This window comes from Peromyscus leucopus, chromosome X (assembly GCF_004664715.2).
Source record: "Peromyscus leucopus breed LL Stock chromosome X, UCI_PerLeu_2.1, whole genome shotgun sequence".
In the NCBI taxonomy this organism is placed as follows: Eukaryota; Metazoa; Chordata; class Mammalia; order Rodentia; family Cricetidae; genus Peromyscus; species Peromyscus leucopus.
The window spans coordinates 21,306,456-21,428,351 of NC_051083.1; the positions used below are offsets into that span (position 1 = coordinate 21,306,456).

General features: G+C 41.5%; 1 pseudogene; it reads left to right on the top strand.

Moving 5' to 3' along the window:
* The first annotated feature begins 11,002 nt into the window (after positions 1-11,002).
* On the top strand, positions 11,003-121,692 carry LOC114702839 (annotated as a pseudogene).
* Positions 121,693-121,896: the final 204 nt, after the last annotated feature.

A 121,896-nucleotide genomic window follows, 5' to 3' on the forward strand; every position in this document is an offset into this window, starting at 1 on the left:
TAAATGATGGCATGGTTATTGCTCACTGCTTTTACCCAGGCTTATGGTGAGAAAAAGGAGGAAATGTGCAGTTTGGTAAAGAAAGGAATGGAACCACATTTAAAGTAGTGGATGGGCAGGTGTGGACAAAGAGGCTACAATTCTTTTTTTTTTTTTAACAATACTATTCAGTTCTACATAACAACCACAGATTCCCTTGTTCTCCCCCTTCCTGCCCCCTCCCCTTCCCCCCAGCCCACCCCCATTCCCACCACCTCCAGATCAAAGCCTCCCCCAAGGACTGAGATCGACCTGATAGACTCAGTCCAGGCAGGTCCGGTCCCCTCCTCCCAGATTGAGCCAAGCCCAGACTGAGCCAAGCGTCCCTGCATAAGCCCCAGGTTTCAAACACCTATCTCATGCAGCGAGCCCAGGACCTGGTACCACTGCCTAGATGCCTCCCAAACAGATCAAGCCAATCGACAGTCTCACCTATTCAGAGGGCCTGATCCAGTTGGGGGGCCCTCAGAGGCTACAATTCTTAAAGAGACTGATAATTAAAGAGAAATCTTACGCTTCATGCTGGGCCAGTGGGAAGGGTGCTTTGAGGGCAATGCACCCATTGAATGCTCTGGAATGGCAAATGCATTTGAAAGGGCTGTGCCTAAATAGATATTGCTGTTTTGGAGCTCCTTGGTTTAAAAAAAATCCTAGGGTGTGGTGGTATTGTGGCCCCCAAAATATTGTGCACTCTAATAAACTTACCTGGGGTCAGAGAACAGAACAGCCACTAGATACAGAGGCCAGAAAATGGTGGCACTCATGCCTTTAATCCTAGCATTCCAGAGGCAGAGATCTACCTGGATCCTTGTGTGTTCAAGGATACAGCCAAGCATGGTGACTCATGCCTTTAATCCCAGGGAGTGATGGCAGAAAGCAGAAAGGTATATAAGACCAGAAACTAGAAGCTTTTGGCTGGTTAAGCAGTCAGGCTTTTGAGCAGCAGTTCAGCTGAGATTCATTTGGATAAGGACTCAGAGGCTTCCAGTCTGAGGAAACAGGATCACCTGAGGAATTGGCGAGGCGAGGTAGCTGTGGCTTGTTCTGCTTCTCTGATCTTCCAGCATTCACCCCAATACCTGGCTCCAGGTTTGTTTTTATTAACAAGACTCTTTAAGATTCGTGCTACTGCCAGGCGTTGGTGGCGCACGCCTTTAATCCCAGCACTCGGGAGGCAGAGCCAGGCGGATCTCTGTGAGTTCGAGGCCAGCCTGGTCTCCAAAGCGAGTTCCAGGAAAGGCGCAAAGCTACACAGAGAAACCCTGTCTCGAAAAACCAAAAAAAAAAAAAAAAAAAAAAAAAAAAAAAAAAAAAAAAAAAAAAAAGAAAAAAGAAAAAAAGGAAAAAAAAGATTCGTGCTACACTAGGGAAATGTTTTTTCCCTCCAGTGTAGCACCATGACAGTAAGAGGAAATGGGGGCCAGGCTAAATGCCTCTGGAGCTGGAAGCAGACTCGACAGTAGCATCTGTATGGTTCTGGTTTCACACATATACAAAATGCCGAAGTTCTGGAGTCATGGAGGCACGCACCAAAAGTCCTACTAAACCACTGAAGCCAGAAAATGTGTGACAGGGTCAGATCTTCATAAGGAGGCCCTCACAGGCCATTGTGTGAGCTAAGAAAGTGAGGCCTGCATTTCAGTGCAGACCCCAGAATGGTGGGAATGCTATAAATGTTTGCCAAGAAAAACTTAAGGCACAGCGTAAACACAGTCTAAGAGATGCCACATATGCTACAGGCAACAGGGCTACAGGAGCAAGGCTAGCCAAGCCCCTTTCTCATCCCCCGTGGTTCTGCCATGACGTTCAGATACAAGACATGCAACCATGGACAGTGACATTTGCTCACGTGGCTTTCAGTCTTACTTTGGTTCAGTCTCCCCCATCATGCTTCTGTTACTTCCTTTGGGATGAGAATGTATATTATCTGCCATTATATACCTCTCTATTTGCCTTATCAGCATGAGGCTTTAGACTTTGTATTTTGAAGAGTTAGACCTCCAGGACTATAGGGACTTGAGGTGTTGTACTGGATAGATTTGCCCTGAGGTGACCATGAGCCGATGGTGGCCGCAGACAGAATGAAGGCTGGGGTGGGATGGTACTCCTGCCACCTGTCTATCTACCTCACCATGATGAGCTTCACTATCAAGCCATAAGCCAAAAAACATCATTCCTCCTAAGTGAGTTTTTTGCCAAGTGTAGTAGGTATATTTGGTTATAGTGACAAGAAAACTAACGCACAGTTACCCTATACAATTATTGAACACTAACTCATTTCTCCTGTACAACTGAATTCAGACCCATTGTCCAATCTCTCTTTACCCTTTACCCTTCCATCTAGTGACACCACAAATTTCTCATCTGCAAAAGGGAAACTATCTATTAAAAACAAAATCCTAAGTGTTGTCTCTTCATATTGATTTAAGATGTTTCTTTTCAAATTCTCATGCAGTTTTGTAGTGGTATAACTGATTTTAAACTACACATGTTTAAAAACACCGTTCACAATTTTGGTAAGATGGTAGATTAGAAGCTTCACCAAGGAAACCCAGTGAGAGAAAATAGTCAAAATGACACAACAATCTCTTTTATCACAAGAAACAATTTCTGAAAACAAACTCTTTAAGCCTGGTTAGCTCTTCGCAGAAAAGCAAGTGCAACTGAACCACGCCGTGCTGGAGAACACAGTAGAAATAGATAGAAAATGCTTCTCCCTCTACCTGCTCCCCCATAGGAACAGAAGAAGGCAACTCAGAGGGCAGGGAGAGGGTGCATGCTAAGGTCCATGGGAACCACCAGGCAATGATTTACAACCTCCCTCCCACATACCAGCAACATGGATCATTGAGACTACTGTTGAAGCCATGGGTTCCTACTACCCTACTCCAAAATAGCACCAAGTGAGCTGAGCCAAGCCAAGCTGAGAGAATGCCAAGGAGGGAAACGATGGCTCAATTCAGCATAAATGTGCCAGAATCTCTCTCCAAAAGTAAGGCCCTCTGGTGATACTAGATTAGATGAAAAGATGAAATCCCAGACAGAGATTTCAAAGGCATTAAAGAGGGAAATAAATCCTTCAATGAAACACACACACACACACACACACACACACACACACACACACACACACACGTGAATGAAATAAAAACACCAATACAAGGAACCTCACGTATTTCTGAGACCCAGAACCCTAGGTAGGAGCCCCCAGAACCAGTATGGCCACCTGTCTATCCATTAGCTACCCCACTTGCCACTTCATGTGGAAGCAAAAGGCATCCGGGTACCAAGACCTCAGGTAAGGATTCCCAGACCCAGTCCAAGCCACCACTCAGGCTACTCACAGCTCAGCCTGGGAATCACATGACATCCTACATCCAAGACCTCAGGTAGGGAAACCCAGAGCTAGTCTGCCACTATCAAGATCTACTGAGACCACATGTTGTTCTGTGCCCCTGACCAAAAATAGAGACCCTTTGGCCTGGCCTCTGCCTCACCTGCCACAACCTGAGGTCAATGTGGCATCCTGCACTTTGTCACCCTGGAGCACTACCCATTCTTACTGTGACCCCAGCCCCTGTGACCCAAGGAACATCTGAAGAGCCAAGTGAGGCCTCTACAGACTTCTGAAAATCAACAGTGAGAAACTTCTAAGTCTGCACAATGTTTGTTTCTGGGCTCAGAAATTGCACCTATCCCTAGCTGAGCTGTGACCACTTCTGACACCCCATTTTGCACATTAAGACAAAATGGTCACAATACAAAATACCACACCATTCAGCTATTCCACAACCTTACAAGTTGGGGTGACAGCAAGCAAAGACCCAAATATCCATTCAACTGAGAAACACTACCAATAACCTAACTCCAGATACTTAGGTCCCATCCCCCAAACATGAACAACATGAAAAACCAAGACAATATGTCTCCTCCAGAAATTAGTAACCCATCATAATAGTCCCTGACAAAAGCAAGTTATCTGATGTACAAGACAATGATTTTAGAATAGCAATTATAAATGCATTAAAGGACTTCAAAGATAATATGAATAAATGTCTGAATGAAGACCTTGATAACATAAGTGAATACTTGGATGAAATAATAAAACATTTCAAGATATGAAAATATAATTTAATAAAGAAATAGAATATCCAAAGAAAAGCAAAACTGAATTAGAACTTGAAATAAAAAACTCAGGAAGAAAAAAAATAAAAGCTCATAGGAAAGATTCACTGTTTTAGTTAGGGTTTTATTGTGGCGATAAAGACCATGACCAAAAAAAACTTAGTAAGGAAAGGGGTTACTTCATCTTACAAGTCTCAGGACACAGAGGGAAGACACAGCAAGAATTCAAGCAGGAATTTGGAGGCAGGAACTAGAGCAGAGACCATGGATGAATGCTGCTTACTGGCTTGTTCTTCCTGGCTTGCTCATCCTGCTTGTTTATACAATTCAGGATCACTGCCACGGTGAGTTGGACCCTCCCACATCAATCATGAATCAAGGAAATGCCTCATGAACATGCCTATAGGCCAAACTAAGGGAAGCATTTTCTCAACTGAAGTTCTCTCTTCCAATGTAACACTAGCTTGTGTCAAGTTGACAAAAGTCCAGCCAGGACACTTTCCAATAGACTGTATCAAGCAGAGGAGAGCATGTCAGTTCTCAAAGACAAGGTAAAGAAAACGGATTACTCAGTCAAAGAAAATATTAAGTCTAAAAGAATCCAGGAATTTGAGAACACTGTAAAAAGATCAAACCTGTGAATTGTAAGTATAGAAGAAGAAGGAAAAGGAGGAGGAGGAGAAGGAGAAGGAGGAGGAGAAATCCTGATGAAAGGCATAGAAAATATTTTCAACAAAATCATAGAAGAAAATTTCCCAAATCTAAGGAAAAAGATGCCCATCAAGGTGCAGGAGGCATATGGAACACCAATAGACAAGACCAGGAAAGAAACACCCCATGTCACATAAGAATCAAAACAGGAAATGTACAAAGCAAAGAAAGGGTATACAAAGCTGAAAGACAGAAAGACCGAGTCACATATAAGGGCAGGCCCACCAGAGTAATACTTGGCTGTTCAATAGAGACTTTGAAAGAAAGAAGGGTATTGACTGAAGTTCTACATCTGAAAGGCCACAGATGCCAGTCCAGACTACTCTACCCAGAAAAACTATCAGTCTTGATCGAAGGAGAAAGACAACTTTCTGTAATGAAAATAGATTTAAGGAATTTGTGTCCAGTAAGCCAGCTGATGAAAGAAGATGCTACAACTAAGAAAACTTTGGCCTGGAGAGAAAAATCAACACAGATCTCATCATTAACAATAGACAAGATTTTAGGGTAAATGGATGGAAAAGGGTGTTCCAGAGAAAGTGAAACTAGGAAGCATGCAGGCATAGCTGTTCCAATATCTGACAAAATGAGTTCAAACCAAAACTAATTACAAGAGATGAGGAGCGACAAACACTTCATACTCATTAAATGAATAATCCAGCAACAGTTTATTACATTCCTAAACATGTATACACCAAACACAGGATTACATAATTTCATAAAAGAAACATAATTAATAGATCTAAAATCATGACTGACCTCAAAAACCGGATGACTTCAGGACTCCAGTCTCACCAACAGACAGGTCATGCAAACAAAACTGAACAGAGATATTCTGGAATGAAATGATATCATAAATCAAATGAACTTAACGTAGCTACAGAACATTCCACCCAAACACTTAAGCACATACTTTCTTCTCACCGGCATATGGAACATTTTCCAAAATTTACAACATATTAAAATATTGGGCCAGGCGGTTCCACAGAGAAAGCCTGTCTGGAAACAAAACAAAACCAAAAGCCAAAAATAAAATAAAATAAACAAATGGAAAATGAAAATAAAAACCTCTCTTATAAGAAGAAATATTTTTTAAAAAACCACATTTTCTAAATGTGCCCATGTAACAAATATATTCAGTGTCTAATAACGGCTTATTTCTGTTGCACTAATGGTCAACAGAATTAAAAAGAAAGGCCATCTTTTACAATCATTGTCTCAGAGGAATAACCTATGTTGAATTCTTTGGGGATGCAAAATGGTTTCTGCTACATCAATGCACAGAAAATTTAATTCACATATCCACCATGGGGAAAAAACTATAGAGTTGAAACTAGAAAAGAATTAGCTTCAAATCCTCTTTGATGACTCGTGTGTCCTTTGGTCCACAGCTCATCTTTCCTCATTATGCAGTACTGATCTCCTTTCTAAAGTTTCCAACTTTACCCACACCTAACACCTGTTTGCATTTATACATGGATCCACATGAGGGGGAACGTGGGGGTTTTTCTTTCTGAATTTGGGTCACATCTTAGTGTTACACTTTCCATGTTACATTAGTTGTTTTTTTTTTTTTTCCTGCTGCTGTAATAGAAAACACTGACAAAAGCCACTGAAGGAAGGGAGGGTTCAATCTGGCTGGCTGGTCCACAGGGGATACAGTCAGTCATGGTGGCAGAAGCAGAGCAGTAGGAGCAGACGCCAAGATGTCATATTTCTTTTTTCTTTTCTTTCTTTTTTTTGTTTTTGTTTTTTCAAGACAGGGTTTCTCTGTATAGTTCTGTGCCTTTCCTGGAACTCACTCTGTAGCCCAGGCTGGCCTTGAACTCACAGAGACCCTCCTGCCTCTGTCTCCTGAGACTAAAGGCATGCGCCACCACCGCCTGTTGTCAGATTTCTTGATAACAGACTGAAGTGAGGTGGTATCTCAAAAAAATATATAATATTTAAAATTGTATTATTTGAGAATTTGATCATATCCGCCTCCAACTCCCCGGACACATACCCCTTCTAACTTTGGATCTTCTTTATGTTACCCAATGTGTTAAATTAGTGCTTTCCATATGTACATGGGTGTGGGACCATCCACTGAGTGATGGGAACCCTATCAGTGGCCACCCCCCAAATTAAAATGGCTCTCCCTTCCCCAGCAACCATAAGCTGTCAATGACTCCTTAGCTAGAGGTGGGGACTTGTGAGCTCCTCTCCCAATCCATGCTGGGCTGTTGAATGGCTTCATCTTGTGCATGTAGCCATGGGATAACATCACATTTTTACAAACCCTTACAGAAAATAGAGATGGACACATCCTAACTCTTTCTACAAAGTCAACACTACTGTGGTGGTATTGTGTTCCCCAAAATATTGTGCATGCTAATAAACTTATCTGGGGTCAGAGACAGAACAGCCACAATATTAAACATAAAGGATAGGCAGTGGTAGCACATGCCTTTAATCCTAGCATTCCAGAGGCGGAAATCCATGTGTTCAAGGATACAGCCAAGCATGGTGACTCACGCCTTTAATCCCAGAAAGGAAGCCTTTAATCCCAGGGAGTGGTGGTGGAAAGCAGAAAGGTATATAAGGTGTGAGGACCAGAAACTAGAAGCATTTGGCTGGTTAAGCTTCTAGGCTTTGAGCAGCACAGTTCAGCTGAGACCCATTCTGGATGAGGACTCAGAGTATTCCAGTCTGAGGAAACAGGATCAGCTGAGGAATTGTCGAGGTGAGGAAGCTAGCTGTAGCTTGTTCTGCTTCTCTGATCTTCCAGCATTCACCCCAATAACTGGCCTCAGGTTTGATTTTATTAATAAGACCTTCTAAGATTCATGCAACACACTACGTAGAAACTTTGATAAAACATCACAAGAGAATAAAATGTTAGGGGTATATCTCCCATTAGTATAGAAGATAATTTCTCAATAGAATATTAGAAAACCTAATCCAGAGGGTGTGGGAGCCTGTTCTCGGGTTCCTCGTGGCTTTACCCAGCAGGTCCAATATCTCCGCGATATTCTCCGCAATAAATCCTTCTATCTAATATTTCCTGCTGCTCACACTCAAGAAAACTCTGGGGAGCTGTGGTGGGTAAACGCCCCACAAGAGGGGGAAAAGATTATATGTCAGGACTATTAAGAATTTATCCCATGGATGCAAAGTTGGTTTAATATATGAAAAACAACTAATTTAATATATCATTTAAACAGAATAAAAGACAAAAAACTCCAGTTAATCTCAGTTGATGAGTAAGAGGCATTTGACATAATCCAAAATCCATCCATATTAAAAAATCCCATCCAACTGAACACAGAAGGAACTACCAAATTCTTTCTTGTTTTTTTAATTTTCTGGAGCTGAGGACCGAACCCAGGGCCTTGTGCTTGCTAGGCAAGCACTCTACTGAAAGACCCTAGCCCTTCAGGCTTACACCCCCAAGCCTCAGGAAAAGAGAAACTTCAAGCACCAGGAAACGAGAAAACTAAAAATCTAGTTCCAAGGGCAACCTGACTTAGCCATTGTTCAATCTCCCCTGCAACCATATAACAATGTAAAGAGATTTCTGTTAAGAGATGTGCTCAACTGTGACTGGGATAGTTGCAGGTGTTCCAAGAAGGACCACTGTGACCTTTGTGTAAACTCCACTCCCGCCCTGATATCCCCCCTTGAGGTTTCAGCAAGAATGTACCTGTTGACATAACTGCACCCCCTGTGATCACTCTGTAACCAGACCATGATCTTGTGAAACGAAACTGTATGGGAATTGTAATCTTATGGCTTTTGTGGGGTTTTCCTTTAAAAGCTCCCATGGGGCTGCAGTAAGATGCGGCCCTTGCTCTCAGGACAAGAGTTTGCCCTTCTGTACAGAAGCTTAATAAATCCTCGTGCTTTTGCATCAACTGGACTGGAGTCTGGGTTCTTGGGGCGCCCACTTGAGACCTTAAACTTTGGGGTCCAACACTACCACTGAGCTAAATCCCCAACCCCCTACCAAATTCTTATAGTGAGCATCTTAAACATACCAGCCAACAATGTATTAATGATACATTGTTGATTGAATAATTTTCTCTTTTAATGGATCACAATTCAAGGTTGCCAGATTTCACCAGTCCTAGTCAATACTATACTGGAAGTTCTAATCTTTACAACTAGGCACAAAAGGCATCCAAATTGAAAAGAGAAGTGTCTTAATTTGCAAACAATGTTATCATGTGTGTCTAAGAAGCCATAGAAACAAAAAAAAAAAACCTAAGTATAACAAGCCACAGTACAAATACCAAGTTCAACTCATTTCTATGCACTAATGAATAATTCTAAATGTAACTTAGAAAATTCAATCATGATGGCATAAAAAGAATGCTTATAAACACAATGTATTGAGGCTTCTGAGTAAGATGGCAGATTAGAAAACTCATTTGTTACTCAATCAAAGAAAAAAGTCACGATAATACACAATAATTCCTATTCTAACAACAGACAATATCTGTAAATAAATGTGCAGCTGAAATCTCTACGGAGAAGCAAAAGGGAGTCGCCACAAACTGATGCCTAGCTGTAGTATATGGGTTGGGCCAAAGTCGTGGGAATAGCCAGGAAATTTGGCCACAGACACACACAACCCACTGTCCCTGCAATTGCTGCAGTGACGGAGGGCGGAACACAGGGAAGCAGAGATTCAGCTCCGGCATGCGGCGCTCGCTCTGGCTGAGGTCAGCAGCAACCCCCAGCAATGCCTCACAGCCTCCTTCTCTGCTTTGTCACTGGGACAGCCATGGAAATAGAAGACGCAGAACTGAGGCTTACATGCACCGCCAGCAGACGTCAGTGGAGGCCATGCTCCTGGAAACTGAAGGGCACCCTGGAGGGTTCTGTCATTGCCTTGGTGTGTGACAACACACCAAGAACACAGAACTCAGAGAAGTTGCACTCAACATTCAACCAGAAAAAGTAATTTGTTTAAACTCCATCACAGCAACTGTATATCCCAAATCTGGCTCTGTAGGTTTAAACTGGAATATTAAAAATGCACCTCTGGCCCGGCAGTGGTGGTGGTGCACGCCTTTAATCCCAGCACTCCGGAGGCAAAGCCAAGCGGATCTCTGTGAGTTCGAGGCCAGCCTGGTCTAAAGAGCGAGTTCCAGGACAACCAGGGCTACACAGAGAAACCCCATTTTTGGAAAAAGAAAGAAAGAAAAAAAGAAAAGAAAAGCACCTTTCCTATCAGTGGTTTGCTCCATGAAACATCACAGGAGGGGAAAGGAATTAAAAACCCATCCCACCAAGAAATGCTGGCTGATGAGATAATATTTTCATGCATTATACTTTCCTTTTACATTGTCATCTTTTGCTATTATTTTGTTTACTGTTGAATTCTTAACTTATGTTTATCATTATTCCGTTAGGTTTGATGACTATTCTGCACTCACTCCACTGTGTACTCCCGATTATTCTTCTCTACAGCCCATTTACCTTTTCTCTTCCGCCTACTTCATTTCTTCTCCTCCCCCCCCCCTTGTACTTCCATATACTTAACAACCTTTCAACTCTGTGAAAGTTATCCCAGCTTCTCTTTTCCAGCTCCTTTTCCTTCCTCAATTCTTCCCTCAGTTCACCTAACGCTGCTAGTCCCTAGCCTTCCGGCCTGTACTCAGTCTACCTCTTTTCTCCTCTAACCTTTCTAACTAATACTTGACTGCACGCTATAACATCCTTATTGCTTCCCGGCCGGTGGTGGCGCAGGCCTTTAATCCCAGCACTCGGGAGGCAGAGGCAGGCGGATCTCTGTGAGTTTCAGGACATCCTGGGCTACAGAGCAAGATCCAGGAAAGGCACAGAGCTACACAGAGAAACCCTGTCTCAAAAAAAAAAAAAAAAAAAAAAAAAAAAAAAAAACAAAAACAAAAAACAAAAAAACATCCTTATTGCTTGCTGGAGTGACCGTCCTCAGAGCAGAGGACATTCTATCTTGGGGCATTCAGCTGCGGCCCCTTGTCCATGGGTTTGTTGACTGTTTACACCCCCGGGGTGTAAACCTGATCACCCGAGCACCCCACTGCTCTCTCCCTACCACCTGTTGTAAGCACCTCTGCCTTAATTGAATCGCATGTGGCCTGGGGGAGGGTGAGTCTCCATGCAGGCTTGGGAAGACTGCAGCGGCGGCTCCGATGTGAGAAGAAGCCTTCACACCCGCTGGGGAAAGATTTTCCAGGTGCAGCCCGTTTGCCGGAAGGAGCACCCGCACCTCTGTAAGTCTCCCGCTCACGCTCACCTCTGCTCTGGGAGGAAGCCAGATAAACTCACTGGTTCCCTAGTGAACTTCGGTGGAATCGGGCCTCAGTTTCTTGTTGGGACCTTAGGAGAAGGGGTAGATGTTGTTTATGTCTCCCCCAATGAAAGAATTTTATCAACATACTTTATCCCCAAATAGTTATTGAAGTTAAAGAGATAACTTTTTACCAGCTATTTCAATATTTACACAGTATTGTGATTGCCTCTTCAACTAATAGTCTTCTCAACTCTCCGAGTAAAGTAGAAAGATTGCACGCAGTGCCCTGGGTATTTAAACTATGCATATCAAACTCACTGCAGTCCAGTCCTACTGGAACATTGCAAATTCTTTTTTTTTTCTTTCTGTTTATTTGTTTGGTTTTGGTTTTTCTTTTCTTTCTTTCTTTTTTCTTTTCCTTTCTTTCTTTTTTTTGTTTGTTTGTTTTTTGTTTTTCGAGACAGGGTTTCTCTGTGTAGCTTTGTGCCTTTCCTCGAACTCACGGAGATCCACCTGCCTCTGCCTCCCGAGTGCTGGGATTAAAGGCGTGCGCCACCACTGCCCGGCTCGGTTTTGGTTTTTCGAGACAGGGTTTCTCTGTGTAACAGTCCTGGCTGTCCTGTAACTCACAGAGATTCTCCTGCCTCTGCATTCCAGGTGTTGGGATTAAAGGTGTGTACCACCACTGCCCGAAACATTGCAAAATCTTTAACTGGGCTAATACAATGACACAAATTCCAAACAATGACACACTCCCAGACACACAGTCCCAATACAGAAAACCATAAAAAATCAAGGCAGTGTAACCGCTCTGAAAAAGATCAGTTCCACAGTCATGAATTCAATGAAAGTGAGCTAGATGAAATCTCCAAAAATTCTAAAGAATAATTAAAAGAAATCTTATCAAAGTCAAAGAGGACACAAATAATCTCCTAAATGAATCAAATAGAAAATAAAGAAAGAGTTGGGTGAAATAAGAAACTCAATAATGGGTACAAAAAAGGAATTCAACAGAAAGAATTCAATAGAAACACGGAGAAAAGAAACCCAACAAACTGAAATTTGAGAAATGAAAAGCTCGTTAGTCCAAATAAAAAGACTCAGTAGAAAGTCTCACCAATATTAACTGGATTATAGACTTTTAGGGATGGAAAACAAGATAGATTCAGACACAGACAAAGGTAAAACAAGAACAATTTGAATACAACATATAATATCTACAGGATCCCATTAAAACATAAAATTTGTTGATCATGAGGATAGAAGACAGACAAGAATTTCAGGCTAATGGCATAAGTAATATGCTCAATAAAACCATAGCATAAGATGTCGTAAATCTATGAAAAGATGACTATCTAAATTCAGGAAGTGGGCCATCGAGACGGTTCACCAAGTAAAGACAGGTGCCCTCAAGCCTGACAACCTGAGTGAGATCTCCAGGAAGGAGAGAACCGAATTCTGCAGTAACAAAAACCCAGTTCATCTCTAAACTAAGAAAATTCCAGATCCAGGCCTTTAAGGAACTCACCCTAATGCTTCCTAAACTATTTCAGAAAATAGAGAAGAAACGCTACCAAACTCTCAATGAAGTCAACAAGGGATGAAAATTATAGGACAATCTCCTGATGACCACAGATGGAAAAAATTCTCAGTAAGATACTTGCAAACAGAATCCAAGAATACATCAACAAAGTCATTCATAATGATCAAGTTTACTTCGTTCCAGAGACACAAGAATGGTTTAACATATACCAATCAATAAATTTTTAAATTTTTTTACAAAGTCCAACATCCATTTATGATTTTTTAAAAAGCACAGAAGAAACTAGAAGTAGAAGATGCATTTGAGAGTAATAACAGGTATATAATAAAATCGCAAAGCATTTTCACTAAAACCAGGAACAAGACAATGATGGCTACCTTCTCCACTCTTATTCAATGGGCTTGAAGCTTGAGCTGGAGCAATAAGATAGTAGAAGAAATAAAAGGAATACAAAATAGGAAGGGAAGAAATCAATGTATCCTTGTTTGCAAATGATACAATTCTGTATGTAAGAGACACTAAAAAGAAAACTTTTAGAATTGATAAACACTCTCGGCAAAGTGGCAGGATACAAAATCAACATATACAAAAATCAGTAGGCTACCTATATATTAGTAACAAGCAGGCTGAGAACAAACTATCAAGAAAACAGTCTCATCCACCATTGCCTCAAAAGGGAATAAACCTGAGCGAAGAAAAAAAAAACTTCCACAAAGAAAACTTTAACACTGGAGAAAGAAATTGAAGAAGACTCCAGAGGATGAAAAGGCTTCCCACACTCATGAACTGGCAAAATTAATACTGTGAAAACAGCTAGGCTACCAAAAGCAATCTACAGATTCAATGCAATCCCAATCAAAATTCTCACGTTGTTGTTCTTTGCAGAAATAGAATAAAAAAACAACCTTACAATTCACATGGTATCACAAAAGACTCCAGATAGCCAAAGTAGTCCTGATCAAAAAGCACAATGGTGGAGAATTACCAGATGTGATTCCAGTTTGTACCACAGAAGCGCAATAACAAAACAGAATGGAACTGCCACAAAATAGGCACGGAGATCAGTGGAATAGAATAGAGGACCCAAATATAAGCCTGCATGGCCACAGCCATCTGATTTTTCATAAAGATAGGAAGAATACACATTGGAAAAAAGACAGCTTCCAACAAATGGTGCTGGGATAATTGGATAGCCACAAATAGAAACATAAAACTAGGTCCCTAGCTTTCATCCTGAACAAAAATCAACACAAAATGGGTCAGATATATTAATGTAAGACCTGAAACTCTTAGACTATTAAAGGAAGAAGTATGGAATACAGTAGATATATGCAAAGGTAAGAAATCCCTCAGAAGTATCCTGGTTGCTCATATGGAAATAATACTATGAAACTGAAAAAGGAGATTGATGACATTACAATGTTTCTGTATAGCAAAGGAAGTAATTAATTGAGTGAAGAGGGCCTACAGAATGGAAGAGAAATATCTGACAGGGGATTAGTACATAGATTATACAAAGAACTAAGAAACAACGTAAATAACAAGAAATCAAACAACCCAGTCAATAAATGGACTGGTGAAAAGAACAGGTCAATCTCAAAAGACATAGTCCTGGGGCTGGAGAGAGGACTCAGCAGTAAAGAGCATTTGTTGTTCTTCCAGAAGACTCACAACCAGCTGTAAGTTCTAGGGGATTGTACACCGTTTTCTGGCCTCTGCAGGCACCAGGCATGCTTGTGATGCACATGCATGCAGCTAAAATACCCATACACATAAAAATATTTTTAAAAGATGTAGTACAAATGAACAGTAACATTGATGATAAAGCAATTGTCTTCAAACTGATTTACTGATTTGCTATAAAAATCCTGAAAGGGCTCCAAGGCTCAGGCAACAGGACAGAAGAGAGAGCAGAAAGAATATAAGAGCAAGATCAAGGAGATGTGCATTGAAAAGCTATCCTCTGGACATGGCATAGCCATTAAACTCACCAACTCCCTGCAGCCATGCTTGGTTATCTGCACAAGATTGATTATGGATGTGTGGCTTTATTGCTAGGATCTGTTTACTTGTTCTATGTGTATGCCAATACCATGATGTTTTAGTCATTGTGACTTTGTAGTATTTCTTCACACCAAGTATGATGTACTATTTAGAGTTCTACCTTTTGTTCAAGATGGCTTGGGCTATTCAGGATTTGTTTTGTATTTCCATATGGATTTCAAGATTCCTTTTTCTATTTTGGTGAAGATGGTTATTGATATTTTTATGGGATTTTATTGAACTCCTAAAAATTCATGATCATGACCAACCTTTCCATTTTCTATGTCTTCTTTAGTTTCACCTGTGTTTGCCATGTTCACTGCTTATGTCTCTCACTTCTTAACTACATTTATTCTTTTTTCATTAATTCATTTATATATTTATTTTATGTTCTGGCCTCAATTTCCCCTCCCTCCTCTTCTCCCAGTCCCTGCCCCACCCCCACCCCCACTCCCCCATTCCACTCCTCCTCATTTTCTCTTCAAAAAGGGCAAGTCTCACATGGAGATCAACCAAACATGGCATATCAAATTGCAGTGAGACTAAGTACCTCCCCTTGTGTTAAGACAGGGCAAGGCAACCCAATATAAGGAAAAGGGTCCCAAATCCTACCAAAAGAGTCAGAGACAGCCCTGCTCCCACTGTTAGGAGTAACCCAAGAAAACGAAGCTACATAACTGTCACATATATGTAAAAGGCCTATGTCAGTCCCATGCAGGCTCCCTGGTTGTCAGTTCAGTCTCTGTGAACTCCTATGAGCCCAGGTTAGTTGATTCTGTGGGTTTTCTTGTGGTGTCCTTGACTCCAACGCATTGGCACAGGAGACAATTTTCCTGAACAGAACACCTATAGCACAGGCACGAAGATCGACAATTAATAAATGGGACCTCATGAAATTGAAAAGTTTCTGTAAGGCAAAGGATGCTGATCTACCACAGTCCAGCCACAGCCTGGGTTCAGGTCCTGATGGGGAAGGGGCGTGGGTATGAAGAAATGAAGTGTCCAACCACCAGGTGAGTTTCACACAAGTGGTGGGCCTGGAATAGCTCCAGTCGTCTTTATTTATACATCAAAAACAAGCATGTTTTCCCACAATAACAAACGAGTTTTCCCCATCCTCCAACATTAACCTCTGCAAAAACAAATATGTCAAATATGTTTTTCCTAACTTTTAGATCAAAACAACTTTAAACCAAAAACTACACTTATCATCTTGCTAGCTTGGCCAAATACCGAGCCAGGTACATCCTGTCTTTACAAAACTAAAAGATGATTGACATAGGCACACATTTTCAAGAACAACAATCCCATTCAAAACATATTTACAGAAATAGGGGAATCTGCCTCCGATCCTGTCAGCACTGAATCAGGATTGCTACTGGAGTCTGAAGTGACAGCTGGCCTCCCCAGACAAGAAACCTGAGAAGCATCAGCTCCCAAGGAATTTTAGGGGGAGATATTTGAGAAAAAAACAGGGTTTCCAGGAATGATCACATCTGTCCCATGCATGATTGACAGCATGACACTAAAACCACCAAGAGAATCATCAGTATTACAAGAGAGCAGAGAGTGTGCAGGCCGAGCAGTCCCAGCAGTATTCTGGGCTGTCCCGAAGTTCACTGGTCCTTGCTGAGTGAGACAGCTTTTGCCTCATCTGGAGACCCGCTGGACAAGCACTCATATACTGGTCCAAAACTAGGCCGTATGGGTCCCAAAAACTGTCAATAAGACAAAACAGCAGCCTACAGAATGGGAAAAGATCTTCACCAACCCCACATCCGACAGAGGGCTGCTCTCCAAAATATATAAAGAACTCAAGAAGCTAGACATCAACAAACCAAATAATCCAATTAATAATGGGGTATAGCTCTAAATAGAGAAGTCTCAAATGGCCAAGAAACAGAAGAATCTCAAATGGCCAAGAAACACTTTAGATGTTCAACATCCTTAGCCATCAGGGAAATGCAAATCAAAACGACTCTGAGAGTCCATCTTACACCTGTCAGAATGGCCAAGATCAAAAATACATTTATTCTTGAGAGCTTTTTTTTTGAGCTGTTGTGAATGGAATTGAAGTTATTTAGTCATTTCTTTATTTTCTTTTTTTTAGTCATTTCTTTCATAGTGAATTTGTTAATAAATGTATAGAAAAGTAACTTCTTATTGGTTTTGTATCTTGTCACTTTGTTGAATTTATCAGTTATAGTCTTTTGGTGGAGTTATGGTGGTTGGGGTCTGGGCTGGGTATTTCCAGATTCTTGCCTTTTTTAAAAAAATTTTTGAGACAGGGTCTCTCTATTATGTAGCCCTGGCTGTCCTGGAACTCACTATGTAGACCAGGCTGGCCTCAAACTCACAGAGATCCTTCTGCCTCCTGAGCATTGGGAGTAAAAGCTTCTTACCTAGAGAATTTCAATTGAGATAATTGTCTTCAGAACAAAGCCATAGTATATATTAGAGAGGGATGCATTGTCAAGATTAACAGTAGGCCACATGGGTGAGAGCACTCAAGGACTCAAGCTACAGTCTTGGGTCTCTTTTTATGGGGCCTAAAGGAAGGAGTGACTACTTACTAAGGGACATAGTTTGGGTGGTTCTCTACATAGATGATCGATAGATGGATAGATAGATAGATAGATAGATAGATAGATAGATAGATAGATAGATAGATAGATACACACATACATACATACATACATACATACATACATAATACATAGATAGATACATAGATACATAGATAGACACATAGATAAGGTTATATAATCATTTCTCTACTGTGAATGTCCCTTCCCATTATGCATCTGATTTTAATCATCTACATGCCCAGTTATGCAATAGAACACAATTTTGCCTTACTGCTTAATACTCATTACCAGTTCAGGCCAGATTGGCCCTTGTATTCTTCATACTTGGATACATTGAGAATACACTTAAATAGAAACTGTCCTTATCTGATTGTTACCAGGTGCAGGGAAATGTATGCCATTGTTTAAAGACTGGAGTACACATAGCTTGATGCAGGTAGGAGATCCAGAGGATTCTGAGGTTTTTAGGTGCATTGTCTAGAAAGGAGTGTGTGTGTGTGTGTGTGTGTGTGTGTGTGTGTGTGTGTGTGTGTGTGTGTGTGTAGCACATGCAGAGTGAAGAAATTAGGCTGCTAAGTGCATTATTACAAGATGGGGAAGTATGCATAATCCCAAATCAAATGGGGATCCCAAGCTAAACTTCCTCCTATGCTTTCCTACCTCAGAGTCGATAGGCTTTTCTATATAGAAAATCATATCATCAGCTAATGCGAATAAATGGACTTCCTCTCTTCCTAATTGTTTACTTTTTTCTCTTGTCTATTTGAATCAGCTAAACTTTTAGTACTTCTATTGAAAAAGACGACTGAGAGCAGACACCCTTATCTTGTTATTGATTCAATAGGAAATGCTTTGATGTTGGCTAAAACCTTTTTTGTTGTTGCTGAGGTAAAATCCTTCTGTAGCTTGTTTATTCAAGGACTTTATCATTAAAGTATGTTGACATTTATCAAATACCTTTTCCATGCGACTGATCATATGAGTTTTATTCTGTTGATACAATGCATTGTGGTTTTTCATTTGCACACACATCTTGCATAGGTGTGATCATATGATGTTTTGTTGCTCTGATTCAGTTTGCTATATGAATCTGCATGTGTCAGATGGTGTTCTTCCAACTGTCTATCAGTTACACTGGCTTAAAAGATGGTTTAAAGACAGCAAGCAATCAAAGTTCTTCCTGTTTACAAATTTTCTTTTTTTTTTTGTGTTTTTGCTTCGTTGTTAGATTTTCAGGGTTATCTACTTCCTGCTTTTTTTTTTTTTTTTTTTTTTTTTTTTTTTTTTTTTTTTTTTTTGTTTTTTCGAGACAGGGTTTCTCTGTGTAGCTTTGCGCCTTTCCTGGAGCTCACTTGGTAGCCCAGGCTGGCCTCGAACTCACAAAGATCCGCCTGGCTCTGCCTCCCGAGTGCTGGGATTAAAGGCGTGCGCCACCATGCCCGGCTTCCTTTTCTCTTAATTGAGCAGTGAAGCAGGTTCTGGGCTTTCTTGTTTGACATTTTATTTATATTTTCATGTGTGGGAAGGTGGTGTGTGTGTGTGTGTGTGTGTGTGTGTGTGTGTGTGTGTGTGTGTGATGAATGCTCATGTGTGCATTCACAGAAGTAGAGAAGGACATCAGGTGCCCTGCTCTATCATTCTCAGTCCATTCCTTTGAGATTTTTGCCACCTAAGAACATTTGGAAATATCTTGATATACTTTGTCTCAATTAGAACAGAGGTTAGTATTAGCATCTAGCATGTGGGTAGCAATAATGCTACTAAAATACCTTACAGTTCACTGGACAGCCACTCATAAAAATAAATAACACTGCCTAAACTGCCAGTAATGTTGAGATTCAAAAATCTTTATTTAGAGAGGTGTCTTTCTCTTGTTGCTCTGACAAAATACCTATCAAGAAACAACTTAAGGGAGAAAAGATTTCTTTTGGCTTATGGGTTCTGTTTTTTAATATTTAATTTCATTATATATAATAAACATATTTATTAAGCATTTATAGTAAATATAAATATTTATTTTTATTAAGTATATTATATATTTTATTATATATGTTCTATATGGGCACATATATTTATATAGTTTTTAATAAAAATCTATTTTATATATTTATGAACTCTGATCCTCTGGAAGAGCACCCAGTGCTCTTAACCACTGAGCCATCTCCCCATCCCCATTGTTTTACAGTTCACTAAGAGATGCAATCTGCCATGGTGGGGAAGGTGTGGTGACAGGAGACTGGGGCAGCTGGTCCTCTGTATGTGCCCCAAGGAAGCAGAGAGTAGACAGCAAGTGCTATGAAACCAGGTTAGAAAACCTCAAGGCCCATCCCTACTGACTCACTTCCTCTAGCAAGCAAGTCTCCACCCTGTGGTGGACTAGCCACCACTTTTATAACCCAGGGAGAAGTGAGAAATATTAGCTAGAAGGAGATCCTTAGATGATGAGAGGAAGACAGAAACACAAGATAGCCTCGGGAGGGCCAAGGTCGGAACCCACCAGCCCAGAACTTTATTCCAAAGGACTTTTTATCACGATGCCAAGGGGAGGAGCAAAAGACCTCCTCCTTGCTCGATACAGCCAAGTGTAGAGCCTTCCAAACACCTGCACTCAGGCCCATGGCCCAATCATCCTCTTTATGTAGACCTGCTGGGCAAAGCCACCAGGAAACCTAGATGGGCTGTCACATTGCAAAACAGTACTACCACTTGGGGACCTCCAACAGTACAAACATATGAACTTACGTGTGACATTTCACATTCAAGCCACAAGTAAGATATAGTCTGAAATATTAGTGAATGAGATGACATGTCCAGAGTTTCCTTTAAAGTAAGTATGGGAAAGGCTATGTGGGGTAGAGGTGGCAGAATCTAGGCTTTAAACTAATAATTATTGAAGTTAATGAGTACATAGAGACGCTTTTTATTACTGCTTGTATTCTTGTTTATGCTTGAAAATATGTGTACTGTAAACTTGAAAACAACTATGATCCCTTGGCTCCTCTGTTGTTACCCCAACCCCTTTACAACACTTCCCTTTTGAGATGGTTTCGGCAGCTCTTGATAATCACTCCTTTAGATACATTAAAGGTTGAAAAATTTGTACTTTCCAGTTCTTTAATGCTGCCTTCATTTATTAGCTAGAATTCTGTTATGGTGAAGGAAGAATAAATATTTATCCACCAGCTTTCAAAACAGAAACTTGCCATTATAACCAACGAAATGGGGCCTTCTTGGAATCATACATTTCCATAATTAGATTGATTTGATAGGTTTCAGTTTATTGAAACAATTTTTCTTCCTGCTATTCAAATTGTCCCTCAAACTGATACACAGAGCTACTTGAACTCCATTATTGTGGTTGTTATTTTTAGATTTTTTTTAAAAAAATCTGGTTCACACATGACATCTTTTTTCCCTTTTATTGGAAATAGATTTTTTTCTCATATAATATATCCTGATTACAGTTTCCCCCCTGTACTCATCCCAGTTCCTCCCCACCTCCCCTGCCATCTGGATCCACTCCCTTTCTGTCTCTCATTAGAAAACAAACAGGCTTCTAAGGGATAATAATAAAATAAAATATAGTAAGAGAAAACAAAAACTAACACATCAGAGTTGGACAAGACAAACCAACAGAAGGAAAAGAGCCTAAGAGAAGGTACAAGAATTAGAGGCCCACTCATTTACACACTCAGGAATCCCTTAAAACCACTCAGCTGGAAACCACAGTCTATAAGCAGATGACCTGGTGCAGACCCGTGCAGGCCCCGTGCATGCTGCCTCAGTCTCTGTGAGTTCTTAGGAGCTTTGCTCATGTTAATGCAGAGGGCCTTGTTTTCTTGGTGTCCTCCATCCTCTCTGGCTCTTACACTCTTTCTGCCTCTTCTTCCATGGGGTTCCCTGAGCTCTGAGAGGAAGAATTTCATGAAGACAGACAGCAGAGTGTTCCAAGATCTCTCTCTGTGTGTAATGTCTGGCTGTGGGTCTCCGTATTTGTTCCCATCTGCTGCAGGAAGAAGCTTCTCTGATGATGGCTGAATACTCACTAATCTATGAGTATAGCAGAATATCATTGTCATTTTATCACTGCAGGTTTGTTTTTATTAGACCAGCAGTATTTTGTTCTACCCTAGGTCCCTGGGCGATCTGGTCTCAGGTTCTTGGTCACTCAAGCAGTGTCAGGTATGGATTCCACCTCGTGGAGCGGGCCTTGAGTCAAATCAGACATTGGTTGGTTAATCCCACAAGCTCTGTGCCCTCGTTGCCTTAGCATCATACCTTGTAGGCAGGACACCATTGCAGATCAGCGGTTTTGCGGCTGGTTTGGTGTTAATGTTTCTCTTTTGGTAGCATGCAGGGTACCTTCCTGAACCAAAGACCCTAGAACACAGGGATGAAGGCTCGAACTTATGGCATCTTTTATCTGTATTTTTTTATATTAGAAAATTAGATCTTTAATTACATAAGCTGTTTTCAAAAATCATGTACAGAGTGATTTCCCAGAGATGCTGGGGTTGGCAGATGGCCACCACAGATCAATCCCCACCAAATGCTCTCCTGGCTTGGGGGGAACTTTTATCTGTATTTTCACATGATGGAAGGAACATCTGAATTCTTCTACCCCAATCCAGCTGGTGTTGCACTATGTAGCTTATGTTGACCCTTGTGATCCTCCTGCCTCAGTCTTCTGACTGTTGAGATTACAAGTATGCACAGCTATCCCCATGAATTTTCCTTTCTTTCTTTTTTTTTCTTTTCTTTTTTTTTCAGGTAGTGCTAGATATCAGAATCAGGACTTTTCACACCCTAAGCAGGCACTCTACTACATGTGTATATTTCCTTTGGAGGGGCCTGAGATATATACATACCTCAGTTTTTCTAATCCTGTTTTTTTGTTTTGTTTTGTTTTTTGTTTTCTGTTTTTTTTGTTTGTTTTTTTTTGTTTTTGTTTTTTTTGGTTTGGTTTGGTTTGGTTTGGTTGGGTACAGGGCTTCTCTGCGTAGCCCTGGCTGTCCTGGAACTTACTATGTAGACCAGGCTGGCCTCAAACTGCCTGTCTCTACCTCCCAAACACTGGGATTAAAGGTGTGCACCACCACCACCACCACCACCACCACCACCACCGCCACCACCACCGCCGCCACCACCACCGCCACCTGGCTTAATCCCGTTTTATAAGAGCATTAATCCCATTCATGAGGTCTCTGCTTAGTCACTCTCAAGACCCCCTCCTATACTAAATATACCACCTTAGAATTTGACAATCCAGATATGAAATATGCTGATGCCTTGATTTCAGATTCCAGCAATATGAGAAATAAATTTCTCTTGCTCATAAACTAGTTTATGCTTTGTTGTATAGCCCAAACATACTAAGACATAAAATTGGAATTGGAAAGTTGAGAGTGCTACTATAAAAGTATATTAAAATGTGAACATGGTTTTGGAACTGTTTAATAAATAGAAGCTGGAAGAGTTTTGTGGTATAAGCTAGAAAATGCCTGTATTGCTGTGAATGGACTATTTGGAAAGATTCTACAGAAGACTCAAGAAAAAAATGGAGAGAACTCTAGAAGATGCTATGATCTTCTTACAGAACACTAAGCGGGAGCTAGGGAAATGACTCTTGATAAAGACTGCTGCACAAGGATGCAGACGGAGTTTGGATCCCAGGCACTCACAGGAAAGCCAGACATGGTATCCTAGAACTGAGTAAGATAATGGTGGCATTGGGCGGGAGCAGAGTTGGGGGTGAGGATCCCAGGATCTTTCTGTGAGACCCTGTCTCAAAATAAGGAGGAGAGGGATCAACTTGGGGCGGGGGAGAAACTGAGAGAAATGAGTGATATTTGGGGGGCATTCCAAGAGTGAGGTAGAAACCTAGCGCAATGGAAACTCCATAGAATCTACAAGAGTAGCCCTAGCAAAGACTCCTTGTAACGGGAGACGGGGAGCCTGAACTGGCCATCTTCTGTGACCAGGCAAGTGGAGGCACTGGGACACCAACCCAGCCACAAAACCTTCGACCTACAGTTTGCCCTGCCTGTAAAGTGTTCTGGGACCAGCGCCTAGGAGAATCGTCATCAGAGAGACAAGGGAGACTTCATCCAGCAACTGATGGGAGCAGATGCAGAGTCCCTGCAGAGGAAGGGGAGGAGTATCAGTGGAACCAGAGGGGACAGGGATACCACAAGAACATGGTCCACAGAATCAACCGACCACAATTCACTGGGGCTTGCAGAGATCAGGGAGACTGTAGGGGTCTGACCTAGGTCCTGCGCATACATGTTATGGCTGAGTAGCTTGATCTTCTTGTGGAACTCCTAACAGTAGGAACAGAGGCAGTCACTGACTCTTTTGCCTGCTTGTAGGACCCTTTTCTTCCTACTGGGTTGCGTTGTCAAGCCTTGATGTGACAGTATATGATATTATAGCACATTATGCTGTGTTTGGTTTATGTCCCTGGGAGGCCTGCTCTTTTCTAAGGGGAGATGGAGGGAGAGGGGAGGTGGGGGTAGACTTGGAGGAGGGGAGGGAGGGGAAACTGCAATCAGAGTGTAATATATGAGAGGAGCGTGGAGCACGCCTTTAATCCCAGCACTCGGGAGGCAGAGGCAGGTGGATCTCTGTGAGTTCGAGGCCAGCCTTGTCTCCAAAGCGAGTTCCAGGAAAGGCGCAAAGCTACACTGAGAAACCCTGTCTCGAAAAACCAAAAAAAAAAAAAAACCTAAAAATAAGGAGGGGAACAATTTATGAAGACCCCCCCTTATCAACCTCTGGCCCCAACATGCATATGCACACATATACAATACATTATATGTGTATAATACATATACATTATATGTATACCACACACATATACAATACAATATACACATAACACATACACACATACACACGGATACCTAAATAGTTGTGAACAGAATGTTGGCATTCATAAGTATGGCAGAGGGCATTCTGATGAGGTCTCACACGGGAATTTAAAATATGCCACCAGAAATTGTAGGAAATGTAATCTTTGTTATGATGTGGGAGAAAATTGGTTGAATTAGAAGCGATCAGGCCAAAAACAAAAAAAAAAAAAACCATATGAGTAGAGGCATCACAGTAATTCCAAACTACTGTACAAAGCCAGAGTAATCCTAACAACACAACATGGGCATACAAATACATCCACCAATGGGGAAGAATGGAGAACCCAGAAATAAACTCATGCATTTATGGTCAGTTGATTTTGAATAAAGCTGCCAAGAACTCACAATAGGAAAGGCCAGTCTTTTTAGTAAGTGGTGCTGGGAAAACTGGATAGCAACACGCTGAAGAATAAAAATGTACCTTCACCTCACATCTTATTTAACGAATCAAGTCAGTGCACTAAATATTTCAATGTAAAAGATGAAAGTATGAAGTTATTTCAAGAGGGCCAGCAATGGGGCTTAGCCAGCAGCACGCTTGCTGCCAAGCCTGCCGGCCTGAGTGATTGACAGCCCCATGGAATGTGGATCGTGGCGTTGGCTACGTTTTTGCCATGGGATGGGTAAAGAAATGACAGTCTGGGAAAGACGACAAACCAAAAGAAAAGACATACAGAAAGAATAAAAGCAGGCTGAGACTGCTTGTTGAGGTGGGAGGGGAAACCCAGAGTGAGGAGTCTGCTGGGACAGGGAGGTGCTTTGTGTGTAGGGGGTGCTCTGGGTGTAAGGGCTGCTCTGTGTATGGGGTGCTCTGTGTTTAGGGGTGCTCTGTGTGTAGGGGATGCTCTAGATTAGGTGTTTTATAAAACCATCCCATTTTTCTTATCATCTTACCCAGATGTTTGTGCCTGAGCAGGCCTTTTCTTCCCTACTGCTGTTTCCATGAGAAAGGAAATGGCCCTATTGGACATTTTAAACAGTATTGAGACTATGAAAGGCTATGGAAACTTTTGGAATTGGACTACATGCATTTTGCATTATGATGTGCCATCAGCCTATGGGGGCCAGGGAGTGGAATGTGGTGGTTTGAATGAGAATGTCCTCCATAGGCTTGGATGCTTGAAAACTTGGTCCTCAGTTGGTGGTGCTGCTTGGGGAAGGTTAGGTGTGGCATGGCTGGAGGAAGTATGTCACTAGGGGTGGGCTTTGAGTGTTCAAAAGCCACATGCCATCTCAACTTTGTTCTCTCTACTTTCTGCTTGTGGATTGAGATGTGGATCTTCCAGCTCCAGCTGTCATGTCTGCCACCTGCTGCCATGCCCCCCCACCACCACCATGATGGGCTCTTATCCCTCTGGAACCATAATCCCAAAGAAACCCTTCCTTCTATTAGTTGCCTTGGCCATGATGTTTTATCACAGCAATAGAAAGGGAATTAATACATGTGGCAAGGTCAGAAGATAGTTTTTTTTTTTTTTTTTTGGTTTTTCGAGACAGGGTTTCTCTGTGTATCTTTGCACCTTTTCCTGGAACTCACTCTGTAGCCCAGGCTGGCCTCGAACTCACAGAGATCCGCCTGGCTCTGCCTCCCGAGTGCTGGGATTAAAGGCGTGCGCCACCACCGCCCGGCTCAGAAGATAGTTTTATTTCCAGTACAGCCTAGTTGGATGGAATTTATGATGCTCTCAAGCTTTTGAGCAAAGGTTATATGAGCCTTAGGCCAGATCCCTATGAATGGCTACTTTTTGTTTAGTGAGTTAGAGAGTGATCTTGAATACCCGGTGAACACTTGCTAACCATTGGAGAGTCCCTGTCAGGGCTCACTAGGACTCATCTTTGGTCCTTTTCTGGAAGTCCAGTTAAAAGTTGAGGCATTCCCTGTAAAGGACAGACATCCAACTGGGTTTGTTGGGAAGAGATTTTGACAGTAATTCCAGCAATCTGTCAGATTTTCTCCTCATGCCTTGGTGTTGGATATGGTGATGAGAAGATTGTTTCTCCAATCCAGATTTAGGGCCAGAAACGCTGTACTCAAGGCCATTCGTTACAGCAAGAAGAATATAATCCAGAGGAGGACAACTGTTTCCAGAAAGACTCCAAATACTGTTACTTGGCTGGGCAATCTCCAACGAGGGAGGCATAATGATGCATAGTCCTACAGACAAGGTTATAATGAGGGAACCACCAAGAGCAAATCACCGAGAGACACAGAGATGTTACCCTTCTGTGACTTCGATGGTTATTTCTTGAAGAGCAGTCTGGTGCTTCACAGGAGCAGGAGTTGGCTTTTGAAGAGGTATTGTTGATGACTTCCCTAGGTGGGGACTGCATGGAGTACCACTTCCTGTCCACACCAGACACCTTGACAGCTGTAGGGATAGATAAAATGACTCTCTAAAGAGGGAGAGAGAAGACATGTCTTTTGGTTTTCAGTAGGTCTCTCTCTCTTGGGTGCAGGTAGGTACTGTAGTGCTGACTTGAGCCAAGGTCATGATGCCCTGTATCTGGGCTGCATTTTTTTTTAATCAAGTAGAAAATCATTACTGAGAAATAGTTGTCTAAATAATATCTCATATGGATTTAAGCCTAATGTCTAGGGATTGTGAACCCTTAAATGGTTAAAAGTCATACCAATCATTTTAATCATGGGCTATACTTTACTGTTCGAGGTTTAAGACCATGCAGGTTGCCAACGTTGATTGCTTTTTTTTTTTTTTTTTGTACTGTTAAGGTGAGTTGAGGATCTTGTCCTCAAGGGCCATCCAGGCTTGACAAGCACCTCTGGCTCTTTTAGGCTTCTTTGTGCAAGTTGTTCCATCTATGTGAGTAGAGGTCAAGGAAGGGCCTTGCTTGACTGTGGCCTCCCTTGGAAGCATGGAGGGAAATGTCTGGCCCACCTCTTTGAAGCCCAGACACTAGTTCAAGTTCACAGGGGGCCTTTATGGCCTCCCATGAACGAGAGAACATGTGACTCCCCACAAAGAACATTTTGACAGATGTCTTGTAGTTTCCTGGGACCCAGTTGAACTTGGCGGGCAAGGGGGAAGCTATTCTTCATTTTAATCCCTCTAACCACATTAGAATAGCCTCCACGCATGGTCCTTGAACACCCAGAATGTTAGTTACACCAGTCTGGTACTTTTAACTACTGTGTAACATTTAGATAAACTTTGAGCAATACCGAACATTTAAGCAAAATTGGATCAGACATACTTTTTTTTAAAACAGTCCTTGTAATTGTTATGAAGAGCAGACCTTTGATTTAAGCAGAGGTCTGACCTTTTGGACTTGCAAAGTTCCCAGTTAAACCTTATAGAAAAAAAAAATCAATTTGCTATATATAGTACAGAAAAGGATCTGCCATAAAACTATACTTTTGGTTTTGAATAACTTAAGTAGCAGATAGACAGAAGCAGCAGATACACAGCAAAACATCCTCAAGTCCATGTTGATAACCTCTCCCAGGAATCAACAAAATCAGCCTACCTATTAAAAATATGGTATTGGAGTTACTACAGAGAATGTTTTTAAGACAAGAGGGTCTTCTCTATCCTCTCCATGGATGAACATCCTACTGGCTACTCTTATGATAGTTATTTTATAGAATGACATAAATAATAGTAACCTATGCTAGAAATAGTTTACCTGTTAGCTTTTCTTTATTGTTTTATGTGCATTGGTGTTTTGCCACGGGTGTCAGGTCCCCTGGAACTAGAATTACAGACAGTTGTAAGCTGCCATGTGGGTGTTGGGAATTGAACCCGGGTCCTCTGAAGAGCAATTAATGCTCTTAACCACTGAGCCATCTCTTCAGCCCCCATTAGCTGTTCTTAAGGACAAAAAGCCTTTATACTTTGGCTGTCTTGTTCTCTTTTCTCTCTCACAGAGTCAGGGGGCCAGTCCAACTCAAGAAAGGGGGCTTTGGAGGACATTTTGAGACAAACACGCCTGGGTCTGAAGTTGGAAGGCCAAATCCCACCTCCAGAGCCAGCTTCTGATTAAGCTTAAGCAACACATGACACTTTATTAAATAAAGTGTGTATATATAGTGTATATGTATAAATAATGTATACACTACATATATAAATAATTTTTTATATATGACATTATTTCTCCGGTGTATGTTAAATAGGAGACTTGCTGTTGAGTCCAGTGTTGACAGGATAGATTGCTGTTGTTTGTTTTTTACTCTTTTGAGGGGTCCACCACCCAGCTCCCAAATAAATCACACATGGAGCCTTATTCTTATTTATGAATGCCCAGCCTTAGCTTGGCTTGTTGCTAGCCAGATTTTTTTTTAACTTTAAATTATCCTGTCTACTTTTTGCCTCTGGGATTTTCCTTTTCTATTCCTGTATACCTTTCTTTGTTTCTTACTCCATGGCTTGCTGTGTAGCTGGGTGGCTGACCCCTGGAGTCCTCCTCCTTCTCTGGCTACTTCTTCCTCCCAGATTCCTCCTCCTATATATTCTCTCTGCCTGTCCATTCTTTCTCCTGCCTCACTATTGGCCATTCAGTTCTTTATTAGACCATCAGGTGTTTTAGATAGGCACAGTAACACAGCTTCACAGAGTTAAACAAATACAGCATAAACAAAAGTAACGCACCTAAAAATAATATTCTACAATAGACCCAAAGTACCTGACTTCTTTTCTTTTTCTTTCTTTCTTTCTTTTTTTTTTGTTTTGTTTTGTTTTTTCGAGACAGGGTTTCTTTGTGTAGCTTTGCACCTTTCCTGGATCTTGCTCTGTAGACCAGGCTGGCCTTGAACTCACAAAGATCCACCTGGCTCTGCCTCTCCTGTGCCGGGACTAAAGGCGTGCGCCACCACCGCACAGCTTTTTTTTTTTTTAAGATTTATTTATTATGTATACAGAAAAGGGTGCCAGATCTCATTACAGATGGTTGTAAGCTACCATATGGTTGCTGGGAATTGAACTCAGGACCTCTGGAGGAGCAGTCAGTGCTCTTAACCTCTGAGCCATCTCTCCAGCCCCTGCCTTCTTTTTACCCTGTAGATTTGATTAGCTAGATGAGTTTCATCTGATAGGCCTGGTGGGCCTAACAAGAGACAAAACACTTGATTTCCTTTTAGAATACTATAAAAGACAGAACACTTGATTTTAAAGAATTACCCTCTGATTTCTTTATAAGATCAAGGGTGTGTAGTGGTCTATACTCATGATCAAAGAACATCAAACTGAGACCTTTACCAATGTCTAACTTGAGCCCCTCGCTGGTTAGACTTGGGGTGACCAACTGCTTGGAAGCCGGTATGCATAATCAGTTTGAGTGTGCCTGAATATGGGGGCAGACCACCTCAAAAAATCTAATAAATACCTACTCTCCCATAACAAGATGAAGTTGTAGAGGAAGTTCACTTTCTCCCTGGCAAATGGCCACCTGCTGAGAGTAAGTGAGCTATGACCTTTGTTTTCCTTAAGTCTGTTTCTCTTTAGGCTCCGCTAAAGAGGAGACTTTGTGAACATCGATTGGTCTGAATTCTCCCGCTGTCTCCTATAAGGGCAATATCCCAGATGATATTGGGACCATGCCTCCTGGCAGAAAAGGATTGTGCTCTTTTGTCTTCGTGTCTGGGGATCTAACTTTGCTGAGTTCTTGAGAAGACAGCCCAGTGGCAACTTTAGCCAGTTTGTTGAATCTCCAAGATGGACGAAAAAAGACAGAAGTCTTGAGTCAGGCTTTCTCTTTCCCCATTGGAGGACAGGAGGGAGCGGCAGTACTTTTCAGTCTGACTTGGGGAGAGGCCAGGGGAGTGGTAGGATTTCAGCACTTCCTCATGGCTGGAGTCCAGCCATCTCCCCTTCTCCTCCTTTCAGTTCTGTTTTCAGGGCTTTCCTGCCTGCAGGGGCTCAGGTCCTGGTCCCTTGTAGTCTTTTGCTCATGTTCCAAATACTTCTGGGGTTGCCATTACTTGAAACAAAAGATCTGCCATCTGTTCTTTTGGAGAAAGGATGTAAGCAGACAGAAGCTAATTAGCTTGAAATTTTCAGTATCCAGTTGTGGAAAAAAAAATGGCCAAGGTTAGCTAGCAGTGGTGGCACCCGCCTTTAATCCCAGCACTTGGAAGGCTGAGGCACAAGGATCTCTGTGAATTCAAGGCCAGCCTGGTCCACAGAACAAGTTCCAGGATAGCCAGAACTACACAGAGAATCCCTGTCTTGAAAAAACCGAACCAAAATCCAAACCAAACAAAAACAAAAACCAACAAAAAAAAATGGCCAAGATCCCAGGACTGCTATTTGCTGTTATTGTTCATAATGCCTTCCAAGCAGCAAAGTTCCCTGGGACACATGTTCTATGAATGAAGCTGGCGAAGAGGGCAAAGGTCAAAGAGAAGCTTGGGAAACAAAGAGGACTCAGAAAACCCCAATCCCTACAGGACCTAGCAATGAGGAAAAGGCAGAAGGGGAAGTTTTGAGGGTCTGCTCAGACAGATGACCCATGGTGCATGGTTTCTTTTATATAGATGAAGTATACCGTCTGCTTTGGGCTGCCCTCACAACCAACAGGCCTACAGGAAAACCAGGCCTTGACACACCCTTGGTCCCAGGAGTTGGTAAGCATGGGTACCTGAGGACTGTAATATTCAGGGGGAGGTGTGGCCCAGAGATTGTGGGGACAGATCCCCCTCTCTAGGTCCCTTCCCAGCCATCTTGGAGCTGGTGATAGAAGGGCATTTGGTAGCAGTGCCATGCCTCTTAGCTTAGGTGTGGTGGTATAAACCCTGGCCCGGCTGCACAAAAGTTGAGGCCTCACAGCACATTTCCATTTAGCTGTTAGAAGGTCAAAGCCTGTTGGTCCCCAGAGATTATCCCCACCCCCAATCTTCCTAGTTCCCAAAGAAAGGAAAGAGGGCTGACGGGGGGGATTTGGCAGTATTAATCATGGCTGGAGGTTCTACCTGCTGCCATTAACCCACAGGTCTGAAAGAGTCTCCAGTTCATTAGTTCGGCACAACTGTTCCCAAGTCCTTCTTAACAGTTTCAGTCCGTGTGGTGTCTTAGATCTCCTCGAGACTTCCAAGAAATGTTAGCTGGGCTTGCTCTGTGGGACAGGAAGAGAACTGACTGTCCAGGAAAGACAACAGGCTGAAATGCAGAGAGAAAGAAAAAGTTTTCAACAGCTTTAGGGAGGCGGCCTGACCTCTCCCACTGGGATAAGAAGGGAAACCTAAGAGAGAGTTGGGAATCCGCAGGGAGTGGGGTCCTCTAGGTTTGGCATTTTGTCAGATCCTTGGGTCCTCCCATTTTTCTTATCTCCCTCAGATGGCTGCCCCTGAGTGGGCCTTTTCCTCTTGGCTACCTCTCACAAGAAAGGAAGCCGTTCTCTTAGGAAACCTCTTCCTGCTTTCTCTAGCTGTCTATATCCATTTAATTTTCCCTCACCCACAGTTGCATGGTGACTCCCACAAGTTTTCCTTTGGCCTTCACACTGTGGCATTTTTATGTACACACACACACACACACTGAACAGATGTAAAAAAATTCCATCACTGCAAGAAAACTTAGAAGAGAAATCTCTATATCATTGCTAAAAAATGATATTTGAAATACAGGTAACAAAGACAAAGACAAAAATAGAGAAGTGGGATTCCCTCAAACTGAAAAGAATCTTCACAGCCAAAGACTAAAATAAAGTGCATAAGATAAAAAGACTGACTGTGAAATGGTAGGAAACATGGCCAGCAAGCAAACATTTCTGGATAAGATGGCTGCTTAAAAGCTCTATCTGTGTGACTAGCTGATGGAAGTTGGGGAAACAGAGGCCGTAGGAAGAAGGTTTTCCCACTCCACAAGCTACCTCTCCCTTTCCCAAGATCCACTTGCTTACTGTCCAGCTAACTTCCCCCATGACTGGACTGGTAGCTACCTACCCCTGCAGCCAGCTTCAAGGACCTCCTCCGGTAAACTACGGAAGCTGTGTCAACAGGAATCACATAGAAAGGGACCCCAGGGACCACCGTTCCTGGGACTGTCCTCGGTACCCCAGATGGTGCTTCTGGCACCACACACCGGCCTGCCTGGCCTGGTTCCTGCAAAGGTGGCCATGCTGAAGATCCTCTCAGATCTTTGAGGAAAAAAGCAAGTTATCTCCACGAGTGAACCTCCCACAGATGTGGCTCTAGGAATCACCAAGTGATGAGAAAAATCAACATGGAGTATATTCTGGAGCAGGACACAGAAAGCAACAGCAACTCAGGCTCTCCCAGAGGTGAGGCAAGGCCAGCCGTTTCCGTTATCTTCCGTCTGCATCAAGCCTTCGTTCCCTCCCACAGCTGTTCCTTATTTATGTAATACCCAAGGTCACTGTAGCAGATCAGCTCTGTTTCACCATCTGTGCCTTATTTTGTTTTCTTTCCTTTACCTTTCCCCATAGCTTTTCCTTTTTCCTCTCTCCAAGAACACAGGCTACCCTGATTTACAGTCTCTGTGACTCGGCCTCCTTAGAGATGATACTGTTCTGTGTTACTTGAGTGGGTATCTTTACTCCTCTCTGAACAACATATCTCTGCTTGTATATGAAATAGATACATGCATGTTCTTCTCTTGGAGGTTTCCAGAGTTGAACCCGTGTGACATTCACTCATGGAGATAACGTGCTTTTTTGCTGGGATCTGGGAATAGTGGAGAGGACAGATATTAGGTTCAGTCCTCAGCATCCACCTTATTTGAGATGGGGTCCCTTTGTTACAGTTGGTCACAGCTGTGTACCCCAGGATAGCTGACTCCCAAGCTTCTGGGGTTTCTTGTCTCTGCCACCCATCTTCTATCTTGCGGATGGTGTGTGCATCCTATAGATCTGAACTCAGGTCCTCAGACCTGCACAGGCAGCACTTTACCCAATGAGCTGTCGTCTAGCCCTTCAGTCTGCCTTGAACCAAAACTTCTGCATCACCCCTCCCATACCTCCTTTCCCTCGCTCGCCTTCCTATCTAGCGGCCCAACACCTACCAATCTCTAGTTCCACTGTGGATTCTTTTGTCTTTTTCTGTTCTGTTCCTTTCCTCTCATAACAACGATATGTTAGTATACACAGTATTGTTAGTGTCCTTTAACTCGCTAAATCAATTGGTAACTCAGGAGTAAGGAATGAGGTTTTGTTATCAACCGCTACACTAATAGCGTGGAGTTTACTGCTGGATGGGGACTGTTGTTGAAGACAGTACTTATCTCTCAGGGGCAGGACAGGTATAGAGTGTGCTGATCTGAACACTAATATTCCAGAAGAAAGTGGAACCTCAGTCCTAATAGGGCTTTGTCTCTCCCGAAAACTGGAGACACTTCCCTAACAGAAGAAATACACCTGGATTAAAATAACGATATATTAATCAATGATATAACCTCAGATGGGCAAGTCCAATGCAAAGAAATTAACGTGAAAACCAAGGCAGCATGCCTCCTCTGAAAATTGTTAAATCCCAATGAACAATGATAAATACGCTCAAATGAGTCGAAGAAGGAATGGAGGAACTCCAAGAGAACACAAACATCGGAATGAAATAAGGAAATCAGTTCGGACAGGTGAACTCAAGGAAGGGAAAGAAATACCGAAGAAAGCCAAACTAGAAGAAAACTTTAATAAATCACGTACTAAGTTAAGTGGAAAGCCTTAGAAATAGAATGGACCTATTCCTCCTCCCCAGTGCTGCTTGTTTGTTTTTGGTGCTATTATGAAGAGACCTGAAAAGACATGTAAGAATCCCACTGCATGTGGCTGGAGAGATGGCTCAGCGGTTAAGAGGGCCTGGGTTCAATTCCCAGCACCCATGTGGCAGCTCACAACTGTCTGTAACTCCAACTCCAAAACACCAGTGCACATGGAATAAAATAAGCAAATTCTTTAAGAAAAAAAAAAAAAAAAAAAGAATCCCACCGCAGGCGGCAGGCAGCCTTACTAAGAGTCGGCTACAAAGCTGAAGGAAAACCACAAAGGATACTGTTGCCTACTGAAGGAAAGAAAACCTGAAGCATCCAGGTTTTGTTAAGGCTGGGGAGGGCAAGAACAAGAAGACAAAGGAGAGGAGGATAACATGGAAGATTAAAAAATAGAAACTGAATCAATTGGTTCTAGTGCAATTTTTTCTTGTTTTTATACCATCTAACATCTCATAGTCACTCGTTTTAAAGAAGACAGCTTGAAATATAAGACTTTTAAGACTTGGCCGGGTGGTGGTGGCTCATGCCTTTAATCACAGCCTTGAACTCACAGAGCCAGGCAGATCTCTGTGAGTTCAAGGCCAGCCTGGGCTACAGAGTGAGTTCCAGGAAAGGCGCAAAGCTACACAGAGAAACCCTGTCTCAAAAAAACAAAACAAAAAAAAAAGACTTGTAAGACTTGATTTTCCTTCAACAGTGTCCCTATTTCTTTAGTTTCTTAACACACTACTGAAAATTTCTGTGGCTATCCTGTTCTTGGCTTGGTACAATATGGAGGAGGGATTCAAATGGACGAGGAAGGTTAAAGTAGGTTGTTGATACACAGCATTGACTAGTCCTATCCAGGTTGGTAGTTTCTTCAACCTCAGTAGTCACTGATAAAACCCATGCAAGTTGATTACTCTGCTAACTGAATAGTACTCTGCAGTTGCAAAAAATCAACTGTTTTGTCGGCATTTTGAATACTTCTAAGAAAATAAGACTTTTATTAATGCTGTTTTATTTTAAGTAGCCAACATGCCTGGGAAGTTATCACCATCACCAATCATCAGGGAAATGTAAATTAAAGTCACAATCAGTTATCACTTCTATGCTTGTTAAAATGGTTATTATCAAAAACATTAGGCACGTCTTAGTGACTATATGATGAAAAGGGAACCCTTGTACACTGTTGATGAAAATGTAAGTTAGTTTAGTCACTATAGAAAAGAACATGAGAGTTTCTCAAAGACTAAAGATAGAATTACCATATGATCCAGTGATCCTACAACTAGATATCGCAGCATTACTCCCAACAACTAACAAATAGAATTAACCCAAATGTACATCAACAGATGAATGGATGAAGAAGAAAGTGGTACATATACATAATACTATATGTTAAAGGTTAAATAAGGAGGAAATGCTACTATCCATGACATCACAGATGAATCTGGGAGACATTATGCTAAGTGAGATAAGGCAGGCACAGAGAAGCAAGAATATACAGTTTCACACAGATACAATGCCTAAGAATATTGAGCTCATAGAAGATGAGAATTGAATAGAGGTTACTAGAGATTAGAGAGAGCAGAGAGAAAGGCACATGGGAAAAAATTCTCAAATAATACATAGATAAAGCAATAAATGAAAAAGATGCAGTGTAAAGCAGGGTGCCTATAGTTAATGAGGAACAATGCAGCCTTACACGTGGTCAGGGGAGGCACAGTTTCTCTGTATCCCAAAGTGAGCTCCCAATCCTCCTACCTTTAGTTCTCACAGTGTTGAGATTAGAAGCATGTGCTACTACCTATTACTAATACATTGTATTCCTGGAAAAGCAGGGAGAATGGGTATTGTAATGTTGTATGAGTTAGTGCACTTGTTAATCAACTAAAGTTAGTCATTCCACAATGTGTATGTACCTGGGAAAATCGAGTTGTAGATGATAAATACATGCAATGTTTTCTTTCCAATTAAAAAGAGTCCATCATGATTTTTAACAACGCAATACTATTCAGTCTTTAGGAAGACGATCCCACCATGGGTAGACTTAGTGGGCATTATACTTAATGAGATAAGCAAGGACCAGAAAGACAAATAATGCACGATCTCATTTATAAGTGGAATCTACAAAAGTAGAGGGTAGGGTGGTGGCTTCCAAGAAATGGAAAAATAAGGAAGAGGATGGGGAAGATGTTGGTCAAAGGGTTGTTTTAAGTTCTATTAGGAAGAAACCGGGTTTGAGATGCATTGTACAGCATGGTGATCACAGTTAAGAGCATGTTGTAGATTTCAAACTGCTAGAAGGAGAGGTTTGAAATGCCCGTGTAACCACATGCAGCTTGCTTTGCTGTCACTTGATGAAGGAAAGCAGAAAGAGATTTCCTAGTGACAGGCCAGGATGCTGGGAGATGACAGGCTCTTGCCTTTTGCCTACCATCTTATCCCTTGCCCCAAGGGCAAGTCTTTTACAGGGTTTTTGTGGAGGGGGTCTCTCTGTATAACCCAGGATGGCCTCAGACTCCCTGTCCTTCTGTCTCAGCTCCAGACTGTTGAGATTTCAGGAGTGAGCCACAACACTCAGCTTTTTATATGGTTTTCAAGGGAGGTGTGCCAGTCCCAGACAGGTGTGCACCTCAGTTGTCCAGTGTTTCAAAATGTAGTCTCTTTTCAACATGGCTTCAGAAGAGCTCCAGTCCAGTGGACCCAAAACAGACGTGTGATCAAAGTTTCCATGTTGACTGCAGTTGTTGTGATCAATACTTCTGGCGAGAACTCTTGTAGGCGAGCGAGACCTTCTCCAGTATAACTTGGGAACGATGAAAGTGTATGTTTAGCTCAAGCTATACCTTTCATTTTTCTACATTTATTTTTGTGCATGTGGGGAGGGTGCTAGTGACCTCCACACGCATGCTGTACATGTGTGCCTTTGCACACATGTGACTATCAGAGGACAACTTGCAGGAGTCAGTTCTCTTCTTCTACTATGTAAGCCCCAGGGACTGATTCGGCTGTCAGCGCTTGACAGGAAGTGGTTCTACCCATTGAGCTGTGTCCCACAGTCATGAACCTCTCATTACTTTTAAAAAGAGACAATAAAATCTCCATAGTGTCAGAATGCAGTGTTTTAAGATACGTGTGCTTTGTGGAATAACTAAATTGAGGACTTAACATACGCATTCCCTGGGCTGGAGGTGGAGCTCAGCAGTGGTGAAGTATTTTCCTTACATAGTCAGGGCTCTGCATCTGATCACCAGCACTGTAAGAAAGAAAACAACAACAAGAACAACAAGAGCCTCCAAAGCTCCCCAAAGAAAACCTATGTGTATTACTTAACATGTGTATCTTTTATACTGAAAATGCTTTAAAAATATATTCCTTTAGTAATCTCTAAGTATGCCAGGCGGCGGCAGCGGCGGCGGCGGCGGCGGCGGCGGCGGCGGCGGCGGCGGCGGGCGGCGGCGGCGGGCGGCGGCGCGGCAGCAGCAGCAGCAGCAGCAGCAGCGGCGCACACCTTTAATCCCAGCACTCAGGAGGGAGAGGCAGGTGGATCTCTGTGAGTTGAAGGCCAGCCTGGTCTACAGAGTGAGTTCTAGGACAGACAGAGCTACACAGAGAGAGACCCTGTCTCAAAAAAGAAAAAAAAAGGGTAATCTCCAAGTATACATTGTTATTAACAAAAGTCATCATGTTATACAATAGAGTTCTTGAACTCTAGTAGAGACTGATGTCATTGAGGGAGGGTATCACAAGACCCCCCTGCTTCAGGCTTCCAAGGGCTTGAATTATAGGTGAGCCCCACTAATCTCTTAAACTACCTCCATTAGAACTAGAGCTCTCCCCGACTAAATGAAATTTCCTCCTCTCTCCCAGGTGTCTCCCAAACCCTGAGCCTCCAGCTTTGACTGTCATTCTGCTACGCTCTGTTTCTATGACTACCTGAAGTTATTGCTAAGCAAAGTGTTTAAGGAATGACCTGGTTCCTTTTGATTGTTTAGGGTAAAGAACAGGAAGAGATAAATGTTTTAATAAAAGTGTTTGTCAAGCCAAGTAGATGGCTCACACCTGTAGTCCCAGCACTTGAGAGGACGAAGCTGTAGAGTTGCCACAAATTGGGGTTAGCTTTGACTATATAGTATGTAGTACACTCCAGGCCAGCCTGGGCTACATAGTGAGTTCTTATCTCAAGAAATAGAAACAAAAGGGATAAAAAGAAAAAGAAAAATTTAATTAAAAGTAGGACTTAAAGTCAGACGGTGGTGGTGCACACCTTTAATCCCAGCACTTGGGAGGCAGAGCCAGGTGGATCTCTGTGAGTTCGAGGCCAGCCTGGTCTACAGAGTGAGTTCCAGGAAAGGTGCAAAGCTACACAGAGAAACCCTGTCTCGAAAAAAAGTAGGACTTAAAATTTAGAAACCAGCTAAGCCTATCCTATCCATATGGGGGAAATGAGAATGCTTGGTTGCAGCTGGGCGGTGGTGGCGCACGCCTTTAATCCCAGCACTCGGGAGGCAGAGGCAGGCGGATCTCTGTAAGTTCGAGGCCAGCCTGGGCTACCAAGTGAGTCCCAGGAAAGGCGCAAAGCTACACGGAGAAACCCTGTCTCGAAAAATCAAAAAAAAAAAAAAAAAAAAAAAAAAAAAAAGAGAATGCTTGGTTGCATACAACAAGCATCACCTTATGAAAGCCTTCTTTCCTAAGTAGATAATGTGGATAAGCCTCGTTACAAGAGTATACAGGTGGTGTTCATGAAGACAATTTTTTAGAGTAACCGGAAGACACTTCAGAATGCCTTTCGGCTGCCATTCTGATCACACTTCTGGAGAGCAATGTTCTGGAGGGCAGATTTTATTATCTATAGTTTTGCCTTTTCAAGAATACTGTATAGTCAGAGTCCCTTGAGAATGTCTGTGCTGCTTAGTTGTTGTTAACCTGGTATAACCCTAGACATGTCCAGGAAGAGGGAGTCTCAATTTAGAAAATGCCTCCACCAGATTGGCCTGTAGGTACACCTGCAGGGTGTTTTCTTCGCCTTGATGTGGGAAGGTCTAGCTCGCTGTGGGCAGTTGCTACCCTTGGGCAGGGGGTCGTGAGAGGAAAAAGCAAGCTGAAAAGAGCTTGAGAGCAAAGCAGTGAGCAGGATTCCTCCATGCTCTCCCTACTTCAGTTCCTGCCTTGGGCTCCTGCCTTGACTTCCCCAGATGAGGACTTTAAACTGTGAGATGAAATAAGCCCTTTCCAGCTGAGCGGTGTTGGCACATACCTTTAATCCCAGCACTCAGGAGGCAGAGCCAGGTGGGTCTCTGTGAGTTCGAGGCCAGCCTGGGCTACAGAGGGAGATCCAGGACAGGCACCAAAACTACACAGAGAAACCCTGTCTCAAAAAAAAAGAAAAGAAAGAAAGAAGCCCCTCCTCTCCAAGTTGCTTTTGGTCATGGTGTTTATCATAGCAACGAAAACCAAACTAGGATAATGTCCTTTCCTCTGTTCACTCATCTTGGGCTTTTTTGTTTGTTTGTTTGGTTGGTTGGTTTGGTTTGGTTTTGGTTTTTCAAGACAGGGTTTCTCTGTGTAGTTTTTGGTGCCTGTCCTGGATCTTGCCCTTAGCCCAGGCTGGCCTCGAACTCACAGAGATTCACCTGGCTCTGCCTCCCGAGTGCTGGGATTAAAGGCGCCGCCACTGCCGCCGTCACCGCCACCACCACCACCCAGCTGTCTTGGGCTGTTTTATGTTGCACTTTTCTCCCAAGGGGCTGGTGATTCACAACTATTGTCTGGTATTTAACTCCAGTTCATTGCTGAGAATGGAACCAAATTCTCATGCATGATGGGCAAACACTATGCCTACTGAGCTACATCCCAAATCCCTTAACGGAGATTTTAAATGCAGCAATCAACTGCAAGGGACGTGCTGCTTCACACCTACATTGTACCTACAGCACCGGATGAGACCATGGGAAGAAGCAGGTGTCTGAGAGAACTACCAGTAAAGGATCGACAACCTCCCCTTCCCCACAGACCAGAATCCCAAGAACATCGAGGCTGCACAGACCAATGACGCCTACTCACCTCGCCTGCAAACAGCACCACATGGACCCTGGAGATCCAGTGGGACCTGAAAACGCCAACTTTCAGCTCAGTGCAGCTGTGGCAGCAATTCACTCCATAAGCATTCTTACTTTCTATACTTTCCATTCATCCACTTGTATCACGATGGTTTTGCCCAGTTAGGTATTAGGACTCTCCACCCAGTTTACAATAAGGTATCCTTTAGTATATTCTTCAGCATATACAACTCTCATTCCTACATCTTTTCCTCTTTCTCTCATCCTTACTCCATCTTTTTACCTTTTCATTATAGCCTTCTATGGTGGTTTGAATAAGAATGGCCCCATAGGCCCATATATTTGAATGCTTAGTTATATGGGAATGGCACTGCTTGAGTGGGTGTGGCCTTGTTGGAGTGGGTGTGGCTTTATTGGAGGAAGTGTGGCACTGGGGTGGGCTTTGAGGTTCCAAATGCTCAAGCCAGGCCCAGTGTTTCACTCTCTTCCTGTTGCCTGCCAATCCAGATGTAGAGCTCTCAGCTGCTTTTCCAGCATCGTGTCTGCCTGTGTGCCACCATGCTTCCCACCATGAAGACAAAGGACTAAACCTCTGAAACTTTAAGCCAACCCCAATTAAATGTTTTCCTTTATAAGAGTGGTCATGGTCATGGTGTCTCTTCACAGCAATAGAACACTGACCAAGGCACAGTCTATAGCTTTAATAATCTCTAAAATCTGTAGACTCTAACAGTATCCCAACTTTCCACTCCATTGTTTTTCTTTGCAAAGTTGATGTAATACTTAATCCTTATTCTTACCCACTCTACTTCCCCATCCCCTCCTAATATTATTAGCAAAAAACTATCCTTGGTTGTTTATCCTTCAAGTTACTGAAATCAAAGAGGTCATTGCTATTTAGTTGGTTAGTATGACAGCAGCATTGGGGTAATAGCAGGAGCTGCTGTTCTCAGAGTTAATATCTTACTCAAGGAATAATATAATGTTACAGCAGGCATCTTGAGCTCCTATATTGAGGAACTATCTTTTTAAGGATTCCATATATGCATATGCCCTCAGAAGTCTTAAATATGCATATGTGTGTGTGTGTGTGTGTGTGTGTGTGTGTGTATGTGCGCGCTGCGCGCGCGCAAGTACCCTCAGAAGTCAAAATACGGTGTAATAGTAATCCTAACTAAGAGAAATTGGTACCCAGAATTGGGGGTTGCTGTGAAAGACCTGACCATATTATTTTGGGGAAGACTGTGGAAGGACATTGGAACCTTGGGCTAGAAAAGCCATTGAGTGTTGAGAGCTCAGTGAGCTGTTCTGTAGTAGCCTAAGAGGTAAGAATGTTGAAAGCAGGGTAGATGATGAAGGCCTGGTTTGTGAAGTTTCAGAGGGAAGCAGAGACTCTACCAGGCCTACAGTGTGAAAAATCTGTAGCATCTGGTCAGCTGGAGCTGAAGAATCAGCTGTGATTAACAAGAAATCAGAACCAGTAAATTAAAAGCTTTATACTGGTCGGCTGGGGCTGAGGAACCAGCTGTGATTAAGAAGAGACCAGCATCATTGAGGTGAAGTCTTATGGGAAGTGTTTCCTCAGGGTCAGCACACAGAAGCTGTGTTCCAGAAGTGGCCAAGATTGTACCTCCTGTCGGTAACCGAACCTGGTCATCTAGGAGTCAGCCAGGTGGGACTGGTTTGAAAGAGGTCACGGAGAGCAGCTGAGGCTTACACTGTGCGGCAGAGCTGGAGTTCTGAAGAGAGACCAGGAGAGGCTGTTGGTGAAAGTGCAGCCTACTTGCAGCGAAAGCCCCCAGCATTTTGGAGATGTCAGTATTGTAGGATGAGCAGTCAGGACAGCAGTGGGGGGGAGGCAGACAAACTGAGCCTGGAAGACAAGCTGTGTGTGATGCTGAGGGCAAAGCCAGAAAAGACCCCTTGGAGGAGCCCAGAAGATCATGAATGGATCCCAGACATTGGGCAGAGTTATTTACCCAGTTGGAGTTTGCTTTTTGCTTTGATTTCATTGTGACTGTGCCCTAGTTCTTCCCTCTTGAAGTAAAAAAGCATTTAATTTATTTTTGATTTTACAGGACACAATTGAGAGACGTTGGATTTTAAAAGAGAGTATTTTAAAGAGACTGAATTTTTAAGTGTTTGAATTTTTAAAAACTGGGGGCTTTTTAAATTTGGGGTGTTAATATTGTACTGTTGATAATAATGTGTGATCTTGGGGAAGAAAGGGAAGGTTATGGCTTAATAATGATGTGCTTGTGTGTCAAGTTGCCAAGGGGTCACTTGTGCTGGCTAGTTTTATGTCAACTTGACACAAGCTAGAGTTATCTGAAAAGACAGATTCTCAACTGAGAAAATGCCCCCATAAGATTGGGCTGTAGGCAAGCCTGTCTGGCATTTTCTTTTCTTTCTTTTTTTTTTCTTTTTTTTTTTTCTTTTCCAGATTGGAAAGCAAGGGAGAACATTTTCTTAATTAGTGATTGATGGGGGAGGGCCCAGCCCACTGCGGGTGGTGCCATCTTCAACCTGGTGGTCCTGGGTTCTATAAGAAAGCAGGCTGAGCAAGCCTGGGAAGCAAACCAGTAAGCAGCTCCCTCCATGGCCTCTGCATCAGCTCCTGCCTCCGGTTCCTGCCCTTTGAGTTGCTGTCCTGACTTCCATCAGTGATGAACAATGATATGGAAGTGTAAGCCAAATAAACTCTTTTCTCCCCAAGTTGCTTTGGCCATGGTGTTTCATAAGAGCAATAGTGACCCTAACTAAGATGGGGAGAAAACCCACTTAGTTCACTCAGTGCTGCCCACATGTGCATGGTGTGGGGCCATGCACTGGAACATGGCAAACGCACCAGTGGCCACACCCTCAAAGAATGACTCTCCCTCCCCCAGCAGCTCTCAGCTGCTAATGGCTGAGGAAATGTTTTCTGAACTACAAACTATTCTACCACGTCCAAGTCCTATTTGAACATTGCAAATACTTCGACTGAAAGAATATAGCTGATAAAAAATCAACTCAGCAAAGGAATGACACCAGATGCATAAATCTCAGTACAGTAGCATAAGGCGCACAAAATCCAAGACGGCCGAACTCCTCCAAAAGTTGCCAGTTCTTCCGTAATGGCATCTCGTGAGAGTGAGTTAGAGGTCAGTCCTGGCAGAGAATTCCAAAGGCTAAGTATCAGTATGTTTACAGAAAGCAAAGAGGAAAATAAGCTCACAGTTGAGAACATAAACAGCTGAATGAAACAAGGGGGCAATGCAAGATGTCAAAAAAGAACTCAGCAAAGACAAACACTGAAGAAAAAGGCATTCTGAAATTCTGGGAATGAAAACCATGGTAAGTCAAATAAAAAGCTCTGTCGGAGGTATCACGAACAGAATGGATCAGGGAGAGGTCAGAATATCTGAGCTTGCAGACAAGGTGGATGAACTGGAAAAATATAACAAGCTAAAGATGAAATAATAAGGTGGGAATAAATTGGAAGTCCAAGATAAATGTAATATTCTGCAAAGACCAAGTCTACACACAATAGGCATGGAAGAAGAAGAGCCTAGCTCTCAAGGCATAGAGAAATGTTTTCAAAAGTATCACAACCGAGTATATTTTGTGCAGTGAATAGTGGTTAACGCAGAAAGTCACAACTGGTCAAACTGCAGAGAATATGTATCAGTGGAGTGCTCAGCCATAAAGGAACATCTGTAACGATCCACACCAAGGTTCAGGGACCATCTCAGGAGACGAGCAGAAAGATTGTAACAGCCAGCAGTCGAGGGACACAGGAGCAAAGTGGTGTTCTGTGGACATGACCGGACCACTGTATTCATGAACTCACAGCAGCTGTTGTTACCTGCACAAGACTTCTGCAATATCAAACCTGCTAATGTTCTATTGAGAGACTCACCAGCCCCTGTTCGTAACAGGAGAGACAGGTGATGGCTTCTGGTGGATGGAAAGTTAGTTTTCTTAAGACTGTGGTTCTTGGTAGGTCAACTACACTCCAGTGGATGGCCTCATACTCAGGACTATATTAGCAGAAGATATTGGACTTGATAAGTTGTTGTTGTTGTTATTATGGTTTTTCAAGAAAGGGTTTCTCTGTGTAATAGAGAACTCACTCTGTAGACCAGGCTGGCCTCAAACTCACATAGATTTGCCTGTCTCTGTCTCCCGAGTGCTGGGATTAAAGGCGTATGCCACCACTACCCAGCTGACTTATGATTTTTTTTTTTTTTTTTTTGTTTTTCGAGACAGGGTTTCTCTATGTAGCTTTGCGCCTTTCCTGGAACTCACTCGGTAGCCCAGGCTGGCCTCGAACTCACAGAGATCCGCCTGCCTCTGCCTCCCAAGTGCTGGGATTAAAGGCGTGCACCACCACCGCCCGGCTTGACTTATGATTTTTTAAAAGAAAGATATGAAGCCAGAGGGTATAAAGAGATAGGGGTTGGATCTGGGTGGAATTGGGGGGAGTGGGGAGTGAATATGATCAAAATACATTCCATATACACTGTGGGATACTATTGAATTATAAATAAAAGTGAAATCATGAACATTGTAGGTAAATGAATGGAACTAGTAAAGATCATATGAGTAAGGTAACCCAGGACCAGAAAGGCAAACGTCATATTTGTTCTCCATCTGAGGCTCCCAGTTCTAAATCATCAGATGTGAGTACACAGCCTGGAGTAACTGTAAAAGCCAAGAAAGTAAAATGAAATTAAAAGGAGATTGTAGGGGTTTAGGGAGCAACAGGAAGGGAGATAGCAGCGTCCTAGTGATCTAGTCAGAGAAGTAAGAAAAATGGGTAGCTCTAGTTAGGGGGAGGGGAGTAAATAGAGAAAAAGAGAGGAGTAAAATAGCAGTAAGGATGTCTGAAAAAGTCATCAGGAATTGCACTATTAACTATCAATTCCCCTCCCCAAAAAAAACCCTTATAATATGTGAAAGTCTGTGTAGGAATATACATGTGTAGTTTAAATGAAATTTTCTCATATGGGCTGGCAATGCTCCCTCCCAGAGCCAAAGACTGTCTAAAACTCCAACAGCAGGCATGAGAAGCCTTCTTTTGAGCTGTGGGTCAGGGCTGTCCAAGAGACTCTCAAAACATTACAGGCTATTGCCATTGTTCTTGGTTGCCCCCCAGAGGTGGAAGATAAGTCCCTATTGCACCTCAGGCCCAGGGCCCTATTGTATAACAAGACTTTTCCTGGGGAGATGTAACACACACCTCTTCTCACCCCAGTTAGAGGAGTCCACCACAGGCCAAAGTAGAGATGCCACCAAAGTTCTAAGTTTAAGTTGGGTTACTTACAGGAATATGGTGAGCATCACTGCTCCAGAGACAGTGGGGCAGGGGAGAATGGAGCTGACAAATGAGGTGGACTAAAGTCTCACGCACTAGCCAACTTCATTCAAAGCGTCGGACAATTTATACTCTGAAGGTTAAGAATCACAGGAGTAGCCGGGCGGTGGTGGCGCACGCCTTTAATCCCAGCACTCGGGAGGCAGAGCCAGGCGGATCTCTGTGAGTTCGAGGCCAGCCTGGACTACCAAGTGAGTCCCAGGAAAGGCGCAAAGCTACATAGGGAAACTCTGTCTCAAAAAAAAAAAAAAATCACAGGAGTAAAGTCCTCATGAGTTCAAGATTTATACAATCGCAAGGACAAGCTGCATGTGGCAAAAACATGTTTTTCCATAGAGGCATATAGAAGATAGTTTACACATTTAATTGAACAACAGCAAGCAATGAGTAATCAGAAGTAAACACACTCCGATCTGCTACACCTGGGAGGAGAACAAACCCACAGTCTAAGAACAATTCCATGTTTTGAAGAAACTGAGGTCACAAGACTCTTGGAGTGTTCTCACAAGCATTCACAATTCTCCTCACGTGACTCCATCCTGGACCTTTTCTGACAGGTGAGAGTTTACTTACATACAGGATTGGAAATTATTCAAAGACAGCTTTATCACCAAAGCCCATCCCAACACAGGTGACAACTCACAGAAGCAGGGAACCTAGAGCCCACTGCACAGCCTGAAGGCGGTTCAGCAGGTTGAAGAGTGTCCTTTCCATGTGAATCAGCTGGTGGAAACCTCTGCCAGGCAGGTTGACAGGCTTCTGCTTCTTGCCGGCAGCTGGTCTAGCCTCACAGTTTCCTTTGCAGCTTGGCTGGTCTGGGAGTGACTCGCAACAGTCTTTATCATTTACTCTGCGAGGGAGGGGCCTAGTGAATCTGGTCAGTTTCAGGAACTTCTGGAGCTATTTTGAGTTGTTCACCTTCCGGCGTAAGTAACTTCTCTGCAGGGTGAAATGTTTCAATCTCTAGGTAAGTAACTTCTCTGCAGGGTGAAATGTTTCAATCTCTAGGAAAATGCTACACAACAGGCCCTGAACTGAAACTGACCTGACCTGAAAGTGTCTCCCCACCACCCCAGGACTAACTTTTATGGTATCAAAATGTGCCATGCAATCTTCCAAGTGAGGGAAGCACCCAATCGCCCTACCCGGCCATGCTGCCTAGGAATCACAAGGAGCAGCACTGCATGATAACCCTAGGGGTGCAGTAGTGGAATCAAAACCTTGGCAGGAACCAACAGCTCTCTAGTTGAACTTAAGACCTACTCAAGCACCAGGATGTCATGTCTGGTACTAGAAACCTAGCCAGATAGCCAGGGCTAGTGAAGTTATGTCTCTCGGAAGAGAACCTCCAGCTACCCCTTTACTAAACCAGTATAACCCTAACTTCATGCTATTTGTTCTTATACCCACAGGTAAGTTTAGTCCTCACCCCTCATCAAGGAAACGTCTCTTTGCAGTAGAGACTATCGCAGAAAACCCCAGACAATTAAAATACAGACTTGCGGAGCTCAGTCCCAATGGACAAAGCTACAAAACAAACCCTGCGCTTAAGGCTCAGGGAACATAAAGAAAGAGGGTGTGGAAAGACTGTAAGAGTCAGAGATCATGGAGTTTGCTGTGAGAGTGTATCTCCTAGGAATGTCAAAATCTACACTCAAAGTCTGTCCAGCATGACAGCCTAAACATGAGCCAAACAAGGACAACAGCAACAGACGTGCTAAAGTAGATAGGGGAAGGCCCAGGAGGCCCCGACCCTACCCAGAGAATGACAGGCAACTAAGGAATGCTCAGAGTGGGAGAAATAAGTCTTCTCCAGGGAAGAGTACACAAGCTGGTCATCCAATAACAAATGGTCAGTCCTAAAAACATAACACACAAGTAGCTTTATTCATACTGAACAATCTGTACTTAGAAATATATATACATGAGCTGGGTGGTGGTGGTGGTGGTGGTGGTGGTGGTGGTGGTGGTGGTGGTGGTGGTGGTGGTGGTGCACGCCTTTAATCCCAGTACTGGGGGGGGGGCAGAGGCAGGCGGATCTCTGTGAGTTCGAGGCCAGCCTGGGCTACCAAGTGAGATCCAGGAAAGGCGCAAAGCTACGCAGAGAAACCCTGTCTCAAAAAACCAAAAAAAAGAAAAAGGAAATATATATACATATGTGTATGTGCATGTAATAACAATGAAAAAAGAGGGCATGAATTTGAGAGGGCAAGGAGTGGGTATGGGAGTTTGGAAAGAGGAAGGGGAAGAAATAAATGATGTAATTATAATCTCAAAAACAGTAAAAAGAAATAATGTATAAAACATATTGAACAAATTTCCAAAAGAATTAATATAATTGTTACATTAACAAAAGAATCATAACAGAAAATTTCCAGAGTTAGGAAAAGAGATGCTAATCTATATATGAGGCACTTAGCATGCCAAACAGACAAGACTAGAAACGAACCACCCCTTGTCATAGTTGAATCAAGATGCTAAATACACAGAACAAAGAAAGTATAAAGAAAACAGCAAAAGAGAACCACTAAATCACATACAAAGAAGGCCCATCAGAACAACAGCAGATTACTCACCTGAGAACTTCAAAAGCCAGAAGGCCTTGGGATTATGTATTTCAAGTTCTGAAAAACAACAACTGGCAGCCCAAACTACTCTACCCAACAAAGCTATCTGTCATAGTTTAAATGTGACCCCTAAAGCATCTCTACAGGAAATACTCGAAGGAATCTTTTCCACTGGAGAGAAAGACATCTACCCACAAGGCCACAGGAAAGGGTCTTTTGTGCTTCAATATGAATTCTTAAATTGTTATATTTCTCTGAAGAATCGTACTAGAATTTTGATTAGGATAACATTGAATCATGGATTGCTTTTGGAAGGATGACAATTTCACATTAATCAATTCTGATCATGGGCATAGGAGCACTTTCTATTTTCTAGCATCTTTCTCAACTTCTTCAGTGTTTTCATTGTAGACAGGGTGTGTGTGTGTGTGTATGTGTGTGTGTGTGTGTGTGTGTCTGTCTGTCTGTCTGTCTGTCTGTCTGTCTTCTGTAAATGCCATCGTTCCTCAGTTTCTTTTTGAGTATATTTGCCATTGGCATACAGGAAAGCCATGTATTTTTTTTATATTACTTTTGTGTTGTACCACTTTAATGAAAGAGTTTATCAGCTCTAGAAATTTTCTGGTGGAATCTTTAAGGTCTCTTATACATAGAGAATTGTATAATTGTATCATCTGCAAATGAGAATACTTTGACTTCTTCCTTTCCTATTTATATCCCTTTTTAATTTAATGTCTTCTCTTTCTAATTGCCCTAGCTACAACTTTAAGCACTATATCAAATAGGAATACTAGCTATTTAGCAGAGTTTAGAAGCATTCCTTCTTTTTGTCTTGTTCCTGATCTTTATGGGAATACTTTGAGTTTTTCTCCATTTATCAAGGTATTTATTACAAACTTGGCATATAAAGTCTTTAGTGAGATATGTTTCCTCTCTCTTTAGTGTTCTGGGGTCTTCAATGTTGTTTTTTTTAATTTATTTATTTTTATGTGTATTGGTGTTTTGCCTGCATATATGTCTGTGTGAGGGTGTCAAGTCCCCTGGAACTGGAACTGGAGTTACAGATCGTTGTGAGCTGCTGTGTGGATGCTGGGAATTGAACCCCGGTCCTCTGGAAGAGTAGCCAGTGCTCTTAACCCCTGAGCCATCTCTCCAACCCCTCAATGTTGTAAAGATGCATTTATTTTATTTTATACAGATATATATTTTGCCCCTGTGACTGTATGTTTACCATCTGCATGCTCAGAACCCACAGAGGGCAGAAGAGAGCATAAATCCCTTGAAACTGGAGTTATGGATTATTGTGAGATACCATATAGGTTCTGGGAACTGAACCCAGGTACTCCACAAAAGCAGCAGGTACTTTTAACTACTAAGCAACCTCTCTAGCATGTTTGGGATCTTTTATCAAGAAGGGATGTTGAATTTTGTCAAAGGAATTTTCTCTGTTTATTGAGATGATCGTGAGATTTCTCTTTGAGTCCAGTTATGTGATATATATATATATATATATATATATACCATTTCTGCATCTATGGAATGAAACAAATTTGATCATGATGAATGATGTTTTGGATGTGTTCTTGAATTCAGTTTTCAAGTTTTTTGTTTGTTTGTTTGTTTGTTGTTTGTTTGTTTCTTTGTTTCAAACAGGGTCTCACTATAATAGCTATGGCTGGCTTGGCTTAGAAATCACTGTAGACCAGGTTGGCCTCAAATTCTTAGAGATCCACCTGCCTCCGCCTCTGCCTCCTGAATGCTAGAATTAAAGGTATTTGACACCGTGCCTAGTGCATTTTTTGAGACAGGATCTCACTAAATTGTCCAGGCTGGCTTTGAACTCTCAATCTCTCTGTCTCAGCATCCTGAGTAGTTGGGATTATCGACATGTGTCACTGTACCCAGCTGTATTTCACCTCCTTAGGAATCTTAATGGATTTGTGTTTGAGTTCCACCTCTGGCATTCTTATATCTGTGCATCTCAGTTCTTGCCTCTGTAACATGCACAATGTCTCAGACAGCAGATAGTCCCAGGTGGTACAATAGCTTCTACCTAGTAGAAATTTGGGGAGATTTTCATAGATACTGCATATAAAGCATCCAACACCAGGCTTGTCAGACAGCAGGTATCAAAAATAGGAGCAATCATTTCTTAATGGGGGTGAGCAGGAAATAAGATTGGAAAGATTTGAACCAGGTTTTCAGAAGACCTCAAATGCCAGGTCTTATTCTTGTGACACTGAGGAACCTTGGCAGTCTTGTCAGCAGGAGAGTGAATTGATCCTAAAGAATTTGTGGCATTGTTCCTTTAGTCTGGTCTGGGAAAAGAACAAGAAGCCCTTGGCCCAGCAGCTCTTGGGTTAAAATCTTTGCCTGCATCTGAGTTATTTGTAACCCGTTGTCATGGCAACAAGTTGGCAAGCCAGCCAGTGCTGCAAGCTCTTGACAGTGGGGCGGGGAGGGCAGTGGGAGAAGACAGAAGATTTGAAAAAAGGTTCATCTGTGACCAGTGTCTCACTTTCCTCTGATTTGCCCAAAGCTTTTCAGCTGCAGATGAGGGTGAGCGTCCTCTGGGGAGAATCATTGGATGTTGGGGCTTCCTCCCCGATCTCCTGATATTTCAGATGTGAAAATAGGCTGAGAGAGGTCCAGTAGCTGGCTCAAGGCCACAAAGAAAGTCAGGGATAGAGAGAGTAGTAGCCCCTCGACCCCCTTTTTAAAAAGCACTCTGTGTCATGGAACTGAAGCACCTGGAGTAAGCCCTTGAGAACAATTCATCCACCCCCTACACACACACACACACACACACACACACACACACCTACCTGTCTTTTTGTTGTTCTTTTTCATATGGGAAACTAGGACCCAGAGTGGTTTACAACTGACCGGACACCACACAGCAATTCTGAGATCGAGATTGGTGATCTCTTAGGCCTCTATGCTGACTGCCAATATAGAGCCTCCCATGGTAATATTGGTTCATCTGCCTTGGCCTTTGATGGCCTCCAAAGGCACATGTGTTCTGGTCATATATTCCCTTCCCCATAACTTCATCAGCTGAATGAAGGGATGTCTGTATTAGCCAACTTTTCTCATTGCTGTGACAAAATACCCAACAAAAGCAACCTAAGATGAGAGGGTTTATTCTGGCTTGTGGTATGAGGGTACAGTCCAACATGGCAGGGAACGATGGCATGGTGGCAAAAGCATGAGGTGGTGGGGCACATTGCATCCACACTCACGATCCAGGAGAGATGAATGCTGATATACCAGCTGGCTTTCTCCTTTCTCCATTTTTATTCAGTCTGAAACTCTAGCCCATAGGATGTTGTACTCACATTCAGGGTGCATCTTCCCCTCCTCAGTTACTCCTCTCTGGAAACGCCCTCACAAATAAACGCAGAGGTGTGTCTCCTAGGTGATTCCAAATCCAATCAAGTGTGCAATGGAGATTTGCCATCACTGTACTTTCCTGCCTGAAGCAGCACTGTTGTGTAAATATCATGCAACCCCACTCTCTCTGACCCAAGTCACTGACAAGGCTAGGCACTTCCTGAATCCTGAGCATTTTTTCTTTTTTCTTTTTCTCTCTTTCTTTCTTTTTTTTTGTGTGTGTGTGGTTGCATATGTGTCATGGAGCACATGTGGAGTTCCTAGGACAATTGCTGGACTTGGCTCTCTCCATCTGTCATGTTGATCCTGAGCTCGACCTCAGATCATCAGGCTTGGTGGTGACACATGTATGTGTTGAGCCATCTTGCCAGCCCTTAGCATCCCCTTAAGTAATGCAGTCCTCACAATTTGTCTGTCTTCTGACTTAGCAGGTGGAAAACCAAAGGACCAGAAAAATACAAGGTGACTGGCCCAAAGTCACTCAGTGAGTCTTGGCCTGAATCCCTCCTCCTCCTCCAGAAAGGGCTTTCTGCCTATCCTATTCCACAGTCCCCAGAGTTCCTCTGGTGCTTATCTTTATTTATTTATTTTTCCAGAGCTGAGGACTAAACCCAGGGCCTTGTGCTTGCTAGGCAAGCGCTCTACCACTGAGCTAAATCCCCAACCCCATGGTGCTTACCTTTATGTTTACAGTTGTGCAACACATCCCACTCTCTGTTGTCTATCTTATGTGCAGTTTCAAACTCCTGTCTCCTCATAGCTGATTCCAACAGGTCCAGCTGGTTTTCTCCTGTCTGTCAAATCTACCACTCATCCTCCGCCACTGCCCTGATCTAGTTGTAATGTCCCTCACACAATGACACCTAGTTTCCTCCTGCTAGTCTAGCTATCTATTTTGTGAATGGTTGAATGGTGACTGAAGAAGGCCAGTTTGCTGTGGGATGTCTTTCTGTATGCTGTGAATATGTGTTGCTCCCTTTGGCTAATAAATAAAGCTGCATTGGCCTATAGCAGGCAGGTTGGAGCCAGGTGGGAAAATCTAAGAGAGATAATGAGAGGTGAAAGGAGAATGGGGGAAGACGCCAAACCACCGTCCAAGCAACAACATGTAATGGGATGCAGGTAAAGCCATAGAACACATGGCCATACATAGATTAAAAGTTATGGATTGAGTTAAGTTATAAGAGCCAGCTAGCAAGAAGCCTGACCCATAGGCCATATAATTTGCAATTAATATAAAGCCTCTGAGTGATTATTTTATAAGCAGCTGCGGGACTGTGGGGCTGGGTGTGACCGGAGAAACTTCCAACTACAGTCACCTGGTATGTTTCTTTCTATATGTGGATTTTCTTTTCTTCTTTCTTTCTTCCTGCCTCTCTTCCTTCCTTCCTTCTTTTCTTTTTCTTTCTTTCTTTCTTTCTTTCTTTCTTTCTTTCTTTCTTTTTTTTGATATTTGGGGGTGAGGGTTGTTTGTTTGTTCCTTTTATTGAAAATAAAATAGTTTTTCTTCTTACATAATCCTGATTACATTCCCTCTCCCTCTACTCCTCTCAACTCCTCCTCTCTTCCTCTCCCAACCAGATCCACCCCTTCTGTCTCTCACTAGAAAACAAACAGGCATCTATAGGATAATAATAACATAAAATAAGATAAAACAAAAACTAACACATCACAATTGAACAAAACAAATAAAGAAAATTAAGACAGCCCACAAATACACAAGAAACAAAGAGGAACGTGTTCACATACTCAGGAATCCCATAAAAATACTAAACTGGAAGCCATAATACATATGCAAAGAACCTGTCAAGTAAAAGGAAAGAAGACTAAAAAGGAGGAGGAGTGGATGGGCCATAGAGGGGAGACATGGGAAGGGAACAGAAGGAGAGGAAGGAGGAGAAACTGTTCAGGGTGTAAAATACACAAAAAATTTAATTAATTAAATAAAAATTTTTTAAAGATAAAAATATAAATAAAATAAAATAAAAACAAAAATAGAAGATAAAAATAATAGGATAACTTTTTTTTTAAAGGAAGAGCCCTGACACAACATTATGAGACAGGGAACCTCCAAAGATGCTGTTGAGTTTGTTTTCTGTTGGCCATCTACTACTGAGCATGCATTCTACCCTTAAGAGTAGTTTGTTTCGGAGACCCTGGCAGCAAAAGTAGCTACCACAGTTAATTAACCTTTCATTCTATTGAGCATGATAAATTTAATTCAATAGTTATATACATTTTGATTGGCTTTTAAAATTTTAAATTTATAAACTCAAGTTCCATTTGCCTTTGGGATACCATCTTACAAGGACTCCAATTTGCAGTAAGGCTCCTTAAGGAAGGGAATGGCTCAGTTGCCTTTAGCCTACTGGCTATAGGTGGGTTAGGACTTCTGTTGGTCTTTTCTGTGTCGAACACACAGATTGCAAGCCAAGTGCCACTTTGAGATCTTTAGCAGCAATTAACTCTGCAGCTCACACACGATTGAGCCTGTATGATAATGAGTATTCAGAGACCGGTAATGCCTGGGGGGCACTCACCAACCTAAGACAGAGCACCTGTGTGGCCTGGGCAGGCGTCTCCATGACGGGTAAGGTGACCTGCTGACACCCCATGCAACCTAAGTCAGAAGCTCATTTATTAGTAAAAGGGGGACCTGTGGGACACTGGCCCCTGTTTTGGGTAACTGTTACCTTGCTTGCTGACCTTGACCTTGATATCCTCCCTATGCTAATTCCCTCCCAGGTTTCACCCTCCTGAATGCTTAAGGGAAGTTTCTTGTCTATGTATCCTGCATAATGGGCATTAACAGCTTAGATGCAATATTGTAAAACATCTGTAGTGAACTTCTGCCCTCCAGGGTTCTCCCATTGTGCTGTAATCCTGTATTCAAGACCTCCTCCCTCCTTCAATAAACAGCATTCGGCATTAAATAATAATAATAATAATAATAATAATAATAATAATAATAACAAAGAATTGTTAAACAGGATCAGAGAGATGGCTCTGTGGTTAAGAGCACTGGCTGTTTTTGCAGAGGATTGGGATTTGGTTCCCAACACCTACATGGCAGCTCGTAAATGACTGTAACTCCAGTTCTAAAGGATCCCTGTTTTGACCTTTCCAGGCACTGTATGCATAGACACACAAGCAGGCAAAACACCCATATATATAGAATAAAAAAATTTTAAGATTAAAAAAAAGAGTAGTTTGTTTCCCCAGTGAAACTCCTTTGGAGAAAACTAAATTTACATTTGCAAGTGTTTATCAATTGGATATTGCTTCTGGGTTAGGGATAGGGGCATGTGTCCACTTCTTACAGCTCTAGGACCCCTTCTGGTGCAGACCTGTGTAGACCCTGTGCATGCTGTGAGTTCATATATGCATTGACCATGTTGATTTAGAGGGCCTTGTTTTCCTGGTGTCTGCCATGCTTTCTGGCTCTTACACTCTTTCTATCTCCTCTTACACAAGGTTCCCTGAGCCCTGAGGGGAAGAATTGATGGAGATATTCCATTTAGGACTGAGTGTTCAAAGGTCTCACTCTCTTCATAATGTCTGGCTGTGGGTTTCTGATTGTTCTAATCTGCTGCAGGATGAAGCTTCTCTGATGATGGCTGAATAAGGCACTGATCTATGAGTATAGCAGAATGTCATTAGGAGTCATTTCATTGCTATGTTCCTTTAGTAGAGCAATATCTCATTATTCCCTAGGCCCCTGGGCTATCTGGTCTAAGGTTCTTGGTCTTCTAAGCAGTGTCAGGTATGAGTTCCATCTCATGGAGTGGGCTTTAAGTCGGATCAGATATTGGTTGGTGAGCTAGAGAGATGGCTCAGTGGTTAAGAGCTCTGGCTGCTCTTCTAAAGGTCTTGAGTTCAATTCCCAGCACCTGCATGATGGTTGTGCACCATCCAGCTATAGTTAGATTTGAGGCCGTCTTCTGACATAACAGTGTACATGCAGAAAGAGCATTCATGTACATAAATAAATAAATCTTTCAGATATTGGTTAGTTACTTTCACAAGCTTTGTGCCAATATTCCACTAGCATATATTACAGTTAGAACACCATTATAGATAAGGGTTTGTGGCTGGCATGGTGTTTGTTTCTCCTTTGGTAGCATGTGGAGTACCCTCCTATACCAAAGACATTAGCATGTATGGGTGAAGTCCTTATGTAGGCACCAGCTAGACTTCATGTTCAGTGAGTTGTGTGGATGTTGTCTTCAGCAATGGGGCCTTGCCATCAGTTTGTGGAGAGCAACCTATAGTCTTCACAACAGCTCAGTTGTTTGGGGTTCCCATAGGACCCATTTGGCCAACAACTCAATAAGATGTAATCCGATCCTGGTCCTGGCAGCTTCATTTGGTGACAAGAGATGACCAATTGGTGATTCCATCTCTCCCGTTATTTGGTGATTTCATTTAGATCACCTTTATATATGTATATATTTTAGTAAATTTCCACTGTATTTGGTTATACTATCTCTCAAATGGCCTCTAATTTTAGCTCTCTCCCTGTGTCTCCTCTGTTGTCCCCTTCTTCCCTCTCCCAATCCACTTGATTCTCCCATTCCAGTCCCCCTTTCATCCATCCATAATTATCTATTCTACTTCCCTTTACTGGGGAGATCTAGCTGCACTCCCCCAGTCCCTTATTCTATACCTACTGTCTGTGGTACTAAGGATTGTAGCTTGGTTATCACAGACTTTACAGGTAATATCCACTTATGAGCGAGTACATGCCATGTTTGTCTTTCTGGGTATGGATTACCTCAATCAGGATGATTTTTTTCTAGTTCCATCCATTTACCTGTGAATTTCATGTTTTCATTTTTTAATAGCTTAGTATTAATCCATTGTGTAAATATGCTACATTTTTATCCATTTTTCTGTTGAGGGATATCTAGGTTGTTTGCAATTTCTGGCTATTATGAATAGAACAGCAATTAACATGGATGAGTAAGTGTCCTTGTGGTAGGATGAAGTGACCTTTGGATATATGCCCAAGAATAGTAGAACCAGATCTTGAAGTAGATCAATTCCTACCTTCCTGAGGAACTGCCACACTGATTTCCATAGTGACTGTACAAGTTCATACTCCCACCAGCAATAGATGAGTGTCCTCTTATTCCACACCCTCGCCAGCATGAGCTGTCACTTGTGTTATTGATCTTAGTCATTCTGAAATACATAAGATGAAATTTCCAAGTCATTTTGATTTGCATTTCCCTGATGACTAAGGATGCTGAACATTTCTTTAAGTGCTTCTCGGCCATTTAAGTTTCCTTTGTTGAGAATTCTCTGTTTAAGTTTGTACCCCATTTTTAATTAGGTTATTTATTTTCTTCTTATTTATATTTTATTAGAAAATAGAAAATAGATTCTCCCATAAAATATACCCCAACCACAGTTTCCCCTCCCTCAACTCCTCCTAGCTCTCCTTTCACCTCCTCTCTTGCCCAGATCCACTCCTCCTTTTCCTCTTCAGAAAAGAGCAGGACTCCAAGAGATGACCACCAAATAGGGCAAAATAAGATATAGTAAGACAAATTGAAAGCCCTCATAGCGAGGCTGGACAAGGCAATCCAATAAGGGGAAAAGGGTCCCAAGAGCAGGCAAAAGAGTTGAGACACCCCCACTCCCACTGCTAAGAGTCACACAAAAACACCAAGCTAACAGCTATAACATATATACAGAGGACCTGGCACAGACCCATGCAGGCCCCATGATTGCCATTTCAGTCTCTGTGAACCATGTGATTCCTGGTTAGTTGATTTAGTGGGCCATGTTCTCCTGGTATCCTCCATCCCCTTTGACTCCTACAGTCTTTATCCCCCTCTTCCATGGGGTTCCCCAAAGTCCAAGGGAAGGAACCAGATGGAGACCTCCAATTTAGACTTTCTCTGCATAATGTCTAGCTGTGGGTCTCTGTACCTGCTCCAATTTGCTGCCAGAGGAAGTCTGTCTGATAATGATTGGACACAGTAATGATCTATGAGTATAGCAAAATCTCATTTTTATTTATTTATTTATTTATTTATTTTTGCCAGTTGTGTTTGGTTCTACCCTAGGTCTCTGGGCTATCTAGTCTCCAGTTCCTGGCCATACAGGCAGTGTAGGATACAAGCTCCCTCTCTTGGCATGGGACTCAATTCAAATCAAACATTAGCTAGTCCCAAAAGTTCGGTGCCACCATTGACCCTGATCTTGCATGGAAGGTTTTGTGGTTGGGTTGTTGTCTAGGTTTCTCTTTCTGTAGCCTGCAGAGTGCCTTCCAACACCAAAGAGACTAGAACTTAGGGTTGAAGGCTCCAGGTCCACACCAGCTCGACCTCTCTGTATTCAATGAGCTGTGTGGAAGTTGTCCTCAGAAATGGGGCCTCCACTGTCAGTTTTCAGAGAGTGACCTTCTGTCCTAGCATCAACATAGGTTGTTTAGGGATTTCCACGGGACCCTCTCAGCCAACAACTCAACCAAATGTAACCCAGTCCCACCACTAGAAGCCTTGCCTGGATACAAATGGCCAGTTCAGACTCCATATCCTCCATTACTAGGAATCCTCACTAGGGTCACTTACCACCAAATGCTGCCCAATTCCAGCTGTCTCTCCCTGTACTCTCTCCCTCCACCTGATCTCTCCCACTTCTGTCCCCATCCACCTCCAGTCCACCTGCAGAATCTATTCTATTTCTCCTTCTCAGGGAGATCCATGTCCCTACCCCCATAGCCCTCCTCTTTACCTAACCTCTCTGAGTCTGTGAATTGTAGCTTGGTTATCATTTACTTAACAGCTAATACCCACTTATAAGTGAGTACCTACCATGTTTGTCTTTCTGAGTCTGGGTTACCTCACTCAGGATGATTTTTTGCTAAGTGCGTCCATTTGCCTGCAAATTTCATGGTGTCATTTTTTTATCAGCTGAGTAATACTCCATTGTGTAAATGTACCACATTTTCTTTATGCATTCTTTCGTTGAGGGGCATCTAGGTTGTTTCCAGTTTCTGGCTATTATGAATAAAGCCCCAAAGAACATAGTTGAGCAAGTGGTAGGATAGAGCATCCTTTGGGTATATGCCCAAGAGTGCTATAGCTGGGTCTTCAAGTAGATTGATTTCCAAATTTCTGAGGAACTGCCATACTGATTTCCATAGTGACTGTACAAATTTGCTCAAATCAGCAATGTAGGAGTGTTCCCCTTGTTCCACATCCTCCCTAGTATGAACTATCAATTGTGTTATTGATCTTAGCCATTCTGACAGGTGTAAAATGGAATCACAGAGTCATTTTTATTTGCATTTCACTGATGGCTAAGGATGTTGAACATTTCTTTAAGGCTTTCCCCATTACTGAATAAAGGTGTCTGCTGTTTGCCTTTCACTGGACTCCGGTGTCTGTGTCATTGATGCCATGCCTTCTCACCTCCTCGTCCCAGGGAGCGGTTTGGACCCAGCAACAGATGTTGAACATTTCTTTAAGTGTTTCTCATTTGAGTTTCTTCTATTGAGAATTCCCTGTTTAGATCTGTACCCCATTTTTAGTTGGATTATTTGTGTTTTTTTTAATATCTAGTTTCTTGAATTCTCTATATATTTTGCAAATAGTCCTTTATTGGATGTAGAGTTTGTAAAAACAAAACAACAACAACAAAACCTTTTTGCTATTTTGTAGGCTGCCACTTTGCCTTATGATGGTGTCCTTTGCCTTACAGAAGCTTCTCAGTTTCAGTAGGTCTGTTCTCAAAGAACCAACTCTTTGTTTCACTGGTTCTTTGTATTGTTTTTGTTTGCTTGTTTCTATTTTATTGATTTTCAGCCCTCAGTTTGATTATTTCTTGCCATCCACTCCTTTTGGGTGTGATTTTTTTCTTTTTGTTCTAGGGTTTTCAAGTGTGTTGTTAAATCACTACTATGAGACCTCTCCAATTATTTTATGTATGCCCTTGGTGCTATGAACTTGTTCTTAGAAGAGTCTTCATTGTATCCCATAAGTTTGCTTATGTTGTGTATTCATTTCCATTGAATTCTAATTCAAAAAGTTTATTTTTTCTTGACTCATTTTTCATTCAGTAGTGAGCCATTTAGTTTCCATGACTCTGTAAGCTTTCTGTTGTTTGTGTTGTTGATATCCAGCTTTAATCTCTGATGGCCTGATAGGATACAGGGAGTTATTTCAATTTTCTTGTATCTACTGAGACTCGCTTTGTGTCCAAGTATGTGGTCAATTTTGGAAAAAGTCCATGAGTTGCAGAGAAGAAGGTATATTCTTTTGTGTTTTGGTGAAATATTGTATAAATATCTGTTAGGTCCATTTGGTTTATAACTTCAGCTAACTCCAGCATTTCTCCGTTTAGTTTTTGTCTGGATTACCTGTCCATTGGTGAGAGTGCAGTATTGAGGTCTCCAACTATCCTTGTGTGAGGGTCAAAATGTGATTTAAACTATAGTGGTGTTTCTTTTACAACAGTGGGTGCCCTAGTGTTTGGGGAATAGATGTTAGGAGTTGAAAAGTCATCTTGGTGGATTTTTTCTTTGATGAGTATATAGTGTCCTTCCCTGTCTCTTTTGATTAGGTTTGATTTGCAATCTATTTTGTCAGATATTAAAATGGCTCTACACCAGCTTGTTTCTTAGGTCCATTCGCTCTGAATCTCTTTTCCTAACTCTACCCTGAGGTAACATCTATGCTTGATGCTGAGGTGTGTTTTAAGATGTTTGTCTTGTGTTTCAGCTATGTTGCCATACTCAGGCCCTATTGCTGGTCTTAAGTGAGGACAATGGTTAGAGTCCATAAATTCGAAAGTAGAGGTTTTGAACTTGGGAGGGGTAGGGAAGGGGGAAAGGAGGGGAGAAATATTTTAGTTTTTTTTTTTTTCTGGAGTTGAGGACCGAACCCAGGGCCTTGTGCTTGCTAGGCAAGTGCTCTACCACTGAGCTAAATCCCCAACCCCGAAATATTTTAGTTTTAATTTAATTAAATAAAAATAACAATAATACATATATGTCTACACATAGACAAAATTTTATGATGCTAAAAGAAAAACTCACAGCTGGGTGGTGGTAGCACACACCATTTATCCTAGCACTCCAGAGGCAGAGGAAGGCAGATCTCTGTGAGTTCGAGGCCAGTCTGATCTTCAGAGCTAGTTCTAGGACAATGAGCTACACAGAGAAACCCTGTCTCCAAAAAACAACAAAAAAAAATGTGTAAAACTCACAAAATACATTAGAATAGTTGTCTTTGGGGGTAGTAGAATGGGAATAGAGTATGAGAATTATGCAAATAAAATAAACACAAATTTAGAGACATGAATTAACTAATGATGAAAATGTACCTGATCCTGTGGTAGAACGCTTGCCTAGCAAGCGCGGCCCTGGGTTCGGTCCTCAGCTCCAGGGAAAGAAAGAAAGAAAGAAAGAAGAGAGAGAGAGAGAGAGAGAGAGAGAGAGAAAGAAAGAAAGAAAGAAAGAAAGAAAGAAAGAAAGAAAGAAAGAAAGAAAGAAAGAAAGAAAGAAAGAAAGAAAGAAAATGTACCTGATCCAAGTAGCAATTTGAAGTTCTATTTCCCCCAACTAATGCATGTTCACTAATGAATGTTTGAGAAAGAAGAATGATGTCAACAAGTCAGTTGTGACACTCTTCATTGACTTGACTAGATTTAAGTTTCCCTGGAAACTTGCTTCTTGGCATGTCTTTGGGAGCATTCTAAAGAGGTCTGCCTGTGTATACAGGTATACCAGTACATGGACTCGAGTCTTGGACTGGATGAAAAGAAGGAAGCTGAGCACTGAAATTCATCCTTTTTCCTCTCTCTCTTCTTCCCTCCTCCTCCTCCTCCTCTCCTCCTCCTTCCTCTTCCTTCCTGAACATAGAACATAGAAGCAATGCCTTCGTCTCCCACTAATAATGGGGCCTATGCTGAGACACTTTGCTCAGCCTTGGTGTAGGGAGGAGGGGACTGGACCTGCCTCAGCTGAGTCTACCAGGCTGGGCTGACTCCCCAGAGGAGACCTTGCCTTGGAGGAGGTGGGAATGGGGCTAGATGGGGGTGGGGCTAGGGGGGAGGAGGGAGGATGGGGGAAATCAGTGGCTGATATGTGAAATTAAATTAATTATAAAATTTTATCTATACACACACACACACACACACACACACACATATATATATATATATATATATATATATATATATATATATATATGCAATGCCTTATGTCTTTCCTGCCACAGTAGCCTCTTCAAACTGTGAGCCAAAATAAACCTGCCCTCTCTTAAGTTCCTTTTGTAAGGTATTTGCTCTTAGCAATCTGAAAAGTATTAGTACAGTGGTGGAAGAGGAGCTTTCCATTATCGTTTCCATGTAAGAACATTGATTTTGATAACTATACATAGATGAGGATACCTATGGGGAAGTCTAGAATTCTTTTTTTTTCCAGAGCTGAGGACCAAACCCAGGGCCTTGCACTTGCTAGGCAAGCGCTCTACCACTGAGCTAAATCCTCAACCCCGGAAGTCTAGAATTCTACAAAGATGTTCTGCTATACAACTGGTTCAGAAAATCTAAGCATAGATTTATTAAGAGGCTAAGAAAAATGATATCACCTTATTAACCTCATCCTTTCACCTTTGTAGACTAGCTCAGAACAAGAGAGACCTTTTGTTTTGTTTGTTTTGTTTTTTGATTGTTTGTTGTTTGTTTGATACAGGATTTCTCTGTCTTATAACTCCATCTGTAGAGCAGGCTAGCCTCGAACTCACAGAGATCCAGCTGCCTCTGCCTCTGGAGTGCTGGGATTAAAGGCTTGCATGTGTGACCTCCACTGCCACCATCGCCCCCTAGTGAGAGACCTTTTTGATATGCACTTGCCCTCTCTGATAAGAACAAAATGAGTAGTGCTGTTCAAGATGCCCACTGCTTCACTGCATCCCCATATTATTGGTGTAATAATGCATCTGAGATGCTAGGACTTGCTGAGAGTACTAGAAAGAGGCCATAGACACTACTAACCCTACCAATGCCTTGGGTTGCGTGAGAAAGTCCAAACTTGAGCTTTCTGGAATAGCTCACTTACAGATATCTCCTACTGTCCCATGGATATCCCAAATGCTCTGTCTGCATGCATTAGTCCTCCCAGTACAGATTCCCAAGCACTCCATGGATGGCAAATGTGTCTCACATAGCCAGGTCAGTTCTGTAGGATTTGGAGAAAGCGCACAAACTTGAGCAGTTAAGGGTGCCATGCTATGGAGGTGGTGTGAGAATTAGGGCTGACTTGAGAACCAGTCCAGGTGTACACAATCAAGAAAAGACTAGAATAGAGGCTTAAGAATTACCTTCTGGGCTAGGGAGATGGCTCATTGGTTAAGAACACTGACTGCTCTCCTAGAGGACCAGGGTTCAATTCCCAGCACCCACACGGTGGCTCACAACTGTCTAGCTCCAGTTCCAGGAAATCCAACTCCCTTTCCTGGCCTCCAAAGGCACCAGACACAAATGTGGTGGCAGACACATATGCAGGGAAACCACCCGTGCATATTAAATAATAAACAACTTAAAAAAAAAAAAAGAATTACCTTCCAATGTGAACCAAGCAGCATGGGGCAGGCTAAAGTAAAGTTCAGGAACATCTTAGGAATTCCAAGATGGACTGACTGCTGAAGCCAAGCAGTAAAGCCTAAAGGATGTTGTTATTTCTTTGGATATGAAAACAGCACCCAGGATTTGAAGGAACAGTAAATCTCAAGGAAACATGAACTCACCAAAGGACCTCATTATTATTACAGTAGTACTAATGAAATGAAAATCTAAAAATCATCTATAAAGAATGAAAAATCAGTGTTTCATCAAACATCATCAAGCTCTAAGGGAAAGCAGATAAATAAGTCAATAATAGCAGAAAATAAAAATGCCTGATCAACATGAGATCAATAAAGAGAACACTAATTTTGTAACTATAAGACAAAAATTCTGGGCATAAAGAAAATATATAACGAATGAAATTAAAAACACAACAGAGGGGCTGGGTGGGACTTCTCCTCGTTGCCTTTTGTCAACTTGACCCAAACCTAGTCTTATCTGGAAATGGGGAATCTTAATTGAGAAAATACCTCCATAGGATTGGCCTATAGGCAAGTTGGTGGGACATTGTCTTGATTAATGATTGATGTGGGAGTGTCCAGCTCACTGTGACCCATGCCATTCCTGGGCAGGTGGTCCTGTGTCTTATGAGAAAGCAGGTTGAGCTGGGTGGTGGGGGGGGGGGCCGCGGAGCGGCGGGGCACGCCTTTAATCCCAGCACTCAGGAGGCAGAGACAGGTGGATCTCTGTGAGTTCGAGGCCAGCCTGGTCTACAGAGTGAGTTCCAGGACAGCCAGAACTGTTACACAGAGAAACACTGTCTCAGAAAACAAAACAAAAGAAAAAAAAAGAAAGAAAGAAAGTTGAGCAAGCCAGTAAGCAGCATTCCTCCGTGGCTTCTGCTTCAGTTTCTGCCTCCAGGTTCCTGCTCTGCCTTCCTTTGATGATGGACTGTGTCATGGAAGTGCAAGCCAAATAAACCCTTTCCTCCCCAAATTGTTTTTAGTCATGTGTTTTTTTTTTAACCACAATAGAAACCCTAACTAAGACAGAATTTGGTACTAGGTTCCCAGGATATTGCTGTGGCGTCCCTGACTGTGTTGTTTGTAGGAGGAAGGTGGAAGTGTTTGGAACTGTGGACTGAAAAAGCCATTGTGCTCAGAGCTTAATGGATGTTCTGTGGGAGCTTGTAAAGTAAGACGATGGAGGCCTGGCTTATGACGTTTCAAAGGGAAGCAAAGACACTGGAGCTGTTTGAAAAAGCAAGAAAGGAACAAGGAATCTACAAAGCAAGCAAAAAGTAATCCTCAAAATGGCAGTAATAAGATTGATCTATCAACAAATATCTTGAATATAAATGAATTAAACTCTTCTATCAGAGGGCATACAGTGGTAAAATGGATTGATTTTTTTTTAAAGATCCAATTGTATGCTGCCTACAAAAGACTTCAACTTTAAAGACAAACATAAAGTGAAAGGCTGTAAAAATATATTCAATACAAATGGAAATCAAGAGTAGAAGTAGCTACATTCATATCGGCAAGTAGACTTGTGGATGAAAAACTGGGAAAAGAGGTCTCCATTCACCAAGAGGTCTCCATTCACCAAAGAGGTGATCACAACTACAAGTAAATATGTATCTCGCATTGAAGACCTTAGATATACAAAACAACTATTAGCAAATTTGAGGTGTGACATAGAAAAATATATTAAAATAGCAGGGGATTGGAGAAGTTTTGTTAGGACAGTGAGTTGGAAGCTCCATCTATGAGACTGAATGTAAGAAAGTTAAGACAGAAAAACAATAGACCCTGTTTCTATAAAAGAAAGTGTGATGATGCAAATTCTGAAAATATCTTTTTTTTAAATAATTGATTTATTTTTATTTTATGTGCACTGGTGTTTTGCCTGTGTGTATGTCTGCGTGAGGGTCCCCTGGAACTGAGTCATAGACAGATATGAGCTGCCATGTGAGTGCTGGGAATTGAACCCAGGTCCTCTAGAAGACCAGTCAGTGCTCTTAACCACTAAGCCATCTCTCCAGCCCCGAAAATATCTCTTATATTCTATGAGACTGGAACTTTTGCTGGACCTCACAGCCAAAGTTAATTATATACCTTGAGGTTACTTAAGACTTAAGACTGCTATCCTACTGTGTATTCAAACTGTTTACTGTGCCTTTAAGAGAACAATGCAGCGACAACCCTTCTTATTTGCCTTGGACTTCCTGTGTAATCAGCTTTTACAACCTAAGCTAATGCTTAGCTGTGATCTTAAGATAGGCCCCCTCCATGCCTCAACCCAGAACAATGCATGTGTATCATTTGCTGAAAGCAGCCGGAACAGATGTTGAAAGCTACATCCTAAAATCTACCATAAAGACTGGAAGGGTGAAGCATCCTCTTATAGTTTATTGGTTAATAACCAATGGTGTTTGCAGTGCTGCTTTTTATCTGTCAGTTGGAGCAGTTGGAGCCAGGGACTTAATCCTTGTAACATTCTGTTAAAGACTTCTGTGAAGTGCCCTGTTCCTCCCCCTTGGGATGTTTTCTGTGCTGTTCAGTCAAGGCAGAGTGAAGCCCTGTGTCGGGGATGTACAGTCACACACAGATGAAGACACACAGACACACGACAGGCACACACAGAAGACACAGTCACACACACAGCCACACACAGGGCAGAGACAGACATGGGGGCAGACAGATTCACAAGACGGCCTTCTTTAGGCAGGCACAGATTCAGACTCATGACAACAGACAGACCAGGCCCGAAGATGCAGGGCACACGACGTAGAGAATACAAATCTGGACATGCTCTTGGTTAAATGACTCCAAAGGGAAGTGCCTTTATTTGCTTCCTTAGTTAGATACCAGTGCATCATTGGTAACTCAGGAGTTAATCACTAATGCATATAATCCACACGAGAAAGAGTTAAAGAAAGCAGAAATAAGCCTAGGTGGGCTTTTCACGGCAAAGAAGCAGCCAAGACAATGTTCCTACTCACACCACACTGCTTGCATCAGGCCAAGTTCAGATGTGGTTGTCAGGGAAGTACCCTCAGCAGGTGCCAAGTCCTAGAAAAACGAGAGAGATGGTTCAGGCTGTGGAAACTCAAGCAAGAGGCTGGATCCAGGAGAGTCCAGAGCACCGTGACTGTAGAGATAGAAGCAGAAACATGACTTGGGAATCTTGAAGCTGGCGAGTATCACTGTCCACACTTCCACCCCTGTCATTGCCTGGATAAGCTATCCATGATTACATGAAGTGTATTGCAGAACTAGTGCCGTATCTTTATGGGCGCAACAACAGTAAAAACAGGCAGAAAGGCCTTTCATACCCTCAGAGACTCAGTCACAGAAAGCCCTGGGAGAGAATGACCGATCTCTAACACAGCAGAGACAAAGTGGTCATTTGTAGGCAGAGAGTCTCCAGCTGGGAAATCCTGGCAGAGGAGAATGTTGTCACAGAAATTCTTCTCAGCGGAAGGACACGTTGAAGTACCTTGCTCAGATTACTGAAACCGGCAGCCCTGCCCCCACCTGTGGAAACTACAAAGGACAATCCAAGGGGAGAGGGAAAGGCATGTCTTCCCAAGAAGAAATACTGACTGTGGTCCTAATCGATTTTATTTCATCTTATTTTTCATTTTAATTTTAGTTCTTATTATTTATATTTTTGTTCCTTGATTGTCATGTTTTAGCTTGTATCTCACCGGAAAAGGCTTTGGTGACTGTTCTTTGTGTCTCTCCACCTACTCTACAATCTTTTTGTTGGCCATTCCTGATATCTCTAAACGATATGCTTTTCTTCTCATTCTTATCCCTCCTTTGCTGCATTCACTCCTCATTTCACTACTTAAACACCAATACCCTCAGCTCTCAAAGGAATCTATAAACTTCCCCCCACTGGTACTCCAGTGCTCTGTCTCTAAAGCTTCTCGTGAACACAAAGTGTGCAGGTGTCTCCTCGGGCACACCACAGGAACCACTGTCAACATTGTGTCCATTCCTTCATTTGGCTTCACCTCTGCATAGCAATAAGAAACATAAAATGACATGAAGAGAATTCACCAAGAGGACCCAAAAATAAATGAATACATCAGGCAAGAAAAGAAGGTTAAAAAAAGAACTGGAGGGAATCTCCATCTCAACAGATGTGCAAAACACAACAAAGAAACAAAACTACAAGACAACACCTTGCATAAAACTATAAGACAACACACTGCAACACCTTGACATGCTCACAGCACCTAAAGTGCTAGAAACTAAAAATAATGAGACAGCTAGAGTGCTAGAAAGATACTTAAGTCCTACCTTAAAGAATAATCAATGATTTGTGGAACAGATAGATGCCTTAGAAGTTAAGAGCACTTGCTGCTCTTCCAGAGAACCCAGGTTGGATTCCCCACACCCATGTCAGGTGCTCACAGTTGCCTGTAACTCCAGACCCAGGGCATCTGATATCCTCTTCTTGCCTCTGCAGGCACCCACACTCATGCGCATAGCCACACAGAGACACATATTTAAAATAAAATAAATCTTAAAAAAAAAATCAGTGACCATATAGAAGATTCAAACAAGCAGATGAATGAAGTAAGGAAAACAATTCGGGAGAAAATACAGGGAGATAACTAACACAAAAGCCTTTAGAAAAAGTAATGCCAGCACTTGGAAAGCTAATTCTTTTTTCTTTCTTTTTTGCTTCTTCTCTTTCTTCCCCCTGCCCTCCCCCCCCCCCAGACAGGGTTTCTCTGTTTAGTTTTGGTTCCTGTCCTGGATCTCGCCCTTAGCCCAGGCTGGCCTCAAACTCACAGAGATCCGCCTGGCTCTGCCTCCCGAGTGCTGGGACAGAACCACCTGAGTGCTGGGATTAAAGGCTTGTGCCACCACACTTGGCTGCTTCTTCTCTTTCTTGGAAGGCTAATTCATAGCACCTTCCAGCACTATGAATGCTAGCCAACAGGTGTAGGTGGAGTTTATCTGTGTCCCAACAGCTGCTCCCAAATAACCACACAGAGACTTATTATTAATTATAAATGCACAGCCACTAGTGTTGGTTAAATGGCAGCGCTGCTCGTGGGGCGGCGGCCATGCCTGCGGAGGAGAGTGCTGATCCGAAGAATCACAAGCCATGGGTACATTTTTAGAGCTTTATTGGGAGAGAGGGAGAGAGAGAGAGAGAGAGAGAGAGAGAGAGAGAGGGAGGGGGGGAGGGAGGGAGGAGGGAGGAGGAAGGAAGGAAGGAAGGAAGGAAGGAAGGAAGGAAGGAAGGAAGAGAGAACGGAAAGAGAAGAGGGGAAAGGGGCACACAGAGGGCCCCGCTTGCTTTTTAGCTGGGATGCCATCGCAGGCTGGTGATGTAATTAAGGACAGAATCCTTACAAATAGCTCAGGCTTGTTACTAGCTAACTCTTACATTTTAAATTAACCCATATTTCTTATCTATACTCAGCCACATGGCTTGGTACCTTTTCTCAGTAAGGCAAGATCTCCTTATTCTGTGATTCTGAGAGTCCTCCCCTTGTCCTTCGAGCTCTCTTTTTGTCTGCAAGTTCCACCTAACCTCTACCTGTCTGGCAATTGGCCAATCAGCTTCTTTATTAACACAATACAGTGACATATACTCACACAGTGGAAAGGGATAATCCACAAGCAGGGAGGAAGCTTCCTGGTTAGTTCCTGATTGATTGCTCCATATTCTTCAGCCAAAGTGTTCAGCAATAGGGTCTTACTATCTAGTTATGGTGGATAACCAAGAGCACCAGCAATGTCCAGTGTTGATTTAGGCACGTGACTCATAAGGTGGTATCCCATGCCTGGTATTGGAAATTTTTTAACTTTGTCTTCTCCCATCCAATACATCCTGATTGCAGTTTCCCCTCCCTCCATTCCTCCAAGTTCCCTCCTCTCCTTCTTCCTGAGATCCACTCCTCCTCCGTTTCTCTTCAGAAAAGTGCAGGCCTCCCAGGAATATCAACCAAACATGGCATATCAAGTTGCAGTAAGACTAGGCACCTCCCAGCAAACCAGTAGAGGGAAAAGGATCCTGAGATTTCTTTTTTTTTAATAATCCATATTTTTCTGGCAGCAGCACTGTCTCCCCTTGCAAGGTTCCTGTGTTTAAAATTCCATTTTTTTTTTTTGTTAAATTATATTTTAGATTAGCTTGCAAAATAGTGGGTTCCATACATTTTTTGTAAAGCCTTAAGTTTGGCTGGCTTGTCCCTCACCACTTCCTCTCCCTCATTGCCTGCCTCCATTTAAAGACCCCTGGGCTGGTTAAGTTTTCTGTCAACTTGACACATTTGGGAAGGAGGAACCTTTATAGAGAAGATGATTCCATCAGACTGGGCTTAAAGGAAGCCTATAGGGCATGTTCTTGGTTGGTGGCTGATGTGGGAGGGACCAGACTTCCAAAGGACAGGTGGCCTTGGGAGGTACAATAAAGGTAGCTGATAAAGCAATGGCAGCCTCTATGGTCTCTGCTTCAGTTTCTGCCTCTAGGTCCCTGCTTGAATTCCTGCCCTGACTTCCCCCAGTGATGAACTGTAAGGTGGAAGTGTAAGCCAAGTAACCCTTTCCTTCCCAAGTTCATTTTGGTTATGCTCTTCCACGGCAGTAGAAACCAAATTAAGGCATTCCCTGAATTCCCACTCGTACTTTAATATCACATGTGCTCTATTATCTCTGTCTTTTGGTGAAGGATTCTTCCTCTCCCCCATCTCATGGGTCCTTTCTATCAGACCTCTATAGGCACTCCAAGTCAAATATAAAACTCCCATTTTTTAAAATTCATTTAACTTCATTTTATGTACACTGGTGTGAAAGTGTCGGATCTCATAGAACTGGAGTTACAGAGAGTTGTGAGCTTCCATATGGGTGCTGGGAATTGAACTCAGGTCCTCTAGAAGAACAGCCAGTGTTCCTAACCCCTGAGCCATCTCTCCAGCCCCAAAACTCCCAAATTTTGAAGCTAGACTCCATATATTGCATTTGCCGTTCTGGGTCTGGGTTATCTCACTTAGTATAATATTTTCTAGTTCCATCTGTTTTCCATTTTTCATTTTAAAGTAGTGATGAACATAGATATGCAAATGTCTCTGTTATGCCCAGATCCCGGGGACTCCCAAAAGACCACCACAGAGACCCGAATCCTCCATGTAAAAGCAAAGAGCCTTTACTTCAAGCTCTGGAGCTTGGTCCCTCTGTCTGTCCCACATAGCGGTGAGAGCAGAGAGCCCTGAGCTCAGGTGGAGCAGAGTTTTCATCATAGCAGAGGTTGGGGTGAGGGGATTCCCAGGGTCCAGGACCCTGATTGGCTGACAATTGTCTAGGGGTATCTGTAAAACAAAATAGGTGTGTGCTAGACTCAAGGGCATCTGGCCACCTTATCTAACGGCTGGAATGTTTGGGATGTCAGGTACTTCCCCATCCTTGGGTGGATCCCTGGGTGGGATCAGCTTAAGGCTTTTCCTGGATCTGGGTGTTGCCTGCCAGTAAGCCTGTCACAGAAACTGTGCCTAGGCCCCTAAGCCTGTCATGGCTGCTGTGTGATTCAGCTGTTTTGGGGCCCTTCACAGTCTCTATAGTAGTACATGGATCCCTTTGGGTATATTCTCAGGAGGAACTGATTAGTGGGGTCAATTTGTTTTAGCTCTTTGAGAACCCTCTGCACTGATTTCATCAATAGTGGCTGCGTCAATTTGCACTCCTACCAACACTGGTTAAAGGGTTGCCCTCCCCACCATTGGTTTTTGTTTGATTTCTTTCTTTTTTTGGTTTTTGTTTGTTTGGGTTTTTTTGTTTTGTTTTTTTGTTTTTTTTTTTTTTTTTTTCAAGACAGGGTTTCTCTGTGTAGCTTTGTGCCTGGCCTGACCTGGATCTCGCTCTGTAGCCAAGGCTGGCCTTGAACTCACAGAGATCCACCTGCCTCTGCCTCCCGAGTGCTGGGATTAAAGGTGGGTGCCACCACCGGCCCGGCTCTTTTTTTTTTGTTTTTGTTTGTTTGTTTGTTTCTGAGACGGGGTTTCTCTGTAGTTTTGGTGCCTATCCTGGAACTCCCTCTGTAGACCAGGCTGGCCTTGAACTCACAAAGTTCCGCCTGCCTCTGCCTCCCAGTGCTGGGATTAAAGGCGAGCACCACCACCGCCCAGGCCTTTATTTGATTTCTTGATGATAGCTATTGAGATTGGAATGAGGTAGAATCTTATTTTCTGTTTGCATCTTCCTGATCACTAATGATGTTGAACACTTTAAAAAACATGTGTTAGCCATTCACATTTCTTCTTTTGAGGATTCTGTTCATTTTCTAAGTCTGTATTTTGATGAACTTGTTTTCTTTTCTTTTTAGAATATTTATTTATTTATTTATTTATTTATTTATTTATTTATTTTATGTGTATGAGTGCTTTATCTCCATGTATGACTGCATGCCAGAAGAGGGCACCAGGTCTCACTGTAGATGGTTGTGAGCTACCATATGGTTGCTGGGAATTGAACTCAGGACCTCTGGAAGAGCAGTCAGTACTCTGCTGAGGCGTTGTTCCAGCCCTTTTTTTTTTGTTTTGTTTTTCAAGACAGTTTCTCTGTGTAGCCCTGGCTGTCCTGGAACTCACTCTGTAGACCAGGCTGGCCTCAAACTCACAGAGATCCACCTGCCTCTGCCTCCCAAGTGCTGGGATTAAAGGTGTGTGCCACCACTGCCCTGGAATATAAATTTTTAAAGTTTGTCAGTATGAATTTCTGAATTTTCTCAGTGTCTTGTTGAAATATTTCTCTTTTGTCTCCAATTTTATTAATTTTTATTCTCTTTTTGGTTAGCTTGAGGAAAATTTGTTAATCTTGTTAAACCTTTTAAAGAACCAACTTTCTGTTTCATTGGTTCTTTGTATTGTTTGTTTATATTTCATTAAGTTTGGTTTAATACTGGTTTGGATTATCTGTTCCCAGCTCCTTTTGGGGATATTATTTGCTCTTTTTTTCCATGGTATTCATGTGTAGCCATAATTTCTTGTTTTGGAATCTCACACTGAGTGCTGTAAACTTTCCTCTTGGGACCCCCTTCATTGTGTCCTATGGATTTGGGTGTGCGGTGCTTTCAGGTTCATCCCAGTTCGTCCTTGAAGTGTTTATCACTGACTAGTGTTTTCTTTAGTTTCCACTATGTGTTTTTTTGTATTTTCTACTGCTCTTAATATCCATCTCCATTCCATTGTAGTCAGATACAATGCCAGGATGTTATTTCAATTTCTATATTTTTTGAGTTTGGCTTTGTGTCTTAATATGTGGTTAGTTTTGGGGAAATTTCCATGGGCTGCTGAGAAGAATGTCTATTCTTTAACATTTGGGTGGGATGTTCTGTAGAAATCCATTAGGTCCATTTGATTTATGACGTCATTTAATCACAGAGTTTCTCTGTTTAGTTTATTTCCAGATGACCTATCTACTGGTGAGCTGGGTATTGAAATCAACCACTATCACTGTGTTGAGGGTCAATTTATTGTTTTATATCTAATAGTATTTCTTTTATGAAACTGGGGTAGTGGTTCTCACCATATCTCCTTTTAACACTCCTGGTTGGCCTGTGCAGAAGACAGATGAATGATGAAGAGTGACTCCAATTGCAGCTGCTATGCCAAATGTGGTGTCCTTACTTGAGCAAACATATTTCCTCATACATGGTTTGCAACTATTGATCTAGCCAAATTCTTTTCTTTCTTTCTTTCTTTTTTTTTTTTTTTTTTTTTTTTTTTAGGTTGCTCAAGACAGAGTTTCTCTGTGTAGCTTTGCGCCTTTCCTGGATCTCGATCTGTAGACCAGGCTGGCCTCAAACTCACAGAGATCTGTCTGGCTCTGCCTCCCAGAGTGCTGGGATTAAAGGTGAGCTCCACCATCACCCAGCTAATTTCTTTTTCTTAGTACCTGTCCATAAGGACCACCAGAAGCAATGTGCTTTCATCTAGCAAGGCCATCAGTACACCCTTACAGTTTTACTACAAGAGTATGTTAACTATCCAGCCTGGTGTCTTATCTTAGGTCTAAGGAATCCTGATCATCTGTCTCTTCCATAAAATATCACAATGGTCCACTATATTGGTAACATTGTACCAACTGGTCATACTACAAAGATCAGGAGGCAGCAACCATTTTAGACTTGTTGGGAATGCATACCATCAGAGGATGGGAAATAAATCCAACCAAAATTCAAGGGCCTTCTACCTCAGTTTAATTCGTAGGAGTTCAGTGGTGTGGGGCATGCAGAGATATTCCTTCTAAGGTCAAGGATAAGTTATTGCACCTGGCTCATCCCACCACCAAGAAAGAAGCAGAATGCTTACTGGACCTATAGACTCTGGAGGCAGCACATTCCTCACTTGGGTGTGTTACTCTGGCCCATATACCAAGTGACTCATAAAGCTACTAGCTTTGCGTGGGACCTGGAACAAGAGAAGGCTCTTCAACAGGTCCAGGCTGCTGTGCGGGCTGCTCTACCACTTAGACCATGTGATCTAGCAGACCCTATGGTGCTTGCGGTGTCATTGGCAAATAGGGATGTTATTTGGAGCCTTTGGCAAGCCTCTGAATCACAGAGATCTTTGGATTTTGGAGCAATGCTCTACCATCATCTATAGACAACTATTCTCCTTTTGAGAGACAGCTCTTAGGAGAAACTGAACATTTAACGATGGGCTGCCAAGTTACCATTGACCTGAGCTGCCTATTTCTGGATATTTCTTTTTTTTTTTATTTTTTTAAGATTTATTTATGTATTATGTATACAAAAGAGGGTGCCAGATTTCATTACAGATGGTTGTGAGTCACCATGTGGATGCTGGGAATTGAACTCAGGACCTCTGGAAGAACAGCCAGTGTTCTTAACCTCTGAGCCATCTCTCCAGCCCCATTATTTTTTTTAATAGAAAACCATTTTTTAATTTATTTTTCTATTATCAGCTTGATACAGTATAAATTCTTATCCTAATTGTGAAATGTTTCATTGAGGCTTGCCCAGTAATTGAGTAAAACCAAAAGTTATTATAAGCCACAGTCATCCTAGGGTCCCCCCCAGCTATGTAGCCTCCCTGGTTTTGTGAGTTACAGTCTGATTGTTCTTTGCTTTATATCTAGAATCCACTTATGAGTGAGTACATACCATATTTGTCCTTCTGGGTTTGGGTTACCTCACTCAGGATGATATTTTCTAGTTCCATCCATTTGCCTGCAAATTTCATGCTGTCATTGTTTTTCTCTCCATTGTGTATATGTACCACATTTTAATCCATTCTTCAGTTGATGGGCATCTAGGTTGTTTCCAGGTTCTGGCTATTACCAGTAGTGCTGCTATGAACAAAGTTGAACATGAATCTTTGTGGTATGATTGAGCATTCCTTGGGTATATACCCAAGAGTGGTGTGGCTGGGTCTTGAGGTAGATCGATTCCCAATTTTCTGAGAAACCGCCATACTGATTTCCACAGTGGTTGTACAAGTTTACATTCCCACCAACAGTGGAGGAGTGTTCCCTTTGCTCCACATCCTCTCCAACATTGACTGTCATTAGTGTTTTTGATCGTAGCCATTCTGACAGGTGTAAGGTGGTATCTCAGAGACATTTTGATTTGCATTTCTCTGATGACTAAGGATGTTGAGCATTTCTTTAAATGTCTTTCGGCCATTTGTGATTTTTCTTTTTTTTTCTTTCTTTCTTTCTTTTTTTTTTTTTTTTTTTTTTTTTTTTTTTTTTTTTTTTTGTGTAGCTTTGCGCCTTTCCTGGAACTCACTTTGGAGACCAGGCTGGCCTCGAACTCACAGAGATCCGCCTGCCTCTGCCTCCCGAGTGCTGGGATTAAAGGCGTGCACCACCACCGCCCGGCTATACCTGAGTTTTTCTTGATCCACCAAGTCATAGAGCAGCAATCCATTATCAAATGAAAGTGATATATATGTGATCAAGCCTGAGCAGGTCCCAAAGGCACAAGCAAGTCACTTGAAGAAGTTTCCCAGATGCCCCTGGTTTCTATTCCTGTTACAATGCCTTCTGCTCCCAAACATAGACCTATAGCCTGATAGGGTGTGCCCTATGATCAGTTGACTAGGGCTTGATATAATGGTGGTTCTGCACATTATGCAAGCACCACCCAGAAGTGGACAGCTGCAGCATTACAACCCCTTTCTGGGACAACCCTGAAAGACATGGGTGAAGGTACGTCTTCATTGTGGGAAGAACTTTGGGTAGTACACATTGTTGTACATTTTGTTTGGAAGAAGAAATTGCTAGATGTATGATTGTTCACTGAGTCATGGCTATAGCCCATGGATTGGCTGGATGGTCAGGGGCTTGGAAAAAACATGATTGGAAAATTGGTGAGAAAGACATCTGGGGAAGATACGGATAAATTCTCCAAATGGGCGAAGGATGTGGAGATACTTGTGTCTGGTGTAAATGCTCATCAAAGACAACTTCAGCTGAGGAGTTCAATAATCAAGTAGATAGAATGACCCATTCTGTGGACAGTCAGCCTCTTTCCACAGACATCTCTGTGATTGCTCAATGGGCTCATGAATAAAGTGGTCATGGACTTCCACTTGTCGAGGCTGACCTGGCCTCAGCTCCTGCTGAATGTCTGATCTGCCAGCAGCAGAAACCAACACTGAGCCCCTCATATGGCACCATTCCCAGTGGTGACCAGTCAGCAGCCTGGTGGAAGGTTGACTACATTGGACCACTTTCTTCATGGAAAGAGCAATGGTTTGTTTTTCCTGGTTATGGATTTGTCTTTCCTGGTGCTTCTGCCAAAATTACCATCCATGAACTTACAAAATGCCTCATACACCATCATAGTATTCCACACAGCATTATCTCTGATCAAGAACTCACTTCACAGCCAGAGAAGCACAACAGTGGGCCAATGTTCATGGAATCTACTTATCTTACTATATTCCCCACCATCCTACAGCGCCTGGCTTGATAGGAAAGATGGAATGTCCTTTTGAAGACACAGGTACAGTTCCAATTAGATGGCAGCAGCCTGGAGGGCTAGGACAGGCAGTGTATGCTTTGAATCAGTGTCCATAGTCAGGATTTGTGGGTCCAGGAATCAAGGGGTAGAAATAGGAATGATTCCATTCACTATCACCCCTAGTGACCCACTTGGAAAGTCTTTGCTTTTTGTTCCTGTGCCTTTAAGTTCTGTTAGCCTAGAAGTATTAGTTCCAGATGGGGGTGGGGGAGGGGAGAGTAAGGAGCATTCCTGCTAGGAGACAGGCAAACATTCCATTGACTCAGACTTCCCCACTTAGGGCTTCTGATGCCCTTAAGAATGAAATGACAGTGTTAGGAGGGGTGATTGATCCCCCTAGACTACCAGGGGGAAATTAGATTGCTTCTCCACATGGAGGTAAGAAAGATTATGTCTGGGCTGCAGGAGATCGTTTAGTGTGTCTCTTGGTGCTACCATGCCCTGTGATTAAAGTCAACAGGAAACTAAAACACCCTAATCAAGGCAGGATGACAAAGGACACAGACCCTTCAGGAATGAAGGTATGGGTCACTCCTAAAGGAAAGAACCAAGAACTACTGAGGTGCTTGCTAAGGGTGGAGGAAGTTCAGAATGGGAGTAGAAGAAGGTAATTATAAATACCAGCTAAGGTCACATGACCAGTTGTAGGCATGAGGATTGTAATTGGTATGAATATTTCTGTCCTATTTTGTTAAGAATGTTTTTTTTTTCAAGAATAATCAATCACTACTGTTATTATTGATGATCAATTTCCACTCTATAGTACAAGACACTTAGAATCTTGACAAGGGCCAATAACCTGGGATCAGAGTCAGACCAGCTGGCTAGTCTCACCTTGTATCCCAGGTGGCCCTGTGATACCAACAAAGCTAAAAGTCCCTTTTTCTTAAGGCTGTAAGCCATGGCATCAGGTCTCTGATAGGTGCCCACCTGTTTCAGTCTCCGAAATTGCTGCACAAGCTCGTGAAACCTAGGAAAGAGCCTGGAGACAGGCACAGTCTGGTTATTCGATATTGTCATAAACATGAACCACGTCCTCATGGTTGTTGAGAGCCTGGATGAGCCTGGATTGTAATTGGCATGAGTGTTTCTGTCCTATTTTTTTAAGAATGTTTTTGTACATATATTAAGCAGATATTTGTGTTTTCTTTCCCCTATTTCTTTATCACATTGTATAATACATCTGAGATAATATCAATGGTCATCATATTAAGTTATGAGATGCTAAAAGACTAAGCACTCCTCAAGGAACATTGCCATCCATTCTAAAATATGTAGTGCATTTGTGGTTGTACATGGGGAGTTATATCATGTTAGACAGAATTATGACCTATTATTGTTTTTATTTGGAAATTAAGCATGACATAAGATGTGATTGTATGTCAAGCTGACAATAGATTGACTTGTGATGATTAACTTTGGTTGTCAACTTGACTATACCTGGAATCAACTAAAACCCAAGCAGCTGGGCGTGCTTGTGAGACAATTTCTTGATTGGATCATTTACAGTTGGAAGATGCACCCCAAATTTGGGCCACGCCTTCTGTGGCATGGAAGAGGGAAGCTTTTGCTTTTTGCCTGCTTGCCCTCACTCTTGCTGGCAAGTTCATCCATCTTGCTGCCAAGACATTCCTTCCCTAGAATTAAAATCTACTTCTTCAAGATTGTGACACAGGCTTGACTCAGTGCTCTGGGAATTCTCCACTAGTCCAGCACCAGCTTGGGGCTACTGAGACATCTAGCCTTGAGAACTTAAAGAACTAGCAAATTCTTGGCCTTTCCTCTAGGAAACAGCCACTGTTGGACAAGCTGGACCACAGCCTGTAAGGCACTCTACTAAATCCCACATATATGCCTGTTCACACATTCTAACAGTTCTTTGGAGAGCCCTGACTAATATATATACTTTCTATAGTTTCTGTTGCTGTTAGTATCCAGCTTTTTTTTTTTTTTTTTGGTTTTTCGAGACAGGGTTTCTTTGTGTAGCTTTCCGCTTTAGATCCACTGATGCGCTCAGTATACGTACACGGGTTTATTCAGTTTATCATGTTCAGATAGAACAAATTTTTAATTTTTATTTTATTTTATTTTTTATTTATTTATTTATTTTTGGTTTTTCAAGACAGGGTTTCTCTGTGTAGCTTTGCACCTTTCCTGGAACTTGCTTTGGAGAACAGGCTGGCCTCAAACTCACAGAGATCCGCCTGTCTCTGCCTCCCGAGTGCTGGGATTAAAGGCATGTGCCGCCACTGCACGACATTCAATTTGTTTTTTATTTGTTGAGACTTGCTTTGTGTCCTAATATGTGGTTGATTTGGGGGAAAGTTCCGTGGGATGATGAAAGGAACGTGTATTATTTAGAATTTGGATGCAATGTTCTATAAGATCTGGTAGTTCCATTTGATTTCTGATGTCTCTTAACTCCAAAGGTTCTCTGTTTAGGTTTTTTTTCATGGATGACCTGATGAGACTGAGGTCTTGAAATTACCACTACTTGGCTGGGCATGTACTTTAATCCCAGCACTCGGGAGGCAGAGAGAGGCAGATCTCTGTGAGTTCGAGGCCAGCCTGGGCTACAGAGCGAGCTCCAGGACAGGAACCAAAACTACACAGAGAAAGTCTGTCTCAAAAAAACAAAAAAAAAAGAAGAAGAAGAAATTACCACTACCACTGTGCTTATGTCAATCTGTTATTATAGATCAGAAAGTATTTCTTTTATGAAATTGAGTGCCTCTGTGTTTGGTGTGTATAGACTTAGGATTGTAATGTTTTCTGTTAATGAGTATAAACTATCCATCTTTATTTCACCTGAATAGTGTAGGTTTTAAGTCTATTTTGTCAGAAATTAGAATAGTTATACCTGCTTGTTTCTTATTTCCCTTTACTTGGAATACCTTTTAACTCTAAGGTGGTTGATGGTGAGATGTGTTTCTTGGAGGTAGCAAAAGATGGATACTGTTTTCTCTTTTATTTATATTCTTAAATTCAAATATACTTACATCATTTGATTGTATTGTTTTCTGTTTCTATTTCATTAATTTCTGCTCTGGTTTTTATTATTTCTTTCTGTCTACTTGATTTGATTTGGGTTTGTTCTTATTTTTAAAAATTCTTGAGTTGTACCAGTAAGTCACTTATCTGCACTCTTTCTGAATTTGTATGCTTGTAAATTTTTGTTTTTGAGACAGTGTCTCACTGTGTAGATGTGGCTGGCCTGAAACTCTACATGTAAATCAGGATTACCTTGAACTCACAAAGACTCACCTACCGCTATGTCCTGTGGTCTGGAATTAAAGACATGCCACCATACTCAGCTTTCTATCTGACCTTTGTTGGGGTTTTTATCTTTTTGGATTTTTTTTTTGTTTTTTTGAGACAGGATTACCCTGTGTAATAGCCCTGGCTGCCCTGGCTGCCCTGGAGCTCACTCTGTAGAACAGGCTGGCCCAGAACTCCTAGATCTGCTTGCCTCTGTCTCCCTAGTGCAAGGATTAAAGGTGTGTGCCATCACTGCTTGGTTTCTATCTGACTTTGTTTTTTTGTTTTTTTTTTTTTTTTGAGACAAGGTTTCTCTGTGTAGCTTTGTGCCTTTTCTGGAACTCACTCTGTAGCCCAGGCTGGCCTTGAACTCACAGAGATCCCCTTGCCTCTGCCTCCCGAGTGCTGGGATTAAAGGTGTGCGCCATCGTTGCCCGGCTTCTGACTTTGTAATATAGGTATTTACAGCTCTAAATTTCCCCCTTAGGACTGCCTTTAATGTATCCCTGGGATTTGGTTGTATTGTGTCATGATTTTCATTAAATTCCAGAATTTTAAATTTTATTTCTTGATATCTTCTTTGAACCATTCATCATTTATTAATGTGTTGCTTAATCGCCAAGAATTTCTGTAATTAACAAAGAATTGTTTGCTGTTTAAGTTTTATTATATTATGGTCAGATAAGACATGTAGTTATTTCAACTTTTCTGAATTTTCTGAGTCTGTTAGGATATGTTTTGTGTCCTATAGTGTGATTTATTTTAGAGAAGCTTCTATGGACTTTTGAGAGAACATGTATTCTTTATGTTTTGGTGAAATATTCTCTAGATACTTGTTAGGTCTGTTTGATGATGTTACAATTGCAATGTTTCCCTGTTTATCCATTATCTAGGTGACCTGTCTATTGGGGAAAGTGGGATATTGAAATCACTTACTGTTATTGAGTTAGAGTTCATTTATGTCTCAGATCTAGTAGTATGCTTTTTGTGAAAATGAGTGCATCAGAATTGGCACCTATATGTTTAGGGTTGAAGTGCCTTCTTTGTTAATTGTCTCCTTGATAAGAATAAAGTGTCCTCTTTATCTCTTCTGCTTAGATTTAATTTGAAGTCTGTTTTGTCAGATATCAGGATAGCAATATTCTTGCTTCCTGGTTTCATATTCTGGGAATGCCTTTGTTTTCAATCCTTTCATTTTATGGTTTTATCTACCCTTGATGGTAAGATAAATTTCTTGTAGACAACAGAGAGATACATTTTTTTTTTTTTTTTTTGGTTTTTCGAGACAGGGTTTCTCTGTGTAGTTTTGTGCCTTTCCTGGAACTCACTTGGTAGCCCAGGCAGGCTGGCCTCGAACTCACAGAGATCCGCCTGGCTCTGCCTCCCGAGTGCTGGGATTAAAGGCGTGCGCCACCACCGCCCAGCCACATTTTGTTTCTTAATCCATTCAGCTAACCTATGTCATTTGATTGGTGAGTTGAAGCCATTAATGTTTAAAGTTATTAGTGAAAGGTATGTGTGGGTTGCTGTCATTTTAATGCTTTATTTTGTTTGTGTTCTTAGTCTTACTTTGTATTTCAGTGATTATAGATTCATATGTTTTCTTTCTATAGATTCTTGACTATATTTATTCCTGGCTTCATTCTGAAGTATTGATTTCAGTATCCTCTCTAGGTCTGGTGTGGTTGACATGAGTTCTTTTAGCATGCTTGTATCATAGAAAGTTTTTTTTTTTCTCCTTCATCTATGGTAGATAGTTTTTCTGGATACAGTAGGTTGACATCTGTGGTCTTTTTTTTTTTAATGTGCATTAGTGTTTTGGTATTAGGTTTCAGGTTCCCTGGAACTGGAGTTGCAGACAGTTGTGAACTGCCATGTGGGTGCTGGGAATTGAACTTAGGTCCCCTGAAGAGCAGCTAGTGGTCTTAAGTGCTGAGCCATCTCTCCATCCCAACATCTGTGTCTTTTAGAACTTGGAGTGCATTGCTCCAGGCTCTTCTGGCTTTTAGAGTTTCCATTGAGAAATCAGCTGTTGTTATGACTCATATATCTTTTTCTTTAAGCTTTTAGTACCCTCTCTTTGTTCTGTATATTTAGTGTTTATATATTATATGCCTTTGGGTGTTTATTTTCTGGTCCTGCTTGTTTAGTGTTTTATATGCTTCTTGTATCTGTATGGATATATCTTTCCCTTAATTTGGGGATTTTTTTTCTACAATTTTGTTGAAGACCTATTCTATGTCATTGACCTGGAATTCTTTTCCTCACCTATGCATATAATTCAAAGATTTGTTTTTTTCATGGTGTTCCATATTTGCTGTACGTTTCTTTTTTAATAATTTATTTATTTTTAATTTTATTTGAATTGGTGCTTTTGCCTGCATGTATGTCTATGTGAAGGTGTCAGATCTTGGAGTTACAGACAGTTGTTAGCTGCCATGTGGGTGCTGGGAATTGAACCTGTGTCCTCTGGAAGAGCATTCAGTGCTCTTAACCGCTGAGCCATCTCTCCAGCTCCTGTATGTTTCTTTCATACAATTTTTTTAATATTCTTTATTTGAGTGATCCATGCTTCTACTTTATCTTCAAGTCCTGATATTATGTCTTCTATTATTCATTCTGCTAGTAAGGTTTTCCCTAGAGTTTTCTTATTGAGTTAAGGTTTTTTTTTTCTTTTTCTTTTCTTTTCTTTTTTCTTTTTCTCTTTCTTTTTTTTTTTTTTTTTTGAGACAGGGTTTCTCTGTGTAGCTTTGTGCCTTTCCTGGATCTTGCTCTGTAGACCAGGCTGGCCTCGAACTCACAGAGATCCGCCTGCCTCTGCCTCCCAAGTGCTGGGATTAAAGGCGTGTGCCACCACCGCCTGGCTGAGTTAAGTTTTTCACTTGTCTTTATTTCAGCTTGAGTTTTCTACAATATTTCTATCTCATTACCAAATTCTGATTTCAAACCCTAAACGGTCCACATCATTTTATTCAGCCATATATTTACATTGTCTTGGACTCCACTTAGCTATTTATTATTATCCTCTTTAAGTTTATGAGGTGTTTGTATCGTCTTTAAACTCTTGGAATTCTTTGATAAAGTTTATGATTGTTCTTCTAATTCTGTGTCTCTGTGGGATTCATCTAGGTAATTTCCATTAGAGAACGTTTCTATAGAACTAGTAAGTGCTGAGAGAAGGAAACATAATTTCTAGAATTTGCATGTTGTTTGTGCATTCGCAGTGTGACCTGGACATGTGGATTCCTTTCACTGCTTTTGTGTTGGATGTGAGAGTCTAGTCTGCTTCAAGCTGCACCAGTGGAGAAACTACGTGCCTGGAGCTCGGCCTGGGGTGTGGAGATGATGCTGAGGAGTGTGGCTCGGGGCACTCACTAGGCAAACCTGGTGAATGAGCGTTCCATCCAGAGGTAGGCCTAGGACTGTAAGCATGGCACTGGGAGGCTTAATGCTGGGGGAACTCATCTAAGAGAACAGGTGTTGGAGCTAGGCCTAGGAGTGTGGGGATGGATCTGGGGGAGAAGGCTCTAGGGGCCTCTTTTTACAAAGCTAATATTGCCCTGATACCCAAACCAGATACAATGAAACAAAATAGGAAAATATGAACAGATCTCCTTAATGAAGACAGATGCGAAAATTTGCAACAAAAAAAATTGGAAAGTGAATTAAAGGACATATCAAAAAGACCATTCATTGGCCATCTAGATGGTTCAGTTGGAAAAGATTCCTGCTGCCAAGAAGGAAGTATTAAGAATCAAGTATCCTCAGCCATTGCCCCAGAGGTCAGCTATAACAATACATGTAAAATTTCAGGACGAAACTACTGGAAATCATTGTGGAGAAGTCTCAAAATGCTCAAAGTAGATTTACTTTGTGACCTAGATATATCATTCATTAGCATATACCCAAAGGACTCACTATCTTACTACACATTTACTTGTTCAGCCATGTTCATTGCTACTCTATTAACAATAGCCAAAAGATGGAAAAAACTTAAATGTATTCAACTGACAAATGGATGAAATTATGAAATCAATATGTATTATAGATGGACCTTGGAAATATTCTATTGAGTGAGGTAACCCAGACCCATAGAGACAAATGCCAAATGTTCTCTCTCATCTGCAGTTCCTAGATCCAAATATTCGTATGTGAGTATACCATATGAATAACCACATAAAACAGGAAAGCATAAAGGGACCACAGGTAGGAATTGTGGGGGGAGCTTGAGAAGGGAGTACAGGTGATATGAAGTGTGAAATTGAAAAACAGGGCAGAGGATTCTAGCTATGGAGCGGGGAGGGAGGTCAATACAGAAAGGAGAAGGAGGAACAAGGTTCAAAGAATGCTAAGGTTGTTTGCTAAATCTTCAAAGAATCCTATTATTTAATATTTACCCTGGACACAATACGAAGATCAAAGGATCATTGGGAGCCTAGCCCCCAATGAATACTTATACGTCACAGCTCCAGCATCTATGGCTCAGTGAACATCAAAGAGGCAAAAGGATTGTAAGAGCCAGAATACCAGGAAGAAAGCTGTCAAATAGTCTCTCCTAGAAATGGCTGTATTGATGGAACTCTGTGAGTTCAAGGCCAGCCTGGACTACATAGTTCCAGGACAGCCAGGGCTACATAGAGAGACTTTGTCTCAAACCAAACAAAACAAAAAAGAAATGACCACATAAACCAGACTGGAATGATATTGATATCAATAAACATGCTAACAACTAAGAGGGAAAATTTCACCAGGAGAGGGTGTCCCACCCCTAAACAAAGAACTATAGACAACTAATGAGTGCTGGGAGAGGGAAAATTAACCTCTTGTAGGGATGAGCACCCTAATTGATTATCTAATACTAAACGGTCAGCCCTGAAACCAGATAGACAAGGATAACAAAAATTGACTCAGCAGGTTATATTTATGTTTGTGCATGTGTGTCTGTATCAATCAAAGCAAAAGAGACTTAAAATTTGAGAGTGGGGCAGGACATGAAAGGGGTTGGAGAGAGGGTACCTGGGAAGGACTAGAAGGAGGAGAGAAAAAGGGTGAAAGTGATGGAATTCTATTTTAATTTAAAATGTATGAGGAAAATGATTTTAATGTAACATTCACCAAGGAGAAACCACTCTCTTCAATAACTGTGCTAAAATATTAGATATTCACATAAAAATGTAAGGCTAGTCACTGGGCATTCATTGGACATAAAGGTGCATATCTTTTTTTTTTTTTTGGTTTTTTTTGAGACAGGGTTTCTCTGTGTAGCTTTGCACCTTTCCTGGAGCTCACTTGGTAGCCCAGGCTGGCCTCGAACTCACAGAGATCCGCCTGGCTCTGCCTCCCGAGTGCTGGGATTAAAGGTGTGCGCCACCAATGCCTGGCCAAAAGTGCATATCTTTAAGCCCAGTACTCAAGAGCAGAGTAGGAAGATCTCTGAATTTAAGGCCATCTGAGTCACATGGTGAGTTTGAGACCAGCCATAGCTACATAGTGAGACCCTTTCTTTTTTTAAGAAGTATTTGTTTATTTATTTATAATGTTCTAAATATACATATATAATATAATATATACACACATATACATGTGTTATATTGATGTATTATATATGTGTGTGTGTGTGTGTGTGTGTGTGGTACGTGTACCTTCTACCTGTGGAAGCCAAGGGTTTTAGATCCACTTGAACTTGATTACAGGTAGTGATGAACTGTCTAATACAGGTGCTGGAAACCAAACAGGCCATCTGTAATAACAGTGTATGTTCTTAGCCACTGAGCCATCTTTCCAGTCCCATTATTTTTATTTCTTTTTTTGTGTGTGTGTGGTCTGATTGTTCTTTATTTTATATCTAGAATCCACTTATGAGTGAGTACATACCATGACTGTCTTTCTGGGTTTGGGTTACCTCACTCAGGATGATATTTTCTAGTTCCATCCATTTGCCTGCAAATTTCATGCTTTCATTGTTTTTCTCTGCTGAGTAGTACTCCATTGTGTATATGTACCACAATTTTTTCATCCATTCTTCTGTTGACGGGCATCTAGGTTGTTTCCAGGTTCTGGCTATTACAAATAGTGCTGCTATGAACATAGTTAGTTGAGCATGTATCTTTATGGTATGAATCAGCATTCCTTGGGTATATGCCCAAGAGTGGTATGGCTGGGTCTTGAGGTAGTTCGATTCCTAATTTTCTGATAAATCACCATACTGATTTCCACAGTGGTTGTACAAGTTTACATTCCCACCAACAGTGGAGGAGTGTTCCCTTTGCTCCACATCCTTTCCAACATTGACTGTCATTGGTGTTTTTGATCATAGCCATTCTGACAGGTGTAAGGTGGTACCTCAGAGTCGTTTTGATTTGCATTTCTCTGATGATTAAGGATGTTGAGCATTTCTTTAAATGTCTTTCAGCCATTTGTGATTCTTGTTTTGTGAATTCTGTTTAGCTCTTTAGCCCATTTTTTAATTGGACTGTTCAGTATTTTGATGTCTAGTTTCTTGAGTTCTTTTATATACTGTGGAGATCATATCCTCCCAAGCATGAACTGTCACTTGTGTTATTGATCTTAGCCATTCTAACAGGTATAAGATGGAATCACAAAGTAGTTTTGATTTGCACTTTACTGATGGCTAAGGATGTTGAACATTCTTTAAGTGTTTCTCAGCCATTTGAGTCTCCTCTATTGATAATTCTCTGTTTAGATTTATACCCCATTTTTAATTGGAATTTTTTTATGTCTAGTTACTTGAGTTTGTTGTATATTTTGGATATTAGTCCTCTATCAGATACAGAGTTGAAAAAAAACTTCTCCCATTCCTTAGGCTGCCACTTTGTCTGAATGACAGTGTTCTTTGCCTTACAGAAATGTCTCTTTTATACAGTCCCATTTATTAATTATTGATCTTGGTGCCTGCGCTTATGTTTTTTTTTTTCCCTGTGCCAATGAGCTCAAGGCTACCCCCCCCCACTTTCTCTTCTATCAGGTTCACTGTATCTGGCTTTATGTTGACGTCTTTGATCCACTTGGACTTGAGTTTTGTGCAGAGTGATAGATATGGATCTATTTGCATTCTTCTGCATGCAGCTGTCCATTTGGACTAGCACCATTTGTTGAAGATGCTGTCTTTTTTCCAGTGTATTTCTACCTTCTTTGAAGGAAGTCAGATGTTCATAGATATGTGGATTTATGTTTGGGTCTTAAATTTGACTCCATTGATAGACATGTCTTTTTTGCCAATACCATGCTATTTTTATTACTATAGCTCTATAGTACAACTTGCAACCGAGGATAGTAATACATCCAGAAGTTCTTTGATTATTCAGGATTATTTTCATTATTCTGGAATGAATTCCAGCTATACCACTCTTGGGCATATACCCAAAGGATATTCCATCCTACCACAATAGACAGAAAATGCAATTATTGAATTTAAATAATTAATAATGAAAAAATTGCAGAAATTGCAATTGTAATTGTTTTGTTTCCATATGAAGCTGTAGATTATCCTTCCAAGATCTGTGAAGTATTGTGTTGAAAATTTGTTGGTGATTTCATTGAATCTGTAGGTTGCTTTTGGTAGGGTGGATCTTTTTACTATGTTAAGTTTACCAACCCAAGAGCATGAGAGGTCTTTTCATTTTCTGATATCTTCTTCCATTTCTTTCTCCAAACACTTGAAATTTTTAGCATACAAGTTTTTTGCTTGCTTTGTTAGAGTTACCCCAAGATATTTTATGTTATTTGAGGCTATTTTAAAAGGTGTCGTTTACCTGATTTTTTTCTCAGTCCATTTGTCAGTTGTATATAGGAGGGCTACTGAATATTGTGAGTTAATTTTCTATCCAGTTACTTTGCTGAAAGTATTTATCAGCTGCAGGAGCTCCCCAGTGGAATTTTTGGAGTCACTTGTGTGTTCTATCATATCATCTGCAAATAAAGATATTTTGATGGGTTGGGGATTTAGCTCAGTGCTAGAGTGCTTGCCTAGCAAGCACAAGGCCCTGGGATCCTCAGCTCAAAAAAAAAAAATGAAAGATGAACTAGCCTTCCAGAGTATCCCTTAAGTTGAAGAGGCACGTGAACGTGAAGAAACAGGTTTAAAGAGGTTGATGGGAGCCAGGTGGTGGTGGCACATGCCTTTAATCCCAGCATTCTGGAGGCAGAGGCATGAGGATCTCTGTGAGTGTGAGGCCAGCCTGGTCTACAGAGTGAGTTCCAGGACAGGCTCCAATGCTACACAGAGAAACCCTGTCTCGAAAAACAAACAAACAAACAAACAAAAAGATATTTTGACTTCTTCCTTTACAATTTGTGTCCCCTTGGTTTCCTTCAGTTGTCTTATTGCTCTAGCTAAGACTTCAAGTATATTGAATAGTCATGAAGAGAGTGGACAACTTTGTCTTGTTCCTGATTTTTAGTGGAATTGCTTTGAGTGTCTCTCCATTTAATTTGTTTGCTATGTACTTGCTATAAACTACCTTTATTATGTTTAAGTGTGTCCATTGTATCACTAATCTCTTCATGAAATTAGTTCATGAAGGGGTGTTGGATTTTGTCAAAGGCCTTTTCTGCATCTAATGAGATGATAATGTGGGTTTTTTTTCTTTCAGTTTGTTTATATGGTGGATTACACTTATTGATTTTTGTATAATTAACAATCCCTCATCTCTGGGATGAAGCCTACTTAATAATGGTAGACAACCTTTTTGATGTGTTTATGGGTTCAGTTTGCAAGTATCTTACTGATTTTTTAAATTTATTTATTATGTATGTATCCATGGCTACCAGAACTCATTACAGGTGGTTGTGAGCTACCATGTGGTTGCTAGGAATTGAACTCAGGACCTCTAGAAAAGTAGCCAGTGCTCTTAACCTCTGAGACATCTCTCCAGAATCCAGTTTATTATAAGCCATATTACTGAGTATTTTGCATCTATGTTCACAAGGAAAATTGATTTGTTATTCTCTTTCTTTGTTGAGTCTTTAGGTGGTTTGGGATTAGGGTGACTGTAGCCTCATAAAATGAATTTGGCAATGTTCCTTCTGTTTCAATTTTATGGAATAATTTGAAGAGTATAGGCGTTAACTCTTTTTTGAAAGCCTGGTCAACTTCTGCACTAAAATCATCTAGCCCTCGGCTTTTCTTGGTTGGGGGACTTGTATTTATTTATTTTTATTATTAAGAAATTCTCTATTCATTTTACATAGCAACCATAGATCCCTCTCTCCTCTCTCCTCCATCCTCCCACCTCCAGCCTTCCCCCCTAGCCTCCCCCCCCAACTCCCCCTAATTCCCACCTCCTCCAAGTCAAGGTCTCCCATGGGGAGTCAGCAGAGCCTGTTATATTCAGTTGAGGCAGGTCCAAGCCCCTCCCCACTACACCAAGGCTGCCCAAGGTGTCACACCTTAAAAGCACTGGGCTCCAAAAAGCCCACTCATGCACCAGGGACAGATCCTGATCCCCGTGCCTGGGGGCCCAGTTGGGGGACTTTTAATGACTACTTCTATTTTACTAGGGGTTATAGTTCTACTTAAATTGTTTATCTGATCTTGATTTATCTTTGGCAAGTGGTACTTGTTGAAAAAATTATCTATTTCTTTTAGATTTTCCAATTTGTTGGAGTAGACGTTTTTAAAGCATGTTCTTATGATTCTCTGGATTTCTTCAGTGTCTGTTGTTATGTCCCCATTTTCATTTCTGATTTTGTTAATTTGGATATTCTCTCTCCACATTTGGATGAAGGTTTGTTTATCTTGTTGATTTCTCAAAGAACCAACTCTATTTCATTGATTCTTTGTATTGTTCTCTTTGTTTCTGTTTTATTGATTTCAGCCCTCAGCTTGATCATTCCCTGCCATCTGCTCCTCTTGTATGTGATTACTTATTTTCGTTCTAGAGGGTTCAGGTGTGCTGTTAAGGAACTAGTATAGAATTCTTCCAGGTTTTTTTTTTTTTTTTTTTTTTTTTTGCAAGCACTTAGTGCTATGAACTTGCCTTCCAACTGCTTTCATTGTGTCCCATAAATTTGGGTGTGTTGTGTATTCATTTACATTCTCTTCTAGAAAGTCTTTAATTTTTTTTCTGAAAGTCTGTCTGGACCCTTTTTTCATTCAGTAGAGAGTTGTTCAATTTCCATTAGCATGTAAGCTTTCTGTTGTTTCTGGTGTTGTTGATACTCAGCTTTAATCCATGATGGCCTGATAGGATACAGTGAGTTATTTCAATTTTCTTGTATCTGTTCAGACTTGCTTTGTGTCCAAGTATGTGGTCAATTTTGGAGAAAGAACCATAAGATGCAGAGAAGAAGGTATATTCTTTTGTGTTTCGGTGAAATGCTCTGTAAATATCTGTTAGGTCCATTTGGTTTATAACTTGGTCAATAAACTTAAATTTTAGCTTAATGTCATGATGGAAGTTTTGCTTGGTGGTAGTGTGTAACCACTGCCCTGAGTTCAATTAATAGCAACAAAAGAAGCTAAAAAACAAAAATGGCAAAATGATAAGGAAAGTGTAAATAAATTAAGACAAGTAGTAAGTAGTTCTTGGCTAAAATATAAATAAAATAAAATCTCTGGTGAAGAAATAAAAATAATGGAGGTGCCGGGCAGTGGTGGCACACTCCTTTAATCCCAGCACTCAGGAGGCAGAGGCAGGTGGATCTCCGTGTTTTCGAGGCCAGCATGGTCTACAGAGTGAGATCCAGGACAGGCACCAAAAAACTACATGGAGAAACCCTGTCTCGGGGGGTTGTGGGGTGAGGGTGGAGCACTTGCTGTTATTTCAGAAGACCCAAGTTCAATTCTCTGCAGCCATGTCAGGCAGCTCACAAGTACCTATAACTCCAGCTTCAAGGAATTGAAACCTTGTTATGATACCTGAAGGCACACACATACAGACTTGGCATACACAGACACACACATATATATACACATAAGTAAAATAAAATCTAAGTGGTGGTGCAAGCCTTTAATCCCAGCACTCTGGAAGCAGAGGCAGGCAGAGATCTCTGTGAGTTCAAGGCTAGCCTGATCAACAAAGAGAGTTCTAGGATAGGCAGGGTTGTTACACAGAGAAACCCAGTTGTTGTAGAATATTATTTTAAGATGTGGGGTGTTTTTTTTTGTTTTGTTTTTATTTTTTGGTTTTTCGAGACAGGGTTTCTCTGTGTAGCTTTGTGCCTTTCTTGGAACTCGCTTTGTAGACCAGGCTAGCCTCGAGCTCACAGAGATCCGCCTGGCTCTGCCTCCCAAGTGCTGGGATTAAAGGCGTGCGCCACCACCACCTGGTTTAAGATGTGTTATATTTGTTTATGCTGTGGAACATTTGTTTAATGATGCAAAGATGTGCTGCATTCTTTTAGGTTGCATTTGTTTAACTCTGTGAAGCTGTGTTACTTTGTCTAAAACACCTGATGGTCTAATAAAGAACTGAATGGACAATAGCGAGTCAGGAGAAAGGATAGGCAGAGAGAACTAATAGAAGAACTCTAGGAGGAAGAAGAAGGAACAAGAGAAGGAGGAGGAGGATAGGGGACAGACAGACAGCCACACAGACAGCCACACAGCCAGCCATGAAGTAAGAGTGGAAGTAAGATATACAGAAGCAAGAAAAAGGAAAAAGCCCAGAAGCAAAAGGTAGCTGGGTTAATTTAAAGTCAAGAAAACTGGCTAGAAACAAGCCAAACTTCTGTGTGTGATTTATCTGGGAGCTGGGTGGCAAGCTCCCAAAAGAGTAAAGGAGTAAAGCAACCAACAACATTTTGACGTTCCAATGTGGGGCTAGAGTAAAAGAAAATCCAACAACATCCTGTCTTGAAAATGCAACTATAATAATAATAATAATAAAATCTAAAAAATATCTTTTTTAACAAACCAGACAAGTAGGTGGGTGAGGATCTCAGCTAGATATCTGTAACCATAGGGGGAGGGGATTCAGGGCAGAGACAGGAAGGTGGCTGGAGCTTGCTGACTGCCTCAAGGGAATCAGGTGGAGAGTGACAGGACAGGATGCGTACGTCCTCCTCTGGACTGTGTATGCACAGGTACGTCCACCAGCACACATGCATTCCCACACACATATACACACACAGACTTTCATACATACCAAATAGAAATAAATAAATAAATATACCCTCTAGAAAATGAAAATAAAGTTTGTGTTCAAATGTTTAAAAAAAAAATAGAGGGAAGACACAAACAATATTAAGAAAGAAGATTCCTCGCCCACTGTATTCCAGAGGTCAGCTTCAACAATACATGAACAATTTTGGGGCCAAATATAGTGTGATGTGAAATCAGTGTGGAAAAACCTCCAGAAGTTGAAAGTAGATACACCCTAAACCCATCTGTAGCAATCCTTGGCATATGCCCAAAGGATTCAGTATTCTACTTCACAGTTACTTGCTCAGCCAAAACAGCTGACAAATAGTAGCAACAAAAGTCCTGACTGACAAAAAGATAAAGAAAACATGGTACATATGCATAATGGAATTCTATTCGGTTGTGAAGAGAAGTGCAGTTTGCAGGTAAATGCATGGAACTGGAAAGTATTATCCTGAGTGGAGTAACACAGATCCAGAGAGACAAAAGCCACATGTTCTTGCTTACTTGTGGATTCTAGCTCCAAATCTTTAGAGAGGAGTATATAACCTGAAGTAGCCAAAGAAACCAGGAAAGAAGAAGGGGACTATCGGGTGAGGGGGGCATGAACTCTAGAAAAGGGGTTAGTAGGAGACAGATGATATGAAGTTGGCAATAAGAATAATGGGGGGGTTGTCACTGGGGAGGGGTGAAGAAGGGTACTAAAGTAAGTGAGAGAGGGGAGAAAGAGAAGTAAATAACACTAAAGATGCTCGATAAAGCCACAGGGAAACATGATATTTGGGAGCTTATAATGCATCATATATATATGCATCATATATATATATGATGCATTAAATATATATATTTACTATATTTACATGTAGTTTATATGAAGTTAAGCCACACACAGAATAATGCTCCCTGCAAGAGCCATTGACTAACAAAAACCTAAGGGCCAAACATAGAGGCTCCCTTTGAGTTGGTGGTCACAGGAGTCCAAGAGATCCTCCAAAGAGTATGGGTTCCTGCAATTGTCCTTGGGTGCCTCCTAGAACTTGAAGGTAAGATCCTGTTGCCGAAGAAACTTTGGACAGTTGTTCTCTGACATTTCAGGAGCCAAACCTCTACTGTCTGCATTTCTTCTGGTCTTCCGAATTTACAGCAGAATGGCCTACTATGCTCTAACGCTAGCATTCCAGGACTTCTTGAACCCACAGCTCCAAACTCTCCTACCTTCTTCCTACAAACTTAGGAGATGCAATGGAAAGTCCTAAGAGGGAAGCTCCTAGCTCTGTGTCTATATCAAAAATTTAGAAAGATCTAAAAGAAATGACTTAATGATGTACTTTTAGGACCTTGGAGAAAGAATAAGCCACACCCCCAAATCAATAAATGTAAAAGAAGACACAACAATAAATAAGAAAGTTGTAGGTCAATGTCCATGACGAACATAGACCCAGATTCCTGCCAACAGTGCAGGCTCAGTGGTGCACGCCTTAATCCCAGCACTTGGAAGGCAGATCTCAAAGAACCAGTTCTAGAGCCACAGGTTCTTTGGATTGTTTTTGTTGTTTCTATTAATTAATCTCCGCTCTGCTTTTTAAAAAATTATTTCTTGCCACCTACTGGATTTGGGTTTTGTTTGTTCTTGCTTATTTCCAAGTTCTTGATTTGCATCATGAAGTCATTTATTTGTGCTCCTTCTGATTGTTTAATGTAGGCACTTAGTGCTATAAATTTCCCTCACAGGACCGCTTTCAATGTATCCCAGATGGTTTTTTGTGTTGTGTCTTCATTTCCATTTAGTCCCAGGAAGTCTTAAATTTTCTTTCTTTCTTTTTTTCTTTTTTGGTTTTTCAAGACAGGGTTTCTCTGTGTAGCTTTGCGCCTTTCCTGGAACTCACTTGGTAGCCCAGGCTGGCCTCAAACTCACAGAGATCCGCCTGGCTCTGCCTCCTGAGTGCTGGGATTAAAGGCGAGCGCCGCGCCGCCGCCGCCGCCGCCGCCGCCGCCGCCGCCGCACCACCACCACCACCCAGCTCAAATTTTCATTCTTGATTTCTTCTTTGACCTATTCATCATTCAGTAATGAGTTTTTTAATCTCAATGAGTTTGCCTATTTACTACATGGTTTTTGTTTGTTTGTTTGTTTTGTTCTCTTTTAGGCTGTCAATTTAAACTTAAAATTAAACATATATTGCATTGTGGTCAGATAAGATACAAAGAATGATTTCAGTCTTTTTGAGTTTGTAAAGATTTGTTTTGTGTATTTTAGACAAATAGTGAATAGCATGATTCCTTATAGCTCTTTCAGAAATCCTTGTTATTTTATCTACATCCCTCCTCCTTCTGTATTTATCTCCCTTTCCCCTCTCTTTTCCCACTCTCCCCTATCAGATCCCTTGTATCCTGCTATTGCCCTCCCTATCACTCCCCAACCCCAGGAATCAAGCAAGTATCACCAACCTAATAGCTGACCAAACAGACTGCAAACTAAAACTAATCAGAAGATAAAGAGGGATGCTCCATTCTAATCAAGGGAACAATTTTCATTTGCAAGTGGTTATCAACTGGAAATAGCTTCTGGGTTCAGGATGGAGGCATGTGTCCACGTCTTTCAGCTTGAGGCCCCTCTAGGTCCGGGCAGACCAGGGCAGCCCTGGCACAAACCTTTAGCTCCAGCTCTCAAAAGGCAAAAGCAATCGGATCACTATGGGTTCGAGGCCAGTCTGGTCTACATAGCAAGTTCCGGGACAGCCAAGGCAACATAGTGAGATCTTGTCTCAAAAACAAAAACAAAATCAATTTTTATTTTTTCCCTTTTTTATTTTATTGAAAATAGATCATTTTCTCATACAATATATATCCTGATTATAGTTTCCCTTCCTTCTACTCCTCCCAGATCCTCTGAACCTCTCCTCCTCTCTGGATCCACTCATTTTCTGTCTCTTGTTAGAAAAGAACAGGCTTCCAAAAGATTATAACAAAACATAACACAATAAAATATAAGATGAAGTCTACATGGAACCCTCACCTGTTAATTCAAAAATAAAATTTTAAAAAATGGAGGCATACTGCATGTGGTGGCGCACGCCTTTAATCCTAGCACTCGGGAGGCAGAGGCAGGGGGATCTCTGTGAGTTCAAGGCCGGCCTGGTTTACAGAGTGAGTTCCAGGACAGCCAGGGCTAGTAGAGAGACTCTGTCTCAAAATAAATAAATATAGTAAATCTTTTTTTCTGTATATATTTTTTATTATTTTTATTTATTTTTTATTTTATTTTTTTATTATCAGCTTGATACAGTACAAATTCTTATCCTAATTGTGAAATGTTTCACTGAAGCTTGCCCAGTGATTGAGTAAACCCAAAACTTATCATAAGCCACAGTCATCCTAGGGTGTCCCGTGTCGTCCCTGCCCCCCCCCCCAACCCCCACCCCCGCCCCCTATGTAGCCTCCCTGGTTCTGTGGGTTGCAGTCTGATTGCAAAACAGTAAATCTAAAGGCAAATATAGTAACACACACATATAATACCAGCCCTTTGAAGGCCGAGACAGGAGAATTATAAGTTCTAAGCCGGTGGACTATATAGAAAGACTCTCCAAAACAAGGGAAGTCTAACTAAATGGTTTTAATATTTCTCCTATTAATAATTAATAATCTCTTTTGAGACTCTTCTGACTCAGTGTTTTTAAATTAGGGTTCATGGCATTCTGGAGATTTAAAAACATTCATGGGGCAGGAGAGATGGCTCAGCAGCTAAGAGCACTGGCTGTTCTTGTAGAGGACCCAGGTTCAATTTCCAGTACCCATATGGTAGCTCAAAACTATCTGTAACTCCAGTCCCAGGGGATCTAACACCTTCTTTTGGCCTCCGAGGACACCAGGCATGCATATATGCAGACAAAACACCCATACACATAAAATAAATAATCTCATCATTCAGGAGTTAGAGACAAAAAGATTGTGAGTTCCTGGCTTCTGTTATTTGTGAGGTAGACTAGATCGACCTTAAACTCATGGAGATCTTCCTGTCTCTGCCTGAGTTCTGGGATTAAAGGCATATACCACCATGCCTAGCAAATTCTTTTACTAATGAGACTGAAAACCCCAAAAGGGGCCCCCAAATTCCCAGGTATAACAACTCTGTTGGGACTCTCCAAAATTTCTAGCAACACACTTCTTTCCTGCTGTTTAAGTCTTTAGTCGGCAGAGAAATTAAACCCATTCCTCCACTCCAGACAGAGACAAAACTCAGAGACATGGGCCTGCCTCTGCCTCCCACAAGCTGGAATTAAAGGCATGTACCACTACACCTGGCTTTTCTGGGGGTTTGTTTATTTGTGTGTTAAGACATTTCATTCTGTAGCCCAAGCTTGTCTGAAACTCATGGCAATCCTCCTGCCTCAGCCTCCCTAGCAGTTGGGATCACAGGTTTGTGTCGTCAGACCCATCATTATTGTGCTGTGTATCCTGCAGGTCTTGCCACATAGCCAGAGATCTGAAGAGGTCTGAGGAAACTTCAGCTGTGTAACTGAAAGCCCCACCAAGAGATGGCATTTCCATTGCATTCCTGATATGCTCCCGCAGGCCCTGAGGTCGGTCGGGGTTTCTTTGCATCTTTATCTGTTCATTCCACCTTTGCTGAAACTATATCAATGGGATAGTTAGGTAGTGGCACTGTCATGTCTTTCATAGTGACATTTGCCCACATTACTCCTCCATGGAGTCACCATCTGCCTATAGTTAGAGACTTGGCCTGCTCCTGCTTTAACATGATTAAAGCTTCTCAGACATCTTAAAAAAAAAAAAGATTGTGAGTTCAAGGCCAGCCTGGGCTACATATCAAGACTCACATAAAACAAAGAAACAACAAAAATATTCTCAATTATCCATAAATTATTCAGAACATATTTTAATTTTGTAATTTGGATGACAATCTATTTATAATAAGCATATGCATGTTTTATATTTGGGTGACTACCCTATAATCCGGTTCAGCAATATCATTTTAATAACAATATCACTATTGATTTTTATAATAAGATTTTATGAGAGGCCTATCATTTCAGTTGGTATAAAGCAGAACAATTGTTTTCTCATGCATTAACAGATGCTCCTATGACAAGTTCTAAGATACAAGTAAGGTAATGTTCCATTCATGAACTAGATGAACTTGAGATTTCGCCCTTTTCTGTGGTTCTAAATTTAGTTCTCTGGTACAAATTAATGTATCTCATGTCACTATTCCTCATGATGCATTAGCCTGGCAGGTCTCAGGCCACTGAACAGATATGCTACTATATTCAGTAGCTAGTTTCCATTACTTTGAAGGACCAGTGAATCTTCTTGTTTTCAGTCTTTGCATGTCCTCAAGGGCTTCTTCCTACAATGGGCATGTCACAATTTAAGCTCTTATAATCTACTACCACACTATGTATACACACACACACACACACACACACACACACACACACACACACACACACACACACACACACACACCTCACTTAAAGAGAAAGAAGGAAAGAGATTGGTCATCTTTTAGAAATGGAAAAAAAAATTCCTGTATGCTTTCAGGATTGAATCAGTGTCGACTGGTACCACGAAGGCATAGGAGGCTTTTCTTCCTCCTCCTCCTCCTCCTCCTCTTCTTTCACCTGATTTCTCAGCTTGACAGCATTCTGATTGCAAGGTAACTACAACAGTGCCAGTATAAGGGGAGGCTCTTCCTGTACATTTCTTTTTATTACTGAGAAAGAACTTTCCCAAAAGTTCCCCAAGAGACTTCTTCTCAGGTCTCAGAACTAAATCACATACTCATGTCTAAACTAACCACTAACAAGGAGAATGAGTCTTTCAGTACTTCTCCTTGACTATTTAAAATTCCACCATCACCCCAATATAAGCCCTTTCCCTAAACACGTGATTACAACAGGAGCAAAGCAGCAAGAAGAAGATGGAGCAGTAGATTTGAGCAGACAGCAGCAGCCTCTGCTTTACACACTGCCCCTGGCTTCCCTACTTGTGATTGTTTGGTTTAAGGGTGCTACACAGGAACTCACAGGGCTGTAGGTAGGGGAGCCCGTCTCCCCACTCAGATTCACTTCCCAGCTCCTTCACTCTCAGACAGGTTAGGTACTAAATTCCTCACTTTTGAGCAAAGCTCAAAAATCAGAATCTCTAAAGGGCTTTGTTCTTGCCTTCTCTTCTGGAAGAAAGTGGGGGTTTATTCCATCTACCCAGTAGTATATGGGGATAGTTTTCCTAAATAATGCCTGTATGAAAAAGTAATTTGGGTCATTCACTTTACTGCACTTGTCTTACTTTCTGATTATACTTTGTACTTTAGAGGGACCCAAGTTCCTTACCATATGCAAGAAAATAGCTGTCTTGTGATTGCTCATAGAGCAACTCCAGTTTTCGTAACAGCACTCTGATTGCTATCCTAGCCTTTTCTGTCTTCTGTTGAGAGATGAGAAGCAGCATTTGCTACTCAGTAGTACTCAGGGTACTAGAATACTGAGTGGGGGCCATGAGATGGCTCAGTGCTCAAAGGCATTTTCCTCCAAGCCTGATGACCAGAGTTCTCTCTAGGACTCACACAATATAGAGAAACAACTCCCACATGTTGTCCTCTGACTTCTATATGTATGCAGTGGCATGTGCACATGGGCAACACACACACACACACACACACACACACACACACACACACACACACACACACACTAAAATAAATAGATGTAATCATTTTTTAAAGGATACTGAGCAAAATTCCTGTAGACTCGGTAGAAAAGATACAGTGGTACCTGAATTCATCCCTGTTATGTTCATATGTAGTTCATCAAGGGATCAAAGGCAATAACTTGATGAGAAAAATAAAAAGCACTCCAAAAATCTCCTTCCCCCACACCACTACTATTCATCCGTCCACAGATCTCCCCAAATCATCATGCAGGCTTTAACCTGAATTCAAACACTGTAGTTTGCTCTGGCTTATACAGGGCCAGTATCACTTCCTAGCTAGCTCTTTACACATTTCTAGTTTCCTCCAATCCTGCAGCAGAATATTAAAACCTTGGGGGAGGGGGGAAACAGACCTTTTGTCTCTTTTATCAGTTCCCTCAGCTCAGATTCTGCTCCTTCTGCTGTCCTCTGTTCTCCTAAAATGAGTTAGCAATGGAGAATTTAGTCCACATGACACAAAACAGCCCATGCAAAGGTCATGTACTACTCATTTCTGGGTGTTCATTTAAACCTATTTCCTCTGGTTGGGGACTTTCCCATCATGATTCTTGGAAGGTGGCAGAACCCATCTCTCACTTTCAACAAAAGTGCCTCTCTCAATCTCCTCCAAAGGTAGCGTTCTGGAACAAAACCGAATCAAGTCACTCTATGGAAAGATCCAGAGTTAATCTTTCTGCTGTCCCTGATCCAGCGCTCCCAAGGTGCTGCAGTGACTCCTCATCAGACCAGTTCTGTGTTGTTCCTGCACACAACACTGCAAACCTGCTCCTTTAGCCAGCCTACTGGATGGGGAAGCTACTTAGCATCTTTAATGAATTATTTTGCTGCCTAAATCACAGAGTCCACTTCTGTTGCTTGTATCGAAGATCTACACTAATAGCTGTCTATAATTCTTTTAAAGCTTTGTCTTACTTCTGAGACTACCGAAAGGACCGTATTTCCAGAGAGAGTTTCTACTGAAGGGAAATCTTTGTCATGTCTGTTTTGTTGTGAATAGCAAAATTAAAGACTATAAACCCACCCACTGTTGTCCCACAACATCTAATTTAGTGCCTGTGACTGCATATGTTCAGCAATGCTGGAAAGCCCCATTCAAAAAGCTTTTGCTCTGGTAAAAGACTTTATAATACTTCCTGAAATAAATAGATTCATGATGTTCTTTATATAGTAAACCTATATAAACAGATTATTTTCAAATGATTTAAATGGTGGGGGAATAGACTAATAAAATGTAATGGATTTAATTGATTATGGGAGTTCCAATTGAGATGATGCAATAAGTACCTGGTATTTTGACTCCTGCTTCAATGTGTAATGCCAGGGGAGTTCAAAGTTGATCTTGCTACAGTTGAAATCTGGGTAGCAGCTCTTTAGAGGCCCTGTTTGCAAATGCTGTCACATTCTAAGGCACTAGAGGTGGGTCTTTTTTTTTCCAAGACAGGGTTTCTCTGTGTAGCTCTGGCTGTCCTTGAACTCACAGAGATCCACCTGCCTCTGCCTCCTGAGTGATGGGATGATGGGATTAAAGGCGTGCACTACCACCTACCACCACCACCACCACACCACCACCACCACCACCACCACCACCACCACCACCCCAGCTAGATGTAGGGCTTTAACAATATAAAGCTTGGACAGACAATTGTCAACATGGGAAATCATAGTTCCTCTTACACTTCTCAAACTCTTTTTTAAAACATCTTAACCTGTTAAGTTTAATAACCAAACTCCTGATACTTCAGCAATGTACCTCTCTGCATCCGGGACAGGACAGAGTTCCACAAGGCAGTTCATGTTCTCTACCTCCATGAGACCGTCCTCCCAATACTGACCCTGTCCCTTCCCCCTTGTTTGTTTGGTTTTTGAGACAGGGTCTCTCTAAATAGTCCTGCCTGGAACTCACTATGTAGATAAGGCTGGCCTTGAGATCCACCCTCCTCTCCTTCCTCTGCTGGGATCAAAGGCATGCACCGCCACACCCAACTGCTGTTCCTCTAAGGACCAATATCGAGTAATGATGTTTTGTCTTCAGAAAATTCTGAAGCGGCTCATAATAGACATTAGCTAAATAAAGTCCAAATTCCTTTCTGTATCTTAGACGACAGAGCTTATTTCTACTCTTTTCACATTCTAAATTATGCCCAGTCACATTGTTCAAAGTTGTAGTCATTTCAAATTATGGCACAGAAATGTCTCAAGTAATATATGCATGTCCAGAACCTGAGCAATATGAGATTTCTCCACTTATGGAGTCTTTAGAAGAAAATTAAGTCCCAAATCCTTTCCTTCTCAATTTCTTTTTTAGTTCAGTCTCAGCTAGAAGCGTTTGCTCTGAGATATAGGGAGAAACTACACCTGAGCTGTTGTCTATTGAAATTAGCGATATTTCTGCAGGACCTCCAAGAGAGAATGAATCCAGCAGTAATTTCTCATGTGTCTGAATGTTTAATAGTTTCTGAAGTAAATTGGGAGCGTCCGTAGTATTTTCCCAGGAACAATGCCCCATTGTATAAAATTTAGAAAAAAAATTGAGACATGGGGGCAACCAACCAAATGTAGTAAGGAGAACATTCTGTTGAAAGCTCAGCTTGATAGAGTTGGAAGATCAGAATCCTTAAAGGTGGTAAAGGACATAAAAATCATATGAACTGTAAGTTCTGGATTGAGTACTGATTTGGATAAAAATATGAGGGGCATTGTTAGGTCATTCAGGAAAATATGAATGGAACTTAGGTGTTAGATAAGTTGAAAATGTACTGACCTGGCAAAATGAAGGTCGCTCACTTCAAGAAAAGGCTGAAAAACAGTATGTGTAACATGTTTTCCACTTGGTAGAAAAATGAAAGTATGCAGATGTTAATCCCACCATTGAGAATAGACCACTACGACAGTTTAAAGCCAAATTTAAAGCAAGCTTTAATTAAATACTGGCCAGGTAGATGGGTTCTAGCCAGATCCATACCCAGGTTCCTGGGAAATGGCCTAGAATCACAGTTTCCAGTGGTTTAGAAGGAAAACCCATAATTCATTGCATTTCCCACCAGGTTCAGAGTCAAGCATACATCCTGACATACCTCCAGCCTATGAACCTCCCACCCAAGCACATCCGGTGCAGATGGGTCAAACAAACTTGTCTGGAGGAGGGGGGGGTGAAAAACATGTGCCTTGTTATCTCCCATAAACAATAGCTGCCAGCATTTCGGGAACTGTCTGTCCTTGGGCCAGGGGCTTGCAGATCAGAGGCATTTTTGTTTCATGGATCTCTTAGGCACAGTAATTAAAAAGTAAAATGTAACTTTGGCTCTCACACAGAGAAGCCAGATGTTGTGGTTCAGTCTTGAGAAGGTTGAGGCCGAAGTACTGGCATGAGCTCAAGGCTGACCTGGGTTACACCATAACCTTCAGGCCAGTCTGAAATCTGGAGGCCAGCGGATAACTCAGACTGGTTCAAGTCTTGGGACCCTACAGTCTCTATCTCTGGAGTACTGTCATTACAGTATCTCCACACCCAGCCAGAAACCACACTTTCTGTTCACTCTTACGGCTGCCTTTCTTCTTTGAAATAGGCCAAGCTTCCTCTTTTTTTTTCTGTTGTTTTGAGACAGGATAGACAGGGTTTGTTCTTGCCGGCATTTTCTTTTTCTTTTATCTTTTATTTCCTTTTAATCTTATTTATTTTTATTTTTATCGGTGTTTTTCGAGACTAAAGGGTTTCTTTGTGTAGTTCTGGCCATCCTGGAACTAGCTGTAGACCAGGTTGGCCTGAAACTCACAGAGATCCACCCACCTCTGCCTCCTGAGTGCTGGGATTAAAGGCGTGAACCACCGCTGCCCAGCTTCCTTTTTCTTTTTAATTGTGAGATTTGTAAATACTTTAGAAAAGTTGGGAGGGAGACTGTTGATGGGGGAAGACAGGAGCAGCTGGAAGTAGAAAATGGTGGGTGGCTATAATTAAAATATATATGCATAAAATTCTTAAGGATTAAATTAAAAATATATTTTTTAAAGCTTCAGAATCAGGGTTGGGGATTTAGCTCAGTGGTAGAGTGCTTCCTAGCAAGCGCAAGGCCCTGGGTTTGGTCCTCAGCCTTGAAAAAAAAAAAGCTTCAGAATGAGCTGGGTGTGCTGGCACACACTTTTAATCCCAGCAATCAAGAGATAGAAGCAGGTGGATCTCTATGAGTTTGAGGTCAGCCTGGTCTACATAGTGAGTTCCAGGACACCCAGGGCTAAGTAGAGAGACCTGTCTCAAGAAGCCAAAAATAAATAAGTAAATAAATAAAATAAAATAAAAGCTTCAGGACAGTAAAGAATAATATATTAAAACTTCATATTCCCATCAACTAGAATTGTGGATGTTTTGTTTTATTGGCTTTTTACAAATAAAAACATCTTATAGATATAACTAAATGTTTCATTTAAAAACCATTTCCAAGCCGGGCGGTGGTGGCGCGCACCTTTAATCCCCAGCACTCGGGAGGCAGAGCCAGGCGGATCTCTGTGAGTTCAAGGCCAGCCTGAGCTACCAAGTGAGTTCCAGGAAAGGCGCAAAGCTACACAGAGAAACCCTGTCTCGAAAAACCAAAAAAAAAACAAAAAACAAAAAACAAAAACAAAAAAAACATTTCCATTGGCATCCTATAATTTTTCTTCCATGGCAGACTTCTTCCAGTAATTCACCAAAATGACAAACACAAAGGGAAAATGTACAGGCACCTGCTACATGTTCTCAAACCTCTTAGAAAACATGGAGTTGTTCCTTTGGCCACATGTATATGAATCTACAAGAAAGGTGATATTATAGACATCAGGAAAATGTATACTGTTCAAAAAGAACTGGCCCATAAATATCACCATGGCAAAACTGAAAGTATCTACAATGTCACTTAGCATGCTGTAAACAAACACGTTAAGGGCAAGATTCTTGCCAAGAAAATTAATGTGTATTGAGCATATTAAGCATTCGAAGAGTGGAGACAGTTTCCTGAAATAGATGTAAAAGGTTCAGAAGGGAAAAAAGGTTCAGAAAAGAAAGCCAAAGAGAAAGGCACCTGGGTTCAACTGAAGCACCAGCCTTTTCCACCTAGAGGAGCACACTTTGTAAGGACTAACAGAAAGGGGCTTGAGCTGCTAGAGTTTATTTCCTATGAATTTACGGCTTAATGTACAAAAAGAGACTTAGACTGTTCAACTGCTGAATAATAGTCTATTATGTAAATGTACCACCTTTCCATGATCCCTTCCTCAGATGATGGACATCAGGGTGTTTCCATTCCCTAGCTATTGTGAATAGAGCAGCAGTAAACATGTATGAGCAGGTTTCTCAAGCCAGAGAAAATCCTAACATGGAGAGGAGAAGTGGGCATGAAATCCTACTCTTAACTAAGGAACTATTGGCAATTGATAACTGCTGGGAGAAAAAGAATCAGTTTTCTTTAATGTTTTGGCCCCTAGTGGGTTGATTGTCCTCCAGTGAATGCCACACATCCAAGAGTATATGAGCCGCACACATTGAACTTGATGGGTCAAAAGAAGAGGACACAGTTGTGTGGCTTGGAGATAGGGATGGATCTGAGAGGAGTAGTGGGAGGGGTGAATATCAAAATATATTGTAGGAAATTCTAAAAAAATAAGTAGTAATAAAAATAAAATATCTATTAAAAGACATGTGAGAAATAATTAAGGAAATAACATGGACATGGTCTCAATAATATTTGTAGATTGCATTAACATATTACTACCAGAATATTACTATTTATGTCTTAGGTATGTATACTGAAGGCTTTGTAATCCTTTCCAGATGCACACTGAAGTATTTAGGGATGACAAAGTCAATTCACTTTCTTTTTTTGTTTGTTTGTTTAACTTTTTTTTTTGTGGGAAATCCTGCATAAGCGCTTACTGTATCAATTCACTTTCTAATGGTACAAAAAATTAATAGTGTGATAGCGCAGATTTGGTCTTCCTTTCCATTTCCTAGCAGGCAATTCCTAAAGTCCCTGGGATCTCTGGTGATAGTGTCTTTTGTCTGCTATTGAGTTGACTGATGGCTGGAAGTGCCTAGGTCACTTCAGGAGAGACTGTTAGTCACTAGAAATACCAAGGCCTTATTATAGCATCGAAACTTTCATTTCCACCCCTCAACCTCCAGTTGAAAATAGACGAACTCAAGGTTAAGTTGATCACCAATAGTCAATGATTTAATCAATCATGCCTAAGTAATGAAGCCATGCTAAAACTCCCAAAGGACAGTGTTCCATCTAGATAGCTGAACACCAGGAGGTTCCCAAAGAGCAGCATATCCAGAGAGTTCATGAAGGTTCTCTGCCCAGTCTCTAATATTTTGGCCCAAGCATCTCTTTATACATATTTTTTGTAATATCCTTTACAGTAGATGAGTAAGCATAAGTGTTTCCCTGGATTTTGTGACTCACTTGAACAAACTGAGAGGAGGGGAGAAACCCTGATTTATAGTTGACTCATCAGGGGCACTGGTAAAACAACCTGGGGCTGGTGGTTGGCATTTAAAAGGAAGAGTCAATCTTGAGGACTAAGCCCTCATCAAAAGGATTGTTTCAGATAGACAGTGTCAAAGTTGAACTTTGTCTCTAGTATCTTCTCTAGCAGAACTGCTTGCTAGTGGAAAGAAATCCTCACATCCTGGATCACAGAAGTCTATTGGTTGTAGTGTGAGAGCAGAGGAAAAATCATTATTTTTTCTACAAAGATAGGTCAAGCAAATGTGATATAATATTAACAGTTGTTCAAACCACAATTTGACATAAAGACATTTATTGTATTCATTTGAACTTCTCTATATGCTTGAGATTTTTCACAATAAAAAGTTAGGAACATTTTATACCAGGTTTATGTATTTAAATTGGGCTGAGGGCACATTTCAGTAAATGATCAAATACCATGTTGAGCCAGAATTTCAACTACATTTTTGACATTTTAATCTGTTAGGTTCATCTACTTGTCTTATCTCACACATGCAAGGCTAGAATCCTTAAGGTGTAGTTTCTTTTTCTCTTTGGGGGGGGAGGAGGATTGATTTCCAGACAGGGTTTCTCTGTGTAGCCCTGTCTGTCCTAGAACTCCCTCTGTAGATCAGGCTGGCCTCAAACTCACAGAAATCTGCCTGCCTCTGTCTCACAAGTGCTGAAATTGAGGGCGTGTACCACCATGCCCCAATTATAGTTTCTTATAACAGCAATCTGAATTACTAGTGACTTAAATAAAATGTATTCATTTCCTCATGTGTAACCAAAAAAAGAGAAAGGTTCTCCAAAGATCTGCTCATTCTCCTTCCCAGCACTGAATGTTACTCCCATCTGTGTGGGATAAACTGGCTCACCCTTTTAACATCAGGATGAAGTGATGAAGATCAACCTCTCATACTGAGTTCTACCCCAAAGTTGTACATCATTTCCAGTCATGTCACATTACCTAACATTTAATGATGGCTAGCTACAGAGAGAAATGAGAAGTAGAATCATTATGTGGATGTGTTTGTATATTTCTTTAAAAAGATAATTGCAGGTGCTTCTTAACTTAATATGGAATTATATACCTTAAACCTAGCGTAAGACAAAACATCACAAATTGAAAATGTATTTTACACATCATACCTCCACAATAACATAGCTTAGCCTAGCTTACTTCAAATGTGCTCAGAATATTTAGCTTACTCATGGACAAATTCACCTAACACAAAAGGTACTTTCTAATAGAGTTGATTATCTCATGTAATATATTGATCAGTATACTGAAGTAAAAACATGAAGGTTATATGGACATTCACTGTTAACATACTCACTTGGAAGTAGACTGGGCCTGGAAAACATTGGAAGTATTGAAGTAAAATTAATTTTCTGGATGCTGAGGTGCTGTAGATACAAGGGCATCAGTTTCCCTCCTTTCTGATGAGACTTAAGAGCAGCAGATAGAAGGCACAGGGCTATTGGCACTTGCTGACATACCAGGCATATTGTTCTTCTGGAAGATAACAAGTTCAATTGTAAACAAGACTGTAAATAAGAACATCCTGTTTCTGCCTGTCAGCTCTTGTGAAGGTCTTATAATTGACCTCCACTTTCTGTAACACTGTAAGCTGCTGCTAAGAATAGTAAATATCTCCACCCTTGTTGTTGTTGTTGTTGTTGTTTTGGTTTTTCAAGACAGGTTTCTCTGTGAAGCCCTGGCTGTCCTGGAACTCACTCTGTAGACCAGGCTGGCCTTGAACTCACAGAGATTCGCGTGCCTCTGCCTCGCAGTGCTGGGATTAAAGGCCACCGCCGCCGTCGGCGGCTTCTCCACTGTTTTTTTTTTTTTTTTTTTTTTTTTTTAAATTGCGTACTTTCTTAGGGTTTCAAGTATAACATCGCTCTTTGCCTCAAACTTGTACTTTAGGTCCCCTGATTTCATAGCATTGGAAATCATTTTAGCCTCAATGCCAAAAGCTCAGGAAGATGCCACAATGCACAGCACATGTGGAGGTCAAAAGACAACTTGGTGGAGTTGGTTCTCACTTTCCAGCACATGGGCTCTAGGAATCGAACTCGGATTGTCCGGCACCTTTACCCACAAGCCATGTCAATCTTCAGCAACACACACACACACACACACACACACACACACACACACACACACACACACACACACACTCGAAATTCAAAGTATGGTTCCAATTGAGTATATTGCTTTTGTATCATCATTAATTTAAGCAACCCTAAATCAAACTATCATCAGGGACCATGAGAACTTAGAAAGAAGATGAGAGGGGATGTTGGAGGATAATTAGCAGTATCTGACCTGATAACCACTGCTTTTTGAATCACAATGTACTCCCTCCCCTGCCCCCTATCCTTTGAGAATTGATCCTAGGGCCTTGTACATGCTAAGCACATCAGTGAAGTACACCCCTAACTCTATCTTTTCATTCTCTTTAGTTTTGTTTTCAGATCCAGCCATTGGATTCCCTGGTAAACCCCTCTATATCTTGTGAAATTAGTCTTAGAGAAATTTACATAACCAAGATATTCTGCTTCTTGAAAATTCATCCATTGCTCAACATTCTTGTTGACTTTCACCTAGGCAATACTGGATTATTCCACCAATAGATACTCTCCCACTAAATCAGTATCAATTCCAGGCTTAATGCAATCTATTACTGGCTTGCCTGACCAAACCCACCCCACCCCCAAAATAGGTCTCATCTTTCCTCTTTCCGAGTCCTAACTTCATAAATGTCCTGAGCGTGTGCTCACAAAAAACATGCTATACTTGCTTTCCAGCCCATAATTGGATTGCCTTGAAACTTGTGTAAAATGTATGTTATGTATGTTATAATTTACAATTACCTTTTTAGTCTTCTCTAAAGTGTCTTCAGATTTTATGTACCTACCCAATACAATGATATGTAACAAAGCACTACAAATCTAGAAGCTTAAAATATGAATGTGCTTTCTCACTTTTCTTTAGAGTCAGAAGATTGGATTGACTGGAATGATTTCCACCATCAAGGTATCAGCCATCGGGGCTCTTATTGGGAGGCTCTAGGAGAATTTGCTTCTGAGTTTATTTCAATTGTTGTGCTAAGACTGAGGTCTGTTTCAATGGTGACTGTCAGCTGAGGGTCACAGTTAGCTCCTAGAGGCAGACCCTCTCCCATCTTTGCAGATGTCCTCTACGGTTTATGTTTAGCATTTCTCTGACTTCTCTTCTGCCCTGTCTCCTTTTCTGCAGCCTTTTTCTTTCTCTTAACTTTTAAGGCTCAGGCTAAGGGAAATTTGGCCTACCTGAATAATCCACCATCATTTCCCTATCTTACCATCCATGCCCTTAGTAACACCTGAGAAGTCACTTTGGTCATGTAAATATTTATGTAGTAGTCACAGGTTCTCAGGATTAGGCTATGAACATCTTGAGCAGAATGTTTTGCCTACAATGTTTTTCCCTAGTCTCACTATTGGAGTAATTCCACATGCCTTTTGTTAATCTCCATATTTTTTTCTTGGTCCTGTTGAGACCTAGACAACCCCTAAGAACTAGTAACAGTTAGACTAGCTCCCTGTTTGGGAGTGAAACTTTAAGAGCCTTCAGATCTTGAGTATATCTTACTTATCCTTTAAATCAGTTCAGCTTTTCTCCAAGAGCACATTTTCCTATGAAAACTCCTCTGCTTCTCTTAAACAATATATCATCCTGGATCTTACCCCCGCCCCCATTTTCCCACTCTTCCTCTTTTGACACTAAGAACAAAGCTTGGCTTAAAGTTTTCTAACATTATGGGAAACTTCAAATGTACATAAAGTTAGGGAGGATAATATAATTCACACCCATGAATTTTATAATGAATCAATATATTATATATATGAGCTTCAATAAAGCCTTGCTAATTATCAACAGTTTGCTAAGGTTAATTCACCTATTCATGCCTTTTTGTTTGGATAATTTTAAAACGAACCACAGGTATCATCTCATTGTGCTTACAAATAAATCATCATGAAACATTGTTTTCAAAAATCTCAGTACCTTCTTGATTTTATGAGCAAACCACTCTCCTAGACAAGGCAGTTTTTGAAATTTTTTTCAATTTAGACTTTGTAATTTTAATAATTTTACAATATGTTTCTCTACCTCATTCCAAAAAAAAAAAATACATCCTTTATATGATAAGTACTCTAATTTCACTAGCTGTACTTTAATGAAAATCACCTGCCTTTTTTTTTCTTTTTGGCTTTTCAAGACAGGGTTTTTCTGCATAGCTCTTACTGTCCTGGAACTCATTCTGTGGACCAGGCTGGCCTTGAACTCACAGAAATTCACTTACCTTTGCCTCCTGACTGCTGGGCTTACTGCCAGGCTTTCACCTCCCTTCTTTTAAGGCCCCAGTCTGAGTCTTTAACATTACAAAGTTACTATTATGGTTTATGTATGAGCAGGCTTTTTGGAGCCCACTACCTAAGATGGGACACCTGCCGCAGCCTTGAGGCGGGGGAAGGGCTTGGACTTGCCTCTACTGGATGTGCCTCCCCACGAGAGGCCTTGCCTTCTTGTGGGGGGTGGAGTGCTGGGTGGGTCGGGAAGAGGGGGATCTTTGATTGGTGTGTAGAATAAATGAAAAAATGTTCTTAATAAAAAAGAAAGAAAAAGAAAGTTAGTTAAACCAGATGTTGTGTTATTGTAGAATTAAAAAGTCATTTAGCATCCAGGCAGTGGTGGCACATGCCTTTAATCCCAGCACTCAGGAGGCAGAGCCAGGTGGATCTCTGTGAGTTCGAGGCCAGCCTGGTCTACAGAGTGAGTTCCAGGACATGCACCAAAACTACACAGAGAAACCCTGTGTTGAAAAGCAAAAAAAAAAAAAAAAAAAAAAAAAAAAAAAGAAAAGAAAAAAGAAAGAAATCTAGAACCCAACACCATGCAGAGGTAGTGGTAGGAGATGGTTCTAAGAGCCACAGAGATTCAGGGAAACAGTTCCTTCATAATTGTTGAGTTGTCTTCCTTCCTTCCTTCCTTCCTTCCTTCCTTCCTTCCTTCCTTCCTTCCTTCCTTCCTTCCTTCCTTCTTTCCTTTTGTTCTTTCTTCAGGAATGGACTGGCAGCTGGGCAGTACTGGCACATGCCTTTAATCCAGCAGATCTGTATGAGTTCAATGCCAGCCTGGTCTACAGAGAAATCTTGCCTCAAAAAACAAACAAACAAAAACCAAAAAAAAAAAAAAAAAAAAAAACAAAACAACAACAACAACAAAAAACCAAGCCTAACAAACCAAAAGAATGGAATCAACTAGGTTAAAGCTCAGTGGTAGAGCTTGTCCTAACTTATCCCTAGCATAGAGAAAGAAGGTGCTACAATTCAGACCATGGCAGAGCAGCAGCTCGGAGAGACCGCCACCTGGGCAAATATACAAGGTATAACCAATCCCACTCTTTAGTGTTCTGTGGTTCACAGGGAATTTGACTATTTTTTCAGTTCCAAGTTCCATCTTGTAATCCTGTCTGAGAAAAAGGGGGCAAGCAGGGGTTGTGGGGTGCGGTGGGGGGTGAAAACTGGTCTGACCTCTGATGGTGAAAAGGCCCGCTTAGTGAAACTCTGCTTTGAGATGAACCTTCACCAAGACTAAAACATCCTTTCCCCATACGCTAATCCCTGCCTCAATCAAAAAAGCATTCGATGCCTGTCCTTGCTTAAGACCCACATGGACATAGCTGCTTTTAGACATCGTAGTGTAAGTCAAAAGCCCCTGTGTTGTTGCAGTCTGCTATCTATGAAAGGCAAGTTTTTATCCAGGTAGAGTAGTGCAGTTCCAGCTATTGGAGGGCCTGAGTCAGGAGGAGCACTTGTGGCCAGGAGTTTAAGACCACCCCAGGCAACAGAGTAAGACTCCTGTTTCAAACATTAAAAATCAGTTATAGGCCTGTGGACTGCAGACATCATACACACTGCTGCAAACTTTCTCAAGGATATGCACAGATAACACTTTTTATGATAACTGTTCCTTCTATTTTAAGGCAACCAAAACACCAGTGAATACCAGACACCACACTCCCACAAAGAAAATTGTTTCCTAACCTGGGCATGGCAGTGCACGCCTGTAATCCCAGTATTCCAGTACTCTGGAGGCTAAACTAAGAGGATCCTGAATTTGAGGTTAGCCTGGGTAACAAAGAGTTCAAAGACATTGTGTACATACCAAAGCCCCATCTAAAGAAAACAAAAAAGGTCCATCAACGTGGCTCAGAGGGTAAAGGCACTTGCCACCACACTTGACAACCTGAGTTCAATCCCTTGGAGCCATGTGGTGGAAGGAGGGTGTTAGATTTTAAACCTGGGACAAACAGCCAAGGTGCCAGATGAATGAGAAAAATGAAATAAGGAAAGGAACATGACTGGTCCCAGGTTTCAGCACCAGATCAACGCAGAAAAGAAATAAAAAGGAAGGGGAAACAGGATTGCTCCTAGGTATGGTGGAGGAGAAGGTTTATTGTAAATATGAGGGAGAGCATAGCCAGAGGCAAGGACATCTGGGAGAGTCCAGAGTGGACATGACCCTGAGCCTTGTGAGGAGTGGGGGGAAGGGAAGGGAGATCGGAGAAGGAGAACCAGGTGCAGCACCCAGGAGGCCCAAAGGTGCCAAGAGAGCAGTAACCAAAATAGTTGGATTATATAGGGAAGAGCAGACCAGGTTCTGGGCTGGAGAGTTCAGGGTAGGGGCAGGGTATGCCAGTCAGGAGGGCCTTTTGATAGGTAGGGACTGAGGCATGCAGGGAGAAACTGGAGGCCAGAGTTCACTTTGATATGTTAAATAGGCACCTCTGCTGTTTGTCCCTGTTTGAAACCTAACAGAGGGCTGACTGCCAAGCTGTCCTCTAGCCTCTGTACATGTACCATGGCATGTGCACACTCCGTCACACTTGCTTTCCCTGTGTCTCTCTGTCTCTGTCTCTGTCTCTCTCTCTCTCTCTCTCTCTCTCTCTCTCTCTCTCTCTCACACACACACACACACACACAAATGTAAAAAAGGAAAAAGGAAAAGAAAGTTGTGTCCCTTGAATGCCAGTCATCAAATTCATTCTCAGTGGTTTTCCACCCAAACACGGTGGGATCTTGCTATAGGTCATGTAACCACCCATCTCTCTCCCTTGAATCCAGAACCAATTGAGAAATAGACACAGAGGGATCTGAATAGTGAGATGTAAGATGTATTTTAACAAGACTGATTTAGAGAACATGTTGGTGGCCTGCAGCCTGAATCCACTTTCCAAGTTATTGATCTTAAGCAGAGACCTTTACATCATTTTGAGGGGATGGATGGGGGCTGTACAGAGACTGTCACTCTGCCAGTCAGGTAGTAGAGTCACCCACCTCTAGGCCTCCTTGATCTCATAGACTGATAACAGGAAGAAGCAGAGAGGAGAACATGGGCTTGCTTTAAGCGAGAGAGCATAACACGAGCTGAGTCACAGGCTCTAGGTTACATTTTGGATTCCACAAATCAAGCTGCCTGAGAAGGTAGGAAGTGAAAGCATGTAGGGTGAGGCTGCTTGATTTTTCATTGAGCAGGTGGGCACACACACCAATGGCAACACTTGACTGATGTGTGTTTGCTAAAGAAAGGAAGGATCCCTTCCTCAAGAGGGCTAGGGCTCTCTCCAGCTGATGGCCTTACCTTTTCATTGCATGACTAGAACAAACTGGAACAGAGCACTAAGTAAAATCAGATACTCCAGTGCCCTGAAAAATCAGTGGGCCATCTTGAGAGTCCTGCTTGATTACTCTAAACATCCATCCGAGAGGAAGAAAGCTTTGGGGCTAATTTAAGCCTGGTTACTGTTTTTGTTTTTCTTGGCCCCAGACAGTAAAGGACAAAAGGATGAAAGAGCTTTAAACAGATCTTGCACACTGGTAGCCTGCTGAAGAGATTCCAATCTTCAGATCTGTTTTGAGTCTGTCCATAATTTTTTTTCAAAAATATTTTAAAATTGTCAGCAAATAGAAATTGGTAGAGTCCATCTAAAACACAGATTTTGATGGGTTCCCTAGGTAAGTTCAGAGATTCTGGCCTTGTGAATGTGCCCTTCTGAGGGACAGAATCAGCTGGATGCTTCTTTTAGGAAACAGAATAGTCCCCTACTCGGGCTTTTATGTAACCTACTAGGCCCCTGCCTCCATTTGAGTTTTTGGCCTCTGAGTTTGACTAGCACTAGAGAATATTTGTGATTTGAAAGAAATGCAAATCACGCATTTATATGAGTGTTTTATCCTGTCAAATCAAGTATTTGGTGATGTGGAGAATGTCAAGGAGGTAATTGCCAGGAATCTGGAGGAGGAACAAGGACACATCCATGGATGTAACAATGATGAAGAAATTGTTGTGAAAAGCAAGAGAAAACAGGCACCAGTGTGTACTGCAGCAAGGCCAACTAGGCTGAAGCAGGTGATTACAGGAGTTAATTACAGCCAAGGGTTGCTAGGGCAACTCAGACTCCTTGTATAGCCTGAAAGACCTCTGGCCTTTCATTGCTAAAGCAACTGTTTTAGATGCCAGAGCTCGGAGGTCACAAAGGGAGATGAAGAAAAAGATAAGGTTGTAGAAGCATTGTCCTGGGTTGCGTCTCTCGTCTCTCGGGACTACAGCATCCCACACAAAGCTAATGGTGCCCACTTGAAATACCTCTGGAACTGGAAATCATTATGTCTCACTCCTTAGGGCAGTGTTTTCCAAACAGTTCATAAAGTACAGATGAGCCATGAAACTAATTTATTTAGATGAAATCAATGTTCTTTTTTTTTTTTTTTTTTTGGTTTTTCAAGACAGGGTTTCTCTGTGTAGCTTTGCGCCTTTCCTGGAACTCACTCGGTAGTCCAGGCTGGGCTTGAACTCAGAGATCTACCTGCCTCTACCTCCCAAGTGCTGGGATTAAAGATGAGCACCACGAAATCAATGTTCTTAATGAACAGAAAAGAATGAAAAAAAAAAAAAACAGAGCTAGAACTTTTTTGATGCTGGGGTACCAAATAAGTTAGGCAATCATAAAATGTTTTAATGAGGTACATTTATATAGTACCTCATAGAAAAAATAAGTACTAAGCTGGGCGGTGGTGGCTCATGCCTTTAATCCCGGCACTCGGAAGGCAGATCTCTGAGAGTTCGAGGCCAGCCTGGGTTACAGAGTGAGTTCTAGGAAAGGCTCCAAAGCTGCACAGAGAAACCCTGTCTCGAAAACCAAAACAAAAAAAAAGTACTTTTATATGAAACCATTGGCTTCAGATACATGTATGTGTGTACATATACAAATACGTGTACTGAGTTGTGCTCATACTGTTTATTTTTCTGTGAATTAAGGTTAAAGAAACCGGAGTTATTGCCATAGGTCACAGAGTCACTGTGGACAGTTGACTGGAGGTGCCTAACTTTACCTCCTTGCTTAGGTTTATTCTGAGATACTTTATTTTGTTTGAGGCTATTGTGAATGGGAGTGTGTCCATGATCTTTTCAGCATGTTTTGTTGTTGCTGTTGATGTATAGAAAAACTATTGATTTTGGTAAGTTGCTTTTGTATCCTGCCACTTTGTTGAAATTGATTTGTGGAATTTTTTTGTCTTTCATGTATAATATCATATCATCTGCAAATAGGGATAATTGGACTTCTTTTCCCATTTGAATCCTTTTAATTTCCTTCTCTTGTTTAATTGCTCTAGCTAGTGCTTCAAGCACAATATTGAAGTGGAGTGGGGAGAGTGGACAGCCCTGTCTTGTTCCAGATTTCAATGGGATTGCTTCAAGTTACTCTCCATTTAGCATCCTAGCATGGCTGTGGATTTTTCATGTATAGCTTTTATTATGTTGAGGTATGTTTCCCCTCATCTGCGTAGAATTTTTATCATGAAGGCATTATTGTCAAAGGCCTTTTCTGCATCTATTGAGATGATCACAGGATTTTGGACTTTAAGTCAACTTATGTAATTTATAACATTGACTTGTATATGTTGAACCATCCCTGCGTCTCCAGGATAAATCCAACTCGATTGTGATGAGCATGTGTTAGGTTTGCAAGTATTTTATTATGGCTTTTTGTATTTATATTCATCAAGTTTATTTATTGGCCAGCAAATTTTGGGGGGGGGTGGTTTAGAAGTAGGGTTTCTCTGTGTAGGTCTAGCTGTCCTGGAACTCACTTTGTTGACCAGGCTGGCCTAGAACTCAGAGATTACCTGCCTTTGCCTTTGAGTGCTGGGATTAAAGGTGTTCATCATCACATCAGGCTGTTTGTTGTTGTTTGTTTTACTCTTTTTGTCTTTCAGGGGACCGCCACGCAGCTCCCAAATAAATCCCACATGGAGGCTAATTCTTAATTATGAATGCCTGGCTCTAGCTTGGCTTAGTTTCTAGCCACCTTTTCTTAAATTATCCCCATCTACCTTTTGCCTCTGGGCTTTTCCGTTCTCTTACTTCTGTAAATCTTACTCTTACCCTGGAACTTGCTGTGTAGCTGAGTGACTGGCCCCTGGAGTTCTCCTCCTCCTCTCCTCCCAGATCTCTCCCTCTATTTATTCTCTCTGCCTGCCAGCCCTGCCTAACCTTTCTCCTGCCTCGCTATTGGCCATTCAGATCTTTATTAGAACATCAGGTGTTTTAGACAAGCAAAGTAACACAGCTTCACAGAGTTAAACAAATGCAGCATAAACAAAAGTAACACACCTTAAAATAATATTCTAAAACAGTTGTTTTTTGGTTTTTTTTGGGGGAGGGGGCAATTTTCTTTTTGGTTGTTCTTGTGTCTAACTGATTTTGGTATTAGAGTAATACTGGCTTCGTTGGCTTCATAAATACTCCTTCTGTTTTATTTTATTTATTTTTTTTGTTTTTGTTTTTCGAGACAGGGTTTCTCTGTGTAGCTTTGGAGCCTGTCCTGGAACTCTGTAGACCAGGCTGGCCTTGAATTCACAGAGATCGGCCTGCTTCTGCCTCCTGAGTGCTGGAATTAAACGTGTGTACTACCACTGCAAAGCCTGTTTCAATTTTTAAAACATGATTTAAGAAGTATTAGTTATGGGGGCTGGAGAGATGGCTCAGAGGTTAAGAGCAATGGCTGCTCTTCCAGAGGTCCTGAGTTCAATTCCCAGCAACCACATGGTGGCTCACAACCATCTGTAAGGAGATCTGGTGCCCTTTTCTAGCATAAAGACATGCATACAGATAGGATGCTCATATACATAAAATAAATAAATAAATCTTTAAAAAAGGAAATATTAGTTATAAATCTTCTTTGAAAGTCTGATAGAATACTACTATGAATTTGTGTGGTCCTGGGCTTTTTTCAGTTAAAATGATTTTTATTAATATTTCTTTTTTTTTCCGGAGCTGAGGACCGAACCCAGGGCCTTGCGCTTGCTAGGCAAGCACTCTACCACTGATCTAAATCCCCAACCCCCTTTATTAATATTTCAATGTTGTTATTTCTTATGGATCTGTTGCTCTCTTTTTGTTTTAACTTTTCTGGATTGAATGAATCAATAAATTTGTTCACTTCTTTTAGATATTTTAACTTAATGGACTACAGGTTTTTAAAGCGTCCCTTATAATAATATTCTGAATTTATTTGTTGTTTGTTATAATGTTACCCTGTTTATTTCTGATTATGTTAATTGGTCATCTCTTTCTTTTGGCTAGTTGGGCCAAGGTTTTTCCAATATTATTTATCTTCTCAGAAAACTAGTTCTTAGATTTGTTGATTCTTTGTATTGTTTTCTTTGTTTCTATTTTTAGAATCACCTTTTACTGATTTTTTTTTCTTATTTCTTATAGTCTCTTTGATTTGATATTGGTTTGTTCTTGTTTTTCCAAATTCTCTCTCTCTCTCTCTCTCTCTCTCTCTCTCTCTCTCTCTCTCTCTCTCTGTCTGTGTATCTGTGTGTCTGTCTGTCTGTCTGTCTGTGTTTGTAACTTCTCAGTGTAACAGCCCTGGCTGTCCTGGCACCTGCTTTATAGACCAGACTGGCCTTGAACTCACAGAGATCCGCCTGCCTCTGCCTCCCAAGCACTGGGATTAAAGGTGTGCGCCACTACCCCCGGTCATTTTTCCAAATACTTGATTTGCATCATATATTTTGCTCTTTCTCATTTTTCATTTTGTTTGGTTTTTTCAAAATGGGGTTTCTCTGTGTAGTATTGACTGTCCTGGAACTCATTTACTCTGTAGACCAGGCTGGCCTTGAACTCAGAGACTTGCCTGCCTCTTTCTGAGTGCTGGGATCAAAGACTTGCTCCACCACTACCTGGCTTATTTCTGATTTTTTTAAAAATATAGGCGCTTGTGCTATAAGTCTCCCCTTAAGTCTGATTTTAATGTGTCCTGGAAGTTTTGTTGTATTTTGGTTCATTTTCATTTAATTCTAGGAAATTTTTTTTATTTCTTTCTTGATTTCATCTGTGACCTTTCCATCATTCAGTAATGTGTTGTTTAATCTTCATGAAATTGTGCAATTACTAGATATTTTCTGGTTGTTGATTTAAGTTTTATTTCATTGTGGTAAGATTTGATAGATGGAATTATTTAAAATTTTCTGAATTAGTTAAGATTTATTATTTCTTTCCAGATGTAGTATATTTCAGAGAAGCTTCTGTGTGCTGCTGAGTAGAATGTGTATTCTTTGTTGTTTGGGTAGACTATTCTGTAGATACATATTAAGTAATTTGATATATGATGCCATATAATTCTGGTGTCGATTTTTTGTCCAAATGACCTGTCTATTGGAGAAAGTGGTGTATTGAAATTACCTACTATTATTGAATTGGAGCTAGTCTGTTTTTTTAATTCCACTAGTATGCTTTTTTGTTTGTTTTAAATTTTAATTGCATTAAAATGAGGTATTTATGCTTATTAAAAATAGATTCTTTTCTCACATAATATATATATATGTACACACACACACACACACACACACACACACACCCTGATTATGGTTTCCCCTCCCTCTACTCCTCCCCACCTCCACTCTCATCTCTACTCCCTTTCTGTCTCTCTTTAGGAAAGCACAGGCTTCTAAGAGATAACAATAAAAACAAAACAAAATAAATTATAATAAGATAAAACAAAATGATGACATCAAAGTTGGACAAAACAAACCAACAGAAGGAAAAGAGCCCAAGAGAAGGCACAAGAGTCAGAGACCACCCACTTATTCACACCCTCAAAAGTTCCATAAAAACACTCAACTTGGTTTTAGCCAAGTTTATAGTGAGAATCATGCTCAAAATTCAGAGAAGAATGGCTTTAATTTTTCAATACTGTCTCAGAAAAGAAGCACAGGTAAAGAAGTTTACCCTAAAAAGTGGCAACTGAAGAGATCAAGACATTGAAAAAGAAGCCAGAAACTAAATGTGGTAATACACACTTACATTCACAGCACTCAGAAGGTTGAGACAAGGGGATTAGGAGTTTAATCGAAGCCTGGGCTGCACAGTGAGACCCTGATTCAAGGGTCAAAACCAAGCCCTAACCTGAAAGAAGCAAATTACTCTGCACTGAGAAATTGCAAAGGTGCCTTAATGGTTTGTTATAAACAAGCCAGACCTCACCTATTGCAGGATTAAGAATATACTTTTTTAAACCCATTTGAAAGATTTTGCATGGAGAAGAGATCACTAGGGCTCAGTGTATATATAGAGTTGCCTATGTATGTGCTTCTCTGGGTTAATCCATGCAGGTAGTCAGATGGCACTGTGGCCATGGTCCAAAGGAGCCCAGCTACTGTTCAGCCAGCAGCAGAGCTTGGCACCATCCATATGGTGCTGTTTTTGCAAGTATCTAGAGTGCAAAAGTGACAGAGTCATTCATATTTTCCATCCAGAAGGCCTGGGAGGCCAAGCAATGTGTGGCAAGGTCAGAATCTCTGCAGGCAGCCCCTAAGAGGACTATGTGGGAAGTTGAGAATGAAGCCAAACAAATAATGAAGACCCCAGGAATTTAGAGATGCCAAGGTTGTAGTCTTTCTGCTAAGGAAAGCTGCAAGCAGGGAGCAAAGCCAATCCAAGAGTACAGCCATGTATGCTGCAAATGGCAAAGGCTGCCAAAGCTTGTTGGAGCTTTTTTTTTTTTCTGGAGCTGAGGACTGAACCCAGGGCTATGTGCTTGCTAGGCAAGCACTCTACCACTGAGCTAAATCCCCAAACCCTTGTATTTGCTTTTCAAGGCTGGGTTTTTCCATGTAACAGCTCTGCCTGGCCTGGAACTGGTTCTGGAGACCAGGCTGGCCTCGAACTCACAGAGATCCATCTGGCTCTGCCTCCTGATGGCCAAGGCTGACACAGAAAAACCCTGTTTTGAAAAACCAAAAAAAGGAAAGGAAAAAAGAAAAAAACCTAGCAAGATTTTTCTTGAAGGAAGAAATGTTTCATGTTGCCATAAAAGTGTTATAGACAGGAGAGTGGGCTGGTTTACTGAGAGAGCTAGCAGGGTCCTCTCTCCACTACTGAAGTAGCATCTGGTGATGTGTTGGGAACAAGGCCTCCAACATAATTACCAGTTTCAGTGAGCTCACAGGAGGAAGTGATAGCATAACAATCTGACATAAAGTGGGACTCAAGGGCTAGAATAGCCGAAATCTGAGAGGAACCTTGGATTTCAGTCATCCCCAAGGACCAATGAATCATGGCAGGAAGAGTGAAATGGGTCACTGACCTTGAGAAGTCACTACTGTTCAACAACTTTGAGGTGAGAGGCTAGGTCTAAGCAACAGAAAACAAGGATTGTAACTTTTTGAACTTTTATTCAATGTGTGAGCAAACCAAGCAAAAATTGTTCAGTGTCAAAACTGTCAACAATCAAACAGTCAAGTATTTCTCTAACCACCATGAGCTGACCTGGAAGGATTTGATGCTGAAGAACATTTAGAGATACAAGAATCTTGAAAAAGAAGGGAATCCTCTGGAAGGGAGCCACAGGAATGGACGATATCTGTATCTGGATTTTTCTCAGTCACTATATGCCGCCCCTAACTACAGTCTATTCATGGATGAATTCAGGAAGAGCCCATTCAGCCATGATGTTGCAGAACAATCTTTTGGTACACTGTGAAGATGTGTTGCTCTCATTGGTTTAATAAAGAGTTAAATGGTCAATAGCTAGGCAGAAAGAGATTAGGTTGGACTTCTGGACAGGGAGAGAGCTTACTGGGTTTATAAAGAAGGGCAGAGTTGCCAGGAGACATGGAGAGAAGCAAGATGAACATGCTGTGCTGAGGTACCAAGGTACGTGGTAGAACATAAATAAGAAATATGGGATAATTTAAGTTGTAAGAGCTAGTTAATAACAAGCCTAAGCTATTGGCTGAGCATGTATACTTAATAATATATCTCTGTATGTTTTTTTTTTTTTGGGATCCTGCTGGTGGGACAGAGCTGACTGATGGGACAGAATATTCAGCCTATACCGTGAATCTTTATGGCAAAGCCTGAGAAACAGTCATCATCAACAAGTTCTCAGAGATTAAAAGGTGATGCTTGTAGGCTGGATCACCCAGAGACCTAGGATAGAACCAAACAGGATTGCGGAAAATGTCATTGTAATGATGCTTAATGATATTCTGCTGTACTCATAGATTGGTGCCTAGGCCAATTGTTATCAGAGAGCTTCATCCAGCAACTGATGGAAACAGATGCAGACCCACAGCCAAACATTAGGTAGAGCTCTGGGAATTGTGCAGAAGAAGGGGAGAAAGGATTGTAGGAACCAGGAGGGGTCAAAGACACCAAAAGAAAACACACAGAATCAACTAACCTGGGCTTATAGGGTTTCACAGAGACTGAACCAACAACCAAGGAGCGTGCATGGGACTGACCTAGGCCCTCTGCATATAGGTGACAGTTGTGTAGCTTGGTCCTCTTGTGGGACTTCTAACAGTGGGAACAGGGGCTATCTCCAACTCTTTTACTGGCTTTTGGGACCCCACTCCTCATACTGGGTTGCCTTGTCCATCCTTAATACATGGGGAGGTGCTTAGTCTTATTGCAACTTGACATGCCATGTTTTGTTGATACCCATGGGAGGCCTGCCCCTTTCTGAACAGAAACAGAGGAGGAGTGTATTGGAGAGTAGGAACAGAAGGGGGTAGGAGGGAGGGACTAGGAGAAGAGAGAAGCGAAATGGTGGCCAGGATGTAAAATAGATAGATAGATAGATAGATAGATAGATAGATAGATAGATAGATAGATGAAAAAGGAAAAAAAAATTAAGTGGAAGGGGGCCAGAGGGAAGGTGGGGGAGGGAATGGGAGGAGGGGGAATATAAATTGTAGCCTGGATGTAAAATAAATAAATGAAGTTAATTTTTGAAAAGGTGGTGCTGGGACAGCAAGATATCCTTGTTTATATCTCAGTCCATGGAAGACACTTATATGATCTCACTAATACATCACTTCTCTCTTACGCATTGGTGTCCATATACAGGCGGCTATGTTGTATAAGTTGGATTTTGCCGGTTTTCCACAGTGAAATGCACTCAGAGCACTAGGATGCTGGACATTTTCTCCCATCTCACCAATGAGGGCATCCAAAAGTAGAGGGAAGATTACAACCACAAGGTAGAGTGGAATAATAAACAACCTACTCTACCTAGAGAGTAGCTACAGCAAAGAAAGTAACAAGCAAGCAGTTTGGTGAGACCCATTGGATCAGTATGCCATTCCTCAAGTAGGGGTGCCAGTGATGAACAATGACAAGCATTATTTAGAAATCTAAGGCCACCATATCATCATTGGTGATAAGCTGAAGTCCTGTCTGATAGAAGAGGAGATGGAGGAAGATGTCTCACGGCTTGGGAACCCAATATTCTGCACCATCAATGACTGTGGTCTCCAATAAGAAGATTTCAGACTGCAAATAGAACTACTTCTCCTACTCCCACCCCATCAGTGCGTCCTCTTCCTTAAGGAAGTTCTTGAGTTATGAAATTCTATAAGACAGGGAGCTGACCCAGGGTGACAGAGGTCTACTGAGAGCTCAGAGGCCAATCAAGAACTCAGAAGTTGCAATACAAGCTGTTTGGGCCTAAATGGATGGCAGCTGATTGAGAAACTTAGGGGGATTCATCCTTATGATCTGAAAGTGGCTGCTATTGGAAATGAAAGACCCTTGGACTACTTCTCAGATACTGATAGAAGACTTAGGAATTTGCTTTTTTTAATATATGGCTTATCCTTTCCTGGATCCTGTAAATAAATAAAGGCACTTCTGTGGAAGCTGGGAAAAAAAAAACTAGAAATCTTTTTTTTTTTTTTTTTTTTTTTTTTTTTTGGATTTTTTGAGACAGGGTTTCTCTGTGTAGCTTTGCGCCTCTCCTGGGACTCACTTGGTAGTCCAGGCTGGCCTCGAACTCACAGAGATCCGCCTGCCTCTGCCTCCCAAGTGCTGGGATTAAAGGCGTGCG